Here is a 121,885-nt window from a genome sequence, read left to right as displayed (position 1 = left end):
GAACGCTGGATTTTCGGCTTGCGCCACTCACAGAAACACGTCACGCGAAAATGTTTGTCCTGACTCTCCAGGTGCTCGGAAATAACTGACTAGCCGCTTATTCGTTAGCTAGGAACGCTCTCTACCGAATCCAGTCGGTGCGCGCACGCTCCGAAGTACAGTCGCAGTGGAATATAATCAGTCCTATTACTTTCCGGACAAACCGTTCCGAACAAACAGTTCGCGTATATATAGTATATAATCATACAGAGAACATGGTGAGATGGACGAGCTTAGAATCTGAACATTTATATCTATGTGTACACTTTATAGGGTCTCCGACGGTTCCTTCTGGGTGTTACAAACTTCATGGCAAACTTAATATATTGTATGTATATAATAAAAAAAAGTATAAAATTTCCCCATTTTCATCACTATGTGCTCTAATAAAACTATTAGTTTCCGCATGACCCTAAAAATAAATCTCCAAGCTAATTAGTAAACAAATTGAAAGTGTCTCAGCACGTGACCACGATCGAATTTCATTCAAGAGGCCATGTGAAATGGCCACGAAAATAAAGGGAAATTTTCACTCTTTACCATTTTCACACCCCTTGAACATGCATCAGCTGAGCGTCACATACGCTCTCTCGAACATAATCCGCTACTCATTAGTGCAGGACGGATGGCTATGGGTACTTACGGGGATAATATGCAAAACCCTCATTCAACAACGCTTGATGAGGCAATGGCGCTACGTCGCATAATTCCTTCTCTGCTTGTAAGTGTATGCGTGTGTGCTTGTGAGTGTTGTGTTGCTGCAGCTGCTGTAATGGAAGAGAGCAAGCTTTATAAGGATACAAAAACACTTAATCACATAAATCAGCAAAGTAAGCGCTGGAGAGTGGGCAATTGAATGAAAAGCAGGCGGAAGGAAGAAGACAGCCAACACACATGCACACACGCAGCCAAGTGTGTGCTGCGGGCCGATAAGTGGTAGCGCAGAGTGATTGTGCATCCCGCTCCCGCTTGCGCAAATGAACTGTGATTTTGATGAAGCGCCATCGAAGCAACAACAACAAAAGCGTTGGCAATAACGACAGCAGGACAAACGAGGCGTGTGTATGTGTGTTTGTGGGTATATACTCGCAGCAGAGCATTTGCACAAGTTCATAACAGTTCAGCGCTACTCACTTCGCTTGTCTCCCAAAGTGCGAACAATTCCACAAACACGGGCGCGTGCGGGCAGCTGTGTGTGTGTGTGTGCTTGTGTGTGGCTTAAAAGGCACTTAATTTTGTTATTGTGCAATAAACGATAAACGAGCAGCGAGTTGGCCAAGAGCCGAGACAAGATAATTGAGATATTTGCACACCGTTTAGATGGCAGCGACTGAGCGGGCGGCGGAGGGCGGGCAGTGTGCGCTTCGCGGTGAGTGGAGGCTGAGGAGTTGTCCAAGTGTTCTTGGTCTGCTGGAATAGATATAGAAACAGTCGCACACAGACAGACAGACAGCAGCGCAATCGAATACAGAGGCTGAGCAGGGAAGCAGAGCAAAACGAAATGCGCATGTATGTGAGTGTGTGTGTGCGGTCGGTTTGAATTGAATTGAATGCCTGGTTTTCGTGCAATTACCGAAAGGGGATGTTTGTGGGCAGCCGCTGTTGTTTTTATTGCTTGATTGGGAAGATGAAAACACAAAAAAGCAACTAAAACAACAAAATAACTGAAAAGATGACAGCAGCAAATGGATGGAGAAAACGGAAACAAAAACATTGCATGATGGCTGGCAGAATGCCACTGTATTTGTAACTGTAACTGTTATGCTTACACTCACTACGCGCCACATGCACACATACATACATACATATGTATTGCGGTAAATATTTTCACTTTATACGCTCGTCCTTTGAGCAGCGCTCCGCCGCTTCACTTCAATACAATTCAATTGAATTCAATTTTGTGCTGCCCATTTCCAGCAAAAAGTGAAGACGGAAAAAATACAACACAAATCGACAAATTTGAAAGCAGAAAAGCAGCGCAACACAACAACAAAGTCACTGCAACGTTGTGGATGCAACGAAAATTTAAAGGAAATATCGTTTGCTTTGCAGGAGCTGCTTGTCAGGATATTGGTTAATTTCATCAAATGTTTATCCTTACTGTATTTCTTGATTATGCGACGTAAACGTGCACGAACGGAACAACAAAAAGTATTATTTGCAATTTTCTGCATTATTTGATCTCGATATACTTCCATATACATACATATGTATGTATGTATGTATGTATATAAATAAAAATATTATCACTGAGGCACTATATTAAAGGACGTTTAAAAGGAAAAAGGAAAATGATTATGAAAAGTAAATTTTATTTGCTAAATTCAAATGCAGCTACCCTCTCATTCGAAGTTATTGGGAATTCAATTAAAACAGCTTGCCTTCACAAACATAAATCTCAATTCAAAATCTCTTAAAATAAAATTTAAGCAATTTGAATGTAATATTTATTTAACTGATTTTTAAACAAGTTATTAAAACTATTAGTTCTTGGTAACATAGTGAATAAATGAAGAGAGGTCCGCCTTCGGTGGTTTGTTTTCCTGATTTCTTGAAAGTCATTTCATGATAACTGGCAAGCAAAGCAATGTGTAACACCCAGTATCTACAGCTCAGTATTGTTGTAGTGTTATGATTGCTATATGTTCAGTTTTCAAAAAAAAAAAAAAAAATCCGGCAACTATTTGCTCGGAAGCCATTCGTGCGCAAATAGCCGTTTTGGATACGGCTCATCTGGAAACATTCACAACATTCAGTCGTCAGCTGTAAAATCGAGATTCAACATCTGTCAGGTTGTCATAGACTTATGTCGAAGCACCGCTTTCGTATTTGACACTTCTCTAGACCAATTGTTACGAGCTTTTTTTGAGAGATTGACAAACTGTTTGGGATTCTTTAGGAACAAATTTTTTAACAGGGATATATCCATGCAATATTGAATGTATCTTGGTCTCACTAATGCCCACAGTTGACTAAATCTCATGACAGGTCATATGACGATCTTGCAATATTAGGTTGCTCACAGCATCATAAGTTACTATAATAATAATTGATTTTGGACGACCTTCACGAAATTCCTTTTGGAGTGATCTACGACCTCGATTCTAATCACCATACCAGCGATAAATATTGGTCCTGGAGCTTCATGGCCCAAAATTTAATTCAGTTCACCGATGTTTTGTTGCTGAGATAATCCACGTCGAAAGTTTAAAAAAATAATCGCGCTAAAATGTTCGTGAACTGATTCCATTTTGTGGCCGAGTTGAATGTTTTGAGTAACTATAAACAACTAAAACACCTCTCGTATGTTTAAACATTCTAAGTATGTGCTACCCATACCCATAAAAACGTCGAACTATATTATGCAGTTTAGAATTGCCAGATTGTAACGTTACGATCACCAAATCTAGAAAAAAATATATATTGTCTAAAACTTAATAATATAAAAAAAAAACAAGAAAAATCATTAACTTCAGTTGCACTGCATCTTTAGTACCCTTGACAAATAAAAAACTTGCATACAAGAATTAGTGTTTGATAAACAAGTCTATGTATGGCATCCAAATGGTTTGTAACCTTGATTTGGGCAACAATACATTCCAAATTTCTTCAAGAGATCTTATCAAATAAAAGTTATTCATATAAAAACTTGAATGCGATTTCTTGTTATAGCAGTTTCAGATCGATATCTCAAAATCTGAAGTACTAGTTGATAAAGACACTTGTTATTAAATGTATTTTATTATAAAATAACAAAAAATTCCGAATTTCCAAAGTAACTTTAGGATCCAATAAGCTCCTAGTAGTTTTAAGGGGTTAAATGGGTTTCACGACTACCATGAACAAATTTTATTCCGTGTTTGATTCTATAACATCTTTAGAATATCTTAAATTTTTCTTCTTAAATTCTCAAGTTGATCCGAGTCTTGGAGCTTTGAAAAGTTGCGCGCTCGAGACCAGCCATATAGCCACTTTTGTGATTTTCTTTCATCCATTATCCATGTTGTTAAAGGCCTTAGCAAGCACTTATTTTTCTCTTTTTAATTTTGATGATCCTGTAGGAGTTCTGTTGTGAACGCTTGAACACCCTTTTGAGGGACTGCCGGAAATTTTTTCCCTTAAAAATTCCATAAAATCTTTGTAATATATGTATGTAACTTTGGAAAACTAAGAAGTTTGAATAAAATATTTAATTTTTCATAAGAAAAAAAAAACGATTGAAAATGGGCCGGTTTAGCTCGACGAAACCCCAGTAAACCTTTCACCTTCCTATACCCGCACATCGGACGCTGAAACCAGCAAATATATTTTCGCAGAATTTCTTTTCTTAGAAGTTCTACTACTTAGTGTCTCATGCTAGCTCTCGTATCCCTGCTGGCTATACTTTAGTATGCTCCGAACTTTAGGAGTTCACACTAATTTTCGTTTTTTGCACAAATCACGTGCGTCAACCGACGCGGCTATACGTATTACGAAAATTGGCCCAGGTATAGGCGCACCTTCAAGGAGAAAAATAATATTTACTGTAGGCTATCACAGATTTTTTTCAAAAATATTTAAGTTATCTGCCTTAATCCCGAGCAATTAAGGAGAGTACTGTTAACTTATAAGGGCATCAGATCAGCATCAGCATCAAGTAAAAAAAATCGGTTCATTGCATACTTATGAACATAAAGATATATTTTGTTACTTTTCAATATATCTTTAAGTAAGCAAAATCAAAAGGATTTCAAAAAAAAAAAATAGCCTCACTATATAATTAGATTTTGGAAAACGATTTTGAACTATCTCTTAATTATCTTTCAGCGAATAATTTCTGAGCGAATCAAAAGCACGTGGATTACAACAAATGTGATATTCATTTACATAGTTTCGTTTTGTTTCACCCTTTTGTAAACCGGTTTTCTAACTCTCATTCTAACACTAAATTTAGATTTTAATTTGTGTAACTCAAAATTTCCCCCAATTTCTTGCCAGCCGCTTTTCAAAAATATCCCAATATTTGACATTATTACCAAAAAAAAACCCTGTCTCTGGCTTCGCCTTGTTTGTGAGTGTGTTTGTAGAGCAGGAGGAGTGGCCTAAACCAGTCTCCGCTGCTCGCAGCGACTTTACGCGTACGCCATGAGCATTTCTGCTCGCGTCCAATGAGCGCGCTTGCGCACAACACCAACAACAGCAGCTGTTGCAGTCCAGCGCACAACAACAAAACCGTCCAGAGTACTACAGAGACAACAAGAACACTGCGTTGCTTTATTGTTTTTTAATGAGTTTGAGTTGATGAAGAAATTTAATTTAGGTGACTACCCAATGTCAAACCAATCCCGAGCAGGCAGTTACGCCACACCACCAAACCCGCAGCTCCGCTTATGACTGCCCAACACCACCCACCAGCCAGCCTGCGCCGTTGATGATGTTGCTGCCGCTAAATGGACACACGAGGATGCTTTGGTCATCATTCAAGTTTAATGAAAAACGTTCACGCAAGTCAAAGAAGCGCTGATGATGAAGTGGTGAACTCGTGTGGGTGCTACATACAGCGACACACATACATACATGTACATTTATATATATATGACTGCCAGTAAGGGAAATCGAAGTGGCGAGCGCCATAAAAGTGTTTTGTTGGGGGGTTGGAGGGGGCAGCTGCACTATATATACATATGTGTCGGTGTGTGTGTCTGCATGTGTGTGAAATGGGTACTGGAAATTAAATAAAGTGACGTTGCCATCGAACGAAATTTCCACATATTCGCTGGGCGCGCGGCGCAAAAAACAAACCTACACGAGAGCAAAATGGAAAAGGTTGCCATTTTTAATGTGTTTGGCCGCGCATACTCATTCCTAGCCGCGTCTACACACATGCATCCCAATGGAGCAGGTTTTTTAAGCCAGTTGCTCGGGTTGTCGTGCTTTGATGATTTAATTTTCTGGTCTTCTAATTTAATTTTATTATAGAAATACGTGGTGACGGAGCGAAGAGCGCCGGAGCGGAAGCCAAAGAAGAAGCACGGAGTCAAGCAGCGCGGCAAGCGGGGATTCGTGGATGGTGAGCATTCGGAGGAAACGACAATAATAAATGCTGTGTGGCGAAGCTTCATACCAACAAAACGTATTTATGTCAGTATATGTGTATATATGTGTGGGTGTGTGTGTGCAAAGTCAGCGCCACACACTCGTATGTGCGCCTTTGTGAGTTTGTCTCTATGTAAATTTATTAATGGAAAATGGTGGAGTTTAATTGGAAAAGGAAACGATGCAAGGTGTTCGAGTTTATGAGTTGAAAATTCGGTGTGCGGTTGTTGGTTGCCAAATTGATTTTAATTGGTTTTTGATGTTCAGTGTTGGGTCGTTATAAGTAAGTGAATTCTATAAATTTAAAATGCTAGCACATATGCATGTGTGCATGCGTATATACATATATGTGTATCTGTATGTTAATTAATTTTAACTTGCTTAGAAGTCGTTTAGGAAGATTAGTTGCGTTTTCGTGAATGCGGTTTTACAGTTGATTGGTCAGTTGTTCAAAAACACAGAGGTTCTCAAGAAAACTAGGATTAATTTCGACTGAGCTAAGGTTTGATATTTGTTGTGATCTGTTGGAATAGAAGTCTTTCAGAAAACATGAAGTCGTGGACTTAATATAATCACATGAGCTATTAACTCAGCTCGCCTGATCTGGGAGAGCTTTTATAGTTAGTAAGGACACTATATTAACTTGAAATTAATTTAAAAAATCTAGGAATGACATTACTTACAAATTTACGTAGAGAAATTGCTTCTAATAAAATACAAGTCAGTCTTCATCTTCTTCAGCTCAATATCATAATTATACATAAAGAAAATATAATATTTCCTTCAAGCTTTTTTTGACAAAATATGAGTTTATATTTAAACTAAAAAAGGAAATTAAAATTAGGATATCTCATTGGGTTATCTGGCAAAATCGTTTAAGACACGCGTAGTAGCAATCACAGCTTCGGAATCGGTTAACCTAACCGTCTAAGCTTTAGTCACGGTTTCCGGTGCTAGTTTACGAATGGATTACTATGTATGTATGTATGTATATATATATATTTTTTTTTTTGAATAGAAAGATTAATAACGGTTAATGCTCCAAAATCGACTATTTACAGTACTGCCTAAACACAAATTCTCTGGCCGGAACTACAGCTTTCGAAATGTTATTTCCATCCGGGGACTCAATCAAAATCAAATATATATTTTCTAGTCTTCAAAGCATACATATATTGGGTCGAAAAAGTCTTTTCGTATTACTAATCAAACCTCCACTTATTTTTTCATAATGATCTTTAATGAACCATTTTGGTCGACCACTTTTTGCCATTTTATCGCAAGTGACATTATTCCATCAGTGTCAAACTTTTCTGGTTTCTCGGTGAAAAACTGCGACAAGTAACTTTCACAGGCTTTTCTCGAAGCCAACTTTATTCCTTTAAGGGAGTTCTGCATTGACCGAAACAAATGGTAGTCCGATGGTGCAAGGTTAGGGCTATATGGTGGATGCAACAAAACTTCCCAGCCAAGTTCTCCCAGTTTTTGCCGAGTCATCAAAGATGTGTGTTGTCTAGCGTTGTCTTGATGGCTGACGAAGCCTTTTCTGTTGATCAATTCTGGGCGGCGTTTTTTGTTTTCGATTGCTTGCTTCAATCTCATCAGTGGTTGACAGTAAAATGTAGAATCAATCGTTGGACCAGGTTGGAGCAGCTCATAATGAATGATTCCTTTCCAAATACAATAAATACTCAGCATAACCTTTCGAGGCGTCTCCTCTTACCATTCGCTTCAGAAATGGTTCGATTTCATTTCGTTTCAGCAAAGAATCGCAGATGATAAATCGGTTCATTAAACTTTTCACAGACAATTCATGTGGTAGCCAAACATAGAACTTTCTTTTGTAGCCAGACCAGATTAATGTTAAGTTCCTTAGGCTCCTTATGTGATGGTCCTGGTTAATATTTTCCATAATTTCATCGACTTTTTCAACGATACGTCGACCAGAGCAAAGTGCATCTTTCACATTGAAGTTTTCAACGGAAACGGAAGCGAACGAACAATTGTTGTGCTACACGAACTTATTTATACAGCATCGTCTTCGTAAACTTCACAAATTTCATTGGTGGCTTGTGTGGTATTCTTCCCTTCCTTTCTCAACTTCCCCGATTTTTTTTTTTAATTTAAATGATGGTTAAAATCCTCACTTTTCCAACACTATATGGTATGACACAATGTAGATGGAGATATACCACTGCAACTACAACTATTGACAAATTACGAAAGGACTTTTTCGACTACCCAATGTATAATATTTCTTTCCTGCATTATTATCTAACATACTTTTTTGTTGTTGGAGGGGCAGAAAAAATTTTCAAAAAGCAATTTGCGAAATATATACTGTAGAGTTCTTGGCCGGATATAAATCCGAGACCATTCCGATTATCTTGGCATCCGATTATAGAATAGACTCTAATAGGAATATATTATTTGATTTTGTAGACATAAATTTTCTATTTAATGAAAAATAAACCACATTTTAAACTTACTCTTATTTAATTAATACTTTCCAGACACCAGCGCTCATCAATGTACGAGTATTTACTTTCATCTTCATGTGTGTGAATAAATTTGTGCTCAAACGAACTGAAGCGAGAATTGCAAACAATTTAATTTTTAATTTTTGTTAATGAATTAATTAATTTAATGATACATACATATATGCGATAAACTCTTGCTGCAAAGCATTGTCATCAAAGCGAGCAGAAATTCACACCCAGACTCACACAAAAATATCTTTCAATATTTGTATTTTTAGGAATAGATACCCTGCAGGGAAGCATAAATTAGTTTGAAAATAGACTGTATTTCTGCTGAACTACAATGGGACTAAACAATTTCTGACCGAGATCTGTCAGTTGACAACTCGCATAAAGTCAGCTGACTGCTTGAGCTTGCAGTCCACACTATTTTTAAAGTGTGTTAGAACTAGTTGATTTGATTGATAGTTGACTGCAGGGCACAGACACATACACACGCTCCACACACATACGGGAAACTTGTTTAAAAACACACTCACGCCCAACTCCTTGCCCCGGCGCAGCCTCTTCATCGTTCATGAACTAATGAATTTTTGTCAGGACAATTTATGTGAGTTTCTTTGTGCACGGCCATGCACATATACACACAAACGTCGACTTGCTTATTTGAGCATAATAACTGTAGCTTGTATGCATGTATGTGTGTATGGATGTGGCAAGTCGCTGCAATTTCTATGGCAGTGCGTGTTTTGACTTGATTGTGTGGTTTGGCGTGTATTTAATTATTTTTCAATTAAATTGTAAATTTTTTGTTCGCATAATTGCATAATTATACCAGAATTTAAACGTAAACAATTAAGAGATGAGACGCACAAGCAATAAAAGCAATAAAAAAGCTCGCAGCCATGCAAAGTTTATAAAGTTGATTTAATTAAAATTCAATTAAAATTGAAATATTTTTAATTAAACAGTAGCCGTGGCTGATTTCACTTCATTGCCGTTGTGGTGTCGCCATTTAATGCTGTAGCATGCAAAAGAAGATGGCTTAGTTAGGCAGCTGCGTTTATGGGTGTATGGCAGTTTTCCGATACGGTCTAAAAAGTATTCTGTAATTTGTCAAAAGCCGAAATAAATAATTTTATTACAAATATAAGAAAATTTTCGAGGTAAGAAGGATATAATATATCAAGTTAAAAGAGCTTCAAATCTTCAGAATATACTTGTATGCTTTTGTTATATAATTAAATGTCCTGATGAAACACTACTTGTCTCTTGCGTCCAGCACGCTATAAAGAGAATGTATCAGTCGTGATTGAGAGTGTACACGAATACCGTGGAGAGTCGATTCGGCGCCGTTCTCAGCAACTCGGACTCACATACGAAACGACTTGACGCATTTCACGTCGAGATCTTAAATCGAAAGCGTACATGATACAGCTTGTACAAGAACTGAAACCGCTCGACCTTCCCAAGCGACTATTCGAATATTCGACCAAGTTTTGTTCGGCGATGAGGCCCATTTCTGGCTTATTGAGTATGTAAACAGACAAAATTGCCAAAATTGTTCAAAAATGTAACCAAACTAGTCCCAACTGTATATCTGTGGACCAGATAATCGATCTGGATGGGATAATGAAGAGTTTTCGACAAGAAACGATTGCCAGAAGTACATAAGCCAGCATTGGAGACAAGACGAAGAACCAATGAAAATGTTTCAAGAAAAAAAAAATACATCAAAAATTTAAGGAAATTATGTTTCTTCTTTTCGCAAGGTGGCTCCAATTGGATATTCCAACCGAAGCCAGGTCCTTCTCCACTTGGTCCTTCCACCAGAATGGAGGTCTTCCTTTACCTCTGCTTCTTCCGGCGAGTACTGCGTCGAATACTTTCAGAGCTGGAGTGTTTTCGTCCATCCGACAACATGACCTAGCCAGCGTACCCGATGTCTTTTAATTCGCTGAACTACGTCAATGTCGTCGTATATCTCATACATCTCATCGTTCCATCGAATGCGGTATTCTAGTTTTGTTTTTGTTCGTTGAGAGAGGTCTTTACTTCTCAATAGCCTACTTAGTCCGAAGTAGCACCTGTTGGAAAGATATATTCTGCTTTGGATTTCGAGGCTGATGTTGTTGTTGGTGTTGATGTTAGTTCCAAGATGGACGAAATTATCTACGTCTTCGAAGTTATCACCGTCAGTAGTGACGTGGGTGCCTAGTCGCGAGTGCGACGTCTGTTTGTTTGATGACAGGAGATATTTCGCCTTGCCCTCGTTCACCATTTGCTCGTTGCCTTAAACATTCTGGAGAAAGCATACGCCAGCAGCTTTTCTTTGTTTAGTTCTGCAGCTCGAATAATTTTCTCCAAACGTAGTCACACGAAATGGAGTCGCCTTGTCTGAAACCTCGTTTAGTATCGAACGGCTCGGAGAGTTCCTTCCCGATCCTGACGGAGCTTTTGGTGTTGTTCCTCGTCAGTAGTACACAGCCGTATTAGTTTTGCGGGGATACCAAATTCAGATATCGCGGCATAAAGGCTCAGAGAGATATAAATATCAGTGCTGAGTAACAAGTCATATTACAACCGAGTCGAGTCCCAAGTGGGATATCTCCAAAACTAATTTCAGATTTAATGATATCTGAAATGTTCCAATGAATGCCGCCTCCAATAGCCAAATTATGTAGGTTTGTCCTGACATGTGAATTATGTATGTCTAGACCATCATCACCAATTTCTATATTTCCTACTCGAGAACAGGGCCTCAATAAGAGACCACAGTGCCAACTTTCTAGTCTAAAAACCTGTTTATAAATCATACGTAATATTACAATTTGTCCGTATGTTTTTGTGTAAACTTATATTCTAACTAGCTTCGTGTCAATCATTCACGTCTAATAGTTTTGATTAATTAACTAAACTTGCCACAAAAGTATTATATATATCGACAATCAAGACAATTTCAAGCATTAAAATAACAACAACACTGACAATGCAAAGCAAACATCTTTTTAATGAATGCAATTTAATTCTATTACCCACAAATTTCCAGCACAAATAAACTTTCTTGACTTTCAGCAACTCCGCAGTCGTGCCACACACACAGTGAGAGAGCTAAAACACCAAAAAGAAAATAAAAAGACTGCTAGTTACTCGTAGTCTATCTAGCTACACATTTCGTTTCGATGTGGGGAGATCAAAAATTTAGAAAGGCCGAAAGGAAAGTAGATATTGAGATTGTTGGTGACAAAATATCAACTGTCATTAAAAACAACCTTATTTTCAATTCAATAGTTCATGTGTCGGAAAATCATATTAGAAAGTTTTCTCCCATTCGTTGACAAATGAATGAAAATACTTAATAATTCAGGTATGACTTCACCACTTAGTCTAAGCTGAATATAAGAACTTTTAAACCCATTCCAAAGACAGTCGAATCTACGTTACCGGAACGGACCCGTGACCCATCTTGAGACCCAGCATTCATTATTGTATAGTATTCGACCGAATAGACCACGTCCAACACGCAGTGAAAAAAATATAGCAGCCGTAGCTGAGAGTGTACACGAAGACCGTGGAGAGTCAATTCGGCGGCGTTCGCAGCAATTCGGACTGACGTATGGAACGACATGGCGAATTTTATCTTAAATTGAAAACGTACAAAATACAGCTTGTGCAAGAACTGAAGTCGCTCGACCTTCGCAACCTTCCCAATCGACATCGCTTCGTTCTATGAGCTCTTGAAAAGTTCCAAGAAGATCCGACGTTTTCGAGCCAATTTTTGTTCAGCGATATGGACCATTTCTGTCTCAATGAGTATGTAAACAAGCGAAATTGCCGCATTTGGTACGAAGAGCAATTTGAAGAAATTCAAGAGCTGCCATTTCATACAGAAAAACAACGGTTTGGTGTGGTTTAGAGGCTGGTGGAGTCATCGGTTCATATTTCTTCCAAAAAGATGCCGGTGAGAACGTAACCGTCAATGGGGAACATTATCGTGCCATGATAACCGACTATTTGATGCCTGAAATTGAAGCTTGTGATCTCGGCGACATTTGGTTTCAACAAGAGGTCGTTACTTCCCACACGTCGCATCAATCAATGGATTTATTGAAAGAATATTTCGGTGAATATAATTTCACGTTTTGGGCCTGTCGATTGGCCACCAAGATGGTGTGATATCAAACTGATAGACTTTTTCCTGTTGGGATATATAAAGTCTAAAATATATGCGGACAATCCCGCTTCGATTCAGGTCTTGGAGCAAAACATCACGTGTGTCATTTGTCAGTTACCAGTGGAAATGCTCAAGCGAACCGGAAATTTTACTCACAGATGGTTCAAGGAATGTTCTTTCAAATGATAATAAAAACTCGCATTAAATTTGAAGTTTTCTGCTTTTTCTTTAAAAAAATTGATCACTCTTTAGTATATTTAATTATCAAAGCAAATATTTTATAGGATTACAATAATTACAGTGATAAAAATAGCCGTTAATATAGTATACCTATAGAAAAAACGGTTCAGAAGAATACGGGATGAAATCCTAGGTGAAAAACTTGTATAAAATGACTCTCTTTAATGGAAAGTCGGATTGTGCTACTGTGATTTCTTCTATGTGATGCAATTTGTATGAGTTTTTGAACTCCCCAAGTCGTTAGCTGAATAGACGCTCGAGTTGCGGTTAAGATGTTGGCGAAAGTGCAGAGAAAATCCAAAAAGACTACAGAAGACGCGGCATGAAGTTGCACTAATTCCATCATTCGCTTATTTTCTCAATTAAACATAGAGTTTCTTCATCATCACCGGCTTAAGTAATCAAAATCTACATACATACACACATATGTATGTATGCGTGACGTATGAGTTGTCTATACATATGTATGACACATGTATGTATGTATATGCCCAAAGAGGAAGCTGCGCAAGTACAATGGCTATGTTTAAATGTAATTTTCTTCAATTTACCATATGAGTACCGACACACACACAAGCAAACTATTGAACATACGTATATATAGATTTACTTTTCTATATGGCAACAGGAGCATAGATATGGCTTTCGTGAGGGTATGCAATATGTATCCATGTAAATATGACTGTGTGAATGTTGTAAAGACAACCGCTGTAACCACTAAGGAAGACAACTGAATGAGGCAACGCGCGCCATCTTGACTTATATGCACAAACACACAATTATACACACATAAATCTATAGGTAAAGCTTGGTGTAAACTTCTTCAGTGTTGTGTCTCATTCAATTCATCTTAAACGTGCCGCTGCTGGCGTGTATTCAACATACGTGTGTGTGTGTGTGACGAAGCAGTAAAGGAGTAAATTTGCTGGAGTAGCGCCTGGAGGTCGCACAAAAGGCGAAATTACATTTAAGTGGATTTTCTCATTAAGTTCAATTAGAAATCTTGGTTTCTCTGTGATAACAGACACTTAGCAGGGAAGGAGGTGAAGAGCGCTCTCATGAACCAATATAACTATAAAGGACCGGCTGAATGTGACAATTATTTGAAATAATCTCATTTATGTATTAGCTGCGTTCTATTCGCCAAGTTGTGGCAAGTGGCAAAACGAACAAACAACTCGCATAATAAACCGGTATCTGGAATATATTATATTTATTTGATAAAATTAGTGAAAAGACATATTCGAAAAACCGGCCGAGAGAATGAGGCTGACAGATCGAGAAGACTGCAGAAACAATGGTGCATCTCTTGTGCACTTGTCCCGCTGGAAGAGGTATTGATAGTGAGGCCACAGAGTCTGTTGAAATTCGCATCAAGTGCAGGCATCCTAAGGGATGACTACTTCTCATGGACCTGGTAACACTGGTTTATTCGGGGTTCACTGGCCTACCAGACTAACCTAACCTAACCTATGTGACTATAGAACCTAGGTACGTATTTCTCGCAAATTTTGAGACACCTAACCGTTGCGAAGAATAGGGTGCCAAGAAAGAGGCTGTAGGAGCTACACTCAAATGTATATTGTACCTATGCATTGATTTGGCATAATAATTGGACACTAACTTGCTACTAAACTTACATATACTTGGTATATACTTCTACATACATGCATGTTTTGTATTGTTAGCGCCAAGGGATTAGCAAGTGCAACAAGACTGGGTAAATTGAGGCAAATCCAAACTGAATGTGAAAATGGCGAAACAGCAGCCACAGTGCCCTGTGAGAGTGAATGTTTTATTATACACATATATATCCATATACATATACTTATGTATGTATGCACATATATAGAATATATTGTTTGTGTAGGAATTAGAAATGTTTGGGCGTTCGTGAATGCGAGTGAGAGCGAGTGTCGACATATTTATTTGTTTAGCGGGCGACATGAACTTGTGTGCGGTTGAATTTGCAAATTTAATTAAAATCAGCTAAGCACATTAATGAAACATTTACATAGGTGTAGGTGTGGGTGTGGGTGTGTGCGTTGGCGAAATTCGCAGGCAGTCGGGAAATAACGCTACACAAACACGAACACTATTACAGCCACTCTCACACACATTCACATTAATGAGAGCGTACACGTGAAAGTTTCTACGGAAAGAGCAGCTTTCGAAGATGGTTTGTTAGCAATCTAATTACAACAACAATATGTGCAGTGACAGCTCCTAAATGCAGCAAGTACCGAAACGAGAGTGGTTCGCTAAGGGGAGTTTTTGTTAGAAATATATATACGTATTTTATTGATATTTATGGAACTTCTAAACCTTTTATTTACTTGAAAAACAATGAAGTAGAGATCAGAGAAGGGTGTAGGAAGATTGCCAAATCACGTATTCCATCCTAGTTTTCTTGTACAGATGTTTTCTGTTGTAGACTTCCAACTTAGAATTTACTGTTTTGACATTCATAAAACTTCGCCTCGATTTTCGAAGGATAAAAATTTTATCCCTATAGGTTGTTTTCAAAATCAGATATTCTTGCTTACCATTTTATCAGGTAAAATTAGAGTAGGCACTTCCAAACTATCTGAATATCGCATGATCTCAACCCTCCAAATATTCTCTTTGCATCTTCTTGATTCAGAACTTACTTACAGGTGTCACTACATCTCAATACTCTTTCTGAGCTATCTTCAAAAAACAGAAATTATAAGTAAACCATCGTAACGAACAGAAAAAGAAGTTGGAGATCCTATAAAATATATACATAATTGATCAGCGTGATAAGATTAGTCGACTGTCTATTTGTTGTTGAAACCAAATGTCGCCGAGGTCACGAGTTTGAGTTCCAGGAATCAAATAGTAGGTACGATGGCGCGATAACGGCCGCCATTGACGGTTACGTTCTCACCCGATATCAGTTTTGAAGAAATATGGACCGATGATTCCATGGGCCCACAAACCCCAACAAATCGTTTTTTTTTCTGGATGAAATGGCCGCTCTTGCTTCAGGTTGCTCTTCGTCATGCGACAATTTTGCTTATTTACATACCCATTGAGCCAGAAATGGGCCTCGGCGCCGAATCGACTCTCCACGGTCTTCGTGTACACTCTTAGCTACGGCTGCTATATTTCCTATTCGATCGAATATTATCCAATAATGAATGCTGGGTCTCAAGATGTGTGATGGTGTTGCGAATATTACGCTCAGTCAGTCAATAAAGTTGAAAGAGTTGTAGACGGCTTTCAGTCCCTCCATAATGATATACCCTCTGAACATAGTTTGGCACGATACGCGTGATCCAAACAATACTGAACGTTAACAACAAAAAAATCTCTTTCTGTGAAAACTTACTAATACAATGGCATAATCTCCGAACAAATTGCTGCCATACAAGGTGATCGATCAAAATTAGGTTCCTTTTATTTGTAATGAGTATCATAGCTGAGAGCGAAGTTAACGTTTCTTATTAAGTTTGTTATCTAACGACCCTCGTGACTAAACATGGGCGCGATGTGTGAGGGTTATGCGGTTCTGTTTATTGGCAACAATGACGGCGGCAAACGAAGGTCGCTTAATTAATGAAATTCGGGACAAATGGGAGGAAATTCGCCAACTAACTGTAAATGATAATTGCTAGCGTTGACGGCGAGTGCACGTCAATATATTCATGTGTGGGCGTATAACTGAGCATATATTTATATATATGTAAATATATACGTATGTATATATTTTTGTAGACATTTTGCTCCTCCTCGTGATCTCACAAACGGTAAGTTGTATATGTTTTCATACATCTGTATGTATGTGTATTCATTGCACACCAAATAGTCATGTAAATAAAAGTACGCACAAATTGATGTGTTGCAATTTGGATTTAATTAAAATAATTGAAATCGCTGGTGGAAAACTACCGCTAAATAAACAAACAAGCAAATGAGCTAAATAAACCGAAATAAACCGAAATAAAACACACATACGCATTCCGACATATGTATGTGTATCTATTTTATGCACAGAAATATATGTGTACTTGTGTGTGTGTATAAAAGCATGGCACTCTCTAATGTGTGTGCATCAATTTGCTGCTTTCAAAAAGCTTCGTTTTAGATTTATTTAATATCTAATTGCTGCCATTGTCGGGCGTAATAATTTCGCTCAGTAAAAAATAATTAAATTAAAATTATTTTCACACATACATATATATGTATGTATATCTCTTTATTTATATATGCTTATTTCCTTCGGGGTATACTGGTTTTCAGCGACAAAACTAATGATTTTATTCGGTTAAGCTGAAATTCTCGATTCAATATCATCTCGATCTGAATACCACTCCATATTTCTGAACACGAGTTTAATCTTAAAAGGATGGAGTCCTGGATGGAGAAGTTCACGCAAGTGAGGAAAGTTCTCCGAGCGCCATTCTCTTGGGAGTGGTCATGGTTATGGCTCAAACAGCTCACGACTTCCGGTCTTAGACCAAGTATCCTCTGGGTAGCCAAAGAACATCCATTCCACAGAGTTGTACGCTGGGTTTGGGACCCGATACGTAAAATTACTAACAACCTCGTATGAGAGACCTCCCTTTTGATGACGACCATGGTCAACGCATTAAGGATTAAGTCTCCTCAACATCGCAAAGGTTCTATCGAGCGTATTGTGTGAAAGCCCTCCGTCAACAAACTGATTAGACCTTATCAGTGTGGCTTTAGGCCTGGAAAATCTATAATCGACCAGATATTCACCATGCGCCAAATCTTGGAAAAGACCGTGAAAAAAGGATCGACACACACCACTTCTTCGTCGATTTCAAAGCTGATTTTCACAGTGCGAAAAGGAGCTGCCGCTATGTCCGAATTTGGTATCCCCGCAAAACCAATACGGCTGTGTAAGCTGATGTTAAGCAATACCAAAAGGTACATCAGGATCGGGAAGGACTTTTTCTTTCAGACAAGGCTACTTCCTTTCGTGTACAATCCTCCAATCTTCTATAAGAATGTACAGCTGCTGGCGTACGCCGATGATATTGATATCATTGGCCTCAACACCCGCGCCGTTAGTTCTACTTTCTTCAGACTGGATAAGGAAGCAAAGCAAATGGGTCTGGTGGTGGACGAGGACAAGACGAAATATCTCCTGTCATCGCACTCGCGACTAGGCAACCACGTCACTGTTGAAAGTCAAAATTTCGAAGTCGTAGATAATTTCGTCTATTTAGGAACCAATATCAACACCAACAATAATGTCAGCCCCGAAATTCAACGCAAAATAACTCTTGCCAAAAGGTGCTACTAGGACTGAATAGGTAATTGAGAAGTAAAGTCCTCTCTCGACGAACAAAACGAAACTCTATAAGTCACTCTGTCTGCGAAAAATTTATGGTCCTTTGCGCGTTGGTCACGGCGAATATCGCATTCGATGATTTATACAAAGACATTGACATAGTTCAGCTAATTAAAAGACAACGGGTCCGCAGGCTAGGTCCGAATGGACGAAAACACTCCACCTCTGAAAGTAATAGACGCAGTACCCGCCGCGAGAAGCAGAGGAGAAGAAGACCTCAACTCCGTTGGAAAGAACAGGTGGAGAAGGACCTGGCTTTGCTTGGAATCTCCAATTGGCGCCACATAGCAATAAGAAAAAACGACTGGCGCGCTATTATTAACTCGACTATAACCACGTTTACCCGGGGAATTTAATTAAAGTTTCCGGATTCTTTTTTCTCACACTGTATACTATACTGAGAGAAATGGAAAGACCATAGAATTCAACTTGACATCATCTATATAGTCTCAGTTACAGAACATAGCAAACTACCCTTCAAGTAACTTAACCTTGGATCCCCTCGTTGAAACAATCCATTCAACTGAAGATTGACTGGTTTACAGGGTTGCCGGAACCTCTTTCTGCAATACTCTGACGATATACGAACCAGAAATGGGAACCAATAAGCAAGAATTTGGCATCCCACAAAAACAGAATTTGACGCACCTCCTTTTACAAACGTTTGACATCCTTTTTCTATAATTATGTCGTAGTTCGATATCAATTTTTTCATATTTTCAGAGGGAATGCATAATTTTTTCCGAAATTAACGCGACTTTAAAGCTTATACTGTATATCGATTCAGATTTGTTACACTCGATCACTTGGCAGTACGAATTTACGGCACGCCTAAAACTCAAATTTTGTTTAAACTTCATAACATACTTCCATTCAATACATACACATTATATAATTTTAGCAAAAGTACGCAATTTGAAGCGAAGAAGCACATATTGTCAGCTTATCGTAATACTAATTATATTATGGAAATTAATCAACAATTTTCATTCCAGCCAATTGCACATACTTAAGCGGCAGCAGCAAACTCCATCCACCATCGTGGACAGCGAATCGCAACGCGAGGACATGTGCGAGGACTTGTGCGCTCATACACCCCACCAGGGCCAACAACAACGCTAAATAGTTTCCAAATAATAATCCATAAATCTGTTAGTTCAACTGAAACACCACAATGATTTGTGCCATGCAACACTACACGATTCTATTAGCCACTATTTAGAGTATTTACGGTTGCGCCACAGGGGCTCCGAACAGATTTTATCCCACGTGGGTCCCGTAACAAGTCTTTGTCAGCACTGGTATTATTCGACCACACGCTGAGAGCCGCCGGCGCTCGAACCCGTCACAGCCGTTTTGCGGGTCACGATGCACTTCGGAGGACATCTGTCAAACTTCGTTTGATTTGTAATTAACGGGTTGCTTTGATTTCCTGTGCGAAAGCAGGCAACAACAAGGGAGAGACTTGTAGCAATAATCAAATGAGATATTTACAAATCAATTATTGTTAATTTTTGTTGCTGTTTTATCAAATCAAAACATAAGACGTAACTAATTTCGAATATTTTCGTTTTGTAATCAATTTCTATATTTTAGAGAAAATTTCAAAAAACTAATAAGTTGTTGGCTAAACTAAATGAACTTTCTATTTCTAAATTGAAATTGAGCTAACCGAAGACTCTGCTTTTTATTAATAAACTAGTAGGAAGATGTTTTATTCATTCAGAGAGGAAATACAGATATGGACGGGAGCTCGGAAAGTTCCCTCCAGATTTTAGTACTAAGGAGGTAAATTAATTCATATATGACCGAACAGAAACAAAATACATAATTTCGATAAAAATTTTCAAAAATATTTTATTATTTTCAAAAATCTTGACGATGTAACTCCATTAGCTAATTCCATTAAGATTTGTTTTCATATTTGTTAGATGAGTATGGAACATCGTAGCCTACACATTTTTTATTGGTCCTTTTTTTCGACCTATGGATGCCTCAATTGTTTACCCCACTCGACTTTGTCTCGCTGTTATTAACACCTCGTTGTTTTCGAACTTATTGTTGTGCTCCACAACAGAGTAATAATGAGACAACTACTTGTATGATGATATCCTTGTAGGAAATGTTAGCCACTAGTTGATAATTGCCCTGTAAGAAATGCTGGAGTGCTCTTCCTCTTCCAATAGTTTTGGTTGGCATTTATTTGGTATTATTTCGAAATTTTCCTCAATATTTTTTTTTGAAAAAGCATTTTAATTAATAAAAATGTACATGAACATAATTTCTAGAACTTAAATAATCGGTAATTCAATTTGAAAAATTTTGGATACATATCTTCTCGTAGCCTATCTCCAGGAGGATCTCCGTGTCTGTTGGAAAGCAAGATCTTCCTGCTTAAAATTTTCTCAAAACCAAGAACTAAAATAATGTATTATTACCAGAGATGAATACAGTTAATGATCGAAGGACTGGTAAAAATTTTGATATTTTTTCATAAAATGGCGGCTTCCCATTTTCTATTAAGACTTTCGTTTGAATTACTTTTCCAAGCACTTTTGGCATTCTGATTGTATCTCCAAAACATGCGTTCTCTCTCTTTCCATGACTAAAAACGTTGACCTCTTAGTTAATTTTTTTCGAACGGGGATAAAAAGAAATAATTCGGTGTGAAGTCAGGACTTTACGGTAGATGTTTTGGGTGCTCAAAAATGCTGTTCTTAAGTCGGTTACAATAAGTCGAAATTTACTGTTTTGCGTTGTTCCAGAGATATGGCTGCGACATGTCTAGTTTTGCTAGAAAAACAGGTAACCATTTTCTTCGAAGTGCTTTCGAGCGAGAACTACTTTTGTTGGATTCGGCTCATCTGAACAGGCGTATTGCATTGACCAATCAACACGAGCTACCACGTAGAAAAAAGTTTTCTACAATCCAATGTTCATGCAATATTGAATGTATGCTGGTCTCACTAATGCCCATAGTTGTCTCAATCTCACTATAGGTCATTTGACATCTGGCACAGCATCAATAGTTACAGTAACAGCAACTTATTTTGGACCACCGAGATGAAATTTGGCTTGGGTGATCTTCCACCTCGATTGGATACACCCTACAATCGATAAAAGTTGTTTCTTGACGGAGCTTCATCGTCAAAAATCAAATTAAGTTCATCGATGCATTCTTGATGAGTTAATCCACTTCTAAGGTTTAAAAAAACTTTCGCGATTTAATTCCATTTTTGTCCGATATGAATATTTTAAGTTATTGTAAACAGTACAATAGTGCTCGTAAGTCAAACGTATAAGAAGGTCGAGTGAAAATTTCAGACTGATCAGTCCGAAGTTTTGTTCAACGACAACGTTTCGAGAAAAATACGTTTTCAAGTTTTTGGACCCGATTACGCTTCAAAAATATCCTCTAACTAGTATTTGCCTGATCAATTTCAAAATGTCTGAGAAAGTTTTAAATATACATAAGTGCAGTCGACAAATAAGCAAAAAAAACGGATTTGTTGAAATTAATTATTAATATATCCCCTTAAACAAGTTTTGAGTAAAGCTATTTGCTCAAATAGTAGTAATTATAATGTAAATATATCTCATTTCGACTGATTAATACTTTTAATTTTCATTGGCTTCATTTTAAAGAAGAAATATTTTTTTGGTTGAAACATTTTTCCTACGGTTCTACAGTCTGTATTTTTTTTCTTTCAAATGAGCTAATTATCTCTTCAAATTACTTGCAGGACATCATTACCTAATCCATTGCTCCAAGTACCTAACTAATTACCGTTTTATATGGACATCTCCGTGTGCGAAAATTTTTGTTTGCGTTGAGATGAAGGAAGCCGCAGTTGAAAAGCGTGTGAAAGCCGATTTCTTGCCTCAGTACACCTAGATAATGATGCGGTGGGGTGAATGTGACATGAGCCGAATACTTGTAACTGTTTTGTATCGGTAATGTTATGTCAACCAAAAGAAAAACAAAAACAAAGTGCGATGGGCACATAAGGAATGCTAAAACTGCAAGCTGAAAAAACTAGTTTCGAGTTTGTGGTGTGGGCTATGTACTTAGCACCTAATTGTTTTTGTTTTTCTATTTCTAGTTGGCAGATGACAAGCAATTTGAGCGTGAAATTAAGAATATTAGAAGAAACCTTCTATGAACCCAAAACATTTCACTTTTTCAAAAACGAGTTGATTTCGCATTTGAATAATGAAACACTGTAGAATAACAACAACACTTTTCCTACACGCAGCCGCGGGCGCTTAACTTATCAACTTGCAATTTATGTAACATTTGCGGTCGGTCAACGCCTACCAGCGCCAGCCGCCTTTCCAACGCGCTCGCCACGAGCACCGAGCCACTCCAGCGAGCGGCAGTGCGCAATTCAATCGAATTTGTTTTTGGGCAATTGTCAAAAATTGAATCATAACTCTTACTAAATCATAATGCAATCATCGGAACACATCACCAGCAGCCACGCACTCAGCCGCTTATTCAGCCACTTGGTCATGCAATCGCCGGTTCAAACGAGAATTCAAATCACCAAGCGAGTACTTGGTTTGTGTGCTGTGTGTGTGCGCGCCGCCCAAATTTAACCTTAGCACACAATTACGCAGGTATTCAATAATAACTGTACAAATATTACGTATGATATTATGAATGCCTACAGAAGTGGGCGTGCCATTGCTCGCGGCAATTCAATGCGATTGAATGCTTGTTGTTGTTTAGTGGTTCAGTGTCAAATATCAGCAACAAAATAACAAGATTTTTCCCGATTCAAATGAGCTATGCGGCAACACCCAGACGATATGGCAACATTTTGAATTTTGAGAAAAAAAAAATTGTTTTTGCGAATACTTAAATATCGCATGAAGGCAGTCAAGAATTGGGATTCTCTCCTAGAGTTATTTCATGCTTAAAGGAAATTAGGTGTGAAATAGCAGTGATACAGACAGTACATCGAGTCTGCGTTCTCTAGAACTAGGAATACAACAGACCACTTTAGGATTCCAATAATGGTAAATGTGAAAAAATTATAGAATATCTGGCGATCTGATTCGTTATAAACCAAAAATTGAAAACTGATACACAAATGAGGCTAATAAAGGCAGTCGGTGGTGCAGTAATCTACGATAATCTATGACACATTTGTGGTAAGCTACGCCGACGATGCACTTGATCTTAACCACATCCTAATCCATCCATTAGAGGCACTTAGTTTGCCACTGACAGTATATTTCACTAATAATGGGTTAACAACATGCACCGGTGTTCTGATTACGAAAAAGATCGTAACAATTGGCTAGACGATTCGCGGCTCAAATACAACACCAAGTAGATCTTAGCTGAAACCATATGTCCGTGAGGGTCTAAATCAACACTAATCACTGCAAAAACCGTTATGCCGTTCTGCGAAAGACAGCTCTAAAAATAGCTTCCTCAATTATGAGACAGTACACTGAACATAGTATAGGGTGATCAGGGGCGGATCTGGATGAAATGGCAGCTCTTGAAAAGTCATTCATCCCAAATGCGAAAATTTTGATTGTTTACAAGTACATACCCATCGAGCCAGAAATGGGGCTCCTGGCTGAAACGAAATTTGGCTCAAAAACTTCGAATCTTCTTGGAACTTTTCAACAGCCCCTTGGGAAGGTCGAGCGGCTTTAGTTCTTCCACAAGCTGTATTTTGTTTTTTTCACTTTAAGTACTCGACGAAAATGCGCCAAGTCGTTCCATATGTCAGTCCGAGTTGCTGTGAATGGCGCCGACTCGACTCTTCACGCTCTTCGTGTCGTGGACGTAGTCTATTCGGTCGAATATTATCTAATAACAAAAGCTGGGTCTCAAGACATGAGTTGAGCAAATCAAGGGAAACAGATTCTTTACAGAACGTGAATTTTCGCAATAAAGTTGAATGATTTTTAAAAGTAGCTCAGGCGTAAGTCTTTTCATAATGAAATGCTAAACAATACTGAACGAAAATAACGCGACATTGACACGACTCCCGCGTGATCTGTCAAAAATAGACTACTGAAAAAGTATTTTTACTTGGATCACCCATTAGTAATACCAAGGTATTACATACACTGGAAATACAGATGGGTTATCAAATAGCAAACGGACAGAAGAAGCAAACACGTAGCCGACTCTAACTGCGATCTTTGAGTCTATGGCTAATTTGTTTATCGTTTATGTATTTAAAGCTAAAAGAAAAATATTAGTCCCATGGAAATAATGCGAAGTTAGGTGGTAGATTGTCAGTGATGGTTCGAGAAACAATACACGCTCATCTTCAATTCATTGCCGAGGAAAAGTTTCATTTATTTATTTAATTGAATTGTTTTTCAAAAGTTTTTTTCATGTGATTATGAATTTGTTACTTTCTTTCGTTTATTTACGTAACAAATTCATAAAATTGTATCAATTTCCTGCGTAATTTACTTTTCGCAAATGCAAAAGTCATTAATTTCTTTATTACTTAGTTTACGTGCACAACGACGGGTCCCGCCGATGAAGTTTCTACAATAAACCGCTGCCGGACTGCAACCGGAAATTTCACCATCTCAATTTTCACGAAAAGCAGCGCAGTTGTTGTTGTTGTGTGCGTAATTAGTTTATGCAAAAAAGGTGAAAACATTGCAATTGCAATTTCAATAATGAAAACTCTGCAAAATTGTGATGCCAAAATTTTAATTACTTCCAAGGCGCGTAATCACCGAATTCACCAAGAAAGCGGATAATAGAAAATGGCCACTGCCACTAAGCCACCCACCTATTGCTTACTTTTGTTATTTATCGTTTAATCTAGGGGGGTGATGAGTAGGAAATAGCGTTGGTTAAGGAAATGCTCTGATTTTAACTCTGAAAACATAATCATCACTTGCAAATTGCAATTTTCTTAAATGAGTAGGAAATTAACCGTTTCGGTGGCAAATGCATTGTGATCGATAAATTTTGTTGAAAAAGTCTACTTTTTACTTGAACTACATTCAATTTTAGCACAAAAGTTTAATCATGAAGTTATGACTTCCGAAGAGTCTGCGAGCTCTTCTCCCATTTAACAAAATATCTTCCAATCCTTCATCTTCTCACTTTTTTCCGCTCAGGACTCCCAAGCCAAATCAGGACTTTTAAATCGTGCAAATAGCTTTCGGCATTTTCGCATCTCCAAAGCATGTTCACCATAAAAAAACACCGAAATACGTTAAAGTTCAGATGAACTCGACACTCGACATATTTGAGTGAAGAAAAATATTGCTTACGCTTCAAAAGAATGACATACCATATAATGGAGAAGACTCACAAGGACAGTAGTTTTGCAACGCATGTTCAAAATAATTGGAACAACGGAAGTATTACAGACTTATCGACGAAAATTCAAAAAAGGTAGATACACGATTTTACTCACACTCACAACGAACTGTCAAACTTTCACAGTAATATTCTGTACGATTATGACGTAAGGAATCAAAGTGAACGAACTCACTCCATAAAATGTAATTAGTGGAAAAGTTGTAACCTTTATTTCTAGCATTAATAGAAGGCTTCAGATATGTAATGAGATTGATTGATTCTGCCGCGACCTAAACATGTTAACTTGTATATAGACAGAGTTTATGTACAAAATAAGGAATGAAGTCACGTAGTTGCCCGGTCGGATTTGCACTTACATATATAAGGTAGACAAAATAGACTTGACGACTGACGTTCTGTGAGAGTCTGCTGACCAAAAATAGTCATAAAGTATATAGAGAAGACTAAAAACAGAACTTGTGATCGAAGAAGTTGAATTAATACGCCATTAGCAGTCTGTAAAGGCGGCTTCTTAGAAAGAATTGCACAACTAAGGAGTGAAACCAGACGGAATGTTTCCCTCGAACCATAAATCTCATTTAAAACTTGCCTCTTTTATAACTTATGAATGATGACTATTTCTGGAAATTTGTATAGCGTTTTTGGTTAAAGCTGAAGAATTTCAGTCTCATATATAGCAGCAGCAAAAAAATTATTAAACAAGTAAGGAAGAGCTAAGTTCGGGTATACTCTTGCAACTTGAGGATTAAAACCAGGTAAGCACCTTCCGGTATATAAGGGTTATTAGTTCTATGGGGTTTAAGGCTGTAACGTAAAAATCAGGGTACCAAAATTGGTTGAAACCGGTAGTTTTATGGGCGTGGTAGTGGCCCGATTACGCCCGTCTATAATTTCGTATATATTTGTACTAAGGAATGCACATACCAAGTTTCATCAAGATATTTCAATTTTTACTCCAGTTACAGCTTGTACGGACGGACAGACAGACAGTCCCGGATTTTAACTCCGCTTCATTATCATCATCCTAATTAGATATCATAAATACATATATGTGTATATAACCTATATATATCTCGCTTAATTTTAGGAGACACATACAACCGTTCGGTGAATAAGATAATTATACTCTGGAACAACATGTTGCAACAGTTTAAATACTTGTATAAATATAACTATTCGTTAAATAAATACAAAGTGACAAATAGAATGTTACACATGTTTGACAGCGTTGCTAAATTAGGTTTCGAGCAGCTTGATGTTTCTCTTTGGCGTTTTTTTTCGCTACAACTACAAATTAAATTTTAAGCGTCACGTGACTAACAGCCGCCGGCCAATTTCCGCCCCGGCCAGATTTGTATGTATGTAGTAGTAGCTGAAAGGCGAAAAATCACAGCGAGTATGATAATTTTAGTTGTTAATAATCGGAAAATGCCGCAGGCCAGCCATGATGGCCAGAAAAAGTTGGTATATGTATGTATGTATGTGCAGAGTGTGTGTTGAGAAAAAGTCGTCTTTGTCGATGTCAATGTGGGAAGTAAAGGCGACTTTTAATGGCCTACAAGCACAGTTTTACGCGCCACGAACAACAACAACACACTCACGCTCATATGCATATTAGATTATTGAACAAAAACGTATTTTTGTGTGTCTGTATGTATGTGTGCGCCAAGCTAAATTGTCATTTCGACAAATATTTGTTTTGTAGTTGTCGCTTTTCTCTTTGCACGTTTCTTTCGATTTTGTTGTGAGCCTACGGCTAATTTGCCACCCCGAAAACAAAAAGATTGAACGAAGAGTCCCCTCTCAATTTCGCACCTTTTGCATTTCCGATCTAATGCATGTGTGTGTGTATATCTGTTTTCATATCACTGTGTGTGTGTGTTTTCGCATTGATTTCCTTGCTTTATTTTTAATACGCTTTTTTCATTTCGTCTTTACCTCTATCTATCTCTCCTTCTGTCTCTCTCTCAACAGGGGTTTGACACGTAATAAAGTGCAATCAAATGCAACCTGGACAAATTCTCACCCAGCGATGGTGAGTGCTCTCGGCAGCAAGAATTTGGTAGTCTCATAAGAAATATAATTCAACTACACCAATGAATGAATGTTTCCGTTTTTCTCTCTATTATAGTTAGCAATGAGAAAATTATATTTTCTAGACACATAAATCCCACTAATATATAAAATAAATTATAATCAAGTAAAATTCCAATGCTGCATTCAAATGTAAAAATGACTGGTCTGTATGTTACTAGTTTGAAATTAATTAATTCGTAACTAGTCCACACATGGGCTTGTCTATTTCAGGAGATAAATGTCAAAATTACTGGTCTGTATATTACTAGTTTGAAATGGTCTAGTTCGTAACTAGTCCACATATGGGCTTCTTTATTACAGGTAATTCAATGTAACTATGTGTGCGGGAATATTTAGATGTATCTGCGCATGTAAAATGTAGTTTTCCATTTTTTGTAGCAACTCGGCATACAAACGGAAACGGAAATTTATTTCGCAATTGATTGAGTTTCTGTGGAAATACTCGTATTAGCGTCTAAATCGAGACTTCTTCTGTGAGGAAATGAAAAGCGAAGCACAAAAGAGATTGATTTAAGATTATGATAATAGTTGACCCAAGATTCAATTCTCATGGTAGAACAGGAAAAATATGATTATGTAATTTTCGTAACTATTCCGATTCAGTAAAGGAAATTTTCCAAAGTCACTGAAATCTGGGAGACATCTGGTTAGCAGTAGTACCACTACTCCAAACCTCAACATCCGCGCCGTTAGTTTTGCTTTCTTCAGAATGGATAAGGAAGCGAAGCAGATGGGTCTGGTGGTGAACGAGGGCCAGACGAAATATTTCCTGTCGTCAAACAAACAATCGACGAACTCGCAAGTTGGCTCCCAGGTCACTTTTGACAGTCATAACTTCAAAGTCATATCATAGAAAAGTTTTGCGGAAGATTTTTTCTTTGCGCATTGGCAGCGGCGAATATCGCATTCGATGGAACTATGTGCTGTAAGAGATATACGGCGGCATATTTCAGCCAATCAAGAGACAGCAGCTGCGCCGACTAGCTCATGTTGTTGGAATGGAAGATAATAATCCAGCTTTGAAGGTTTTTGATTCAGTACCCGCCGGTGGAAGCAAAGAAAAATGAAGACTTCCAGTCCAGTGGAGAAGAACCAGGCTGCACTTGGTATTTCAAATTGGTGCCAAATAGCTAACAGAAGAAACGACTGCCGCGCTGTTGTTAACTCGGCGATAACCGCGTAAGTGGTGTATACGCTATTAAAGAAGATGAACATCGAATGAAGGTCGAATGAGGAAGAAAAGGTGGAAACATCTAGATACTTATTCCACCACTGTCCAGCTTTCGCCAGACTAAGGCTGAAGCATCTTGTTTGTCATACTTTCTATGAACTCGGCGAATTGGCTGGAATAGATATTAGCCACCTCAATAAATTTATGGAGCGCTTTGGGCGTTTCATCGATATGCGACTATCATTTTGATTCGTTCTTAGCTGTTTTGGACATCACAACCGACAAGTGTCTATAGCAGCCCACGGGGGATTATTCGTGGCCTCACGAGTTATTAGCCTATTTACCTAACCTAACAACTAATTAGGAAAGCATTTATTTGGTACCGGGTGATATTAAAGAGTACAATATCGAGTTGGAAAGGTAAAGTTAAGAAGAGCAGGTATTGTTTGTATTATTTCAAACTTGGATTCAGTTGGGTGTTTAAAACCGTATCAAGGAGACAGATAGTTGTTCATAAAACTAACAACCATCATATGAGGCCAATCAATGCATAAACTCTAAGACAGTTATGGCGCCAATTAAGTTTTCTACACAATTAAAGCAATCTTGAATTCCACTTCCTGCATCCAGTTCCGCTCGTTCCATTTGCAATCCAAGGGGCGTTTTTGTTTTCTTCCCGCCAAACCCACCAATTTAGATATTTTAGGATACATTTGTGTAAAATAAACGATTTTTTTTAACAAAGCAACATGAAAACAAACTCGAAAATGTGAAATAGAGTACAAACATGATGTCTACACACTATATATTTCGAGCACTTACCATATGCCTCTGAAGAATGTAGACTGCCAACAAGAAAACCAAAGTAAACGCCCATAATCCGCTAATAGATGTAGACGTCTCATGATCCTTCCTTATGCTGAGTGTGTGCAACTCTCGGTGACAAAGGACACATGCTGAGATAAGGATCTCATTACTCTCAGCTCACAACAGAGCACTGTAAAAGAATAGAAAACAGTATGAAGTGGAGTAAAACCGAACAGCAACAATAACAAGATCGCTATGAGTGTGGAAAACAATATTTACAAAGGCAAAATAATTATCCTTTCGCATTACAAGCGTTCGAACAACAGCAACAACACAATGTCTGAAGAGAGCAGAGTGGCAGGATCAGTAACATGCTACTTCGGTTGCGGTTTCCATTTACTGGCAGCTTCAATGGGTAATTGAAACATCGGTTTCCGATCTAGAACTCCACACATTTTTTATTCAACACACACACACGCTCTCATAGACGCAAATGCATGGATGCGGCAGGATCATGACGCTTACAAGGACCATGGTGCTTATTGCTGTGTGTTTTTGTTGTTGCTTGTCTTTGTGGTGTGACGTTGTTCATTTAACAATTGACTCAAAGCAATGCTCGACAGCTAATCCTAATGTGTTTTTCGCACATTGTTCGCCACACCATTGTCGTGGGTCGTGTGTGTGTATGTGTGAGAAGCCGAGTGTGTCCTGCGAAGCAAATGCGACACAGCCTGTTTGTGTGCTTAAGCGGATTTGAGCCACGGTAGTCGAGTGTGTCGGGCTGTACGGCTGGTGGGTATGCAGAGATGTGTGGGTATCCCGCTGACTGCGGCGCGGATAATGTGTTGGTAATCTGCGCTTTTGCTAATATTTCATTAAATTTGAGTGCATAATTGCAGAAATATGCTGCGATCAGACAATCAGCCATTGAATGTGTGAAAAACGCTACTGATTTACACGCGACATGGCAATCGGAGAGTTCACGTTGCTGCAGTAGACCACCGGATGGCGACCTGCTGCGCCTGCGTTGCTGCTAAATAAGCTGGGAGCGCTGACAGAGCGTGGAATGTGAGCGGAAAGTTTCTGCGGTTATTGAAATTTTAGTAATCAACCTTCATTAACTGCTTGCATTATTTCATTAAACATTCGGCTTGCAGTAATCTGCGTGAGTTCGCAAACTAAGCTCATGAAAACAGTTTCGTTTGAGGCGAAAATAATTACCTACAATAATTAAATTTGCTCATTACCTATTTATATAATCATCAACGTCAGATATTTATGTTTTTTACGGGACCTCAATGGCAGAATTGAAATTTGGAAGACATTTTTAATGTTTTCAGTTTGTATAGCAGTTAGTTGCGATACAAGTAGTAGTTGGATTTGAATAATATATTCGTAGATTGTAATTTGTCAAATGAAAAAGTTTTCCATGCAAGGACTTTATTTTGATATTAGGTCAGTTTGTGCGACAAATATAGGCTATAAATTCAAAATCGGAAAATTTTAGCTTTGGAACATTAAATTCCACTGGATTAGGTTTCAAAGAGCATAAGTTTGTCTGAATTGCTTTTAATTTTTTTCTCACTAAGAGGCGTTTTGGGAATGACTGGTTAGCAGCCATCTGTCAGTTATGTTCTGGTTAACTTCACCAAAACTACTTCTATCATTTTAACTAGAACTTAACTGAAAAATGGCTGCTAACCAGACCTGAGAAAACGGACCTTAAACTCATTTGGGAAGGGCACTATTTACTCGCTATAAATTCAACTCATACACCTTTCTATAATTGATAGCTAAGTATATAGCGCGCCATCTGTCGCTGATATTGGTAACAATTTTGGTGTTTGACTCGATTACGCCAGTGACGGATACAGAAACAACAAACCATTCTATTAAGAGAGTCAATGCTATAAAAAAAAGTTTTAGAAAAAAAGGATATGGAAAGCCGCACACATACCAAATGATACAAAATTAAAAATATATATATTTACGTAATCTTCAGCTTCATTTTCAATTATTTGTATGTATAAGTATGTATAAATTACAGAACTATATTCTATTAGGCTGGCTTGTAAGCCGAAACTTAGAATTTTAGCAAAAGTACGGTTTAATAAACTAGAAGGCAGAAAATTCTCAAAATATATTATTTTTTAACCGGAAGCGTCAACAACTCAGTAAAAAAAATCGAATACAGGTGGCATCTTGGCTAATTCCGGTAGCTGAATATGCATTTTATTCTGAAATGTTTTGCAGGGATATGGAATTTAACTAATTTTCCTACTGAACCAGCAAAAATATGAAGAAGCTGATTTTAACCAGAGAACGTATATTTATAATATGTATAATATATATTTATAAATATACGTTCTCTGCTATACAAGATAAGGTTTTCGGAACGAAAAAATTTGGTGAAATCGTTCATCATTAAGTAAATACCAAAACTAGGGTGGTAAAGATAAATAGCGAAGACACAAACCAAATCAGGAATAAATACACATATATACCACATACAGAAAGTATATCCTGAAGCTAAATGAACCCTGAACAATTTTTTAACGGTAAAGTTGTTGGTAACAGAATTACTCACATCATCTGCATGTATATCACCTGACAGCCTTGTCATTCGAGAGCTTTCAGTAGTCACTATTCTTAAAGTCTTTCAATTCTCACGACCTTGCCATAAGCTAAAACTTATTATAATCAGGTCAAACTGTACATAGTACCCTTTAATTGGAGAACTCTCGACTTTACCCTATCGAAAAGATGAAATAATAACATTGAAGCACAATGTTGAGAAAAATGTAAGTGAAGCCTCGATTATCCTATGTTGTTGTAGAGGAACTGTGGGAAGCGTTGAGATCTCTCACAAAAAGTAGTGCTTTGACTTTATGACATAGTCGGCAGATGCATTGCTGCAAAGATTGCTTTCAGACTACGGGCAACTGGACACATGAAGGATTCTTTGAAAATGTGGAGCACTGAAATGCGGAACCTGCTTACAGTGACATCTTCTCCGCTTACATACCTTCGAGAGGTGTGTGGGTGTGGCGGAACGAGCCTTTTCCCAGAAGAATCGAAGTATAAGGGGAACGTTGGAGAGAGAGCCACTTCAGTGACTTTTAAGCAGAAGTGCCAGCCATCAAGATGTACTTCTCCGAGTGTGGCTTCTTTTAGGAATTTATGCAACCGGTTCGAGAGCAGACCATGAGCACGCTGACTGTGAGCCCAAAGCTAGCCAAGGAGTTTATCACCTTTTCCAAATTAAATTGGTCTGAGTGCTTGGCCACAGCGGACTCCTCGGAAATTGTAAAGCCGATAGTCTTGCAAGAAAAAACACCCATACCCTATTTGCGCTAGGATGGAAGCGAGTAGGTTTTCCCGTGTCTTCGTGCATTCGATCATTGGATCTGTGGGCTTGCTACGAGCTAAGCAAGCGTTGTTTAGCAACCAGAACTTGTGGGGTTGCGAAAGTTCTCTGGCCCAGAGCTCACATTTCCGCAATGATAGTCCTTTCCTATTAGCACTCATGCTGTTAAGCTGAAGATTTTTGAGGACGCAACATGTTAAAATTGCAATGAAGAAGAAGAGATGAAAACATCTAGACCACTTCCCCTCCACTGTCCAGCTTTCGTCAGAGGTTGAAGTATCTCCGTTGCTATACTTTCTACGAACTCGGAGAATATACTAGAGTTGATATTAAACGCCTCAATAAATTTGTAGGCCTTTTGTCTATATGCGATGGTCTTTTTGATCTCTCCAGCTGTCCAAATGGAATCTTTTTGTGGCCTCCTGAGAAGTCAACTTTATTAACATAACCCAACTAAAGCGGTCAGTAGGGTAATCTTTTTTCAAACTTTTTTTTTGGCATTTTTTGTTCACTTATACCCTTATAATTAATGTAGAAACCCACTTTACTATTGGAAGGTTTCGAAAAAGGCCCAAAGATAATAATACCGCTCGACGTTCGGAGCGCTCGGAGTACACACCTCAAACTTTAAAAGCGTTTTTCTCAAAACACACTTTTTTAAATTGGCGGACATGATTCCGGTCGAACTACTGAACCGATTTCCTTAAGTTTTTTAAATGTTCACAAAACGCCTGGCTATCGTCCCTACTAGATTCATAATTTTTTATAATTTATTGACAATGTTATGACAAAATTTATGTAAAAAAAACATAGGAAAAAATTAAAAAAATAAAATTAAAAAAAAATGTTTTTATGTTTCAGATGATCCAAACATGAGAAATCGTATCCGCCTGTGCAAAAACGCATCTCATTTACCCAGCCATTTCTCCGACAGATTTCATCAAAAAATTCCCAAAGATTTTGTTGATACACTCCACGATATACCTCATGATATGTGAAAAAAGTTCTATTGTAGAATAAAAATTTCTATGAAAAAAAATTTCAAAAAAACAGGCCAGATTACCCTACTGACCCCTTAACCTAACCCCCTGGTATTTCCTAAATCAGCTCCATCCACTTTCTACATTTTTCTGGCCATAACTATACTAGACACCTTAATGTTCTGTAATGAAAATTTTCAAAAGTTGAAGGTCAAAATTTGAATTTAAAATCATCTTTATACATACATTTAAACAACGCCTTAATATCCTTTCGAAAGGTTCTTAGAGTATTTATTGATAATTTATTAGAATCTTTGGGATTGCCTCTATCAGCTTTTGTGCCTCAAGTTGGTGATGTAGAATTTCAACTTTTTGGGAAAAGCATTCTAAGAAAGTTGAACTGCAAAAGTGGGTGTAAGCTGCGCTTCAGTGTCAACTGCGAGCTCGGGATCCTTTATTTTTATTGGCCCGAATCACAATCTTTTCGATAAATTCGCTCCCTTATATGCACATACACATGCACATCGTGCTCCTCACAGAAAAGCAAAAAAGCGGGCATATGCATTCCCAGTTTCTTCTGGCGTTGTGGCTTCTTGGCGCAAGCTTTATTATTCTGGACAATGCCACAGCGGCACGACAGCAACAGCTAAGACATCGTGCGGCTTTGCTCGCTCGAAAACATGTCAACAGACAATATCCTGTCGAATTTAGGAAAGTGATTTATGTGCAACTCATGTATGGAATGCACAAGAAGAAATCACAAAGGCAACAACAAGCACAACAACTACGATTACATGGAATTCCTTCGGTTTTAAAGCAAAATAAAAAATATTTATGCCTCGACTTATACATGCATGTGAAAATCCTGTGTGAGCACAGACAACTTGAGCAGACCCATGAAATGAGTATCAACAACAAGTGCAACAACAATTGCCAACAACAACTGCACAAAGAGCTAAGTAAGAAATGAGCGGCGTTTAAATTGGATTTGGTTGATTCGAAAGGCTTTTTCAAGGCTTTGCGGAGCGATTTAAATGCGCGTCGAGTGCTGGGCACTGGCAGCACTCGCCAGAGGGGGAGGGGTTCCCACACTAGTGGGATGTGTGTGTAGAACTTGCGCTTAATTGGGTTTATTGAGTTTGGGTAGCTTTATGTAAATTCTCAAAGTTGATCTCTTGAGTTTGAAGAATAAAAAAAAGAATTAAGAGTTTTTAAAATTATGGAGACATATTCTTGGCTTTTTAAGTTTTGATGGCTTAATCTTAATTTAATGATGCTTTGACGATAGTGGTGATGCCTGAGTGCGCAAATTCATTTTCCAATTGTGTACTTAGTTAGTATACTATTACTCTCTTATTGTATGGGCTATGGCAAACTTAAGGGCAAACTTTTTTCTTTACAAAAATATAAGATATAAAGTTTATTTCAAGATTTTAGGCCACTAAAACCACGCATCTGGTGGGATTAGCATTACAATGAGCGAAATTAACCCTCAGCCACATTATACATACATAGCAATTTGAAAATTTCCCAACCGATGTTCGAAAAATCTGTGCCTCCAGAGAGAATATATGGGAACTACTAGCTCTTAGCAAGGAAAGGGAACCTTCATTGCTTGAAGATCCTCTGATTACCAGCGACTTGCTGATGAATCTTTAAAATTGGCAAGACTATCTTAAGCATAATGCCAAATATTTGCATCAATTTAGAGTCAAAAATTACAAATTTTAGCTGGGATGCCTACTTGGGAAATTTGTGCATTTTCGAAGCATTGCTTCAATCTTATAATATTTTATACGTGGATACTTGTTGTTTCAAGAGTCATATCGGATTCCAGCACATGAGTGACTCGACAGTCATTCGCTTATTTGCTGAAACGCAGCAAGCAAGTTTTGGCAATTAGCACCTCGAAAAGTCACGAAAGAACTAAAAGTTGAGACCTTTTTAAATAATAAACAAAAAATACGTAAAATGTTTTATAAGAAAAAAGTTGAGCAAATAAGTAGGAAAAATAAAAAAACTCAGCGTGTGTAACACAGAAGTGAGATGTAGTGTTTTATTTGTTTTTATTTTACTTTTTTCCAAATAACAAAGGAATTCCAGCTTGTTCATGTATATTTTTTATTTTTTCTTCAAAATGGTCTGCTTCTATATTTTATACAGTATATATGTATATGCATGTATACAAACACATTTATGTGAGCAGAATTGCGAGCACAAATGGCCGTCTATCGCTTCGCGACTAAAGTTAATGACAAATTTGTTTAACTTTTTGTTTTTTGATTTGATTTTTTAATTAGCACATTTTCGTGGCTCCGCTGCCAAATAAAAATGATTTTCTGTTTACTTCACTTTGCTTTGGAGCAATGCGTAATTGTGTGCTCGATGCTGGTGTGGAGCATTTTACAGAAGGTCGTTCAAATGTAAGAGAACAAAATTTCAAATATTTGATTAGTGCTACCTGAAGAAGTTTTTCCCGAATACAGAAAACATTTTTCAACATGAAAACAATATAATTTTTTAAAACTGTAAGAAAATATTATTGATAAATCCACTAACTAATTAACTAACTATATCTTCATCGTCTACCAAACCTTCGAAAATCTTGTGATTTTCATATTCTAAGTAGACTTTTAGTAGCATACCCATGAATATAATGAAATTTTGTAGAACTGCTGTCAGTCTCATCAGAATTCCAAAAATGGTTCTGATTATCATTTGACAATTATATAAAGCAACAGAATATCGATTGCCTACCACCAAACTATTACTTTAACTCATTAATATGATAATATCATAGATTCGATAGAATGGGTCAACTGTCGAGCACGGGAATCGATTTCAATTAAAAAATTGGGTGTTCACTAGCAACTGCAGTCTTCTGAGATCTGGTATGATAATACAAACGCTAATTTCACCTCTCGGCAAAATGCGATTTTTCTAAAAACATGAAGAAGCATCTGAAAAAATCTTCGTAATCGAAGAACATAATTAACTAACGGTAACATAATAATTGGTAATCGACACTATTAGACAAATGTTTACAATGTTTTAAGATTTATAGACTAGTGCAGAATCTTTGAAAATGATAAAAAAGAAATAAATGCGTTGCAGGTTGAAACACAACGGAATTGGGGTCTGCTTTTTTCATTTATTGAGATATTTTAAAATTTTTGTTTGACATAAAAAGTTAAATTTATACCAAATTCCGTGAAAGAAAAAGACTTTACAAATTAAAAATAAAAAAAAACCCGAAAACTTGGTTATTTGATCTTTTCAGATAATTTTCAATGTTATGTCAAAAAAGACTCCATACAAAAGTTGTAGACCTTTTCACTAACTCGCAGTTTTGCCGCAAATCCTGATAAGCCGTTTTTAACTCTGAAGAATTCAACCACGCCCCTCTCCTTACTTTTCCCGACCTAGATCGCCCGTAAAGTATTTTTCCCTTAATATTTGTTATTTTATCTTTCGTTTATAAAGGGTTTTATCATAATGCATATACGTACTTATATAAATGTTTTGTTTTCAAAATTATCTAACCTAATCTAATACTGAAACTCAAAAGAATTTCACTACAGAATATAAAGGAAGATCCATTTCGAGGTTCCCCAAAACATAGTAACAAACTTCAAATTTAATGGGGAATGTTTATTATCATTCGAAAGATAATTTTTTGGCATATATTTTTTGATGATTATCTCTTTCAAATGTTGGCCGCGGCTACGTCTCAGATGGTCCATCCGTTGAGTTCCATTTTCGATGAATCGTTCGAATATTTTGACAGGTAACTGGCGAATGAGACGCATGATGTTCTGAATCGAAGGTCTTCGTCCCAAATGCGGCAATTTTGTTTGTTTACATACTCATTGAGCCTAAAAATGAGCCCCATCACTGAATAAAATTTGTCTCGAAAACGTCGGATCTTCTTGGAACGTATTCTATTTGCTCGAATATTACCAAATAATGAATTAAGGGTCTCAAGATGGGTGATGGTGTTGCGAATGGTACGCTCAGCAGGCTGAATATGTTGACCATAAGTTGAGCGAAACTCATGCTTTACAGAACGTGAATTTTCGTAATAAAGTTGAACGATTTGTAAACCTTGTTCAAGCGTAAGTCCCTCCATGATGAAATGCCAAACAATACTGAAAAAAATAACGTAACGCCTTGACACGACTCACGCGTGTTCTCTCAAAAAAAAGGCTATTAAAAACGTACCTCTACTTGGATCATTCGTTATATTTATCCAACCCAAACATCATAAATGAAATGAGGCAAGACAACGCCTTTTCAGTTCCCTCTATTTTTTGCAAACATACTACTGTGATCAAATTGAAAGGTGAATTTTCCAGTCATCATAGCACTTGGAAAAAAAATCCTCCGTAGTGATGGCCATCAGAGTCTTTTTCGATTCGGCTTTTATATCCTCAATTGAGTCAAAACGGTGTCCTAGGAGTGGTCATGTGAATTTGCTGAATTGCCAGAAGTTACACGAAGGTGAATCAGACGAATACGGTGGTTGCGGCACGATATTAATTGATAATGTGGCGAAATGATCACGAATAACCAATGCAGTATGAGATGGTGCATTATCGCATTGCATTGCATTATTGTTAAATAAATTCAGACATAGTAAAAACCGATGAATTCACTTTTAGAGCCTCACAAACGTCGCGTATCTCAAATATTAGTGAATATTTTGACGTGATTTAGCATACACAGATGTCACTAACAGTACTACCAGCTTTCCAAAAAAAAATTTACTGATTCGAAAAACATGCGAAGTATAAATTAAAAATTCACCTTTCAATTCGATCACAGTAGTATTTCCTTGTTCCCATTACTTACAGATCTGCCATTGAATATATAACTTTTTCAGGATTGGATATTATACAATCGCCAAAAAGGGTTGATTGAAGAAAGGAAGAGAGAGCTTTATGAATGCTAAGAGGACTCCTAACTATTAATTGAAATAGAAGAAGAAGTTATCTTGATAGACATATCTAACAAAACTTGTGAGATTACTCGGTCAATAAGTGACATTTTTAAATTTAATTAATATTATAGCATCGGAACAAAAAATTTTGCTAAACGGAAACTTTGTGGACATCAAACAAGAATATTTGCATGTAATATGTATATTCAATGCAGCTACGATAATAAAAAAAACTGAAATTTGGAGAAATTTTGTTGCTAGCTTTTTTATAAACAAGTACAATTTGATTCAAAATTCAGCTCAAATTGGAAAGTGTTTCTCGAAAAAATGTCCTTCCCTCAACATAAAAATAAATATTATAATATATGGGTATATAAATGTATATATGTGTGTGTATGCCGGCAATAAGCCAGTGAGCGATTTCCGCAAACAACCAAGAAACCAAAACAAAAGCAACAATAAACTAAAAAAAAGCACAAAAGGCTGCCAACTAAATAAGAATAATGCGCAACATGAAAGTGCACTAAAGAAATTTCACGCTGACGCTCGGCGGCGCATCCTTTTTCGGCTGTCGCTCGCGGTTGTCAACGTCTTTGGCCTGAAAGGCAGCCACACTCTCTCACACACACACACTCACTAGTATAGCAATGCAACAACGTTTGCAGTACAAAGTGGCAAGCGGAGCATCCGCTGTGAATAAGTAGACAAATTACCGTTGAACGTTAGTCCGAGGCCATTTGTGGAGCTCTTTGCGCGAATCAGATTTTTCATGTACACATGCCAGGCTTAAATAAATGATCCAAGAGGCAACCAACATGCGCTGCTGTGTCTTGTCGTCTTCCCGCCTTTGCAGCGCTCAGCTCAATGGCTTCGGCGAATTTAACACTTTCTTACGCAGAACAAGAAATGGTTAAGGGACATTTACGAGTGATATGAAAAATCGCAGCGAGACGCAGCGTCGCCTAGCGCTCCAGCGGAGCGTGCATGAGGTCGTCAAGAGGCAAGGCCACACTCTACCCTCCCGAGTGCCGCAGCATTTTTCATCTTTTGGAAATTAAAAGAAATCCAAAACGGTCCCAAATTGTTGGGCTCTTTCAGAAAGCAAGGGTAATTAATAGCAAAGCGCACAAGCTCACAAACATGCATTAGAGGATTGCTTGGCGTTAGACGCTGGCGGAGCTCTGCTGGCAGACATGGCAAGGGCGTAAATACGCTCTGTCATTTGCCAATTAAGTCATTTGCGTTAAGTTGACTCTGTGGTTTGTTGTCATAAATTTTGACTGATTATACGCATTCGTCTCTGCTGCAACTCTCTTTCCAAGTTAAAGACAAAAACAAAAAATCCTTATCCCAACCAAGCATTTGCATATCTATGTTTGTGTGTGAGAGGTCCAAACCCGCTCCAAATCACAGCCACCACGCACAACATAATTTTCTTTGTAGTGTTTTTGTTGTTTTTGAAGCTTTGCTTGTTGAGATAGCTTTTATATTGCGAATTGCTTTTTTCAGTGTGAAACTTTGCGTTTACCCAGTATTGGATGCCGCTCTGCCTGGACCCTGTGATCGCTACAGTATTTCAGCATATTTCTTTGTAGTAGCTGGTTTAACGGTTCAGACCCTTGACTGGATATAACCCTACAAAAAAGACTCGAAAGACATGACAAACCATGCCAACATCACCTTTTTCTGGACGCAATCGAGTCTGAAGGGTCTCCATAGAATATACTCTAAAGCCAGTAAAGTGTCTCCTCGCTAAAGGCGTTTTGATAATGAGAACGTGGTTCAAATTCCAACTGGTTTGAGCTCATTCACCGAACTTTAGTCGCAGGCAATGGTCCCTCAACCTTAAAATCTGGATTATCAAATTGTATATAAAGTATATTGCAGGGGTAAAGGCCAAATTCTTTTGAACGGTGTCGGAATGGAAGTGTATTTCAAAAATGCGTTAAACATATCTCTTTATTTGACCGTTATACTTTTAGGAAAATCTATGCATCTAAAAGCTTTGAAAAAAAAAATGCATTTCTGCAAAATATCTAGCTTCCTTTTAAATATTGGTCCTTAATAGATTCATAATTATGAATTCGCACCAGTCGTAGCACCAAATGAACCATTTGAAAGTCAATAGGTTTAACCACTAGAGCCTCCAAATTTTCTATGTGTCCTGCATAGACTACTGACTTTTCCGGTCAACCCACTTAAATGTGTACCTCACACTAACCCCTCTCTTTGTTGATTTAAACAAGTCCATTGGCATGCAAAACTGTCCACACGCACCCGGTAATCTATCATTCAATTAAAACCAAAGTCACTTTTCTGTTGAGACTTTATGCCATTTTGATGTTTAACCATTGGTGTTTTTGCTCCAAATAAGTAGATATATTTTTGTGCGCACAAACGCTGATACATAAATGTATGTATGTATGTATGTATGTATGTATACTATATACAGCCATATACTGCTGTGAGTGAGTATTTGCAATCCATTACCCTAGAAAAGGTCACAATGTAAAGCTACGGATACGTACATCTGGACATACTATATGTATAAGTTTGTTTTCATAGTGATTAGTGTTGGATTTCCCTGGAAATATACATATATTTGTTACAAATATTCAGGTTTCCATTCCATTTTTTTATGATTTTGTTAGCTGTTATAGTTTGTGAAATGCAAATTGTTTGGAGTTTTTTTTGCTGATTTTGACCGAAAATACTATATAATTGGAAGTTCGAAATGTCAACAAATTTTCTTTATGTAAAATTAGGTAAGGCCTTTATTATTCGAATTAAGTCGGCTAATTCTTTAGTAAAAGTTTTGCCTGCTTTACAATGAGCAATGGGATACGAAAAAATTTACTTTTTTACATTTCTATGCTAAAATCCAAATGCAAAAAAAACCGTTTACGCTTTTAAGAAATTGCTATTTTCACATAATAAATTTTAATAAAAAATAAATAGTTTCCACTCGATGTATACAAGTATAGTTTTATGAAAATATAGACCTGTCGCTTACATTGACAACCATTCTATTTTGCTAATTTTCTTCACAATTTCATGACTCAGACTTAAGAGTCATTTTAAAGTTCAGGTCAATTTCATAAGGAAAGCTTTAAAGCAGTGCAATTTCACTTATCTTTCGGCCATTTTTTTAATGATATCATTTCAAAACACCGAATTCGACCATTTATACGTTGCCTTGTAGTGCTATTTGCTGGAAATAATCGCAACTTTTGCTATTTATATCTTGGTTTCGTTTAATGTCGATAAGTCCTTACCTTAGCCGAAATTTGTACAGAAAAAATTTAGCAGATTCGAGTTTATTAAATACTTTATATATATTTTAGGTTAAAATGGCGACGTAGCTTAGATTCCACGGAGATTGCAGCAAATAAAAATTGATGAAAATAACCCAGTTTCACAAAAATACTATGGTTTTGCTGCCCTGAATATCTTACAAAATTGGTTGCTTTCAAGTGTCTAGATAACGATCTTTTTTATGAAAATATTGAATGCACTCTAATTTCCAGTTTTCCGGTTACGATTAGGGTTCTGTGCACCATTTTCGCGCATACACACACCACGTGATCCTTCTTCTCAAGCTCCTTATCGAAAATATGCGAGACTCTACGCGCAAAGTTTAAAGATGCTGCTAAAAACAGACCGAATTACAGTTTACAAAATATTATGTTTTCAGAAATGTAATTTTGTTTTCGTTTCAAAAATAATTTGCATGGATTATTCAGTAAACAAATACCCAGATATCGGTGCAATCTACCAATGGATGGGAATAAGAGAGTGAAGCATTTACACTAAAGTTAATTTCAGTTGATTTCGAAATGATAAAATTTAATTTAATGAGGAATCATAAAACAATAAAAACATAATATCAAAGAGTTGTATACATATATTATATAAGCATATATTTTTAAATACATTTTTAGAAAATTTCCGAACTTAGTATGAGAAAGCTGAAAGGCGAGCATTTGATACAGCAATTGCTGAACAATTACAGATTTTATGAAAGCTATGACTTTTCCGGAATGTGAAACTGAAAAATTTTAGTGTTGATAGTCGAAAATTTCCTAGTTAATCATTAAGCACCAAATTATGAATAAATTGGTCCGGGCATTTTCTCTCTTATGTGGGAGCGTATCACAGGGCCTTAACGATATATGAACAAACTAAAAGATAATTAAAAGTACAAGTTCGTTGTGTGGACAGAAACTTATTTATTAATTACAAAATGTTTAAATATAAGTGCTACTAAAACCAATTTTGCCACTTTAGCGCGATGTTTTTTTGACGAACTCTGGTGTCTTGGATTTCATAATTTACATATTCGTTATCCCTAGTTAAATCAACCGAGGCAAAGCAACAATATCTATTTCTGCAGCATTTAGTGTATCTTGAAACCTATTGTAATCCGAATCGGAATTAACTTCTTGTATCCTCAACATTTTTTAAACCGCATATTGTCCAAGTCCATATCATCCAATTTGGGCCAAAAATATTCTGTTAACATTGAGCGGTAGCGTTTCCCATTCACAGCAACGTGCCAGTCTTGATAATCACGGAAGAAGTACGATTTTTCGATGAAAATCATTTTCAAGTTGTTGCTCAGCCCAATTCATGAACATACGCGGATTCTGGCCATCAGGCAGCTTTAGTTCTTGTGTCAATTCGATCTTGTAAGGATGTAGGCCAAGATCTTTTCGCAAAACTCGCCGCAATGACGTCACAAGGATGTCCAACGACGTGTGAGGGACTCTCGACACTATGGGCACTTCTTTGTCTCACTGGCACGGAAACATTTTGTACTGTGCCTGTGGATTCAAATTTTTCTACTAGACGCTCAATTGTTGATCTGACAGGATGATTGCGACGACCATAAATTGGATGTAGCGGGCTTAAAGTTGAGGTCACTGAGCTCGAATTTCAGTAGTAAATTTTATTAATTTCGACTCATCGTTGGATCTCATATCTTTCCATGATGATTTGGCAAGCCTTACTGAAGACAAATGTCAAAGGAAGGGGGAAATCTATTGTCGTTTGATGTCCCTATCGGTCTACTTTTGTAGGGTTGTTTTGAAAAAACCCGTTATGTTTGCAAGTCTTTTTCCGTAAGATGAGTTTAAGCTACAAGTCAATTTCTCTGAACAACATTTTTCTATAAGGTCTGAAGATTATGAGAAAATTTTACGAGAAGCGGTAGTTCTACTCGTTTTTAATTGAGACGGCTTATATCGGGTGATTTTTTAAGAGCTTGATAACTTTTTTAAAAAAAAAAAAACGCATAAAATTTGCAAAATCTCATCGGTTCTTTATTTGAAACGTTAGATTGGTTCATGACATTTATTTTTATAATCATTTAAATGTTGACCGCGGCTGCGTCTTAGGTGGTCCATTCGGAAAAATTTTGGGCAACTTTTTCGAGCATTTCGGCCGGAATAGCGAATTTCTTCGGAAATGTTGTCTTAAAGCTGGAATAGTTGCTGGCTTATTTCTGTAGACTTTAGACTTGACGTAGCCCCACAAAAAATAGTCTAAAGGCGTTAAATCGCATGATCTTGGTGGCCAACTTACGGGTCCATTTCTTGAGATGAATATTCGTTTTTCAAAATCCCTGTGTGTAAAATGAAACCATGAGTCAACATTTAAACAAAATTATCTTCAAAAAGTAAATGTCATGAACCAGCTAACGTTTCAAATAAAGAAGATGAGATTTTGCAAATTTTATTTTTAAAAAAAAGTTATCAAGCTCTTAAAAAATCACCCGATATAAGCAGGTGCGTTTTCTTAACGCTGGGTCTTAATAGGTTAAAGAGATATTGCCACATGGAAAATTATATTACCATTGCAAAAATATAGTATATATCCAGAACTGCAAAATGGTTAGTTGATACAATATGCGATCGTTGCGCTTATGATTTTCTTGCGGCACAGATGTCGGGAGCTTCCACATGCAACACGCAACGATGCTCCATACGTTTTAAGAGAGGTAGGGGAACAAAAAAATCAATATCTTTGGAATGGTATGAACGAACAAAAATTTTTTTTCAGATTATTAAAGGTGAATATTTTCCGCGTTGTGTCACATACTTTTCAGTTTCAGCGTGAAAAACACATTAAACTTTCAATTGTTTAACAAAAAACTATGTTTAATACTATTATTTAAACAAATTGAGCATGAATATTTATAATATAGCACGGACATTTTTCTTTGGGTTCACAAAATTTCATCGATTTATCTTCAGTAGTTTATGAGAAAATAATTTTACAATTTTATCGTCCTCTAAATTTCAACTTTCAATAACTTTAACACAAAAAAAGAGATTTTAACGAAATATGTATATCACGGGGTATGCGTCTGGTCCCCTTCCTAATGAACTGCTAACTGCTTTCTCGAATTTTTCATGGCCCACTTGACGTGGTTTGACCCACATATTAGTTGGGTAATAAATTAACCGTTTTTAATTAAAATACTCTTGGATCGCCAAATTCAAGTTAGATTTTAAAACTAAATTTATTGATTTCTTAACTAATTCGAATGGAAAAATTAGAAAAATAATTAATAATTTCATTTCACTCAGCGAAAAAAATGAAAAACTCTGCGAAACCCTAGAACTAAAGCCCTCTCTTAAAAAATCTTTAAAAAAAACATCTTAGTCTATGATAATCTGACTACACCACAATATTATTTTCATAATTTCAATACTTTAAAGACACCAATAAAATTAACAATTGTGTTATTGTTGTTTGTTTCTCATACCATCCCAAAGGTGACAACAATAACAAATTCAAAGTTGTTTTAAGGCAATAACAAAAATCGTTCCTTCTTCCCTCGTTCACGTTCCTATCACATCCAGCGAGATGTTCAAAGGCAGCAGGCCGCCACGTGTTGACGCTTAGGCAGGAGCAGCAACTGCAAACTAGCAACTGATTGCTGGCGAAATTGTTACAGCAATATCAACTGGTTGCCAACACGACACCGAACTAATGTTTACTACTTGTGCGAATTATTATGTTGTTTTTGCCGTTCTTGTAACTGTAGTAACTTTGCCAGCACTTGGATTATGAGAATGCGTAGAATGTGGCATGCAACATACTCGCATAAGTTGCAGGTAGCAACGAGGTTGGCGCGTGCCAGCTTTGGCAACGCACAGAGATGAATTCTCGGCCTTTTAATAAAATGACAACACACACAAGCATACAGGGCTTACAGTACACACACACACACACATACACACTTGCTGGTTCAGCTTTGACAATTCACGTGAAATTTTTCGTTTTTACTCAAAGGAAGAGATTTGTACATTCTTTGTTTGCATTCATAAATAATTATCTCTGGCGCACACATACACACACACATAAAGGCTGCATGTGTGTGGTGGTTTCCGGGTCCATGTATGAATAAATTAATAAAAAGTTGAAGTTTGCTGTTAGCTCTCGGAGGTTCATGTTTTTAGTTTTGCCCTCGTTGTAATTTGTTTTGTTGTTGTTTTTGTACTTCTTAATTTTCCAGGAATTATCTACTTCTATTCTGCTATTAAAATATACTTTTTAATCGACAATGAAAATTTCAATGCAATCGAATGAGGGGAACATTAACGAGAGGTGTTAAATACCCGACCGAGAGTTGGAGGAAATGTTCCCTTCGCACTGACTTGAATATTGTAACTGATGAAGAATCGCAACTATCGGTAGAAGGTTTCTGAACTACGTTTCAGACGTTGCAAAAATAATGCTTGTACTGATGAAATTCAGAATCAGAAGCGAGGGATGTTTCAGAGAGAAGATAATAAGACAATAGAGAGAGGGAATATTAGTTCTGATGTTAGCACTATGGGCCTCCTAAAAGCCTAGATGCGTCGTGACACAACCACTCTACCTATCTACCTGGAACCCGATCCCGGTGTTGTAGATGAGCTCTGTATTTTTTTCATAAAAATGTAATCCCAATTAGTTGGTCTCAGAGTGCTGCCGTGAAAACAGGATGATGTGGAAAACAGTATCAAGATATATGAAGAATTTTGTGATCTGGGATCTTCTATAAAATGCAAACCGCAGACCAAATACTATCTTCTATTAATAGTGAATAATGAATTTAGGCAGTTACTTAAACGTAAAGTCCTCTCTCGACGAACAAAGACCAAATTCTACAAGTCACTCATAATCCCCGTCCGCTATATGGCAGCATCTGATGAGTCGGCGTTACAAGTTTTCAAGAGAAAAGTTCTGCTGAAGATTTATGGTTCTTTGCGCATTGGCAACGGGTAATACTGCAGTCGGTGGTCGATGAGCTGTACGAGCTATACGACGACTTTGACATAGTCCAGCGAAATAAGACTGAAGAATGTTCGATGCAGTACCCGCCGCAGGAAGCAGGGGAAGAGGAGAACCACTTCGTTGGAAAGCCCAGGAGGAGAAGGACCTGGCTTCACTTAGAATCTCCAATTGGCGCCCAATATCAAAATGGAAGAACTAGTGCGCTGTCGTAAACTCGGTCCTAATCGCGTAAGGCGTAAGCACCGCCAAGAAGCAAGAAGAATCGACTCCCAAAACTACAAACGCCTTTTTCTCGAAACGCTGTTTTTAGAGTCGGTGTGGAAAATTTCTCTTTGCACATTAGTTGCAAACTCTTCAGATTGGTTGAATAGGGAGATATTTTGATTTGATAACAATTTCGTATTTTAAGCCACACTGAAGTGAAAACAAAGTGAAGTGAAGAATTCAAAAATTTGACTAGACCTTAGATAGTTTCCTATATCTTGCTCTCTGCCAGCCATCTTTTTTCAGAGCTCCACTTGGAGGTCGGTTATGGTAGAGAGGGAATCCAAAAATTTTCAAATTAATTTTTTAAACTAGATAAAATTAGCAAATGTTCATTAATCTTATTTAAGTATTAAGTAAATTGCCTTTTCAACAAATTCACGACAGACGACATTTGTGAGACTTTCAACCTTAAATATGGAGAAACGTTGGACAGCGTTTGGAATTATAGACAAGTCAAAAGTATTGTAATGCGATTCCAACACAATAAGCATTAATGTATTGCAATGAAAACATTTTCGACACACTGTGGCCATATACCCTCCCACCAATACATACACACATAAGCAGTTGCCCCTACTTGCATAATTGAAACCCTTTGGGCCCATTTAGGCACACCAACAGCAGTTGCACTTAGACCCCAATTAAATCATAAAAATCGTCTATCGTCTACGTTCGGAGATAATAAAAATGTGGTTCTCTTTGAAGCAGCATAACAATACGGGCGGCCGAATAGCGGTATGCTAAGAAAACTCAAGTAATGAAAGTGTCTGAAAATCCAGTATTCTGCAAGCATTCCAAGTGCATTGAGCAAACAAGGAAGCTGAAAGTCAGGTTGACCGATTCCAGTGGGAGAGCGCAACTGCAGTCTTAGCAAACGGTTTGTTTTTGTTTTCAAGCAGCACTACAGTAGCGCAAGAAGTCGATTGCCTAACAGGTGTATACACCACGTCCATTCACAATAGACGCGCCACAACAACTGCGACAAGCGGAGTGAGTGAGAGCTAGAGAGAGGGAGAGCGCGCGCACCATGTAAACCACGCCCACGCATGAGCATCTCTCACTCATGCATAATTGATAACGGTGAGCGCGCTAGTGAGCGACAGAGAGCAAGCGAGTTGTGTGCGGCTGGCATGGCAGCGAAGCAGCAGCCAGGGCCAGAGATGCGCTGCGAGTGTTGACGACAAGTGCTGATGGAGACAGTGAAGTGGTGTGTGTGTGTCTGTGCGCGCGAACCCCACCCCGTGTCAAAATGGCTGGCGCTGAGCGATTGCCCAAGATAGACAGACATTACTGCTAAGCCAAACGATGCCGTTGGATAGGATAGAGTCGCGCTATCTTTGTTGCGCCACCTTGACCTCCATATTGGAAATCGCTTGCCAATATATTCGCTGCTTGCGGCACTTGGGGCTGGAGCAGCAGGCTCCATCGCCAGTTTCATGTGTACTTGTGTTGTTGTTATGCACTGTGGTGCAGCTACTAATGGCAGCCTTAACGCGCGATTAGGCAAAGCAGCCAAAAGAATATGCCATACGCGCTTATCTCGCCACGGGACAAGTGCAGGGGGGCTGAGTAAAAATGTACATTCGCATGGGCGTGCGAAAATAAGTCACCGCGGATGAAAACATTTATTCCAAACAATAATAATAAAGTTAATATTGGTTGGTATGAATCCGCAAAAATAAGTTATGAAAACGACAAGCTACATGGAGCTTGCTTAGAACCACGAACCCCCACTTTTAGTTAGTATCTACGCCCCTGAGTTTTAAGTTTAAGTTTTTTTTTGCCGAGCACTCGATTGTCTTATTATTGTTTTGCTATTGTTGTGTTCAAGCGTATGGCTGGATTTGGAGAGGACTGCGAATTGGAAGTAGCGCCACAGCCTCAGCCTCGCCGTGCAGTGTTGTTGTTAGTGGTGGTGGTGGCGATTGAAACTCGCCCTCAACGCTTGGCGACAGACAGCGCAGCTTAGCTGGCAGGCTGCCTAAATTGCTCGACTCGTCTCCGCTGGTGGTTGCTCGCTTCGATTTCACAACAATTCGATTTAAATGCGAATTGTCCGCTCGCCGAGTGTAACGCGCTTGTGCATCCGTCACCGTTAGTTTTGGCAAATTTTTGCACTGTTGCACAAAGGCATCACACACAGACGCTGCAACATATGTGAGTTCATACCGACACGCACATTTAATGACCATTTAAGGGACATTAATTTGCTCCCAACGCGTCCAGTCGGGTCAACGCAGTGACACAGCGCAGACAGCAAGCTCATCTACCGAATCTTTCTCGAAATCGTTGTGTTGCAAGTGCAATGTGGCAATGTCGTGTTGTAATGTGAACGGTGAATGTGGTTGTTGCTGCTGACGCGGCAGTGCCGAGAATTTGTTGGATTTAATTAAAAGTGTCAATTAAATTATAACCGTGAATTAAGTAGTCGATTCAACCGCAGACGAAATAAAGAGTGCGCTTCTAGTGGAGCGGCGGTAGGGTGCAACAGACGAAAGGCGCATGCTGCTGGAGTTTTGAAAGTGTGTTAATGACTTGGCGCACGAAAAGCGTTTACAAAAACAAAGCTAATTTTTGAACCATAAAAATAATAATGACAGAAGTGCAAATATAAATCAATAAAATGATTGAAGCCACCAAAACTTGTGCAGCCGAATGAAAAATAATAATACCAGATAATTAAGAAATCGGTTTCATCCGTCCGGGAGGCTGAAAGGTGTGTGAAAAGCTTGAGGTTTTTACGCCTACAACACTCAATTCAAGTTTCGCAGCTTCGAAGGATACAAGCTCCTACTCATATGTTTATACGGGAACTCATATGTAAGCAAATAAAAATTAAATCAAAAATAAATTAGAAAATAAAAATACCTGCACTTTGCGTGTGTGGGTGTTTGAAAGCGGCTCGCACTTCCACATTTCGAATTGATGCCAATGACGCTTTTTATGTCACTTTGGAGTTGCCGGAAGTTCGCAAACATTTGATTGAATTAATTCGTGTTATGAAGGCCAGCCCGCTTGTGCGCCCAAGTCGAGGTGAGTGCGTTTAATTACAACTTAGCGCTGCCATTTCCAGGCGCTTTCATTTCATTAGCATTGTCGGTTTTATGCTACTTTTTATGACACTTGAATTGTTATCGCTTTCAGCGGCGGCTTTGATCTTTCGATTGCGTTTTATTGTGGCAGTTTGTTTATGGAAAACAAACGCCGTTGTAAATATGTATGTTTGTACCTACGTACTTCCAGATTACAAAATAGTTTACACTTAGTAAGCAGTTCATACATCATTTGTTTGCTAATAAACATTAGTATGCTTACTTGAAGCTTTCGCATTTTTTAGTTAAAGCCACAAAGGAATGGCAACAAAAACAAAATTTGCAAGCGCGAAAAATTAAATAAATACTAATAATTTATTGCATATTTTTGTGTATATCAAACAACGTCTGGCCAACAAGTTATGTAACACAGGTTTTGTTTTACTAAATTTTATGTGTTATATGTGCATACAAAACTATCTTATACATATGTATATGTATGTATGAAGTAATGCTGTGTATTTATTAAGCAGCTTTTTTAATAGTAATACATATTTCTCTAATATTATACTTTTGATAATACCTTCTCCAATTCCATTACGATTAGTCATCAAATAAATAAATTTCATTCTTAAAAAATTATTTTTATAAATTTTGTTAATTTCCTGTGCAGAAAAAAGAGTAATTCTTTGTAAAAAAAAAATTGTAAAACATTTTAAATGTTTTTAATAGATATAGTATATATTCATTTTATATCTCAAAATCGTTTAGTGGAGGCTTTTTTCACATTTTCTGATTAAACTTAAATGTAATGCAAGTTTTTTTTGACCAGGAGAAGGTAGAGGTTTCAGAGAAGGAAATAACAACGACTTAAGGATAGCAGACACCGTGAAAAAAAAATATTAATTACTTAACATTTTTGATTTATTTATTTTTTTCATTTGTTGATTTATATTTGATGAGCACATAAAATTACTTAAAAAAAGAAAAATTCTTTGATATACATATGCGACTTGAAGTAGATGTTGCTATCTCAATAAGAAAAATAAGGGTAGACTTTTTCAATATTTTTCAACTTTGTTAAATTTAAAAAAAAACTTTTGCACGACCTTGGTGGCCAACCGACCGGCCCAAAACGAGAAATTATCTCCTAATCGAAGTATTCTCTCAATAAATTCATTGATGAATGCAATATGTGGAAAGTGGCGCCGTCTTGTTCAAATCAAATGTCACCGAGATCATGAGCTTCAATTTCAGGCATCACATAGTCGGTTAGCATGGCGCGATAACGGTCGCCATTGTCGGTTACGTTCTTACGGGCATTTTTCCACCGGCTTACAAACAACAACAAACCGTTGACGTCCCAAATGCGGCAATTTTGCTTGTTTGCATACCCATGGAGCCAGAAATTATTCTAATCGCTGAACGAAGTTCGGCTTGAAAAAGTATTTTCTTGGATCAAGAGCCCATAGAGCGAAGCGATATCGTTTGGGAAGGTCGAGGGACTTCAACTCTTGCAAAAGCTGTATTTTCTACGCTTTCAATTTATGATCTGGACGTAAAATGCGCCAAGTCGTTCCCTACGTCAAACCGAGTACTCTCTTTGTTAAGCGAAGCGTGTGAAACACATTCTTTACGGAATAAAGTTGAACGAATTATAAACGTTTTTCAGACGTGAGTCTTTCCGTGATGAAATGCCTAACAAAACTGAACAAAAATTATATGACGGCTTGTTACGACTGACGCGTGATCTGTCAAAAAGAGGCTAAAGAAGTACTTGGATCGCCTGTTAGTTTCGAGAAAAATGCGTATTGTCCTTTCGAGTTGGCGCAACACTAAAACGGTTGTAACTACGAAAATTATTGTCAATTTAAGGGTATATTTTTGATTATTTAAACTATCGAATATTTATTTTCTTCTTTTAAATTTCTGCACTAGAATACTCGCTTAAAAAAAACAGATTATGTAACGCGATTAGTTTTTATTGAAAATAGTGTGATTTTTTAAGCCAAAAAAAGATTAAAGAATAAATATTTTAAATCAAAAATATTATTAAAATATAAAAAAAGCCAAATGGGGTAAATTTCGTGAAAGACGTATTCTTTTCGTAAAATATAAAAATAAATATCAAAAACCTACTTATTTGAATTTTTTACATACATTTTGAGGTTATGTGAAAAAGATGCACATACAAAATTTGTAGATCTTTTTATTAGCTACACTTTGCCATTCAACTTTTTTCCATGGGACTCCCAGTTTTGCTGCAAATCAATAAAAATCGCTTGTAACCCTTAAAATCTCAAACATTCACCCCCCACTATCCACTTCCCGACCTTAGATTGCGCGTATATTATTTTTCCTTTAATTTTTTGTTACTTTATATTGCTTTTCCAATGGGTTTCATACTACCAAAATTATCAACCAAGTCTTTAAGAGTTAAGTATTGACAAAAACACGAAATATATAAAGAGTATAATGAATAGTCGAAAAAATCTTTTCGTATTTTGTCAATAGATGCCGTTGCAATCGTATATCTCAAGTGCTACCAATCACATCGTGTCATACCATATAGTGTTGAGAAAGATTTTAAGCTTCATTCAACGAAAAAAATTAAATCCGGGGAAGTGGAAAAAAAGTTACAGCTGTTCAAAAATGAGTGAAAATAATGAAGAAATTCTCTATAATTTGAAATTTTTGTATAAAAAAGGGAAGAATGTGAAGCAAGCCACGATTGAAGTTGTGAAGCACAAGAATGGTTCGCTCGCTACGGCTCTGGAAATTTCGAAATTTCGATTTACACTGATATAAGTCTTACACCGATAAAAGTTTTACACTGATGGAATAATGTCTCTAGCGAAAAATGGCAAAAAGAAATCGACCAAAATGTTACTTTTTTGTTCATTGTAAATATAAAAAAATAAGTAGAAGATTGATTAGAAATACGACAAGACATTTTCGAATACCTAATACTATTAAACTTGAATAATATTTAAAAAATTATACATTGTATTATATTATGAACTATATTGCTTTCTAACTCAAATTTCCAAATTTGCTCTAAATTGCAAAAAAATATATGTATATATTTTAATACTTTTCGAAATGCTAACTGCACACTTTTCTTTTGCAGAACGAGTCCCTTGAAATGTAGTGCTGTCGCGCCAAGCTTTTCGGCACACGAACTGTGATAAAACATGTATACGACCGATTAACTTCTCTGAAAATAATTACGAAGCAACTACCAACACACTACCACACACACGTAAACCGTTATTCAATCGAATTGAATACACTAGAAAAGTACCGAGAACTCACGACAGAAATTTCAATACCAAAATCAACGCGTTAAGCGGAAAACCGGCAAGCTGTCTGCGCTATCGATTCGGAACTTTTCAGCAAACATGCTGAACAATCTGGGCGCCAATGTTCTGGGTAAGTTGGAGCGCAAATATTTAACGATCAATAGGTAAACTCATAAATATTTGATATTCGAAATGTGTATTGGAATATTTCCTACGAACTCAATTAACGGCTCATAAACGAAATGCAAATCGTCTAAAGACGACGGTGTAAACGGTTAGTTTTCGTGTGGGTGTTTAGGCTGCGGTGTTGTTGTAGTTGTTATTTTTTTCATTTTGTGTGTCTTCAAGCAAACATACATAATTAAGATCGCCCGGAGAATTACGCTAATCAATAATAATGTTTCAATTTAGCAATAGCGCAACAATAACAACAATAAGCCAGCTACACCGAAGACAACAAGCAAATTAAACTAATTTTTTGTGCATACGCAGTGTCATGCGTGCGTGTGTGTGTTTGCGATTCCCACACCAATCCACAAGTGGTCAAGCGCTCAGGATCGCTGGAATTATAATCAGCTTAATCAGCGCTAAATGGCGGATAATTGAGCGGCGGCAAGTGAGTGTGTGTGTCAATGCAAGCGCCGTGGTGTGAGTGTGCCTAGACCGGATCCAGTAAATGGATCGAATCGGAGCTGAAGCGCACCGATCGCTGCTGGCAGACGCGTTCCGGTTCAGTGGCGGCTGTTTGCCGATGTCACAACCATTTAGCAGTGCGCCTGGCCCACTGACTCCGTTCCATGGGTGGGCGACCACTTGCCCGTCCACTTACCACCCTTTATCGTCAAAGCCAAACATTGCCGGCGGTGTTAATTGTAATAATTGCTCGGCTCAATAATTGTGGAAATTATTTTAATGCAAATTACAACTGACTGTATAAATTATACAATATTAACTTCTTCTTACCGCAATGTTAATGATTTTTAAACACTTTCGGTTTCGACAAAATCACCACCTACCATTTATACATACATACTTGTATATATGTTATATTATATACAGTTACGCATATAAATTAATGTAAATTGCAAAAACACACACGCGGGCTTCCAGTGGCCTTTACACGCATAATGCAACAATCGTAGTTGTTGTTGTTGTTGTTGTATTTGCCAATATGTGCACTTGTTGACTGCTCCATTTGTTGCAGCAACGCTTGGCCGCTGCTGCCGGCCGATTCTGCGCTTTTACCAGCCACTTTACGGGCCAACTGCAGCGGCCGTATATTTTATAAAATTCAAGTGCCGTTTTTTCAACTAGTAATTAATTACTTTAATTTGTTCGATTATTAATTTATTGCACATTTTTTCGAGCACACGCTCGAACACTTCGCTGGCAGCACACCGCATACAAGTGTAGTATATTATGTACGCTGGTCAATAACTATTGCGTGTAACTGTGCATGTTTGTGTGTGTGTGTGTGCCGTCGATAGTGCGAGCGTTGCATTTTTATAACCTTTACATATTGCTTTTGGTGCAAATATTATATTTGACAATTTATGCCTTTCGCGCCGAACGCGTTGCTCAGCAATATAAGAAGTAAGGCCAGAGCGAAATTTTATTATGTATTTATGTTTAATATTTTTTATCGAAATCTGTAAATTTTGTGTAGAATCAATTTTTCACTTTGAAAATATTCCATTGAAAATCGACTTACTATTTTGAGTAAAAAATAGTAAGACTTTTTCCACAATTTTAAAATTCTTAATTTATTCTTCAAAATCTGTGTCGTCTCCCTCAAAGTAAACCTTGGTCACAATACACTTATGACAACGTTTTTTCCAATTCTCGAAACAGTGGTGAAAGTCAATTTCGAGAATAACCTTCAATATATGTACATACGTAGCGATTCACCTTTAATGTCTTCAATTGACTCAAAACAGTTTTCCTGGAGCAGTCGTTCGAGTTTGCTGAATAGCCAGAAGTCACACGAGGCCAAATGCGGTGAATACAGTGGTTGCGGCACGACATTGGTTGAAAAAATGGTGAAAAACTCATGAAGAATAAATGCAGTATGCAACGGTGCATTGTCGTGGTGCAAAAACAAAGAGTTTTCGGCCCAGAATTCCGGCCTCTTTTTACGAATACTTTTGCGCAAATAACGGATAATTCTCCTTGTTGATAGTTTGGCCTGAATTAGGTATATAGTACACCTCGATAATCGAGGAAAGCTGTCATCATAACTTTGATTTTTGACCTTTTTTGACGAGGTTTTTTCGGCTTCGGCTCAGCTTTACCACGATGTTCGGTCGATTGATTGTCTGTTCCCGGGTCATAAGCATACGCCAAAGTTTGATCGCTAGTAATAATACGTGCTGTGACATCCTGGTAATCAGAAAGCATTGTTTCACAGGCGTTAACGCGACGCTGTTTTTCGAAAAAATAAAGTGATTTTGGAACCAATCTTGCATTTACTCTTCTTAGGCCCATATAATTTTTCGAAATTGTTTTGACTGATCCCTCCGATATTCCAATAAAGCCAGTAACATTTCTGACCGACAACCATCGATTCTTAAGCACCAATGTCTTTATTTTGATGACGTTTTGATCATCAGAATCACCTTTTCAAAAGGGTCTCTATAGATCTTTAACTGCATAAGACATAATCCTTTGTATGTTATTGTATGTACATACATTTTTAGCAAAAAGGCGTCGCCCCCAATGTAAAATGAAGCTTCGAGAAAAAGGCTTTTAAAGGTTAAATCTTAGTTTGCTGAGCGGACTGACCCGAACGCTTCGACACCACTGGGAATGGGATTTCTTTTTTTTACTATTCTATCAGTAGAATGATGATTTTGGGACTCGAAAGTGTACTTTAAGCTAAAAAAATCGAGTTTTTGAATATTTTAGACGGGCTTGATTATTTAAAGAACCGGAAAAAAGTGAAGAGACAAAATCGTGAAAATTCGATTGACATCATTTTACGTATAAAATCTAAAAAAAAAAAACAAGTGTCACTTCTAAATTATATAAGAAGTAATTCAGTTGGGTTTGTGTGCGACATAACGGGTAAATGCTATTATCGTTTCTACTATTTTGACAGTGTAAACGTATGGGTGAAGAGTAAGGAATTGGCCAAAGTCGATCTTTACTTTTTTCCAAACATAAAAAAAATAATGCTTAGGCTACGAGTGTATTTTTTTAAAGCAGATTGAGGAAGACGCTAGTAGTTTTGAACAATTTCTGATATTTAAAAACATATTTAAATTGTTGGCATACTATTGGATAGCCAAAAAAGTATTTTCATATTTTGTCAATAGATGCCGTTGAAGTCTTATATCTCTAGTGCCACCAATTATGACATTGTGTCATACCATATAGTGTTGAAAAGGTATCTCACCCTCATTTGACCAAAAACTTAAATTCGGAGAAGTTGAAAAAAAGTTACAGCTGTTCAAAAATGAGTGAATATAATGAAAAAATTCGTAATATTTTGAAAATATTTGTATAAAAAAGGAAGAATGTCACGCAAATCACGAATAAAATGTGTTAATTTTACGTAGACGATGTTGTATCAGTTCGTGTAGCACAACAATGGTTCGCTCGCTTCCGTTCTGGAAATTTCGACGAGAAAGATGCATTTCGCTCTGGTCGATATATCGTTGAAAAAGTCGATGAAATTATGAAAAAGATTGACCAGAACAATCTCATAAACAGCCATGACATCGCTAAGGAACTTAACATCCATCATCAAATGGTTTTGAACCATTTAAAAAAGGCTGGCTACAAAAAGAAGCTCAATGTTTGGATACCACATGAATTGTCTTTGAAAAGTTTAATGGATCGAATTAACAACTGCGATACTTTGCTGAAACGAAATTGTGGTGGGATTGGAAAGGAATCATCCACTATGAGCTGCTCCAGCCCGGTGGAACGATTTATTCTAAATTTTACTGTCAACAACTGCAGAGATTGAAGCAACAATCAAAAAAAAGCGGCAGAACTGATCAACAGAAAAGGCTTCGTCTTCCTTCAGGACGACGCTAGACCAAACACATCCTTGATGACTCAGCAAAAATTGGGAGAGCTTGGCTGGGAAGTTTTATGCATCCACCATATAGCCCTAATCTTTCATCATACGACAATTATTTGATTCGGTCAATGCAGAACTCCCTTAATGGAGTCAATTTGGCTTCAAGAGAAGCCTGGTGAAATTACTTACGCAGTTTTTTTGCGAAAAATCAGAAAACTTTTACACTTATTGAATACATATTTGGTTCATTAAAGTTCATTATAAATATAAACCAAAATAAGTTGAAGTTTAATTAGAAATACGAAATGACTTTTTCGACTACCCAATATATTGGAAACGTTTTGAAGACAATTTTGAATACTAAGAAGGTTTTGACCTAGTGTTTTTTTAAAGATTAGAGTGTTTTATCCGTAAATTATTTAAGTTCCAATAAAATATAGTTTAAAACAATAAGACTGTTTAACATAAAGTCTGTTGCATTTATCCCAAAAATGGCTTCCGCAATGCAGATGGAATTAGCCGAAAAGCGATTCTAACAACAGTTATGCATGCAAATTTTATTCCGGAATGTTTGTAATGACAAATTATATAACAGCAAACAGCTTCCATATTATACAAAAACAAAAACTTTCCATATATGTATTGTTGGTACGCGTGGTACACGTTTATTGCCAAGCCTTTTTTAAAGTAATAAATTTCCTAATCCTTTGATCCGGCAGCAGCAGCCACAACAAAGTCACAAAGCCTAGTTTTACGACAATGAAAATTTACATTTTTCGAAATCGCTCAACGCCATCACCATAGCAGCGCGCGCACAGTGGTGCGTATTGTACAAATCCTAGCTAAAATTGCAATTTGCTCGGCAGGCACTTGTGGACACAGGTACTCGAGCCGAAACATTGCCACCAATTAAAAGCCATTTGCATAACCAGCCAGTTTTTTGTTGCTTGTTGTTGTTGTTAGGAATGGTGAACATTTTCGAAAATGCACAAACACCAATTGAAATCCCGTTTTGTGTGTAGCGACAGTGCCAAAAATTTGCATTTTCCCTGCTTTGCCGCCTAAATTGCTGCAACATTTTTATTCGGCGTGGAAATGCTGGCTGTGCCTGCAGCGCGCTCGCTACATTTGTTGTTACCGTCAGTATTAAGTGAAAATTCCACGATTTATTCTATGTAAAAACTTTTTAATGCCACCGACAGCCGACAACAGCAGTGAGTGAGTGGCACAGCGAGCGGCCGACTGAAATGGCGTCAACAAGCCGACTGGCAACGGTGAGTGCGAGTGCCATTGATTGCCAACTGCCGCAAGTCTGTTTGTGCCACGACGTTTATGCCAGCGCTGCTGTTGTTGGCAGGCGCAAAAGGATTAATTAAATTAATTTCACAATTGCATTTGTAATTCGTTGGACTTAATTTTACGCACCGCTTGCTGTTGTGCACCGTTATGTGCACATATGAGCCGCTTCGTGCTCCATGCGCGTTTACCGGTTTCGCTTTTGTTGTTGTTGTTGCTTTGTTGATTTGCCGCTATTTTCTACGCAGCGATTTTCAAATCGGCCATTTTGGAAAATTTCCTGCAATTTTGGCTCGCAAATTTTTTCCCTGTGCTTTGGCAGCTTACCGCAGCTCGGAATATGCCGAGCATTTGCGCTGCCACACTTTCCGCGTGCGCCGCACTTGTAGCGAATTTTCGAAAATTGCCCAAATTGTTCGCTATAAATTCTCATTTGGCAAATTCGTAATTAATTAATCGTTTTATGCGGTTTGTGCGGCAATGCAGCACGCGTCCGCAAAGATGCAACAGCAACAGCTGCGCTGTTTGGCTTTGGCTTTGGCGATCTGCTGTTGCAGCTGATAATTTATGCGTTTTTAAGCGTTGCCGCAATAAAATTGGCTACTCAAATTGCTGCGCGACAATCGCAGTGGTTCATAGCGGAGCTTAGTAGCAGGTGTGTGCTCTTGATTTCATATTTCTATAATTTTGATATCTTCAGGTGTGTTCAGAAGAATTTGAACCTTTAAGAGCTTAAATCCGTCTTTTCTGTCATGAGTTGCTAGCTTTTAGTCATTAAGTTGTCTAATGAAATGTTAATGGTAACAATTAGTCGGAAATTGCTCTTATGTAAATATGGTAGTTCATCATTATTTCTTCAACAAATAGGTAGTTTTTAGCTATGTAATATTGTGAGCAAAAAATAGTAAGACTTTGCAATTTAAATTTCGTCCAAAAACCCATTCGTCGAAATATGTTTTTTCTAAGTTGGAAGTAATGTCAGTGACATCTGTGCCACATATTATATCAAAGTAATCATTAGTGTTTAGTACACGTTTGTATTTCTGGAGTATGTACATAAAGTGCATTCGGCATTTTTTACGTTGAGTGAAATTGTTCAACAAAGAAGTTCCATTAAATTTTGTGTGGGGAATCAAAGTTCTGGTAGAATGTTGGAAAAGGCCTTCGGTGATGTAAGTTTTTTGCGATCAAGTGTTTTTGATTGTTACAAATTATTCAAAGAGGGCCGAGAACGCGTTGACGACGAACCGCGTCCAGGACGGCTATCAACATCAATTGATGATCAACACGTCAATAAAATAAAGGAACTGGTGCTTGATAATCCACGATTAACAGTTAAAGATCTTACTGGCATCCTTAGAATATCGGAAGGATCAGTCGAAACCAATTTGAAAGCTTATTTGGACCCACGAAATGTGAAATCACGATCGGATACAAAATCACTAAAAAAAAAAAAACAACAGCCACGCGTTAACGTCTGTGTAACAATGCTTTCTGATCACCAGGATATCATGAACCGATTATTAATGGTCATGAGTCTTGGATCAATGCTTACGATTCAGAAACAGATGACCAATCGGCCGAATATCGTGGTAAAGCTGAGCCAAAGCCGAAAAAAACTACGTCAAAGCAAGTCAAAAATTAAGGTTTTGCTGACAGTTTTATTCGATTATCAAGGTGTGGTGCACTCTGAATTCGATCCGACCGGCCAAACTGTCAAAAAGGGATACTATTTGAGTGTTGTGCGACGTTTGCGCGAAGTTATTCGTTAAAGGAGGCCGGAATTATGGGCCGACAACTCTTGGTTTTTGCACTCCACAATGCAGTGTCTCATACTGCAACGATTCTTCGTGAGTTTTTCGTCAAATTTTTGACCAATATCGTGCCGCAACCACCATATTTGCCTGATTTAGCTGTGTGACTTCTGGCTATTCACCGAATCAAATGACCGTTCTGAACAATATGTTTGGAGATTATAGCTACACTTTGGATAATAATCTGTACTAAATTTCGTAAAGATATCTTCTCAAATAAAAGTGTTTTTTTAAACAAGAACTTGATTTTGATCGGTCAGTTTTTATGGTAGCTTAATGCTATAGTGGCCCGATTACAGTGATTCCAAGAAATAAGCAGCTTTTTGAGCAAAACGGAAGTTTGCAAAATTTTAGATAGATAGATTAGAACGATATCCCAAAAACTGAGGAACCAGGTCACCTATCTATAGACAGAGAGACTTACAGACGTACGAGAATGCCTAAATCGACTAAAAAATCAGTTCTGAGTGTTATAAACTTGGCTGTCTTTGAGATCAAATTATTAAATGATTGCAAAATTCTCAATGCAGACATCAGCTAATTGCGCTTCCTTTGGCGAGGTACAAAAAAGATACAGCAACAAATTGCGACTCTTCAACTTAAGTTTTCCATGATCGGAATAAGGTTCCGCTGCAACATTTTCACATATTTGTGCAAGTGTGATTCAGAAGAGGCTAAAAAATGTTGAATAAACTCACGTTTAACGTGTTGACCTCTTTCCAACACCATTTGAGACCAACTGCACGCAATGACCACTTGGGACATCATTGAAGATTCTCTTGGACGCACACAGCGTCTACAAGTCGCAGTCTCCCCAGCACCAGCACTGACGTCAAGTGAAAACTGTGCAGTTAAACAAATGTTTGTATGCATGTGTGTGTGTGTTAGCCATAATGTTTGACTACCAAAAATATAAAGTACGAAGTTGTAGGAAAGCAACGCGGCGGCGACCACAAAATATTATTAGAATATCACTCACACCTGACACCGCACCCATAATTTGTTAATCACGATTTTGCGGCAAGCAAACAGTGGCAGCAATTTAATGCGAACGCACACACACATACAAACCCACACGAATTGTTCCACTATCCGTTATATAGTGAGTGTGTGTAGATGTGCGTCTAAGCGCGAATGCGAACAGGCAGACACGAAACATACGAAAAGCTTTTTCTCACATGCCCCTCTTCTTATTGGCGGTGCTGGAGTTGGCGTTGCGCGTTTTTTCACGCCATCGATCTGCCAACGCCGCTGGGCATTAGAAGCGCAGCGCTTTCTTATGGTCAGCACACACACACACACACACACACATTTGCATGTGTGACGTTCATGGAGAAATATGCGCGAGCACAAGTTTCAAGAATAAACCGCGAAAAATCGCAAGACTCAATGAACTCACGACTGACAAACGGGCATGAAGGGGGCCAGCGGTGCTATGCGAAACCGCAGCTCATGCGGCAAAGCTAAGCAAACTCACGAAATGTATAGAAAGCCAAAGCAAAGCAGGATGTGTGCGCATACACGCCAATAAATCGATTTTCAGCATTTTGTGGAATAAAGTGTGACTTGGAATTTTAGAAATTGCACTTAAAGAGTGTTGAAAAGAAGAAGCAGATAATGACAAACTAAGGGAAAGGTGAAAAAGCAGAACTGATTAAAAGAAGAAAGGATGGGCTAAGTTCGGGTGTAAGCGAACATTTTATCAAAGTTCGTAAGGAATAAAGCCGGACAAATGTTGTCTGGTGTTGACCGATAAACAGTCGTGGCACTCGCGACTTGGCCTCCACGTCACTATTGACGGTGATAACTTCGTCTATCTTGAAACCAGTAGTAACACCTAAGTAGGCAATTGAGAAATAAAGTCCTCTCTCGACGAACAAAAGTCAAACTCTATAAGTTACTAATTATTTCCAGTCCTGTATGTCCTATATGGTGCAGAGGAATGGATGATAACAACATCTGATAATTAGACGTTACAAGTTTTCGAGAGAAAGGTTCTCCGGAAGATTTATGGTCCTTTGCGCGTTGGTCACGGCATATATCTCATTCGATGGAACGATGAGCTGTATGAGTTGTACGAAGCCATTGACATAGTTCAGGGAATTAAAAGACAGCGGCTACGCTGGCTATGTCATGTTGTCCGAATGGGCGAAACCACTCCAGCTCTGAAAGTATTCGACGCAGTACCCGCCGGGGAAAGCAGAGAAAGAGGAAGACCTCTACTTCGTTGGAAAGATTAGATGGAGAAGGACCTGGCTTCGCTTGGAATCTCCAATTGGCACCACGTAGCGAAAAGAAAAAACGACTGGTGCGCTGTTGTTAACTCGGTTATAATCGCGTCAGTGTCTACGCCAGTAAAGAAGAGAAAATAACCTTATATCTACCTCAATCACAATTCTACAAAAATTGCAAAACTTTGCATACCCTGACAAAAGTACACTAACTAACGAACGCAAAATGCAAAATGTGCATAAAAGCATTCAAACACGAATTGCACGCCAACAAGCTTTTGGAATTTTCGGTTGCATTCGCAACTTGGTGAAATATTTGAGCGACGTGTTTTGGAAATTCATTAATCATTTGTTTATTGATTATTTACCGTCAATATTTGCATGCAGTTTTACATTAAATGAGTTGTTGTTGTTGTTGCTTTCGCAGCAGTATTGCTAAATGTGAGCAGCTTTTTCACTGCGCGATGAGTTTTCCGGTTTGCGACTGCAGCCAAATACACTTTCAATATCGCGGAATGCAAGCGAAGATGACAACACGCAGGCGACTGTGGACGGGGCGCGAGTGCGAGTGCGAGCGCGGCGGTGTGTTGTGGTTTGTGTAGACGCGGCGGAGCGGCGACGCTAATGAACAGTAGCCGCGCTGGATGTTGGTGTAAAAATTAGCACTTCGCTGGCAACTCCAATTCACGCATCATTTTATGATGCCACTACATGAGTTCGTGCCCAGTTTGTTGGGACTGTGTGGTGCGGTGTGCCAGGGCTGAGACAACTGTCAGGCGGTGGATTGTCGCCTTGGAGTGGAGCGAACGCAAGCTGATGGTTGATCATGACGCCAAGTCTTGCGACATATCTGAGTCTATATAAATGTGTGCTGTTGCTGCAATGCAGAGGTGTCACTTAGAGTTGATATTTTCAGTGTTGATGTAATGTGAGTGCCACAAAAACTTGTTACGAATCCAGAACGCGTTTTTTATAATAAAAGAAAAAATTGTTTATCTGAGAAATCGATATGGACTTGATAAATTCGAAATATTTTGATTTTTTTTTAAATTATTTTGACAATTTTGGTTTTATATTTTTAGAGATCGCAAATAATTGCTATACAACTTAGACCTTTATTCACTAAATGCAGCATCACTGGTGAAGAGACGTGGGTTTATAAAAATGAAGTCAAAACTGCCAATAATTTAACGAATGATGCTTTAAAAGTAAGGCGACACTGAAAAAGTCGAAATTCGTGAAGGCACTCCAGGCCATTGAAGCCTAGTTTTAACAAATATATGAAAAATTGTATTATTCGTTGGCATTTTTGTACTGGCCCTACTTCAAATGCAATAATAAAGATTTGTATGAAAATATGTGGAAATGTAATTTCTAGTCAGTCCCGGTCAAATTTGATCAGATCAGCTCTAGAATTAAAATCAAGATTTTAGAGCTCTCTTTCAAAATATTTGAAACAGGAGAAAATCCAAATCTCACACACAACGCCACAAAAATTTCGATACTTATACATATACATATGTACATAGTATGTATATATGTATGTGTATGTATTTTTTGTAAATATTTTTTAAAACAAAGTATTCAAAACGGCAGCTTCAAAAGCTACCGAAATTTTAACAAGCTAATTTAAAAACAATAAAAATCATTGATTTTAAGACTTCACAGTACTTAACACGTCTTCATTTTATGGCACTGGAAAGTCAAAATCAAAGTCAAAGGCACAATGCCGACAGGTATATGAACTAAAGGATGATAAAAGGTTCGGAGAAACAACAAAGAACATTTTAACCAACATTTTCGTTGAATTAAAATTACATTTTGAGTGCAGCAGACTTTTTTAAGCGACAAAAAAAAAAAAAAATAAACTGCGATCTTTTTTTGTATTTTTTTTAAATATTAAAAATATATTAATATTAAAAATTATTTATTAAATATTAAAAATATAAGAAATAAAAGAAATAAATAAACTAAAAATATTTAATTTATTTTTTTTAATTTATTCACATTTTTTCTTTTTATTTTTTTTTTTTGCTTTAATTAAATATTTTGAAATTTACTTCTTAAAAATAAAATTTTGAAATTTATCTCTTATAAAATATTTAATTTATAGCAAAAAGAAAAATACATAAAAAAATAAAAAAAAATTGTATAAAACTAAATATTTTTAAATTCATTTCTTAAAAATTTGTTTTGATTTTTTTAAATAAATTTAAAATTTTTTTTTTTTTGAAAATTTAAAATTAAAATTTCTTAATATTTTATTTTATCCAGACATAGAAAATAACCCTGTAATTTTTTTAGTTCATTATGAAAAAAAATCGTATGCGCACATATATATGTATATTATCAACATGCAACTATGATTATAATATATAATAATATAATATTGGGAAGTCGAAGAAGTCTTTTCGTACTTTGTCATTTTTCCGCTAGAGACATTATTCCATTAGTGTAAAACTTTTCTGGTTTCTCGGCGAAAAACTGCGACAAGTCATTTTCATAGGCTTCTCTTGAAACCAACTTCACTCCATTAAGGGAGTTCTGCATTAACCGAAACTTATGAATCCAATGGTGCAAGGTCAAGGCTACCTCCCAGTTTTTGCCGAGTCATCAAAAATTTCTGTGTGACGGTCCTGGTCAATATTTTCCATAATTTCATGGACATTTTCAACGATAGGTCGACCAGAGCGAGGTGTATCTTTCACAACGAAATTTCCAGAGCGAAAAGAGAGAACCATTGTTGTGCTACACGAACTGATACAACATCGTCTCCGTAAACTTCACAATATATTATCAAAAAACATATACATATGTATATGGATATTAGTGCAGGTCGACATTTTTCTATAAAATCTATTATTCGTGAAATGTTCTACTGATCATTCTGGACAACTTTGCCTAAGAGACTATGGTTCTAAATGCGATTTTTAATGCGAAATTTAAAAAATCTGAATAATCGGTTGTGTGGGAGATATGTGATATGTGAAAAATCATCAGTTGAATATGAAAGTGCACCTGCGTATTAAATTTTAATTGGATATCTCAAAAACTGATGCACAAATATTGTATTTATGAGCCCTAAAAAACTGCGCATTTAAATCGGTGGCTCGCAGCCGGTTTTAGAACCATAATCTCTGCGGCAAAGTTAATCAGAATGATCTGTAGAACATTTTCTTTGGCTCCCTGTAAATCAATTCGCTCTATTATATGTAATTGTGTTTATGTATGTTTATGCTTTAAGGTGCAACTTTTTGCTGACGTCAATATTGACTTTTTGTAGAAGTCTTACGAATTCGTAATGTATTTGTGCCTACGACTACATACACACGCTTATACCAAATCCTTAAGTCCGACATAATTCGAATACATTACGCTCGTGTCTTCAACGGAAATCGCACAATTTACTATTCTTCCACCTCCACAACAAAGTCAACACGAATGCGAGTGCGAGAGACTAAGTAAAGAGCAGTTTGTCCGACCTTCGCGTGGTCTCAAACAGCTCAGAGGATATTATTGAACGCCCCGTAGTTCATTTTACATAAAGCAAGGGGAATCATAGTTAAAAATTACAGTACGCAGCAAATTAAAAGACTCACTTCAGTGAAGATTTTTGATCAGCTGAGAGTGGGGACTTATATAACTAGTTATTGTGGAGCACACGCAGTAATTGGAAGTACATATTTGAAACGGTTTTAGTTGGTAGAGACTGTTTTTGACTCTTCACGCAGTAGTTGAGGTCATTGATTCAGTAAGGTCGACTCAGACTTTAGGTCTCGTAGAACCTTGCTCCAATAATTTTTGTTCTTTGGACATCATAGTTACTAATGTATTAAGTTAGAGCTGCTATTCTAAATGAGAAACAGTTAAAAAGTTAATTTCTGCTTGAATTGAGCTCTTTATCTGGTAAAGCTATGCTTCTGGAGCCTGTATTCTGCCCTTTAACAATTCAACCTTTCCTTAAAAACTAATTCATTCCTGCAATCTGTTCCGTTGGAAGAATTGTGTTTTTGTTCCCCTTGTCGCCTGTCGTACACACCATTGCACCACCGACTGTCGCAGAGGCTCACTTTGTCGCAGCAGTTATGGCTCTGACTGACTTGACCCGGCCGAGGCGCTCGCACTTACGTGAGTTCGCATCCACCAGTGACTTGTAAATGTTTGACTTGGCCACGTTCGGTTGTAGTGAACGGCTTCGGATGCCAAAAACATCATTTTAGACACGCAAGATGCGGAAGAGTTGAGCCTAGGTTAGTTGCGCAGTAAGCGATCATCAAGTGTTGGAAATAGTTTCAATTCGAACAAAACAAATATTTGCTGTTTCTGCTGTTGGCAGTGCCTTTACTGCCGCTGCCGCCACTACCGCCACTGCCGCAGTGACTTCACGAGCGGGCGTGCAACGCTTCGAGCTGTTGCCGTTCAGGTGTCGGTGGTGTGATTTCACCGTTTTTTGTTGCTATTGTAAAACATTATTTAATACGTATACGATTTTCAGCCTCCATGTATGTGTACATGTGGCATGTGTTTGCTCAGCGCCTGGGATTGGATCGCCTCGCATGTACGTGTTAAAAAATTCCAACTCTTTGCAAGACACGGAACCACTTTCGCGTTGCTGCTGGTGAGGCTGATTTATATCCGCACTACGTTGGCACTTATGTCGGTCTCTGAGTGTGTGTGTGTGTGTGTGTGTGGGTGCTCCCGTCGCTGTTAGCATTTAACTTCTTTAACGTTATTATTGATTATTGCCGTTTTTGTTGTTGTAATGTTTTAGTTGCGCTTGCTGTTGTTGTTGCTAATTGCGCTGGCGTTATTCTCCATTTGTATATACACTATTTTGTTATTATTGTTGTTGTTGTTGTTGCTGTGTTACCTTTTCGCCTCTGTTGTCTCACTGTGTCTTTGCCTCTTTTTTGCCGCCGCTGTCTGCCCGGTTTGTAGTTTGTAGCATCGTTGTTGTTTTTTTACGCTATGCCTCCTCCATCATTGTCATTACCATCGCCATCATCAGCGCAGCCTCCGGCGTAGAAACAATGAGCGACGTTGATGGGGTTAGGCATTCGCCGCGCCGCCGCCTTCTGCGCCCTTACATCTGTATTTGGCGTTTCCTCTTCGAGTATGAGTGTGTGTGTATGTGTAGGCAGCACAGTTGTCCGTCCGCCCCTTTCCGTCAGCCATCGCAAACGGCACCGAGTGTTTGGCTGTGTCGCTTGTCAATCTTCACCTGCTTGACGGCGTTTCCAACTTCGTTCAACTGTCATCTACATGTTTCCCGTGCATTGTTGTTGCTACTGTTTCAGCGAGTTTGTGTGCTTGTGCGATTTCACACACACACACACACCGAGAAGCAAACAAATAAAAAAGTGCTTGTAAGTTGTTAGCGTTTTTGCTGCCGCCACTGCCGACTACTGACTGCTGCTGTCGCGTCCGTCCGTTATTTCACTAAAGTCGCTTGTTGTTCGTGTGTGCATGCACTGTAGCACTTCGTTCTCTTCGTTCGTCTCCTTTGTTGCTGTTACTGTTTTTGGCATCTTTTGAATGACAGGTTGTTGAAAAATTCAATTTACTTGATCGCCTCAGTGTTGCGCGATACGCGATAGTAGCGGTGTTGCTCCAACGGATTTCTCGTGCGTCATCATTACACGCGCCCAAAAACAAAAGCAATAGTGGAACAGTGCTGGGCACAGCGGACCTGTGTGTGTGTGTGTGCTTTCAGCGCATGGCAATTGCAATAAGCCGACTTAGTGATCGCACGCTGCAATTTTGTCTATTATATTTGGCGAATACAATATATGTACAACAGCAACAACAAAAATACTGTGTATAACTTTGTGTGTCACGCATCGGCAAATATGTGCAAATTCAATTAACTTTCGCCTATTAAACGCATGAGTTAATATCTGATTGATCGCTAATGAGCTGCGAGTACTTTCCAAACTAAAAGTAAATGCCAAAATAGCAACAAAAATAAAATCGAAAAATTTGTGTATTTCGGCAACTACAGAAAAACTGAAAACATTTTAAAATAATAAAAGCAATTTAAGATATTAAACAGTTCACCACAAAATTATTCTGCTGCTTATAAAAATATATTCATCTAAGGTTGGTTATAACTAGTGAATCAAATAAAATAAGTAGCCAAAAAAAAAGAATATGTTTTAGAAGTACTGATTTCATAGTTTGAAAAACATTGCTTGTTTTTCAGTTTTGGTTTAGTCGTTAATTATTGATTGTCCCACATTTTTCGATGCTCTTTCGAGTGTGTTTTTTATTTGGAGGCAAACGAAATAAGGAAATGGAAAGGATCATTATCAAAAAATCTGTAGAAAAAAATTGCGACTATTCTGCTAAGATGTCTGTGCGGTATTTGAGGTGTTCTGATTTCGAATATGAGTTCAAAGTTTTATCTCAATTTGGTAAATGTTGGTGGTTTGACCCTACACCCCTTGGCTACCACACAAAAAATCGAACGTGTTGGAAAATTTTCTCTCATTCTCGGTTTTGGCAACTTTTCTAACAAAATTGTGAATCAGTAAAATACAATTTTTGATCATTATTATTTCGTTCTTTTGAGAAAAATTACATGTAATTAAATAACGAAAAAATCTGTTTTCTACGCAATCAAATTTAATTACTTGGGTTATATCGGCTCTGAATTTCATAATTTCAAACTTACATGGGCAAAAGACTACACAAAACTAATTTATTTCAAAAGCTGCTTCAGCATTGAGCTGAAATTTCTACAGATCCTTTGGCAAATTCTTAGTGAAATGTTCTGCATCATTGAGTAAATTGAGCTTAGTCGTAAAGAGACATTGGTTTGCTGATGAAAACTTGACTCTTAAAGGGTATATAAAGAATCGAGACACTTCTAATCCAGCTACGAGGTAATCAGTCATGTAAAGAGGGCCCATTTTCAGTTTTTTTTAATATAAAATGTTGTTAGACCTTTTTTTTATTGATATCTTCTTCGGTTTTGTTAGGATCGACTTGAAATTTAAACACTACATTCTTATTTCTTAAGCATTCATTTAAGTCATTATTTTTTTTATCGAAGCCATTGTAACCAGTTAGCATAAAATAAACTAACTGGCAAAATAAAATAAAAAAAACCTTAAAACCTTACTCTTCCCTATAGTTATCTCCCTACCTTTATTTGCTTCAACACAGGCACACAATGAGAAGCACTAAACAAATCGATTTTTCGGAATTACAAAAATACTTTATTAAAGTTTAAGAAGACAGAGTAAAAGTTTTACACGCGATTTCCGACGGCGCTTAAAAAGATCCTCTCCTGCTGCAGTAATTTCGGCTTTCTCTGTAGATTAAACAAAAAATATTATCTACTTGAAAGAATTGAAAAATTTTAGATTTAAAATTGGGGCTTTTTAAGAAACACGTTGAATTTTACCCAAAATGTTCGTCGTTTTAGAAATGCTGAAGATAGAGTAATGGGATCGTTTGTCTCAAGCAAAGATAAAAAGTGTAGTTTTATGAAAAACACATTTAAGAACAAACTGACGAAGCTGATTGAAGTGAGTGGCTACACTTTAGAAGGCAGCAACTCAATTTAAATATTCAGGATTTTTACTAAGAATATTAGTCAATCATTTCCCTACGACTAGTGGATTACATGGGCTTATGGGTTTCAAAAATCGATTTGGCTTATTAAACTCTACAACATCTCTAGAATATTGTCCTAAATTCTCAAGTTGATTTGGGTAATAGTTTCGGAGATACAGCCTTGAGAACTTGTGCGCTCGAGGCTAGCTAGGCTAAGAGCTCCGTCGTTAAACTCGTTTATCTCGAAACTGTATTTATGAAGGGGGTTGGCAAGATTTCTCGTGAACTACTCAACGGATCTTCTTGAAATTTTAAACGGATATTTGAATAAATGTTGTTTTTTTACGCGAGAAAACCCATATAACCATATAAAGTGTTTCAAGAACTAGAGTATTGGGCTTAGACTAAATTCAGAATCCCATCGAAACTGCCCTAAACAAAAAATTTTTACTATGTGCACTGGCCTCGCGATTCATTTATTCATATTCATGAAATAGCTGAGGGGGGGTTATTTCATAATGTCGCTTCCAAAACTCAAATGTTTGATTCGATATGAGTGGTTTCTATATATATTTGTTTTTAAAGTACTCCTCTCACATTTTAGAATTAAGTAAATATGATATTTGATTTATATTTATACCATGGCCATGGCAAATAATAATAATATTCAATAAATAATTAATTTCGGCTTTTCTTTGCAGGTCCCAAGGATTGTGATCTACCCAAGGCCGCAATCACGGCCTTGCACGCCGGCGTCAATAGTTTCGGCCAATTGCCGCCGAACGCGCAGAACCCGGCCGACGCGGTGCTGAACGGCGGCGGCGGTGGCGGCGGGGCGCGGCTGCACGTCACTGGCGGCCTCTGCGACACGCCTAATCCGCATCACAATAACAACAACAACAATACCAATAACAACAACATGCAACAGCAGGATCAGGTGAGCATGCAACAAGCAATGAAATGCAAGCCACAGCGATGCAGGCGCGGGCCAACGCAAGAAAAATTCATGAAAATTAAGAAAAAGTTGAAAAAAATTAAGTTCATGCAACCGTCATCTCTTGTGCATTTTATAAAGCTCGTGCATCCTTTTTCTCAATACATACATATTTACACATTATTGAATGTTTGTTAATTCATATTCTCGATGTTTTTTCTTTTCTTTCTTTGCATTTCCTTCTTGCTGTTGAAAAACCAAATCGGGCATTTCTGAATTAATTTCGAACCAATGAAAACAAAACCGATTTTCATTTGTGTTGCGTTTGGCAAACATTTTCCTGCACATATATATGCATGCACATGTGCGTATGTGTGTGTATGTTATGTTGCGCGTCTATTGTGTTTATTAATTGGCAAATGAATGCGAAATGCGCGCACAAATCTGAATTCATTCATTCAAACAAACGAAAATTTATCGAAAAAATTGAAAAAGTAAGTGTATTTCTTCTCTATATTTGTAGTTGTATATGTATTTGTGTATGATTTATGTATATATGTCAGGTTATATATTGTGCTATTGGTGTGTGTAAAGAAAAATTAGTTGAAGCAGTGAAGTCAGCTAGAAGAGCTTGGTGCAGGATTCGATCAAAATCATCGATTTGGTTTAATTTATGAAAATATTTAACGGTTTTTTGGACCCATTGAGTTCAAATCGATTTTTTTATGGACAATGCGCAACAAATAAAAGACTCACTGATTACTTTGAAATAACATTAGATGTTTCGGTAAGCTACCGTGGGCTGAAGAAAGCGTTGGTAGCGGAAAATAATATTTAAACACAATTTCACGATTTTATTGATTAATAGATGATCAAAGTCAGTGCTGATAAATTTTTTGTTGGTCTTTCGCAACATAATTTTCATATTGAAAACAAAGTTTCATGTAGATTTTAATATTTTGAGTAGTCGAAAAAGTCTTTTCGTATTTCGTCAGTAGATGTCGTTGCAGTCGTATATCTCCAGTGCTACCAATCACATTGTGTCATACCATAAGGTGTTAGAAAGGTGAGATTTTAAGCTTCATTTAGAAATTAAATTCGTGAAAGTTGAAAAGAAGTTACAGCTCTTCAAAAAGAGTGCAAATAATGAAGAAATTCGCTTTATTTTGAAATTTTTGTATAAAAATAGAAGAATGCCAATGAAAATTGTGAAGTTTACGAAGACGATGCTGAATCAGTTCATGTAGAACAGCATCGGTTCGCTCGCTTCCGTTCTGGAAAGTTCGATGTGAAAGATGCACCTCGGTCTGGTCGGCCTATCATTGAAAAAGTCGATGAAATTATGGAAAAGATTTACCAGGATCGTCACATAAACAACCGTGACATGGCTAAGGAACTTACCATTCATCATCAAACGGTTTTCAACCATCTAAAAAACGTTGGCTTCAAAAAGAAGCTCGATGTTTGAGTACCACAAGAATTGTCTGTGAAAAATTTAAAGGACCGAATTAAAATCTGCGATTCTTTGCTGAAACGAAATGAAATTGAACCATTTCTGAAGCGAAACTTTAACAGGAGACGAAAAGTGGATCAAATACGACAACAATGTGCAAAAAATATCAAGGTCCAAGCGTGGTGAAGCTAAACAAATGGTCGCAAATCCAGGATTGATGCCTCGAAAGGTTATGTTGAGTGTTTGGTGGGAATTGTAAAGGAATCCTAAACTATGAGCTGCTCCAGCCTGGTCGAACGATTGATTCTACATTTTACTGTCTACAACTGATGAGATTGAAGCACGCAATCGAAAAAAAACGGTCAGAACTGATCAACAGAAAGGGCTTCGTATTCCATTAGGACAACGCTAGACCACACACATTTTTGATGACTCGGCAAAAACTCGGGAAGATTGGCTGGGAAGTTCTGATGCATTCACCATATAGCCCTGACCTTGCACCATCGGACTACCGTTTGTTTCGGTCAGTACAGAACTCTCCTAATGCAGTAAAGTTAGCTTCTCTTGAAATTTCTGTGGAAATTACTTGTCGCAGCTTTTCGCTGAGAAACCAGGAAGGTTTTACACTGATGGAATAATGTCTCCAGCGGAAAAATGGCAAAAAGTGGTAGACCAAAATGGTACATATTTATTTCAGTAAGGCTCATTATAAATATAAAAAAATAAACTGTTTGATTAGAAATACGAAAAGAGATATATATGATTACATGTACTCTGACGCTTCCATATTATGGTATGAAGTGTATAATTAATGGCCAGTAACACTAGACATTCTGGTTTCCAAGTTTAGGTAGCTCTTCTACTAAAGCAAACTATTTCCCTAGCTTTGACCTGAACCCCGCATACGGTTTTTACTTACACAAGTTTTGCATTGATAATAATGCCGGAATGACTAACGAAGCGGGGATGAATAGTTAGATTCCTAGATAGGTCCATAGCTCAGCAGATAATGTAATACTATAAATAACTGAAAAAGCTTATATTTTTTATATTTTGTTAAAGCAGATTCTGATAAGCTAGAATTTATTAATTACATAATGTTACGCAATCGCTTAAGTGGTAAATGGCTTACGTTCAACAGCGTTTCTATCTCTTGCAGAACTCGGATAAAAACAACAAGCAGAAGCGGCATCGCACACGCTTCACGCCCGCCCAATTGAACGAGCTGGAGCGGTGCTTCTCGAAAACACACTATCCGGACATTTTCATGCGCGAGGAAATCGCGATGCGCATCGGACTGACCGAGTCCAGAGTGCAGGTAAGTGCGCCAAAACCATAAAAGCTAGAAAGCCCAACATACTATTCTTGTGTAATATGTAAAGCGGACAGTTATATGCGTCGCCATTTGCAATCAAAATTGACAGCGAGTGCACTTTCGAAATGTTGCGGTTTCGAGCGCACAAATGTCGAAGTTGATTGCGGTTGTCGGCAATGGCAGCTACGCAAATATATTTGTCGGCTTAGAATAATAGTTGTCACCAGCGGCTGTGTTGCGCTGTTGTTGCTGCCAGCGTGCGTTACCGTTGTTTGTTTGTTTTCGATTTTTAGCTTCGCTTGCAGCGCTGATTCGGATGGGTCAACTGCCTGGTGTTTTCGAAACAATAATTTGATATTTTGGTGGTTTTGGTTGCAGTGCGGTTTTCGTCATCCATGTTGGGCTTGTTCAACATGACATTTCGTAGATGTTCAATAGTTGGTTATGTACGATTTGTTGCATTAGGCCGCAAATTTGTTCTAAAATGTCATTGTGGCCTGAAAGGAGTGTTGTGATTGCTTTCGGATTGTGTTTGCAGTAATGGAAATACATACAGACGGTGTGATGGACAATAATGATTGAAAACAAATGCAACACTAATATACAAATGATTTCGAAAAGCGGTATTTTAAGTTTTCCTGTTTATTACTTCTGAAGAAACACATGAATATTCCACTAAGAATTTATTGAATTATTTCCTTTACTTATTTTAAGTACTAAACAGTTTTTATTGAACCCGAGAGCAGATTTTAAAAGAATATATTTTTGAACACTGAGAAATTGTACTGAGTTTGTGTGAAAACGGAGTACTTTGCAGGATTGAGTTATGTTAGGTATGTCTTAGATGTCAGCCACGGCATAAATATACCTACAGGTATTTTGTAATGACAGATGGAGGTTCAATTGAAGCTGAAGTTTACGCCATGTATGACGTCAACGATTTAGCGAAGTTTAATAGAGTCCTGATATTTATGTAATTCTGATAGTTCATCTAGTCTCTTGAACTGCGAAGCCCCTAGATACTTAAGAAGAGTTCTAGATAAAAAGCAAGTGCTGTGTTTCAGCATCTCTCTAATGCCTACATCCCTGCTCTTTCTGTATGTGACTAGGCCAACAACTGTCCTGCAGTCTTTTTGAGACCGTGTAAGCAAAATTATGTGCGTTTTCCTTCCGTACGCCTCCATTTTGAGAATAAAAATACATAGTCCCTTTCCATTTCTAACTTTCCTTCTACATATATCTGGTCTCTTACACAATTTACATACCATATTCATAGATATAATGTTACATAATGCTGCTATTTTTCAGGCAATACTGGACTACATCCTTCTAACAACCTTATTATCACCTTTTTTATACCATTTCCACCTTATTTCTATTCTTTACACTCATAACAGATTTTGACTTCAAATTTAAATTTTCTGCTCACCTTTCTTTCGCTCTCGTTCTGTTAAAGTCTCCGTCGTCGTCGCCTGAAGTATGCTTTATAACGGTGCATAAAGTTAAATTTGTGTCGACCTGGCTTAAAAGCTGTTGGCTGCCACACATATTTTCAGGCTTTTATAGAAAAATGGAAGACACTGCAACCAGCTGAAAGGAGGCGAAGTACGTTTTTCTGCACAAAAACAAAAAACACACACATGCACACGAGGACGCTTTGCTCACTTAGTGGCCGACTGCCGACGCATTCGTGTGCTGGCAGCACATATCAGAAGTTACGATGGGTCCGACAGGCACTTTTGGTATTTCAATGCAGTTTTTCGACGCTTTCACACAACATGCACACACACTCACATACATAAACGTTTATGTAGGCACACACTGCTGTTTGTAGCACGAAACAAAGGAAGGAAGTGTGGGTGCTGGCATTATCCTCAACAGTGGGGCGGCCGGTGTGTTAGGTTAGCTGACAAGGGTGGGTTGTTGTATTTTGGTTTTTATTGTTGTTTTTGCCTCGTTGTTTATGCGACAATCGAATTTACTGCTTCATTAAATTTTGTGCTTCCGGCCAACGCACTGTGTCTCGGCAATGTATGGCTGTGTGCGTGGGTGTGAAGCGTGCCTTTGCCAACATTTTAATCCGACAAAGGATATTAATGGGCCGAGAAAAGAAGTTTTAGTTTGCACACACACGCGCACGGGAATGAGTATTCTCACCCACACACACACATACAAGCGTGAGTAGTTAGCAAGCGCGTGACACTTTGTGGCAAAACTTTGCTTCCACAGCAAGCTAAGTGGCTGTTGTTGTTGTTGCATGCTGCTTTAGTATCACTTACGCTCTATGTGAGGCACTCGCAGCGGCCTAAGAGCGTCAGCAAACAGGTGGCTAATTGCGTCTTATCTCGGCTAGAACTATGCTAAACTAAACAGCCCATAAAACAATTAAACGGGACCCCTACGGCGCTTCCGGACACATGTCTGCCGAATCCGTTTGATTATGCATGAATTCGGTTGAGTTTTTATTGCGAGGTGCTTGATTTACATATGCCAAAGGCGAGCTTAAAGAAATGCCAACAAACCGCGTGTAGTCTACTTCAAGGCGCACGAAGCTCATGCGTCGTTTTTTCGACAGCCAAACACATTGATATACGTTTTTTTACTTTCTTCGAGCTTGCTAGTGATAAATTGTTTTAATAATTGTAAATCAGTGTTTGGCCGACAGGAGGGTGAAAGAGTGAGAAAGGGCTGGGCAGCTAAAGCGGTAAAAGACACTACGCCAAATCGGCTGGGTTGTTGGTGTTAATACGCCCAACCCTGTGCTGGCACATACGCCACTGTTAAGGTCTAGTGTCTGTATATCTGCCGGACTTCGCAGGCTACGGGCTGTTGTGTGGGGTGTGTGGCATCATTGTCTTCGTCGTCTAACAAAATATGTTTGATTTTAGGCTTACAATGTCAGATTGTCGGATTTATTTTGGACTTTAGTCGCATGCTGGCAGCCAGCAAGGACGGTGCAATGCTCAAAGAGGGGCGAAGGGCAATGCGGTGTGTGGGCTTATGGCTGTGCTGTTAATAAAATTAGCATATAAATTAACTTTGCCAGCGTGTAGGCAGGCTATCAATGACGCGCTGGCTACATTGTTGTTGTTGTTGTTCATATTATTATTGCTATATTTGTTGTAATTTTATTGTCATTGTGGCCAATTTTTCATGTTGTGTGCCATTAGTTGCTGTTGTTGTTGTTGACGCTGTTTATATTCATCGATGTGCCATTTGGCAGGATATTAACGGCAGCGATGATTACAAAATGATTAACACATTTCACGTGTTAAGCCCTGCCGCAATTTAGCTATTTTGATTTTCGATTTTTTCGACTCACCGAGCGAAAGGGTGCGTTTGCGTCGGTATTTTTGTACATACATATATGTATGGATGTGTGTATGTATATATGTGTGTGTGTTTGTTGTTGAGCATGTGCTCGCTCACATGTTTAATATGCATACACATGCTCGGTCCTAAATCAATCGGCATGGATTTGTAGCTAATGATGGGATAAAGACAGGATATTAAGGTAGAGCTTCGTGTGGAACATCTTACCCGAAAATGTAGTTGGTGCGCAACACTCGCTGCATAATAATTCTTGAAAAGTATTTTGCACATGTGATTACATACCTATAAACATATAAATTATGAGTACATATATATGAGATTTAACACTAGGCCATACATCTCTCAGTGTGAGTTTTTTGTACAAACAACCATTGATATTTTATCGGAAGTATGACATTCCTTTGCATTATTTGCAAGCTAATCTCTGGGGTTTGTATTAAAATATTGTTTTAATTTATTTACAGATCATGCCTTTTATGAGTTTTAGCATGTGAGGTGTTTTTGATTAACTTGGGTACCACTGAAGAAAATAAAACAAATATTTATTTGGTTCTCGGATCGAAGACCTACGAAGAGTTGCGGTTGGGCAAGCGCGCATTGCTCCTGAGGCGCAGATGCAGCGAGTCATTGTAGCTTCGATAGTTGAAGACCTACCGAAGAACACGTTGCCATCGATGCCCAAGCAACCGCTCCACATGTGGCCATAGACCTTTCGATCGTGGTATACAGCAAACCTGATGATACCTGACTTGCAGACCCAGACTCTACCCGCTAGGCGTCTGCATATCATGAGCACTCCGGGCAGTGTTAATTCTCCATTCCTATTCCAACGTAAGGTTGAGCCTACTGTGAGGCCTAAGAATTTGACCTTTTCAGACACCTCCAACTTTCTGTAAGTCCGGAAATGATCTTCGTTTTGTGAAAGGAACCACTGTTGTTTTCGACGGGTTGATGTTTAAACCAACCGCATTACACCATCCCTCAGCTAGACTTTAAACTATGTCGCGGAGAGTATTCTCAAATTATATTCTCCTGACACCGTCTACTCCTAGGCAACTTCAGGCTACATGCAACGATTACCACCTATCCCTGTCTGCCTGTCTGTTAAAAAATTTGCGGCAAAAGAGTTTGTGAAAGTCGACGGGCCCAGTTTTTTGCTCATAGACTTTATAGTAAAGCCCGGGCAGCACGTCGAAGACGAATTTTTCTCTCTCGCACAGTGGTTCAGCCATCCTAGTATGCAGTGGAGTCTCTATCTGTCTGCATACTGGAGCCTCCCCTTCTATTTGTTTGGTTGCCTTGCTATCACTTACTCAAAATGCATTATAAAAACCAATTCGTAAGTCAGCGTCGTGATCTGCACCATCGTATCTAGTCGGAAAAAAGCCGAATCATCACTGAATTGTCGCGAATTTGTACATTTAAATCGGCATTCGATTTCCACTTTCCGCTTCTTACGTTTGTGTACAAATTATGTGGCGATGGCACGTGGAACTTAGGAGCTTGGTGAAACGCCCTTGATCCATTACAGTTCGAACGCCGCTCCAGCATCTGTCTGCACAGCTGGACGCCTAGCAAGCACCCTCAACACGCCGCGAAATTGACTTATCATCATTTTCAGAAATGCAACTTTTACGAACGAACACGCTGAGAGATTACTGGCTGCCTGGACGGCGCATCGTCGGAGACTGCTGTTGTTCCATTGTGTGGTTGTTTAACATTTATTGGTTTGTTTATTAAGTATACACACACACACACACACACACACACACAATTTTATTTGCTATGTTGTTGTTGTGCTTGTAAAGTAGCACGTGTCTTAAACAACCGACGGGGACAATGAATTTTTCGTGATTAATTCGCCGACGACGGCGTGCGATGGGCGGTGGGTTTTTCGTCTGGCGTCCTGCTTGGCCTTGTGTTTGGCCTCAGTGTGAATAATAAAATTATAAATGTGTTTTTGTTTTTGCACTGCTGTTGTGTGGGTGTGTGTAGGCGTGTGGCACGGTTTGCATGTGAATAATTGTCTTTTGGGTGTGTTGCAACTTGTTTGCTCGGTGTTTTGAGTAGGTGTGAAATTCATAGAACAAAATCAGTTAATGTATGTATATATGTGTATATTGGCACATGTTATTGGTAGAAACAGTGAGCATGCACATCATGGTATATATAAATTTGTCTTAAAACTGAGCGTGAGTGATGGATTTTTTTTGTTTTTTTTGGAGGCTAGCCAGGAGTCTGAAAATGTGATTACTTTTTGTGACATTGATTACGGATTCGATAATTTTGACATCACATTCTTTGAATGGCCGAACTTCTATCTGCGAATCGCTGCTGAATCGAACCAAAGTCGATCTAGAAGCGGATGGTTATTGGTGATGAAAAGTGTGTCAAACGGTGGTCAGGATTGACGGTCAGAAAATATTAACTATGTTTTTGATGGGATTGTCAGATATTCAGTTACTATGAGCTGCTCCTTTGAAAAAATTTTTGATTCGGAACTGTACTGTCAAAAATTGGACCGTCTGAAGTAAGCATTTGCCTCGAAGTGAGCAGTATTGACTAATGGTGGGGAATTATGTTTCCTCAGGACAACTCCAGTTCGTTAGCAACGGATAATGACTCATCTGAAGTTCCGCGAACTTGGTTGAAAAGCTCTTATGCAACCACCTAAAGCCTATACTTTAATGTGATGGTTAATTTTACTTGATCTCATATTAGATATATTTTATAATATTGGGTAGTCGGAAACTTTTTATTTTTTTATATTTATAATGAACAAAATATGAACCATTTTGTCGACCACTTTTTACTATTTTTCCGCTAGAGACATTATTCCATCAATGTAAAACTTTTCTGGTTTCTCGACGAAAAACTGCAACAAGTAATTTTCACAGGCTTTTCTTGAAGCTAACTTTACTCCATTAAGGGAGTCCTGCACTGACCGAAACAAATGGTAGTCCGATTGTGCAAGATCAGGGCTATATGGTGGATGCATCAAAACTTCCCAGCCCAGCTCTCCCAGAAGCCCTTTCTGTTGATATGTCCTGGTCAATCTTTTTCATAGTTTCATCGACTTTTTCAAAGATAGGTCGACCAGAGTCTTTCACATCGAAATTTCCAGAATGGAAGCGAGCGAACCATTGTTTTGCTACACGAACTGATACAGCATCGTCTCCGTAAACTTCACAAATTTCATTGATGATTTTCGTAGCATTCTTCCCTTTTTATACGAAAATTTCAAAATATCGCGAATTTCTTCGTTATTTTCACTCATTTTTGAACAGTTGTAACTTTTTCTCAACTTTCCGAATTTAAATTATTTTTGGCTAAATGAAGCTTAAAATCTGACCTTTCCAACACTATATGGTATGACACAATATCATTGGTAGCACTGGAGATATATGACTGCAAAGACATCTAATAAAAATAAACGAACAAACTTTTTCGACTACCCAATATTAAACATGATTCTATGAAAATCGAGATTAATGAAAATAGCTTAACAATTTCCGCTGTTTTCTCAGCTCAATTGAACAGTATTTACAAAATAGTATATATTTCTTTAAATAATTCGAATATCTACTCCGTGAAATCAACAAAAGTGTAGTAGGTTCACAAATATGCATACCCTTAGCTTGAAAAAACCCCACTAGTAAAAGAAGGCACAAACACACTCTCACTTTGAATATTCATAAATATAGAAAATAAGAAAACATTATCTTTTATGTTGTTTGCTATGGCTTTTCATTTAAAATTAAATTAAAATACGATGCCATGGATATGCTCCACTTCACGCCACACCACTTGGCGCCAACGCTCGCCATCAGCCACGTTGAGGGCAAAAAGCACAAGCACAAAACATTCTTAAAAAGCAATAACAAAAACAATAAAAACAAATCAGCAACTCAACCAACTAAACAACCACTCCACAACCAGCCCTACGACAGCGGGGCAAATACACACACACACACATACATAACGATTTTCATGGCATTTGACTTTGTGCTGCCAGCTGAATATCTCGCAGCGTTATTGCCCACATTTCAAGTTGAGTATTCAAAGCAAATTGCAGTCAAACAAAAGAAGAATCTAATGAATGAATATTCCAAAAATGTGAAATTGGAAAAGCGAAAAACTGCGAGTCGAAAATGTTGCATGTTGCTCCTATTGGAAACAGCTGAAAGGCATGCTGCAAAATGGTGGCATTCTGCCACGAATTGGGGGCGGACGCCAATGGCAACCGAACGGAAGCTGCGTAATGGATACTCACACACGCACACGCCGAGTACTATTCGACGAGCAGTTTTTGTTTGTAGAAAAAATTAAATAGAGATGAGACGAGCGTATAAAAAATAACATATTTCATCTTTATGCCCCACAACGCCATGTGGCAATAGGTATTTCCAATACACACCCACACACCAATACACTTACACATGCGATAAGAGCAGTTTTTTCACTAAAACGACATTTTGATTAAATTTTATATGAGCTGCCCGACTTTGTTCTAGCGAAGTTTTGTAGAAACGCAGATATGAAAGGTGAATTGAAGATGGCAACGGTTGACTGTAAGAAAATCTTATGAAAAAGCTTTGCGTTTTAATGGTCGCTTATGCTGTGGGGGGTGAGGAGATTAAGTTTCTCAGAAGCTCTTTGATGCTTTGCGTGCGAGCTCTTTTAAAATGTATTCAAGTACAATTTCCCTCATTCCTTTTTTTTTAATTCATAAATTATCTTAAGAGATTGCGTAGAATTAAAAATTACTTTATGATTTATTTTATTATTTGTACTAAGCATGGGAAATGGGATCTAAATTCAAAAGGAATAACCATTAGATCTTTATTTAACGAAAAAGTGTTTGTGTCAATGTGAAACTGCAATTTTTTTTTAGTTTTTTTCCAAGGAAAAATCTAAGGAAATCGTCTTTGTACTCGAAGAAAATAATATCAATTTCGTTTTCGAGCGCTTTCAGGTATCTATTAGTCTTTTTAGGGCATGTTTGGGGAGGATGTTTTTAAACTCTTGCAATTTTTCTTAACAAGGTATAATAGCTTTCATCACTGATCGGGATAGATATAGAGTTATATACCTATAAATGATCAGGATGACGAAAAAAGTTGAAATCCGGTTGACTGTCTGTCTCTATCCGTATGTCCCTACAAGCGGTAACTTGAGTAAAAATGTAAAAATTAAGATATCTTCTTAAATATAAGAAACTTCGAACACGCGCTTCTTGACACTCAAACGTCGGTTTTTTTGATTGAGATTGTGATTGACATTGACATGTTTTGTATATGTTCCTTCGTCCAGAAGATGGAACCGTATCATTGTCACGGCCACAAGACGCCATTTATCAAAAACCTATAAAGAGCTTTAACTAAGCTCCAAATCGCGATACAAAATTTAAATGTGGTGCATGCGATTGCAGTGGTGAAGGCATCGTTGGCCGCTCCCTAATAAGTTTAATGTATATACATACATATCTCCCAAACCCCTTAAGGTAAATCAACCACACTGCACAGAGCAAATATAATTTTAGCATCACCTTAAAACGTGAGAGAAATTGTTGAAGTCGCAAACTACCCGCGGCTGGGCTAAGAACTATTGAAAGCTCAATAAATAAGTAAATAAAAGTGTCAGCGGTGAAGACCAATATCTCGAAACGTGCTCGACCAATATCATCCAAATTTTGATTCATAATATTAACCTGATCTTATCTTAGAGTACGAAATTGGACAACAAACAAGCTTCTTCTTCTTCTTTAACAACAGCGCGCCAGTCGTTTTTTCTTTTCGCTATGTGGCGCCAATTGGATATTCCTAGTGTAGCCAGGTCCTCCTCCACCTGGTCCTTCCAACGGAGTGGAGATCTTCCTCTTCCTCTGCTTTCCCCGGCGGGTACTGCGTCGAATACTTTCAGAGCCAATACTTTTAATTCGCTGAACTATGTTAATGTCGTCATATATCGCATATAGCTCATCGTTACATCGAATGCGGTATTCACCATAGCCAATGCGGAAAGGACCATGAATCTTCCTCAGAGCCTCTCTCTCGAAAACTCGAAAACGAGAGAATAATGAGTGACTTATAGAAATCGGTTTTTGTTCGTCGAGAACAATTGCCTACTCCGAAGTAGCCAAAAGATTGGCAAGAGTTATTCTGTGTTGGATTTCGAAGCTAACATTATTGTTGGTGTTAATGCTGGTTCAAAATCATATATCGCATTACTGTCAACAGCTCATCGTTACATCGAATGCGGATATTTTTCAGCGAAATATTACCTTTTAAAATTTTTTACTCTGAAAATTTGAATTTTTCCAATTTAAAGTTTTTCTTGAACACTTCAGTTTTAACTTTTCAAAATAGTTCAGATGAAAAAAACCTCAAAAGCTTTATTCTGAGTTTGTCTTGCAAATCAAAGTCAAATCGATTCTTTTATGATTTATTGTGGGCCACTATCGTCATGAGCTTATATTTACTTATTTTCCGGAGTGTGTTTGTGAGCAACTTTCAAATGTTCTCATTAAGCATTTAAAGAACTCCGGGCTTTATTCAACATTTTCAAGCACAGATGAACCTTGATGCTGAACGGGCAAAATAGTCAAAGGGCGCAGCTTAGTTTTTTAATTCAGCATTGAAATTTCGTTCCGTAATGCACCTCTAGATCATTCGAAGAAGTGGTGCTTAAATTGAGTTTAAGGATAATGTTTGTACTTTAAACTCTGCGTTGAGACCAATTAACTCAAGTTTTATTGCCATAAGCGAATATTTTACCGTAGCACTCTTATTAGTAGTACCTCTCCCTTCTTCCCCAAGGTGACATGAGGTATATTTCAACGCAGTTAAATGAAATTAAACATCGATTTATCATACAACGTAGCTACGGCGTAACATTAATTGGTTATAAGTGTATATCTAAAGTTTTTATTTATGCCCCATGTCATAGAACCCGCTAAAGTTTTTATAGAAAAATTGTAATACACATTCGTTAAGACTTTAAAACTAAACCTACGACGTTGTCGGCTCAAAGCGGAACACAAAACGACACAAAAACACACAAATGTCATTTAAGAATATTAAAGGACATAAAGAAAATCTCGCACGCATTCGCTTTATGGCAAATGAAGCAATTTTCAAAGCTATTCCGCTGATACGGTAAATTTCATTGAATTGTCTATGGCTGATGTGCGGTTGTGGCAAGCTGAAGAACGAACGCATATGTTTGTGCCATCGTGTATGCGATGAAGATGCGAAAAACGCGATTTTCAAAGAGAGAAAGCAACGAGTGGGAGACCATACAAATGCGTTTTTATATGAAAATGCAATCAAATAAAAAATTGAAATTTTCACAATGCTTAAGAGCGGCGGAAAATGGGAAAATATGAAAGGCAGTTCATATTAAATTCCACAGAACAGTTTTATCCAAACAAACTAAACTGGAAACAACAACTAACTTCCAGCAAATTTTGCACAACGCATGCACTTTCCCGCACAGCGAGTGTACCGGCGCCAAGAGTTCATTGGAAAGCCTCGAATATGAAGTTTTGTTGGCAGCGAAACGACAAAACAAAACCTCCGCCACCCACAACACATGCTCAAACATACAGAGCAGCAGCTTAGCAGCGCGCATGCGTTCTGCTGGCTGTTTTTCTTGCTCTCTGCCGCCGCTTGGGATTTGCTGTTTCATCCGCCTGCGACACACCTGCTTTTAAGGGTTGCTAAAAATGCATTGTGTTTGCTTTTACAGCTCGCTTGTGCGCTATTGTGAATGGTTCGCTGCGCTTTGTTTGCAGGTGAAATTCTGCCAACATTCCACGCTTGCCTCCACCCATGCAGTACTGGTGTCTCAAAAAATAAAGAAGACGTCAGCGCACTTCCGGTTGCCACTGACAATCACTGCTTTGGGATTTTGATTTGAAATTCCTGAAACAATTGACGACTACAATACAAACAACAAAAGCGACAAAGTGTCGGAATAACAGCGCCGTATTTATGTTTGGTAAATATGTATATATGCACATATGTATGGATGTATGTATTAACGCATTTCGAGCATGCAAAGCTTTCGCTTCACTTCACTTTGCTCTTCGGAACGCTAATAATTTAAGGGAAAATAAAATTATTGCAGAAATTAAAAAATATTAACAACAACAAGAAGAACAAACGACACTTTGATAAATTTCTTTTAGTGGTCGCTTCTGAGCACTTTTTCTAAAGATCACCTTAGTGATTTTTGACTTTAGCATGAGGCTTTTGACTAAAAATGCATTCTTCAATTATTAAGGAGTTTTCTTTGAAGGGTTCTTTGAGGTCTATATGTCGATAGTTTGGTCTAAAACAATACAAGCACGTGAAGTTCGGCTGAACTGAAGCTATAGTACCCTTCACAGGTGAATTTCATATACAGTAGTATAAAAGGATAAGATAATTTTATCTATCATGGAACCAACGTTAACACCAACAACTACGTCAGCCTCGAAAGAATAGTTCAGCGAATAAAGAGACAGCGGTCATGCCGTCCGAAATACTCCAGCTTTGAGAGTATTCGACGCAGTACCCGCCGAGGGAAGCAGAGAAAGAGGAAGACCTCCACTCTGTTGGAAAGACCAGGTCGAGATACTTGGCTTCGCTTGAAATCTCCAATTGGGATCAAACATCGAAATAAAGAAGACGAACATAAAAGAATAAAAAAATCTTTACCTTGATTTGGTCACGTTGTTCGGTCAGTTTGCATGATAGCTATACGCTATAATAGTCCTTGGATAATAACTCATGCAAAATATCGAGAAGGCACCTTGTCAAATACCAAAGTTTTTCATAGAAGCCATGGATTTGATCGATCAGTTTGTGTAGCAGCTATATGCTTTATTGGCTCCGACGAATAAGCTGCTTTTTTGGAATAAAATATATCAAACACTGAAGAACTATTCTCGTATTGTTCAGATTGGCTTAATATAGGATTTTCTCCTCCTCCCAAATTGTTATAACGGGTTACAAAAGCTTGGCGATACTGCTGCAATTTCACGTTCGATATTTGTACGAAGTTCATCAATTGTCGCTGGTTTTTTGGCGTACGGCGTCAAATCACACGACCAAGGCGGCCAATTGATTGGGCCATTTCATGAGATAACACGTTCACCAAACTTGGTTTTCAATAAATAGATTTTGACACTCTCTGCATGGCTAATGGTGCCGTCCTGTTGGAACCACATATTGTCCAAATCCACATCATCCAATTCGGGCCAAAAATATTCGGTTATCGTCTTGATCATCACGGAAGAAGTACGGCCCAATGACGCCGCCGGCCCACAAACCGCACCAAACCGTTTTTTTTGTTTTTGATGCATTGGGGACTCATTAAGTACGTGTGAATTGCTGTCTGACCAATAACGCTAAGGAATATTCTCGACACTACGGACACTTCTTTATCTCACTGGCACCGGATTGTCCCTGTGGATTCAAATTTTTTCACTAGACCCTGAATTTTTGATCTGACAGGACGATTATAACAACCATAAATTGGACGTAGTGCTCTTTAAGTTAAGGCCACTGACTCCGAATTTCGGTAATAAGTTTTAATAATTTCGATTCGTTGTTGGATCGTATATCTCTCCATGAAGAAATGACAAACCTTACTGAAGAGAGATGTCAAAAGAACAGGTAAAAATATGGCTGTCGTTTGCTGTCACATTCGGTCTACTTTTGTAGCGTCTCTATTGAAAAAACCCATTAGTTATTTCAGAAGCAAAGTTATGTCTAGGAATAACTTGATAGAAGAGAGTCATAAACCATATGAAAAGTTTATTAAAGTAAACTAGAGGAAAAAGAGCAAGAAACTGGAAAGAAGCTGAATCGAAATGATAAACAAATTTAAAGCTGCACAGTTTTTTTCGAAAGAATTAAACTCTAACTCGTTCCATAGCTTCGCAACCTCAAAACCTTCGCTCAAACTTATAAACAACCGTTACTACTGAACACGAAAGTGAAATAAAATTGCAAAAGTTGTGGCCGAAAGTAGGAAAATAAATCCCGAAACAGAGATGATGAAAAGTTTCGACCAAACCCCCAGGGAAAGAGACAAAGAACACACGGCGAACGCAGCGAAGCGCATTCGTGGGCGTAAAGCCAGTGAACACAACAAAAAGGAAATAAAAGCAAATAAAAATGAAATAAATGGCGGCGGTGGGTTTGTGGTGGCGCAGCAAGTGTCGCTTGGCTTGATCGTAAAGCAGGATTTAAAGGATACCATAAAATAAATCGACTCCATTCGCACCGTATTTGGGGATAACACACCGCAAACAACACGACGTAAGTGAATGTGAGTGTTTTCATAAAAATGCTTTTGGCTTTTGCTTTCCGCCGGCTTGCCAAGCTTTCATTGAACGAATCGGCAACGCGAGTGTGTTTGTGTGTGTGCATTTGTATTGTGTGCGAGTGTGTGGGCGCTGCTTGAATTTATTTGCAATTTCATTGTGTCCAATAATAACAGCAAACGCCAAGGCGCACATAATAAGAAGATTTCATGCGAAAATGCTTCGCTAAATGAAAAGATATTGGCCGAAAAGCGATTTTCATAAACCACTCAATGCGCATTTAAAGTAAACGAAAGGATAAGCTGCCCGCTCACCAGCTTACCAACGGGCAGGACGTCCGCCGGCAAGCACGGTGGATACAGTTACGTCGGTATGTGTGCGCTGAACTCATAAACTCGAATGTGTAAGTAAGTGGCTATCGAACGCTTGTGCGATTGTTTGTACAAACGAAGGAGCCGCTGAGGCAATTGGAGGCTATAGTTGTGGACTGGGGCAATACTTTGCGGGCAATAATGCAGTTGATAACCGATAACGGTTGCATAAAGCTGATGACATTTTCATTGCGACATGTTGAGTAGCTTCGCTTCGATTTTACAGCTTTTCTCGATACTGTGGCTTTGTTGCATGAGCAAAAAGATTGATTGTTGACATTAAATCGGTCTGCAGCCTGTCGAAGCTGAAGGAAAAAATTTTGTGGTAAATCGGAAACAAATTGAAAAATGGAAAAGATGAGTCGATAAGTGTTGGCAATGTTGCGGCAATACTTGGAAATCAAATTGAATTTTGATTACGGCACGTTGTGCAATAACGCTTGCCACACGGCGTTGCAAGTGTTCGGCTTTTTTGCATTTTTGTGCTGGTTTTGGACGATATTGAGTTCTCTGATGGTACTCTGATGGCGCCGCTTATGAACAATTTCATATTTGCTTTGTAAACTAATCAAAATTTCATTTGTGTCAATCTTTTTCCGTTTTTGCTGTTATTGTTGCGGCCAGCGCTCGATAGTGCCACTTACCGCAGCTGTAGCGCATTGTTGCCACGTTGGCGTTGTTGTTGTTGCAGCCACTTGCTTTGCATGCGCGTGCTTGTTTTGCCTGTTGTTGTTGTAATCGCGAAAATGTCATTGCATTTGTCATATGCTCTTCAAAATACCCTGTTCACCGTGTGGTTGTTGTTGCTGGTTATCGCGTACGCGATTTTATTGAAAGTTGTTAATTGAATTTGAATTTGAATGGATTTTTGATGTTTTGTGCGCGGTGAACGGAATTATTTGTGTTGTCTGATGTGCACATTTTCCTCACTCGCTTTGACATCAACATTTAATATTGTATTTGGGAAGCGGAAGCTGAGCGCGTTTGTAAGGGCAAACTAAATATTATGGCATCCCAAGGCAATTTTTGGGGCTTAATTTGTCCTCGTTGGTAGCTTTTTACACTTCTCAGGATTTCATAAGGAAAATTTTTTAGCTGTCTGGTCTAAGGACATACCAGTGACGCTCTCAAGATCGTGGAATAACATTTGAGTTTCGAAATTTCAGATCGCTAACACACTTAACTATACATGTTTTAGCTTTACGAGTTCTAAGGAGAAATTTAGATTTGGCAACCTCAGTGATGAAATCTGTTCACTCACAACTTTACCATTAAGTTTGATATCTTAATGGTGTACATATTCAGAACGTTTGGACATACAGGGTTTGGACTGAGTCGATTTACAATTCTTTAAAAACTTTCAAAATAGGCTCCTTCTGCATCGACGCAGTACTGGCAGCGCGATTTCCAAACATTGAAGGCGCCACGGAAGGCAACGACCTCTTCCCAGCACTCCAACAAGGCCTGGAGCCACGGAAAAACACCACTTCTTGCTAAAGCAATATTTGGGTAAGCCTGCTTGATCATATTAAACGCCTCTGTCGCAGATTGACCAAGTTTCACACAGAATTTAATCGGGTACCTCTGCTCTAACGAACGCTGCGTTTTCGGCTTACACCACTCACAGAAACACGTCGTGCGAAAATGTTTGTCTTGACTCTCCAGGTGCTTGGAGACAACTGACCAGCCGCTCGTTCGTTAGCTAAGAACGTCCTTTTCCGAATCCAGTCGGTATTTTTTCCGGACAAACCCTGTATAAGCGCTAATTGTGTTGCTTACAGTAACTTAAAATATTCATGTCGGCCAAAAAATGCAATTAAATCGCGAACATTTTTGCGCGATTATTTTTCAAAAATGTCACGGTAGAGAATACGCAGTTTGTCGATAGCCCAAGAAAATGTTCTTGTCGATTGGTCAGGAGAAGTTTTGTTTGATTGGTTTCTAAAACCCAATGTTGACCCAACACAATCACTTTTTAATCTTACCGCGGGTGGGATATTGAAAGATGTGTATAACGTCAGTCAGAAATTTTTTTATTTCCCCACCCGCGGTAAGATGAAAGATTAAACAGATAAGTTAATACCAATCCTAATGAAGCCTATAATAAATATATGAATCTTTATTCGACCCAAAACTAACTTATTTAATGATGATTACTTTAAAATATGCGAAAAACCGCCAAACAACGTACATTTTTGTCAAGAATATTGGCTAACATAAAAAATATATGACTCCTTATGGCGGAATGCACTACTATTTTGATAAATTGTTGGGACTGATAACTAAGCTGCGACTTTATGAACATATATTTCCACTTAGGCAAGTAATATTTAAACCGACTCTGAAGACCACTTCAACACTGCTGACTTTTTGACCACGAACCTATCAACTAGCATTGTTAGCTGCAGAGGAACACCTCAACTAAAAAAAAAAATAAACAAAAACAACAAAGGCGTAAAGCCAGCAGCTAGAACATAAATCAACAAAGCAAACAGCAAATTGGCAAATCTGGAGCGAATAATAAATGAAGTTGAAGTTCATGAAAAGGCAATAATGCGGCTAATGCCTTTGTGGCAGGACACGCCGTGGCCGTGGTCACAACACAAATTGAGAGGGTGCAAAGGCATTAAGCGCGCCCAGGCACACGCACACACCGACTGCGGCGTAAGAACATATGCGCGCTCGCTGGCAAATAAAGGAAGTGAAATAGCGCGAAATTGCAGCAGATAACCGAATAAATAGAAATGGCAGAGGGTGAAAATGATATCCGTCTGCGAGCAAACGCATGAATCTGCGGAAGGGAAGCGGCCAAACAGCAAATGAGCAGTGAAAAAATACAACAACAACGCTATTGTTTAGGGAAGTGTTTTGATTTGATGCTCTTCGTTGCGTTATTGTTGGTGTTATTGCCGCTGATGATGCGGTTTAATGGCGGTTAAGGGAATATTATGAACCTGTTGGGTTGCTCATCAAATGAGCCAGCAGATTGCGCCGTAAACACCACAAGCGAAGTGTGAATGCCAAATGTCAAGGTTGTTCCTGCCGCCGTTGCTCCGCTGCTAAGCCATAGAGACACACACACACACGTATGTACGCAAAGAATTTGATGTGGCAGCAGTTGTTATTGTAGTCGTCATAGCCCAGGGGTGTTCGATGGCGAAATATGCTTTTGTGGCTGACAGCAACTAAAATAAATGCAAGCTCTGTTCGGTAAGGGAGAAAAAACAACAAGAACATGAATTGTGTTGCTGTTAGTTGCTGTACTCTTTATGTTGCAACATTAATTGTGCATTATGAAAATGTGTTATTAAACACCTGTTATTATTATTGTGGCGCATAATTTATTGATTGCTCTTCTATTTCGTTTTGGGTGAGTTAATATTTGTTTGTTGTCTCAGCGAAATACACGCTTCGTTTGCATTCACTGGGGCATTAAAATTTTTTTGATTGTGTTATTGAACTAAGCAATTCCGCTATTCATTCAATAAAATCTTATTAACTAGTTTTATTACTATAGTTTATTGCGCGTCAACTAAATTTGTATAAAATCATCCTTAAATGAGAAATATGTGATATAATGAGTTGATGTGAAAACGTCAAACAAAGCTTTGACGAATTTCATTCATATTCAGCGGCAGGCCACATAATTTTAAGAAACACTTCGCCCTACTTATGGTAACACAGTCGGCCTACTGATCATCCATCTTGAGACCCAGCATTCATTATTGGGTAATATACGACCGAATAGACCATGTCCAGCAGGCAGTAAAGAAAATATCGCAGCCGTAGCTGAGAGTGACCTGAAATTGAAGCTCGTGATTTCGGCGACATTTGGTTTCAACAAGACGGCACCACTTCTCACACATCGCATCAATCAATAGATTTATTGAGAGAACTTTTCGGTGAGTGTTTCACGGTTTGAGCCGGTCGATTGGCTACCAAGATCGTGTGGTGAAACTTTTTCCAGTGGGTATATGTAAAGCCTAAAGTCCATGCGGATAATCCCGCTTCGATTCAGGCCTTGGAAAAAAACATGACGCGTGCATTTCGCCATTTGCCAGTCGAAATGCTCAAACGAGCCATCGATTATTGGACTCAAAGATTGGAACATCTGAAAAGTATCCGCGGCCAACATTTGAGAGAGATAATCTTCAAACAACAAATGCCAAAGAATGTTTTTTCAAATGATAACAAACGTTCTCCATTAAATTTGAAGTTTCTGTGTTCTTCTTCAAAAAAGTAGGGAACCTCGAATTACTATAGATCACCCTTTATGTGTTATATGGGAGTGGGGTCAATTCGTAGACTAAATTCACATATTTTCAGCATCAAAATATATTATTTTGAATATTGAATGTTCAAATTTGCAAACATATCTTACATATGGACTGCCATATATGTATGTATGTAGTAGTTATTTGGTATAATGTCAATCAGTGTTTGAAAATTCTGATATTAGATATATGGAGGCGTGAGCAAGTTTTCACTTGACTTCACTTATTTGAGGCACATCATGGCTTGCGCTGCCTTTTTTCTTTTTTTATAAAAAAATTTCAAAATATAGCGAATTTCTTCATTATTTTTACTCATTTTGGAACTGCTGTAACTTTTTTCAACTTTCAACTTTTAAAGTTTTTTGGTTAAATGAAGCTTTAAATCTCACCTTTCCAACCATATAGTGATGACATGACAGATATATGTACGACTTCAACGACATCTATTGACAAAATACGAAAATACTTTTTCGGCTACCCAATATATTAAACCGATTAAGGAGCGGGGCCCCGCTCACCTTTTAAAGGTTTTAAACCACAAGTGCTCCTTCCATAAAGTGATTTTTTATATCGAATTTCAGTATTCAATTGTATTTCAATTGCTGCTAAGTTATAGCTATTGATAGTTTTTCGATTAATGACTTTTAGTGGGAGTGGCAGATGGACCGGAGAGCATGTGTACCAAGTTTCATAGAGATATCTTAATTTTTCTGAAGTTACAGTTTCCAAGAAGGCTCGCTTAAATATAAATGTGAACACAGTTAACATCAGTGGGAGCATCTTCCTAATACCAAATAACAGACTTAAGGGGGGAGCCTGCTTTAGAGGCTTCAAAAAATCGATTTTTTTGAGGATTTTTTTGAGAAGGAAAGAAATAAATGATTAAAGCGGAATTTCTAGGGTTTCTAGTTATATATTCAAACATCATCCGCAAATTTTGCCCGATGTATCTCGCATATGCATTTACCGGACGGCGGGCAAGATACAGGTCGCAATTTCTATCTGAAACAAAAAATTCAAAGAGATTCATATTTGTTAATAACTTATGTTCTAGTTTAACTAATAAAATTCCAAAAATAGTGAAAATTCTTCAGTTTTTTTTAAATTGAAAAAAAAAGTGGTTTTTGACCAATGTTCAAACTTCACTTTGCCTCAATTCCATACAAAGTTTAGTTTTTTTCTATCCCATCCGCCAATTAAGAAAAATAGAAAAAATTAAAAACCGAAAAATCGCGTGTCGAAGTCTGCCCAAGCGCTCATATACCTGCCAGACGCTCGGCCACTACTTTCCTTCTAGCTTCGACAATATTTCGTATTACTATCTATAACTTTGGGGACATATTCTTAGATAATTTTTAAAGAGATTTAAGCAGAAAAAAAATAATTTTTTGAAGCTTCTAAATAAGGCTAACCCTTAAAGGTTGCCGGTTTCTCAAAAGTAATTTAAAGTAATATTTCGATTTCCTTTAAAGAAATCGGATACACCCATATTCAAAAATTGGTTTACCTATGACGTAAATCCAAAAGAATTCCATTCGGAACTGAACTATACCTCATTGGCAACCTAACTTCAAATTTTGCTTTCTAAATACCTTTTTCATTGATCGTCCTGTGAAAACCATAAAACAAATTTATAACAAATTCTGTGGGTAAATATATTATTTAATATTTTATGATATAATAAAAACAAACAAAATAAAAAAGTCTGCGGTTTTCATTGGCTTCAATACTTGACTTTAATTATGTATTATAAATGTGACATTCCTTTTGCACTTCTCAGCACGTGATACAAATGAAAGAGAGGCATTGAAAGCGACAAAAGAAATGCATTACAGGCGTTCAACAAAAGGTACCGTTGGAATTTTTTTGCGTATATCAACTCCAATTGTCAGAGTACGAATGCCAATAGTCGATATTTGTAATACACGGCCTCCAGTGCCTTAATGTGTAAGCATGTATGTACTTAAATACAAACGCAAATCTCAAACATGAAGTCATGTGAGGCAACTTTTCGATTAATTCGCCGAGCGTGTTCTATAATGCATTTGACCTGATTTGGTAAGACAGATACCCACTTACTTAGCGTTTGGCTTGCCGTTATTCGGGTCGCTCCGCCGCTTTAATGTGTTTTGCATGCTCATCATTTCATAATTTATTCATGAAGGGATGGATGAAGGACGATGGCAGGGCGGAATTCAGCGTCAAAACAACATTTATAATAGCCCTGCATAAAAAGTCAAAAATTGACAACAATAACAAAAACAAAAACGTGAAAAAAGGTACAGCGAAAAATCAATGTAAGTGGCGACGCACACCCTGAAAAGTATGCTTCTTGCTGCCACACACGCTCTAACAGAGAGGGAGGAAAGGCGCGAGGCAGTGAGCATGAAAATTTAAGCGTCTGATTTTTAACGCCTCTTTAGCTTTCAACGCCTCTAACTTGGCTGGTGGTTGCGCCCAGGCGACGTGCGCTTGGCGATTGGCAATTTGAACGGCTGCCGCACGCCATAAAGCAGGCAATGATTTGCCTATTTTCAACACAAACACACATACACACGTGCAGCTATATTTTCCATGTGACAGCCAAACGGAAGGGCATGTGAGAATAATAAAGTGTGGCAGGAAGTGTGAAAATATTGCAAGTAGTTGTGGCAAACAAACCCAAATGCGCCTAAATGCACGCTATGCAAAGCTCAATTGCTTAGCTAAAAAGCCTGCATATTTGTTTGTGGCTTGCTTTCGGCAATTTTCGTTTAGCATTTTTACTAGTCACACTGCAGGTGTGCATGCGTGTGTGTGTGCGAGCTTACTCGAGAGTGTTTGCTTGCTTGTGTGCGTGTGTGAGTGAACTTAATTTATTAAATTAAAAGTAAATGAATAGACCATTCACACGCACACCAACAAATTCCATGCATAAAAAGTGTGCAAGACCGAGACTGAGACACACACACATGCACACCCAATATTTGATGCTATTTCTCGCCATTCGACACGCTCGTAAAAGAATACATAAACAAGTCAAGGTCGCAAAAGCAGTTATGACCAGCCACATTCTTGTGGCAAACACGGAGTTTTGTATGTATGTGTGTACTGGTGTATGGAAAATATGAGCGATTTCGTTTATATTATGAATTTTTGCAAAAAAAAAAAAAAAAATGGGTGGAATAAAAAAATGTGTTTTCAGATTTGAACTTTTAAATTTTTCAACGTTTTTGAAATTGAAATGAATATTTTTAGCTTTTCAAATATTTTTTGTTTGCTCTTTTCTTTATATCTAGCACATACTTCGTATTTATTTGTAAAAGCGTACTTACCAACACACGCACACACTCATACACAAATCCTTCGCCTAGTTAAGCACACCCCCGAAATACCAGCTGGTTTAGTTTTTGCGGCAACAGACAAGCTTCACACATGAAGACAGATGGAGCGACATGGTCTCGACAAAACAACGAAACTCTCCAGAGACCAAACATCAGCGTTACAAGCAAAGTCACTTTGCACTTGCAGTTCCAAATACTTTTTTGGTGTGTTTTTTGTTGCTGTGCTGTATTTGCGCAGTTGTTTTTGTTGTAGAAGGCGTTGTTAAAGTCTTTTGTTTGGCGAAAAGTAAGTTTTGCTGTGCCGCTTAATTCCAACACATTCCTCTGATTCAAGCACTTCATTTTTGACTTCTTACTTGCGACTTCGTGAGGTTTGGTGAAAAGTATACTCAAGGAACTTGTCTAAGTTGTCAACAAAAGTGATTCGGATGCTGCTTCCGGTGAAGTTTACGGAAATGAGAGTGTGTGCCATAAAATATTGAAATGCAAAATAATAAAGAGGGTGTGATTAAGTTTTAAAGATTTACAATATTCGTTAAAGAATTTAAAACTATTGAAAACGAGCTCATAGCCCTTTGAGTTATAAAATAATTCTCTTAACCATATATGACTGAGTTAAAGATAAGAACCAACTCAAACCGTTTAGAACCATTTTCCTTACGAATCCTAACTTCAAAGCAACTCGAATACCAAATTCTTAAAGTATTTGGTTAAAATAGTCAAATTTACTTAAATTGCAACAGATTAGACTAAAAGTTTAGTATTTGTGTGAAAGTAAAGGGAGAATTTGTGAGTCTATTTCCGACATGCCTTCGTCAAGATTTCATTGTAAACATACCAGATATATCTTACCGGATCCCCACCTTTTATTAAGCACATTTTGGGATGGCCTTCAGCTCCTTCAGCGATTTTGGTTTTATCTCTTCGATCGACTAAAATCGATTTCCGCGCAGCTGCAATATCAGTTTAAGGAACAAGAAAAAATCACACGGAGCCAAATCTGGTGAATACGGTGGTTGATCAATGGTATTCATTGTGTTTTTGGCTTTAAATTCGGTCACCATCGTGGCTCGATGCGATGTGCATTATCATCTATAAATCCATGAATTTTTCTTCCAAATTCCGACAGTTTTTGACGGATAGTCTCACGCAAACGCCTCAATATGACCAAATAGAATTTACGAACTTAGTAACCATCTGTCCGAAACAAATTCATGATGCACCAAACCACGAATATCGAAAAAAATAAGCATCATCTTGATTTTTGAGCAGCTTTGGAATGGTTTTCTTGGTTTCGGCTCATTTTTTCCATTCAATCCGATGATTGTTGACTTGCTTTTTGAAAAAACTCCAGTTTTATCAGGACAAGTCGAGCAAGAACGCGTTTCATACTAAAAATATCCACTAAAATTATTCGAACGGACTAGTGAGAGATGTCGAGCTCTCTTGCCATCTTTTTAACACTTGTCTGACAATTTTCAAGCACCATACCCTTCACTTTTTTAATATTTTCATCAGTTGAAGAGGTCGAAGGTCTTCCAGAGTTAGGTCTTTAACGATATCTCGACCGTCTTTGAAGGCTTTGTGCCACTCGTAGGCTTTTTTTACTATAACGAATCACCTTAAGCCTTTTTTAACATTTGCTACGATTCCCCACACGATATTAAGGTTAGAAATACAAAATTTGGGACAATTATTTATTTTATCCATTGTAAAAATCGCAGCGCACTACTGAAGTGTACCGGCTTAAGTAGCTGCTGTAAACAAACAAGTTGACTTAGTAATTAAAGACAGTCCTACAAACTTAGAAAAATACATTTTTTTAAATATCATTTACCCGTGGAATTTCACCATGAACTCGTTTGAAAATACTTGCATGCATGTAAATATGATTAATTATGGTTTGCCCTTAACAATAGATTTCGCTTTTTCAATCAGCGCTTTGTCACCGCTATCGATACTAAAATTTCATATATATAAATTTTGTCCCTACATGATGGGTAAGCTATTCTGAACTCTGGCTGGTGTTAGATTCTGATTTCGGAGAATCAAGATCAAGATCAAGATCGGAGAATCAATCTTAATGTCTAATCCCGTAGTTCCTTGTAGTATGATTCTAATATTAACTTGGATATTGCATTACTATGTTCAGTGTACCCGATCCAAAATCAAATTATAGTTCTGGATGAAATAGTATTGAAAACAGGATCGGAGAAGGCAGAAGAATATACAGAATCTATCAATAGGGACTAACGTTGTTCCTGTTGGAAGAGTCTTTAATATGCCCTAACTGAATAGTATTGAAAAATATGATTTGATGGTTGGGATATTATTGTTAGTTATATCATAGAGAGAGTCCAGGACAATTATTCTTATATCACAACTTGGTTTTTATAAATACATATGTAGTGAGTTCACAGGGATGTTGGGCAACGTATTTATAGTTATTTCCTTAAATACTTTAAACATCGAATTAGAGAACCGATAGAAATTTTTAAAAGCAATAGAGTTTCAATACGCTCAAAGATGCCTATTATTAGCAGCTGAAGAGATCGACCTTCGGAAATATAGAGAACGTTCGACATAAAAACTAAAAGATGTTATACAATTCGGCCAAGAACTGACAACTCGGCAGCATTCCTCTAAATTACTACAATGATTTTTGCTCCCCTAAAATATCAAATTCAAAAAAATTTTCTGTGTTGAAAAACTCATGTATTCCCTTGTCATCAAGCTTAAGAGGGTTTAAATAACATTTTACAGCAATCCTCTTATACATTAAATTCTTTCGAACCCTACTAACACTTGTCTCATAGAAATATGTCCACTCTTGACATGATTCCTGTTTCCTTCACAGAAATTTCGAAATCAACATGAGACATGCAAATATGCAGAAATATATGTATGTATATATGGATGTTTCATGTAAAGGATTGTCTCACTTTTGACGGTATCTAATAGCTGTAACAGTGTGCTTTGCTGAGGAAGAATCTAGAGTTTGAGAAGTTTAAGAAGTGAAGCGTCACTTACCTTTGTGCGCTTGTCGAGCTGCCGCTTTCTGCGCAATAAGTGCTCATCCTTTGATTCCTTTGATTGTACTTGCTACACATATCAATTGTACATATACACAGTAATCAACACATATATATATACTCGTATATATATATATATATATATATTCATACAAGTCAAGATATAATTGCTTGCTTCCTAGGTTGTGTGTTCGATTCGAAGGCTTACAAATTATTGCCCAACCTCTTGCTCCGATGTAACTATCTGCTACATATACATAGCTACTATATATACATGTATGTATATATATATAGATGTAAAGTATGTGCATATGTATGCAAATTTATGTTCAAGTGTGTCGGTGGTCAGCAGTGTTTATACAAAATATTGATTGAGCGACGACTCGAAGTGGTTGGGTTTATGAATATTATGTGGTTAGGCGAATTTGCATGCAGCCGTCTAAGTGTATGTGTGTGCATGTGTGGGCGCGTTTGTTTGTGCAAACTATGTCGCTACAAGTGTGGTGATTATTTATTGTAAAATATGTTGCGGTAGTTGCTGCGTTGGTCATGTTGAAGCCGGTAATTGATCTTGATTAAAGTTGTGTTTTCTCAGCTTGTTCAACAACGGCGCTGTGTGCCACTTACACATGTACATATGTGCGTGTGTGCGAGCCGACATATGTTCGTTACATGTTATGTACGCACTCATGTATTTACGTTTGATTATTGGCGCATTAGTCCACCTGCATAGCTCTCATTCCGGACATTCCTTAACTGACCAATTTAACTGACTTCTCCAGAAATTTAATTTGATTAGAAATTTGAATGAAATTATTGTTTAAATTTTTGCAGGTTTGGTTTCAAAACCGGCGCGCCAAGTGGAAGAAGCGCAAGAAGACCACAAATGTCTTCCGCACGCCGGGCGCGCTGCTGCCATCGCACGGACTGCCGCCCTTCGGCGCCAACATCACCAACATTGCCATGGGCGAGGGCCTCTGCGGTACCGGCATGTTCGGCGGCGATCGCTGGGGCGTGGGCGTAAATCCGATGACTGCAGGTGAGTTCTTCCAACATACAAATAGCTAAAGACCGTAGAAAAGTAGATTAATAGAGGAATTGCAGATAATTTAGTTAAACGTAAATTAAATTTAAATTGAAGCTGTAAATTTGCTGCTGTGCGAGTAGAAATCTGTCTTGAATACCTATAAACTACAGCTTCTAATAGTCAATCTATCGAAGAACTAACTCGCTTATTCTTTTCTTTTTCTCCTTTTCTCTTATTTATGCTTTTGTAACAAAATTCATCCTCTAAATACTAATCTCCTGCAAATATTACCGTAACAAATCGAAGGTTTTGGTCAACTAAATCAATCTTCGCCGCTCTCATCTACAATAAATAGTGGTCTTAATTCGGGTATTAACATTGGTTCCGCAATGGGTGCCGGCAGCTATCAGCATTATGGACTAAACGCTTTAGGTATGTGTATATGGCAATAAACCTTAACAAGCTGTAGAAGCTTTAGATATTAATTATTTAAATTTCAACTAAAATTTCTTAACTAACAATTTGTAGTTTGCAATATATTTTCATTTTATAAAAAAGCAATTTTTGTAGAATTAATTTTTATTTAGAATTTTAGATATAATTAGAATTATAATGTAAAACTAACAACTCTTGATAATACTATTCTAACATAATAAATTTCTTAAAAATGAATATTTGTAAAGAATTTGTAAAGAAAACTTAAAAACTTGTGTTTCTGTTTTAAAATTTTCAGAAATTTTTGATGGTTTTAAGTCACCAGATTTATTGTTCATCCTCCTCAAATATAATTAATACCTTCTAAAGAAAATAGTAATACTCTCCTTATCAAGGGGGCTTTGTCCACTTCCACGCGCTTTTTTAGTGATATTTTTGAAGACTCGTCTTATTTAATAAATATATATAATATGTATTTAAATAATTTAATGTGCTCTAAAGATCAGCGATTCGTTGTAAAAGATCGACCTCACATTCTTGAAGATTTTTCTAAACTAAAAGAACATTAGAGCATTCCATTTTTTTTATAAAATCGCGTATGCGGGGAATACTCTATGAATCATTCTGAACAACTTTGCCTAAGAGATTATAGGTCCAAAGCACGCTTCGAGCCAGATTTTCCGTTAATACTGCAAGAAATATCGCACAAGCCGTCACTTTTTTAAAACCGTGGTATAATGATGCTGATCTATCATGGTAAAAAACAAGAAACACAACCTCTGGCACAATTCGGGTCATATAGGCTAGTCAAAAAAGTCTTTTTGTATTTCTAATCAAGCTTAAACTTATTTTGATTTTATATTTATAATGAACGCTTGGATCATAATCTTTTTCGCACATTATTGTCGTATTTGATCCACTCTTCGTCTCCTGTTACCATTCGCTTCAGAAATGATTCGATTTCATTTCTTTTCAGCAAAGAATCACAGGTGTTAACTCGGTCCATTAAATTTCAAAGACAATTCATATGGTATCCAAGCATTGAGCTTCTTTTTGTAGCCACCCTTTTTCAAATGGTTCAAAACCTTTTGATAATGAATCTAATGTTCCTTAGCGATGTCATGGCTGCTTGTGTGATGCTCCAGGTCAATCTTTTCCATAATTTCATCGACTTTTTAAATGATAGGCCGACCAGAGCGAGGTGCATCTTTCACATCGTCTCCGTGAACTTTCAAATTTCATTGGTGGCTTTCGTGGCATTCTTTCCTTTTTATACAAAAATTTCAAAATATAGCGAATTTCTTCATTATTTTCACTCATTTTGAGCAGTTGTAACTTTTTTTCAACTTTTTGGTTAAATTAAGCTTAAAATCTCACCTTTCCAACAGTATATGGTATAATGCACTGTGAATGGTAGCACTGGTATAGAACGAAAATACGAAAATACTTTTTCGACTACCCTATATTATCATTTTCGGTATATTTTAGACCTTTTCTTTTAAGTTGTCAAACTTATATGGAAAAGTGTGAGGTAGAAATATCCAAGTACTTTCTTCTTCATTGTGCAGCTTTTGCATAATTGAGATTGAAACATCTCGATTGTCTTACCTTCGGCGAAACTGACATTAATCTTCACCACAAATTTGTCGGTCGATCAAAAGACCCTCCCATATATTATATAGGAGTTTTAGGTGCCACAATAGATCTAAGCTGTTTAAGTGATCTCTCTATTATAATCGACATCTTAAACTACCGTAAGCTGAACCTTTTCTCTTAATCTACTTTCAACAATCAAATAACTATTAATCGTTTTTTCGAGTTTGTAAAGTCTTAAACTTCGTTTAAAGTACAGGTTGACACCGACCACAGATCATTTTTTTTCCAAGTTTAACGGTGGAACTACATTAGTCAGTATATTATTATTTCTTCGATTAAGAAAATAGCAATAATGCGACTAACCAGTTTGTTTGCCTGCAGAGAATATGATTCAAAGTCCTGTAGCGAATCTGTGGATCGAATGGATCTTCGGCATTCCAATAGTGTGATTATTTAAGACACTGGATGTATGATTTCCTTATAACATTCTATAATGCTTTGCACCATAATACATTTCCTTATGTTGAGGTCTGGTGTTAGCTCGTTGTAGGAAATTTTTAAGTGGCGACTGAGTACAGCAGCAGTCGCACCAATGATAATGCCTTCACCTCCTGAACGTGAATTTTATCAAGCGGGATGTTTAGATATCTATAGGGATAAGGCTCTCTTACTCATAAAACTCATAAAAGGAAACTTTGACTGGTTCACCTGCGTCTTTTATCGGAGTGTGAAGGTAAATTTAAAGAGGTGAGAAATTCATTAATATGCTGATCTAAGCAAGATGTTCATCAACCGAGATAATCGGTGGTACTTGGTGTAACGGTTCTTGCTTTACTAAATTGTTGTGTTGTAGTTTCGTGTAGCTAAAACTGCTAAGATGTCGACCATTTTTTCTCAACAGTGGAGGCAAGGCTACTAAATAATTCATAGACCTCGCCTTATAGAAACAAAAATTGGTGGAGATTATGTCTTATGGTTGTTGAAACCACCAACTCTCCAAATACTTGTGTAATGGCGCCAAATTCGAAGTCATAGACTCGTTAACAATCCGGCTGCATTCCGGTTTCAAAATCCGACTGTCGAGGGCATAATTTATCATAACTATTTTACTACTTTACCGATTTCTGCCAGGAAATTAATGTTTTCCCTCACTCATAGTGAGCAATCAAATGACATATTGATCATTGGTGGACGTATTGTTAATTTTGTGTTTACTCAATTGATGAAATTGTGTGCTCGTCGCCTCCTTTCTGCCATTGTGCTGGTCTCCACAAGGCCACAAATTTTCCATTCATCACTTTAATCGTTTCTAATAAACTTATCTGAAAGAAAAATAAATAAAAAAAATGCAAATCGGCGATGTCGCAAAGTATCATACTGTTGTTGTTGTATTCGCAGCAAAACACAACTCTTCTATTGAATTTTTTCACAAATTAACAAATTTGACAAATCTTTTGTAAGTAAACCAGTTTCCAGAGAATTGATTAGACACGATTTTACGCATTTTGATTTGCTCCAAAAATCGATGAAAAATAATTTCAACAGACTTATTTTTTCCACCAGTGATGAATTCGATTATTTGCCTTTACAATTAGCAACAATTTTCTGTTGACAAAATGGAAAAATGGAAGGGTGCAAACAATGCTCCCGACATTGCCCGAACTGTTGTAGGCTTAGGTGACACATACACATAGACACTTGTGTTTGTTTAGTAGCTTGGCGACAGTTTGGTTGCAGTTTGCTTTCACATTCCAGCGCTAATTGAAAATTTGGAGACGAGTTCATGATTTTCCTATGCTTGTAGAGTATTTTCCTTTGAATTGCGTATTTATTCTTTTATTTCTTTGTATATTTTGAGAAGACGCAGCACAAGCGTGAAAATGTCCCTGTTTGCATAAGAAATTCTCGATTAACTCTTTTGTTCGCATTTCAGGTGATTCGATGATGTATCAGCACACGGTTGGTGGCGTTAGCTGCGGCGCCAGCGGCTCGCCCACCACGACCACGCCTCCGAACATCAATTCGTGCTCATCGGTCACACCGCCACTGTCGAATCAGCCGAACGCGGGGCCAAACGACATGAATGGCGACCAAATGGTGTGTATAATAGGGGATGAATGTTGTGCTCGAGGTGAATTTGGTGAGTTTTAGTCGAGCAGTCACGCAAATGTCCTTTTTTTGCTGCAAGTAAAAGATATTTGCTCCATAAGTGTCTGCAGGACATTTGCATTTTGAAAGGTTTGTGCATCGACTAAACTCACCACCTTCAACATGACATTCTTAATTTCACATCGCTAACTTTTAAACTCTTCCTTCACAGGGTGGTCCACCACATCATCAGCAACAACCAACAACGCCGCAACAGCAACAACAGCAGCAGCAGCAACAGCAACAAGCCCACCAACAAAATCACCACCATCAACAACCACCACCACAACAACAACAGCAGCAGCAGCAACAACAACCCCAGCCACAACATCAAGAACATACGGCAAATAATGGTGGCTCACACATGGTGCCACATTGCCACCAATCCATGCAATCGCCATCAGATGGCGGCAATGTCGGCGAAGAAGATGTCTGGCGAGGACACAGTATAGCCGCCTTGCGGCGTCGCGCTTCCGAACTAAATGCCACATCGGCGATTCCATCGTATTTGCATCACGCGGCCGCCGCCCACAACAATTACGAACATCACAATTCGGTCTACTGAAATTTGTTGAAGAGCTTTGAAAGCTTTTCGGATTACGGCTTCCCCAGTTGTGGGAATCATGAGTTCTAGCATGTGACCAAAGCGGATGCTGATGGCAATGGTGGCATGGCGCAAAGGTGGTGATATTAAAAAACAACACGGTTGAGGATGGCGCTTGCGTGTAAGAATAGAAGAAAGGTGAAACGCACAGCAGTTTGGCAGCCACTGGGCGCGCAACAGAGTACAGTGGCTGTAAGGACTGTGGTGAAGTTATATTTTTTGTTGAAAAGTTTACACAGAGCCTAGCAAAGAACCGAACGAAGTATACGTAAAAAGTGAACTGCAAGCATAATGCAAATTTAAAATTAAGATTTAAAAACAAAAAAACTTGTATGCACTGCATTATGACTTAAATTGTTTGTATGTAAGTACTAGATTAGAATATATACACAGATACGAAAATATATTGAAATTGTGAAAAGACGGAAGCAGCAGAGGTATTGACCAAAACTTAACTGAAACAGTGAAATTTTTATTTTGTTGTTTTGTATTTCAAAGAGACAAGCTTTTTTTAACTGCGAAAGTCAGTAATTTTTCGCACACACTGTATACCTTTGAAAGTCTTTTTATTGAACTGTAAAAATTATGTTGCTTAAAAACATTTAATTCCTGTAATAGCTGAAAATTTTCTACATACAATGCCAGTATCATATATACAGTGACGCAAGAGTTTAATCGCTAAAATTTTTATTCCAACATTTAAAATTAAAAATAAAACTTTTCAAAGCTAAAAAGTTAGATAGGAAAATAAGCAAATATATTTTACGAAATCCTTTTTCAATTCGACGCTACGCCCGTGTAAACTTCTGAGTCACTGTATCAGCGGTCAGTTTCGATTATTGAAACTAAAAATTTGTTGCAAATAATATTAAAAAATAAAGTGTACATAAAAATTTGGGTTTTCTTTAAAAGTGTCATACTGTACTTAAGCATATACTTAACGAATTAAAAAACGCAATTAAAGACTATAAAATGTAAAAGAACAAATGTATACGAAATGAAGAGCAGTGAACGAGTAATTATAAATTATCAAATTAAAGTTAAACTTAGTGACTATATTTACATATATCTATATACATGTTCCCAAGTAAGTTATTACATAATTAGGTGCTAAGTAAATGTTAATTAAATTCAAATATAAATAAAAAATCACAACAAAAAGCCGAGCAAAACAAAAAATGCTTCTGAAAAGAGACAAGCATATACATATGTATACTAAACACAAAGCTACACGACTATACACGAAGTATACGAAGAGAATGTTATTAAATGTCAACATAATATGAGCTTCTGAAATTTTTTTTGAGAAATTTTGAAAAAATAACAGTAAACTGGAAATAACAAAATCGACTTTTTATGGCTATTGGATCAAAGTCGTTCTTTCGACAGGTGAAGTTCTAAGAAAGTAATTTCTCCTTTATTATTCGAAGTTAGTCTCCAAATTCGAAAAAATTCGATGTTGAGCTTATTGAGAAAGTATTATTAAATATCTATAGTTAGTAACCGTAAACAAGAAAAAATATGGGCATTATTTACGCCTCTTATCATTTCAATGCTGTATAATATTGTTCGGTCAGGATTATATGACTGATATTATAGGTTTTCAAGTCCATTCAGTATTTGATTATATTATGTAATTTGATTACATATATTAACTGCGCTATATAGGAAAATTTAATTTTTAATTTTTTACAAACATTCGACTTTGATCACACACATACATAGATACATTAACTGTATTATAAGTTTGAGCGACAAATGATTTACACAAATTAAATGAGAGGATAAAGTGCATTCTGCTCAGATTTTTACATTTTTGGTCACTATATATAATAATACTTCTTAGAATAAGCAAGTCGAAATTTCGAATTTCGAAGAAAAGTAATTCGAATTGGATAGCTTCGAAAAACGAAAAGAATAATTTTTTCCTTAGTAACTGTAACTAATAAACTTTTTTCTAATAAGTCACATTTCTAATTTCGAACAAAATATATATTTTGAATCAAGCTAACTTCGAAAAACGACAGAAAATTACTTTTTATCCTTTCTGAGTAACTATAACTAATAAACTTTTTCCCAAAAAATTAAATTTCGAATTTCGAAAAAAATACATATTTCGAATTTCGCTAACTTTGAAAAACGAAAGAAAAATATTTTTTTATAATTTTTAGTACTTATAACCAACAAACTTTTTCCAATAAGTTAGACTTCGAATTAAAAAAAAATGTTCAAATTCCGAAAAAAATATCGAACTTCAAAAAACGTAAAAATACTTAACTGCAGCTGTTGGAAATATTGTTAGGGTCCAATAGCCCGCCGAGTATTTTACAGCGCAATGTATCCTATAATTTTGTCAGAATTTTGGTGTCATTCGGCCTTGGAAAAATTACAGTTATTTGCTTGTGAATGTACAATAACTAATTTTATCCAAACTCTGCTTCCTTTTGTGCAATAACATTTTAAATTAATTTAATTAAACCTTTCTGTCCTCCACACACTTTGTAAGGATAAATATGCAAGAAAAATTAACGACAACAAATAAGTTGATGTTGCCTAGACAAAGCAGCCAATATTCGATATTTCACACACGAACACACATTCTTACAAATGTTTGTCTTTGTGAACATTTTAAATTGATGGATCTACTATTTGCCTATAAATATAAAAGCTTCGACTTAGATGTAAATAAATGCTGCACAGTGGGACGAGAGTGTGCTTTCGGCGAGCGTAAGAAAGTTGGGATGTGTGTGTTGATTAAGTGATCGGAAAATTGTTTATATTTGTTTTATGTTGAGATATTTGATTGATTAAACTAAAGAAATTAGAAGGCAACATAAAATGAATATTTTTCGTAGAAAGAAAGTGTAGAATGTTAGAAATTTTTTTGCGGCAGATCAGAATTTTCACTGCTTTCGATATCTGTAAACAACAGTATTGCCAAAAATTTAAATTTTTAGTTTTTACAACAAAAATGGTTATTACATAATTATTTTAGTATAAAGCATTTCCTTGATGCTTTTCGAAATTGAGTATTTTATCTTTTTTATATCGAAAATTTGTCTCAGATTTTTATATTTTGATTAATTAGTTTGTGTTTTTCATTTCTTCTTCTCCTATCCACCCACATGACAAGTTATTCCATTACGACACCTAAAATTCTAACGACCGCAGATGTACACTTTCCCACTGTGCTTCAGTTCTCTTAAAGAATAAGAGCAAAAAAAAGTTAAAGCAAAACCGCATTAAGAGATACATACATACATGTGCTAATCGGAGGGAGATAATATTGTAATAGGCTTTAATGCATACGTATACTTTAATATTTAAGATAGCTACGGATAAATGTAAACTCTATACAATAACTAAATATTGCATTGCTGCTTAAATTAGAACAAAAACAAAAAACCATAAACAATTATTAAATTAAATGAATGAAAAATAATAGCATATGTATAACAGTAATGTGTGAGGAGAATTAAGAATATGTACTTGTAAATAAATAAATGCGTACTTATGGATTAATAATTAAAATTGTTTCTTTTATTGTGTATGCAATTGAGCACTTGATACAATTAAGAAAATTATCTAATCGAATTTATCTCTCAACTATGACTGAGTTACGTTCATTATGAATGAAATTTGAAGGATAAGTGCTAGAACCATAAAGAACGATTTGTTAACAGTATTGATCCGATATTTACGCTCTCAGAGCATCCTGTACAGGATATAATATATTGTCTATTGCTTGTAATACTGAAAACTTAATGAAATGGATATAGATCGAGAGTGATAAAATGGGAGAATTAGTGTGACATTCACACTTGTGTCAATAGTGTTTCCGACAATCAGAAATTATAATCTAAAAGTGATCAAAGCGATTCATATTATCCAAGTTCCACATGCGGAGTTTAAAGATCACCTTACCTCTCCCTAAATCACATATATAATAAGCTTCGTTCACCATACAACCAATCTAAAATCACTAAAATGAGAAAAAAACTGTTTTCTGAACTTTTTATAGACATTTTAAATTATAAAAAAATAAACAAATGTTTTTTACAGATTTTTTTATATTTTAATAATATTAGTTTACGGCCATACATTTATTTTGTGACTGTGATAAAAGAGTCTGTTTCTAGCTAATTTTGTGTTGCTAAAACCGAAAATGATAGTAAAAATTTCGTGAGATTTTTTTGTGTTGTAGGGAAGGGCTGAAGGAGTCAAACCATCATCGTCATGATACAAAATTTATGAACTTAAATTCGTAATCAGGACATCCTAAATACCCCACAGACCTTTGAGCACATCAGTCGCAATTTTTTTTTCAGATTTGTTGAGTAGTGTAAAATAATAACCGGAATACCTTTTTCGGTGTCGAGCTCCAGAAAGATGTTTCGCTGTGAGGAATATTTTTCGACTTAAAGCTATCTCAAATCCAAAAACAAAAAAAGACATTATTACTATAGATTATTAGAAGTTGTTTGGTGTTTGCGGGATTTAAAAAAAAAAAACGTATTTTCTGACAAAAATTACACTTCAGAGTAGTTTAAAAATTTGAAATTATCATCAAAAACATTATGCCTTTGATCAATTTCTAACCATATATCTAAGAGCATCATGTGAAAACTTCCAGCCGATTCGGAGAAGTGGCCACATTTGGGCTGTAGGGCGGCTGCGGAAGCGTTGGGATGCCGGCCTTGGTGAATTAGCTGCAGTGGTGAGTCGGGGCGTTGTCGTGGTGCAACTTTCAATCGGCTGCGATGTTTTGTCGCTTAAGTATCTTGGCGTTGACATTTTCTTGGTGGACGACGCCTTTAATGTCAAAAATGTCGTCTTCACTTTGGATTTGTTCATTTTTCCTTTTTTGGGCGAGGAGACGGCGGCGTGTGTCACTCGGAAGAATGCCTCTCGTCCAACTTTTTTAAGCAAGCTTATTTGCCGAGAAATTTTGTACAGTTACCCGCACCCAAAAAGTGTAAGTTTCATCGAAACTTATCATTTCAGCTGGATAAGAGCTGCTCCGGATATTTGTCTTTAAATTCTTTGATGAAGCAAACAAAGTCTTAAGGAAACATCTCATATTTGTTGTTGAACTCATGAATTAGAATTCTTCAAGCATCTCAGTATGAATAATTATAAAATTAACGAACGGTATAAAAGTATATTCAACCGAAAGCAACTAGTCATAGTCACTCGTGAAGGTCCTGGATTTATAGGGCAGCATTATTTATGGTGATTGATCTGGCTTGGGAATTCTCTTAACTTCTAATATGTTTTAATTTCAAAGGCGCTGGTGCGATTAATGTAGAGTCATTATCTTCAGTTATTCGGTATCTTAAGTGAGTCGAGGGTTACATTCCGTTGTGTATGAATTTGTGAATGTTTATTAATATTTAAATTATTAATTGTTTATTTATTATTTAATTTAATATTATTTAAATTCATATAGTAGCAGCTGGTAGTTGCTTCTCCAAACTGCTGCGCTTCATTCTAAGAATAACTTCAAATAAATGAAATTTTCTGCCGGCCTCAAGAAGTCTCCGAAGTATTGATTCATGTGTAAATAAACACATTTTCATAGTAAATTAAATGAGCATAGGTATGTGTTCTACGCTCTTGTTCTTGTTCTTGCATATTGAAATCCCTCATAAATATTACCTAAGCAATTGCATTTCCAATCGAAGTCAATCATTCAATCCGAAATTCCACATATTGTACTCGAATTCAATTGAGAGCATCGACATAAAGTTTTATCTTTTTGTATATATATATATATGTATATGCAGCATGCTGAAAATTGCAGTATAAACAACACGTATGCAAATTATATACACAATTGTGTGCATGTGTTTATTTGTATTTTTAGAAAAAAAAACGTCTCAGAGTCATATCTGCATATTAGTATATCATGGTACATTAGATGCGTATGCGAAAGGTGGAGAGAAAGTCCGGGGCACGCAGTATGACATGCTCGAATTCTAGAAATGACAATTTCCCATCACCGTCCACGTCCGCCTCCTCCATTACCTTATCGGCAATCTGTTGATGCTCCTCTGGACTCAGCTCGTTCCTCGTCATGGTGGTGAGGCAAGACATGAGGTCGCCGTGACCAATGAAGCCATCCTGATCAAAATCTGTTGAGGCAACCAGAGAATGGAATTGAACGAACAAACAGGTTAAATTGTGCTCAGTTAAATGTGAAGCTATACATGCACCTACTTATGTATGTGTGTGTGCCTAGATATATGTTTGTACATGTGTGTGTGCGTGTTTGTTCAGGAGTGGAGTTAAGTAGTGAGGAGCTTAACAGCCGAGCAGGACGTGCATGCAAATGCCAATGTGAGACAACAAGCAACGACACAGACACGTATATACATACAGACATACATACATACATACAGATATGCATACATACATGCATACATACAAACTTACATACTTATGTGTGTCTAATTTTCAATACAAAGCATGAATGTGTGTGTGTATGCGATTTGGTGCGTGATAGCACAAGGTGATGTTGATAGTATGCATGTGTTTGTGCGTGTTGCGCACAGCTATGTAGGTCTCATAGCGGCTCATCGACCTGTGGGGTATTGGTAGCCAAAGTAATTTGCTCTGCTGCATGAGTGCCGTGCCGCACAGGCGGAAAGTGGCAGATTGAAGCTGCAACGTCGTTTTCATTAAAATTTTCTTCATTTCTTGCCCCTATAATGCATTACAATTTGTAGTGATTACCTGCAGCAATGAAATTTTATTGCACTCAGTCCTCGCACCAACATCGTTGACCCCCATATACATATATATATATATATATATATATATATATGTGTGTGTAAGCATGAAGTGTAGTCTACATTTAGGCGCATGTCATTGCATCCATTCGTCGTTCGGGTATGTCTTAGGGAAGTTTATTCAATTTTATTTAATTGCATTACCGCATAAAGTGCATATTTTATAAGACTCTAATATCTTATGGAGAAATACAAACAAATGAGCTTATGTACATATAATTACATATAGAGTTATATACATACATATATGAATGCCTATTATATATGATCTAAAATAAGCACAGACATTTTCGAAATGCACGACATCACATTGAGGAAATCGAATTATTTTCGCAATAAATTACAAAGACACTTGGAAGTTTTCATGCCCTTCAAGTACACAAGCTGCATTCTCTTGCTTAGACAATTTAAAAATATGAATTTAATTACTTGTTTGGTAATTCTAAATCCTGACATGTGCATTTTTGAACTGATCCTGATGTCACTAGTTAGCGATTAGTCGAAATAAAGTGAGGTTATATGTTAAAAGTACTTAAAATCGAGACTTTAAAATATATATTTAAGTGATTTTAAATTTTTTGTTTATTTTATAGTGATAGTGTCGCATTTCTGGCCTTGATGGTATCAACTTGACATGCTTATTTGGTTCAGGGTTCGGATAAAGTGCACTTTGCGGTTTCTGAATTGTGGCATTCTAGAATATAATTACTTTTTTGGTTATTCTTAATCCTTACATATGCATTTTTTAACTGGCCTGGATGTCACTAGTTTCCGACTAGTCGAAATAATGTGAATTTTTTTTTTAATTTACTTAAAATCTAAAATTGTTTGGTAATTCTAAATCCTGACATGTGCATTTTTAACTGGTCCTTATGTCACTTGTTTCGAACTAGTCAAAATTAAGTAAAATGGTATGTTAAATGTAATTAAAATCGAAAATCTAAAATAGATATTTACGTGAATTTAGAATTTTTAATATTTTGTATATGGATAATGACGCATTTCTGGCTTGGGGTATCAATTTGCCATGGTTCAGGGTTCGGATAAAGTCAACTTTCTGGTTTCTGAACTGTGATAACCTAGAATATAATTTTCGTTAAATACAATTTCTGCAACATGGCAGTTATGAAAGCGTTTTCAACGTCCATATTAAAGCATAATTATCACTGATTACTAAGTTTGTTTATTGAGCTGACTCTTCAATATTTCTTTTTTTTTTATTGGCAAATGAAGACTAACCTAAATATGAAATACATGATATGAATACACCTTTTAAGCAAAATGCAGGAAGGAATCCAACACGTGTACAATGAATTTATCAACGGGTAGCCGCTTTCACCAATCACCATTACATTTGAGATAATATGCAACAAAATACAACAAGAAATTAATTTGGCGTTGACAAAGGAATTACTGATTTTGCCGATGCAAACTCAGAAAAGATACATACATATATGTATATACGTAAGTAAAAAGTGCATTTAAAAGACTTTCAAAATCGACGCAAATATGAGAGCGAATATATTTTTCAAACACCTACACACAAACGTAGACACGCAGACACCAAAATAATAAAATTTATTATTATTAATATTGACCGTATGAACATTCAAACCTACAAATATACACAGGGAAATATGCATTCGAGCTTTAAACTTGCCTTCAGCCTAAGCTGTTATGCCTTAGTCTGCCGGCATTATCGATGTGTGAGTTGTCGACTTTGATTTCCATTTAATTGTGGCTTTTGTTCGATAAGTCCGTAAAAAGGTTTGACTGTGCTTTGCTGCATATTGTTTTAGGCGTTTAATATTAAAAATGCATAGATTCTGTCGGCATTTATTTACGGTGTGATTACAAGAGGAAATTGAAAATTCCAATTCCACTTATACATAGATACCATCAGTGCATAAGCAGATTAAAACTAAACAAAAACAAATCCCAAACTGATTGCTTTTAGCAAGCTGCATAAATAATTTGTTGTTTCCGATTTGCTAAATGCTTCAATGAAATTTCGATGGCGAAGGAGCTGCGTGAGAGGCAATGAGAGTAAGTAAAGTAGAGTTGAGCTAAAATGCATGGAATGGGAGGTTTACAAAAATTTTTAGTGACTAGCGGGTGTTATTGTATTAAATATAAATGCTTTATATAAAACAAATTTATCTCAGTAACAAGAAAAGAGATTTTTATGATTACAATTGTTGTCGCTTTCGGAATTTTAACTTTTTGGAAACTATTAGTAAAGAACACCTCATCAAGAGTTAAATTAACATAAAATTTAATGTGTTTTGAATTCAGGTTTTTGTTGGTTATTTCGTTCATGTATTCTAAGCACTTTAGATTTGCTTAAATGAGAGCGAGCGGTGGATCCTAGTCAAAGACACAGGCAGTTTTCTGAATATTACTTAAAAGGCACAGATGGAAAAAGTACTGGTATAAATAATTTTTACACCAAAAATGGGAGTAAAAAAATATTGATTGAACTTCATATGCACAATTCCAGGTCACAGAAACATTTTCGGCAACGAAACTAAGTAACCGGAACGGAACCGGATTTTTCACCGGTCAGCACTTTCAACCGGCACCATGCCTCACAAATAGTTCAAGAATATTTTCTGCCGCTACCAACACTACATACCATACCCACAACCATATCAATAAAGAAAACATAGACTAATTTCGGTATTTAACCTTTTTAAAGAGTTCAAACACATTTCTCTTTTTTCCAATATTTACAAACTGTTCATTTTGTTGCGCTTTTTCTCGAACACTCCCAAAACTTGTTAACCTCAAATAGTTCATTTTAAATTTGTAACAAAAAATCTGCAAACACTTTTTAAAAGCAAAAGACTAACACAAATCTATGCTAAAACTAAGTAACTATTTAATCTTTAAAATCTCTGAAATATGCAAAACACAACTTTGTTGCACGGCACAAATATGTTGCCACACGCTCCGGAATGCAGTTGTGCGTTTGGATAACTTTTGTTTTCGAATTCACTTGCACTTTGTTTTGCAATGAAATATTTATTCTAGCGACACAGATTGTCTTATGAATTTGCAACGCAACTAGTATATTTTTCATTCCAATTCAACTCACTACAACAACACTTGCTCCAGAATATACATGGAAAGCAAAAAAAAGACACTGAAAAAGAAGCGACTGCACTTGTTACAAAAGATATTATTTTTTTTTATAGTCCTCAGAATGACCAACTGAATGGTCATAACTGAATATATGCAAGAGCACAAATGTTATGGGCACAGCTGCATGTCATGCCACACTGTGCTACATTTTTAAACTGATTTTTTCATTGAGTTATAAAATTAATAAGAAATAAAGAATTTTTCCGAAAATAGTCAAATTTCAACCGTTAACATCTTTTAAACGGTTGGGTTTACGAAAAAATCATAAGAGACCATTCAATTTCCTACAAAACCTAATTAACAAGATATTTTTTCAAGTAGTTGGAAGCGAGATATAAATTTTTCTATCTGATAATAAGAAAAAATAGAAAACCGTTAGGCGGAGGACCTTCCCGTTACAATTAAAAACTCATATTTGGAGAGGCTTTCTTAGAGGTGTCTAGGAACCTATTTTTGCGAGTACCAATTGAAAAAAAAAAATTTTTTTTGAATCACCCTAATATACATTTGTATGTACATACTCGTATACTAAATCGGATCAATCCAGCATTCATCATTCAACAACCAACTTTATATACTTATCATACATCTTTATTGTTAAATGTGAAGTGTCAAAATTCATATTTTTAATTAAAGTATATTGTATTGAAAAATATAAAAGTATTTTTTCTTGCCCCTGTGTAAACATGATTTTTTTTGTGAAGTATCCGCTCCATGGAACCCGTTTTCAGTCGATCGAAGAGATAAAACAAAATTCGCTGAAAGAGCTGAAGGCCATTTCAAAAACCACGATAATGCGCTATCATGTTCTAGTATGGTTGTAACTGACTTTTAGGCTAAACACGAAATGAGAGTCATCGCTCAGAAACCGTATTCGCCAGATTGCCTTCATGTGACTTTTACCCGTTTTGGAAACTGAAAAATCCGCTTTGGGGCGCCATTTAAGATTTAAGTCATTCGCTGAAGGCCATCCCAGCTGAGGCTTATGACAAGTATATGGGAAATCGCGGTAAACATTAATATGGTTTTATTGTGTCAAAAGCCTATTTTGAAACCGATAATAAAGACATGAAAATGTTGTTCTTTTATGTCACTCCTATAAATTTGATCTAATGGTGTGACTAATGGTATATATAACGGTGCTAAGTCTTAGAGCTAAGTCACATAGCTCAGAAAATCTATGTTGAAAGAAAAGGCAAATCATTTGTGGTAAAAAAAGAGTAAAGAATGAGATTAGCTATATTTTTTATATACACTTGTGACAGATTTGAGACTGGAGCAGCTTTCTTAGAACAGAAGTCATCACTTTATTTTAATATGACAATAAAAATCTAAGCTGACTCCGGTTACGTAAGCTCTACAATTTTTTTTACAATAAAATTATACATGATTTTGGCTTCTAAGCTGAATCCGATTTCGTTCCGGTTATGTAAACACTACAATTTCGAACGCTCATTTTGTTCATCATACGCCATGACGAACGTGCTCTACTAGATAAAGAGAAATTGCTTTGCATTCTCGCTCCTATATTGGTTAGGAAGCTAAATTCTACGTATTTAGTAGAAAAATTGTGTTGCATGGTCTTGCTCAGTTGAAGCATATGCAGAATATCCTTGAACTCAGACAAAAGGGAAATTGCTTATACCAGCATGTATATATGTACATGTGAATGTGTGTAGATGTGTTTGTGCATGCGTATATATGTTATAAACAATTCCACAATTGCAATCATAAATGTGTGTTTCTGTTTATTACAAAGCATCACACACAGAAAAAAGAAATTAGAGCGGTAAATATTAGTGCTGGTCGTGATTGTGATAAAGTTGCCGCACGAAAGACGCAACTAAAACAGCAACACAAAAATAAAGCAAAGAAATAACGGTGAATTGTGACTTTCAAACAAAGCGCATTCAAATGTCAAAAACACTCATTCTCGGAAAAACATATAGCGCGCATGTGTGTGTGTGTGTGTGTGTGAGGCGGACTGCCAAAATCTGACGCGTCGCGCCCACTTGACTGCACAGCGTGTGAGGTAAGCAAGTAGTGGTGACCAAATTTTAGACAAAAAATGCAAATGACAATAAACAGCGCGACTCAAAAGCTCACACACGCACACATGTATGTAGATGTATTTAAAAAAGCGCAAGCATATCTGTGTAAGCGATAGACAATGGCCACAAGCACGGTCGAACACAAATATGGCGGTTAAGCCAAATACGCCAAAATGGCAACTACAACAACAGCAACAATCTTCTTTGTTGTCCACAATTCGCTGCCACACACACACATACACATACGCTGGCAAGCAAGCACAAAAGCATTAACCATTAGCGCAACAAAGCCACAAACGTAAACAATAAACAACAATGCAACAACAACAACAACAACAACAACGACAACAGCAGCACACAAAAGACGCGCGCAATTTCACGTACTCACCGTAAATTTTGAAGGCATAAAAAACTTTAATGTCCCTCGGCGCCTGCTCGCTGAACACGGACAATGCGTCCAGGAAATCTTCGAAGGATAAATTGCCTTGGCCATCGCGCGAGAAGGCCTCACAGATGCGCCGCCGGAAGGGGTTCTCGCGCAGTTCGGGCATCTTCTCAATGCACTCGCACGGCACCTTGACACTGGACGCCTGGCCCTCCGTCATTTGGCGTGGCACCAAATCCGGACGCAGCTCGCGAAAACGCTTGTGAACGCTATGACAAAAGGAAGGCGCAAAAAACGAAAAGAAAGCGTATGTAAGGATTAGTTAGCGGATATTTATACACCACAATAAACATTCCGATTTTGGCAACATTCCGTTAGTCCACAGCACTGCGTTTCAGGCGAATAGTTTTCGTGTTGTCGTCTTTAATGTGTTGGTGCGGCGTTGCCCTCGCCACTCGGTCGTCGCCTACGCAATCGATAAGCATGCCACGGCTAAAGACCATAATGATGGCATGTTCGGGAATGTAAGCGATACTTCTGGCACGGAAACGTAAATGCATGCAAAATGTTGCACATAAAAACGCACGAACAACAAAGCGCACAAGGAGAATGTGCACAACAAAGGAGTTGTTCGTAATGTTGCAAGGCACACAATGAAGCGCAACGACAACAATGGCGAATGTGAAAATTATGAGCGCAGTTCGCTGTCAATGGCTGAGGTCAGTGTGAAATTATCCTTACCGAGTAATAGAAGGAGTTGCAAGTAAGCGGCCAAGGCTGCAAGCGGCCACAACATTTTAGAAGTGTTCTTTTTAAATTTAACGCTGACAGTTTATGGACGACGTGCGGTGGCGTCTTGCAGGCAGTTACATATGTAGATGCCATTTACGGCACTGAATCATAAAGAAGAATAATGCCCAAAATCTATGAGTTTTCTCTGAAGATTTTGTGATAATTAGACCAAGGTCTAAGAATGCACAGTTCTTGAAACTCTTAACTGAATTTGATGTCTTAATTTGGTGTGGAGTAGTGGAGCACCGGACAACTTATCTGCAATCTTGTTCCCGTTTTTCTTTCAAAACTAATAGGAGAATAGTAATCTCCACCAACCGGTACCGGATTTTAATTCTGTCTTCATGAAGACATTCAGTTGAGGTCCTTATATAACGACGAAAAACTTTTAGTTAAGCCACCATAAGGAATACCCAGTTTCTTACACTAAGAGGCCAATTGTGTAATACTCTGACCTTAACTAAGCCCTAAGAATTGACTATTTCGGAAAATATTCCGTTTGGATATCAGTCTAACCTATAATTCGGAGAGAAAAACTTAGCCGCAAGTTCTCTCTACTACTACTATTGTAGATGATCTCGTTGCCAAGAGCATCCTAAAATTATGGAGGAATACTTCTCCAGCCTCCTGGTGAAAGTAGTAGAAAGCAGTGAAAGTATAACACCAGGAGATGGTGAACCCGGTTCCCCAATTGATGACGATGGAGCGAACGTTCTAATGGTTGACCATATGAAGTGCGAATAGCAATTACCAGACTGAAGAACGACAAAGCAGTGGGACCGATGGATTGCCGGCCGAGCTATTCAAATACGGTGGCAAAGGACTGATAAGGAGCATGCATCACCTTCTTTGCAGAAAATGTTCGGACGAAAGAATGCCAAATGACTGGAATTTAAGTGATCCACAAAAAGGGAGACCCCACAATCTGTGCCATCTACCATGGGATAAGCCTCCTCAACATCATATATAAGGTGTCGAGCATACTGTGTGAAAAATTAAAACCACCAAACAAACGAACTGATTGACCCTTATCAATGTGGCTTTAGGTCTGGAAAATCTTGGAAAAGTCCCGTGAAAAAAAGGATCGACATACATACACCACCTGTTCGTCAATTTCAAAACTGCTTTTGACAGGAGCTGAGAGATTAGGTGGAGATGGACCTGGCACCAAATTGCGAGAAAAATAAACGACTGGCGCGCTGTTGTTAACTTGGCTATAACCGCATAACGGTGTCTACGTCATTAAAGAAGAAGAAGTTCTCCCTATAGACTTCTTTTTGCTAAGTTAGGGCAAAAATTTGACTTGAATTAACATCTACGTGGGCAATAACTTCGCTTCATATCTCGGCCAGAAGTGTCTTGGGACTTCATTTCTACTGGGTGCCAGGTCACAAATTCATTGAGAGTAACGAGATAGTGGACGAGATTGCTAAGAGTTACATATGTATGACTGTTATCCGAATACGTGACCGACATTGGTATAATGTCTAAACGACGATTTGGAAAGCAGCATAACGAGGTATGAAAAACTAGATGAAACGATTTATCGGAGTACAAAACTGCAAAAGTATGTGTAAAGAGGTACATCAAAAATACGCAAAGTTCCTACTGGCAGTCGATAAAACAGACCGAAACTGAGAAACATGATTAGAATTTTCACTGGTTAGTCTGGTGGCATCGCCTACAGAATGAGACTAAAAGATCAAGAAGACTGCGGAATTGTCAAGAACAACGTACTAGGGAAACAACGAATCATCTCGTATGCGCTCGGCTCGCACTGGCACGACAACTCTTCAAGCGCTCCTCATGGATCACGTAACGGCACTCTATCTGGTTTCGCTAAGGATAAAAACTGGTCTATCCGTGGCTCATTAGCCTATCAGACTAATTTAACCTATTAACTCAGCTACTTTAAAATGGTTTCCCCCTTCTTCGTCCCTTGTAGCAGACGCACAAAGACCTGGTGTTGTTCTTATATGGACCACTTTTCAAAGTTTGATTTTTAAAACCCGTGCCCTAGTCACTAGTTGATACTATATTGGGTAACTAGACGCCTGATCTAGATAGTTACTTGAGTTTATTGGATGCCTCATGGCATCATCTCACTCAATGATTCCACTATAAAAATTATAACACTAGTTAATGTAGAATCTCAAAGACAGCGTCATCGTCAAGAAGTTTGAAATCGGTTTCAAAAGAACTCTGCACAGGTTTTCATAATTGACAGTTGGAGGTATTGACTGAATCGTCACCACTCGGGATTAAGATTGCGCCTTCCAGTAACTTCCACTTTCTCCGTCACCTATTGAGGTAAGTACAAGCTTTCAATAAAAGTGAGAAGCTAACCTCAGCTATTTCAGCAATGACCTTTTCTCCAACTTTTTCTTCAAAATCAAGCAAACTCACCGTAAAATTTCCTTCCGCGTAAAAAATGTGCAGTCCTTCGGGTTCCAGTGAGCAAGCAGATATTGAAAAGTAGAAGTTAAATATACAGTTTTCTCTTTCTATTGTTTATTATCAATTTCAGAGAGTTGCACCTGGTAGTCATCCAATTGTTGTTCTGTGAATGTGGCAACTTTATTACCCATAGTGTCTTTTTATTGTCTCCGATTTCAATGTGTGTGGGTGTGTGTGTGTAGTAAACTCAGCCGTTAGAAAAACAAAATCTCGAAACTCACAACTATCGCTCAGTCCAATTTTAACTTTCTACGCTGACTTCCACTGTCTGACTGAATGGTAAAAGTTTCTAAACATTTTTCCAAACTCAGCATTTTTCCACGCGCGTGAACTCTTCAGCAAACGAGCGACTGTTGTCTGTTGGCTGCTCCACTTCCTGGTGTTGTCCTGTCAGGGCACGGCCCGGCACCTTCACACTTTGCATGGCATTCGGTTTTCATGTTATTTATGCTCTTTTTTTAGCTCAGCAGGCACATGTAAATTAATTAAGGAGTGCCCTGCTGCCGGGCTGTGGTGTGTAAGTCTGTGAATGTGTTCTTTTTTTAGGTTAGCTTTAGCAAATGTGTATTGTACCCTACATTCAGTCAGTAATTGAAAAAGCAAAACTGTTTTGTGTTGATCCCACTTAGTAGCGGTGAAAGTTTGCTCGTCGAAATGGGAAAACAAGCTTGAAGGTCGGTATCTTTTGCTATTTTTTTACAATCAGTATTCACACATTTTGATATTAATAAATGAATAGTAATTTAAAGGGTACTAAAAATTCGTGTTGAACGTAAGTGTGAAATATTTTACTGATTTCTTATGAAAAGCGAATTTACTTCGCTTGCATTTTTGTTTAAGGGTGCGCCCAGACGCTACCAGTCAGTCGTTTCTTATTGACAACCGCATCACCGCGAACATTCATTTCAAGAGCACGGTGGTTCAAAACGCAGTTACTTTTTTTAAGGAGCAGAATGAAAAAAATATTTGAAGTCCGGCTGTGTCATTAACTATATTCGTAAGGTTCCAATAGGGAAAGGTACTGTTATTGTATCATTTTCAGTAGAAACTCTTCATTGGAAGCGTCAGGATAATCATATATGTCGAACTTTGAGTCTGAACAAGTGCTTTTGCAGGGAGTTCTTTTCATTACTCTAAGAAGAAGAAAACTTAGCCAAAAGTAGTTGGAATTTGGTGAAAGTTTATGGAGAACTTGCTCTAACTGAGTGATTTTGGCTTGGAAGACGAAAAACTACCTGGGCAAGTTAATTCAA

General features: G+C 37.4%; 2 protein-coding genes across 3 annotated transcripts; one reads left to right on the top strand and one right to left on the bottom strand.

The window, feature by feature from the left end:
• The first annotated feature begins 49,650 nt into the window (after positions 1-49,650).
• LOC126755998 (homeobox protein orthopedia) lies at positions 49,651-108,531 on the top strand. Of its 2 annotated transcripts, none has more exons than XM_050468766.1 (8): positions 49,651-50,623; positions 53,753-54,054; positions 71,554-71,789; positions 74,423-74,557; positions 100,037-100,241; positions 100,536-100,661; positions 104,194-104,357; positions 104,581-108,531. In XM_050468766.1, the coding sequence occupies exons 2-8, from the start codon at positions 54,024-54,026 to the stop codon at positions 104,971-104,973; spliced, it is 1,290 nt and encodes a 429-aa protein (XP_050324723.1). In that variant the 5' UTR covers positions 49,651-50,623; positions 53,753-54,023; the 3' UTR covers positions 104,974-108,531. The 2 variants fall into 2 exon arrangements, with proteins under 2 accessions (XP_050324723.1, XP_050324722.1); XM_050468765.1 differs by having other exon boundaries at positions 74,399-74,557.
• A 1,948-nt stretch (positions 108,532-110,479) lies between these two features.
• Positions 110,480-121,312, bottom strand: LOC126756399 (calcium and integrin-binding family member 2). Its single transcript, XM_050469449.1, has 4 exons — positions 120,713-121,312; positions 120,582-120,616; positions 117,387-117,652; positions 110,480-111,146 (listed from the first exon to the last, which is right to left on the bottom strand). Exons 1-4 carry the CDS (start codon positions 120,761-120,763, stop codon positions 110,929-110,931), a joined length of 570 nt encoding a protein of 189 aa, XP_050325406.1. The 5' UTR covers positions 120,764-121,312; the 3' UTR covers positions 110,480-110,928.
• Positions 121,313-121,885: the final 573 nt, after the last annotated feature.

This window comes from Bactrocera neohumeralis, chromosome 4, assembly GCF_024586455.1.
Source record: "Bactrocera neohumeralis isolate Rockhampton chromosome 4, APGP_CSIRO_Bneo_wtdbg2-racon-allhic-juicebox.fasta_v2, whole genome shotgun sequence".
NCBI classification, from domain to species: Eukaryota; Metazoa; Arthropoda; class Insecta; order Diptera; family Tephritidae; genus Bactrocera; species Bactrocera neohumeralis.
Note: the sequence above shows the minus strand (reverse complement) of the source record. Positions and strands in the feature narration are given on the sequence as shown.

Coding starts and splice junctions, on each gene's coding strand:
- LOC126755998 (XM_050468765.1), top strand. CDS start 54,024: ATGCTGAACAATCTGGGCGCCAATGTTCTGG. Junction 54,055..71,553: donor TCTGGGCGCCAATGTTCTGG/GTAAGTTGGAGC, acceptor TTTTCTTTGCAG/GTCCCAAGGATTGTGATCTA. Junction 74,558..100,036: donor TGACCGAGTCCAGAGTGCAG/GTAAGTGCGCCA, acceptor AAATTTTTGCAG/GTTTGGTTTCAAAACCGGCG.
- LOC126756399 (XM_050469449.1), bottom strand. CDS start 120,763: ATGGGTAATAAAGTTGCCACATTCACAGAACAACAATTGGATGACTAC. Junction 120,617..120,712: donor AACAATTGGATGACTACCAG/GTGCAACTCTCT, acceptor TGGAACCCGAAG/GACTGCACATTTTTTACGCG. Junction 117,653..120,581: donor ACGCGGAAGGAAATTTTACG/GTGAGTTTGCTT, acceptor CTTTTGTCATAG/CGTTCACAAGCGTTTTCGCG.